Raw genomic sequence first — 144,179 nt, 5'->3', positions numbered from 1 at the left:
CCTCAGATCTCATGAGACGTATTCACTATCACGAGAACAGCACAGGAAAGATCTGCCCCATAATTCAATTACCTCCCACCAGGTTCCTCCTGCAACATGTGGGAATTGTGGGAGTTACAATTCAAGATGAAGGGACATTCTTAGGTGGGGACACAGACAAACCATATCAGAAGCCAACTGCACATTCAAAATTTTGACTGGAGGCTGGGTGCGGTGGCTCATGCCTGTAATCCCAGCACTTTGGGAGGCTGAGGCAGGCAGATCACGAGATCAAGAGATCAAGACCATCCTGGCTAACACGGTGAAATCCTGTCTCTACTAAGAATACAAAAAAATTAGCCAGGCATGGTGGCTGGTGCCTGCAGTCCCAGCTACTCTGGAGGCTGAGGCAGAAGAATGATGTGAACCCAGGATGTGGAGGTTGCAGTGAGCCGAGATCGTGCCACTGCACTCCAGCCTGGGTGACAGAGCAAGACTCCATTAAAAAAAAAAAAAAAAAAAAAAAATTGCCTGGACACCTGCTTAGCCAGATCCGCAAAAATCCTTAGGTATATTTTCTGTCTTTATATTCCTGCACATAATAGTTTTTTCAAATGTTTCCTCAGTGCTTAATATTGGGCATTCTTCTCCATCCTCCAATAATAAATTTGCTTACTGGTCTTCTAACCTCCATAAATAGTCCCATTGTTCTTTCAGTTTTTACCTGTAGTTCAGGGGCTGGTTGGGCTTCTGGTGTCTCATGCATCAGAGGTTTTTTCTCTCCATGTGGCCACTCTTTCAGGGACAATAAGTGAAATTCCTCACATAGCAGCTGTTTTTCCCTCTGACCAAAAGCAGAGGCTATGTGCCATTGTAAGCCTGGACCCAAAAGTCCTAGAATGTCATGTCTGCTGCATTCTATTGGTCAAAACAAGTCCCAAGGTGAGATCAGATACAGTTTACCCTCATCTCTTGATTAGAGAAGCCACAAGCATATATGATAATGCAAAAAACTCTTGGTCCCTACTGTGGGTTGAATAGTGACCCCCAAATAAATGCTTCTGTCCTAATTCCCAGAACCTGTGAATGTTACCTTACTTGGAAAAGGTATCTTTGCAGATGTAACTAAGTTAAAGATCTTGAGATGAGGATAGCAACCTGTCTCATCCAGGCGGGCTCTCATCCAGTGACAAGTGTTCCTATAAGGGACACACAAAGGAGAGTCACACAGGCAGAAGAAAAACTATGTGAAGATTGAGGCATATGCAGTCACAAGCCAAGGAATGTTGGCATCTGTCAGATGCTGAAAGAGACAAGGAACAGAATCTCTTAGAGCCTCTGAAGGAAGCACCGATATCTTGATTTTGGACTTCTGGTCTTGAACTGTGAGAGAATCAATTTGTGTTAAGTCACCACGTTTGTAGTATTTGGTTATGGCAGTCAGAGGAAACTAATATAGCAGCTATGTTCAAAGTCGATCTAATACATTATGCTTATATTATTTTTAATATTCAAATACTCAACATAAATAAACTTTACAAAAATTTTGCTTCAGTCTACATAAATCAGATATATAATATTTATTAATAATTTTTAAGAAAAAATTTATTTTTGAAAATAGTTTTTGAATGGAATGATTTTATGGGATAATGAATATAAGAAAAATCATTTTCATTTTGTAAATGGTTTTCAAAACTATAAATGTTGTCCCCGTGTAGATTTTAAATTGCATACTTACTATACAAATACTAGTCTAAAGCATTGCTTTCTGCAATGATGGAAATGTCCTATCTCTTCCCTGTCCAACGTTGTAGCCACTAGGCACAGGTGAATATTGAGAACTTGAAATATGGTTTATGTGACCAAGAGTTAAATTTCAAATTTTATTTCATTCAGTTAATTTAAATTTAGCCAAATGTGACTAGTGGCTACCATATTGGACAAGTGCTGGTCCAACAAATCCTTTCACAAGTTAGGTGGTATATACCTTTTTTCTTTTAACAGAATTGAAGAGGAGCATAACAGTATTGCCCACTGATGGACTGAATTAGTCACGGCAACCACCCATGGCCACATGGCAAGAAACACATGGCATGTATTAGGTAAAAGGTCAAGATATGTGTAATAAATAAACTATTTACAAATGTGAGCAGGAGGTAAAGAAACTAAAGATAGTGTAATACCCTGAGAATAGTAACAAGAAGGTTGTCAATATCTTTGGACCTAACAGGATATAAGGGAGAGTTTACTAGAACCCAGAAGGAGATAGTATAGATAGGATTACCTTGAAAGGGAACGTAATTTTTCAGGGAAGGAGCTGGGAGAATAAATAGCCATCTCTTCTCTTCCTCTAATCTCCTGCCAAGAGGTACTCATTGGTAAAATCCAGCTGGAAGCAAGAAGGCAAGCATGCTGATATAGTCCATACAGGTCAACTTTCAGGCAGCAAGTAAGGTAGAAGAGGATGGTATAGATCTAGAAGGATAAATAGAAGATATCCAACACCTACAAAATTAAAATAAAATTATTATTTATTATAATGTGTTTTTGGCTGATCCAATTCAGCTGATGTTTACAGAAATAAGTGACATCGTTATAATTAAACTGTTTCTATTTTGTTAACTTATTTATGTAAATGAGATTTCCACAGTCTGAGCCCTGCCTCATTTTAGCAATAAGTGACTCATCCAAAGGTACATAAACTGAAAGGAAGGGAATGCTCCATTCATTTCAGATGTTTCCAAAAAATATGATAGGAATGATCAAATGTTTAATATATTTAAATTAATGATGCATTATGATAACATTATAATTACAATTTAATCCAGGGGAAATTTTTCAATAGCAAGAGCATATAGTCAAAGAATTTTAAAATTTAATTTATATATATCCAGAGAGAGATTATACAGTAATTAATAAAAGACTTTTAAGCACAAACATATATTTCATTAGGATAAAATTCTACAGAGAAAAAACAATGAATATGTAAGTTCAAGACAGAAAAAAAGAAACAATGTAAAATTTCTGACTTTTCTGAGTTTTTTTCCACAAATGTGTTTTTGTAAATGGATGAAGATGGGCATCAGGTTACTCTGGTAGGTGAGATATCAGCAAAAATGGCAGAGTATGAATTCCAAAAGTCTGTCCCTCCACAAAAGCAATGCATAAAGTGGCACAACTGTCAGAATCAACTCTTTCAGAACCCTGGAATGTAATCAAAAGCTTACAACAACCAGGGGAACACTTAATCAAGAAAAGCAGCCAAATCTCAGCATATGTCCTAGCAATTCCACTCCTGAGTATACACTCAAGAGAACTGAAAACATATGTTCACATAAAAATTTGTACATGAACATTCATAGCAGCATTATTAATAATAAATAAAAGTGGAAACAACCCAAACGTCCATCAACTGATGAAAGGATTAAAAAAAAATTGATATAACTATACAATGAATATTATTCAGCCATTAAGGAAATGAAGTATCAATAAGTACTAAAGCATGGATGAACCTCAAAAACATTATGCTAAGTGAAAGAAACCAGTCACAAAAACCCACATGTTACATGATTCCATTTATATGAAATGTCTAGAATAGGCCAATCCACAGAAACAGAAAGCAGATTAGTGGTTGTCAAGGGATGGGAGATGAAGAGAATGGAGAATGACTGCTTAATAGATACAGGGTTTCTTTTGGGATGATGAAAATGTTTTGGAACCAGATAGAGGTGATGGTTCTACAATGTTGTGAATGTACTAAAAGCCACTGAACCGTACACTTTAAAATGGTGAATTTTATGTTATGTGAATTGTACCTCAATTTTAAAAACTGTGGTATTTAGATTCCATTGGATACATTAACAGTATGATGGATTTTTATTTGAAAATTCAGAATTTTCAATATTCTTGAAGTTACCATCTTTATAACAATTTAATCTAGAATGGAAAAATTTAGATATTACTTAAAAAATGTGTGGCAGGGTAGGTTGAATCAAATGAGGCTAGTGATATTTGACTGTTTTAACCTATCAAATGACATTTCATATGATTCCATTGTTCTTCAAATTTTCTAGAAGGTGTATGAACAAATAAATAGATCACTATGTAAACGATTGGAGAAAGAAGGTAAACTTAGCACCTGCTAACCTGGGGGAAGTGAACTTCGGGTGAGTAAGAATTTTCAGAGAGGGAATGGAAGCATGAGCAGTGTGTGATGGGGGCAGCACACAAGAACCCAGGCCCTGGGCCTGCAGCTTGCCTTCCAGTGCTCCACCACTTACTGCTATGGAGCGTCAGACAAGTTCATTACCTTCTGTGTCTCAGCTTTCTGTGTTGTAGAGATGATACTAGTACTTACCACATAGGGTTGTTCTGAGGATTAAATGACCTAATGTGTAAAAAGAGTTTGACACAATACTAGTAAAATACACGCTGCATTAGCGGGCCACTGCCACAATAACACTGCATAACAAACAAGCACAAAATCTCAATGTTATACAATAATAAGCATTTATTTCTCACTCTGCACCTGTGGATTTGTTAGACTTGTCTCAGGCTGCGGGTTGGGACCAGGTCTGCTACATGAGTCACTCATCTTCCTTGGACCAGCAGATAATCAGGGAACATTCTTCTCATGGCAAAAGGCAGGAATACAAGGAAATGTTAAACTCCCTTTTGAAGTAAGGCTTTTTCTTAAGTTTTTTATTTCCTTTTGTTTTGTATGTTCTTCTAAATTCTTGTATTTTTATTGGAATTTCAATCGAGAAAATATTACTATCCATTAAACATTACTTGGTTGTGAAGCAAATTCATGCTTCAGTCAAAAACACTGGTGTGTCCCATTCTTTGAAACAGTCATCTTCGCTTCTGTACCGAATGAGCTCCATGAATCCCATACAACATTGATAAAGAGAGATGGAGAAATATAATTTCCTTGGATTCTGAATTCATTTTTATTATAATTTTCTCTCCTCTTCTTTTGACAAGCCAGTCTTACTTGTTGTCAGAGCAATTTTGTAGCATCTACTAAAGAGAAATAATTTGGAAAATACATCACATGTGCTAGCTGAGAGATTCATCTTGTTGTCAGGCAGGTGAAGCAGAATTCAAGGGGAATGTGCATCTCCTCCTATAGTTTGGACTGTGTGTTTTATTATCAGAAACCAACAAAGTTTTAATTCTACCTTCTTCTGTTTTCTGGTGAGTAAACGAAGGAAGATGTTTTGATAAAGAGACTTAATGGGAGAAGCTGATGTATTATACCTTTGCAGATAACTCAAATTTATAAGCCTAAGGAAATACATTTATCAATTCCTCCCAACTGAATAGACCGTTTAGCTTGTGAGATTCTGATAATAAAGTAAATAAAATCAACACTTTTTTCCCACATACTACTGCTGTAAATTACATGCAAAGTGATCACATGTGCCTGGCCAGGATGAAAACACCTTGAGATCAAGTCTTTACTATAATACTAATGTGCAGAGTCCTTTTGGCCAAAAGCAAGAAAGCACCTTTCTTACAAGTACATAACGTGGCTTCCAAACACTAATACTTTTTTTCTGGGTTGCAATTCTAATCGGCAAAGACTGAGTGTGAATAACACACTTGATTTTGTTGACAGCTGTTATTTTATTTTTGGTTGCAGACAGGGTCTTGTTCTGTCACCCGGGGTTGGAGTGCAGTGGCGAGATCACAGTTCACTGTAGCCTCAACCTACTGTGCTCAAGTGAACATCTCTCCTCAGCCTGCCAAATAGCTGGGACTACAGGTGTGCACTACTATATCTGGCTAATTTTTAAAAAATTTTTTGAAGAGATAGGACCTCACTATGTTGCCTAGGCTGGTCTTGAACTCCTGGCCTCAAGCAATCCTCCAGCCTCAATCTCAGCCTCCCAAAGGCTGGGATTACAGGCATGAGCTATTGCATCTGGCCTCCCAGCCATTCTTTTTAATTGCAGTTTAAATGTTTTACATTGTGATTATATTTCCTTAGAGTGAGGGAGCTTTAGTCTAGCCCCAAGATGGAAGGTGTAATGTCACAGGAAATCCTAGCTGTTACTCTTCCCTCTGAAGTTCAACTAAAAATGATTAGGTACCTTTGATCACATGTTTGATTCTCAGTCTCAAGGAATGTGTGTGTGGGCACTATGCAACCATTCATCATGATACCGACAGGGAGGGGGGTGAGACAAATTCTAGGCAGAGAAGGACAGGTCCCTAGTGAAGTCCCACTCTCAAGACAAAAAGCCTGAGACTGCAGCCCAAAGTAAGAATTTATATCCCTGTTTTCCTGCTTGAATATTGCCTTTTCGTAAGTCACCCCTGGCCCTACCTTGCCCCAATCTTGTGCCTATAAAGACCCCAGAGCGGGCAGAGAGGAGAAGCAGCTGGATGTCAGGGACTATGGCTGGGCATCAGAGAAAAGTGGCTCGACTTCACAGGGACAGCTTGACAGAGTAATTTCAGAGAAGAGTCCAGCCAGAGACGGCTGGACTTCTGGACCTGAGGGGAAGATTACCCACCCATCCCATCCCCTTTTCACCTCCCTTTCCCACTGAGGGTCTCTTCCATCAGCAATAAACTTCCCTGTATTTACCATCCTTCAATTTGCTCATGCAACTTCATTTTTCCTGGACACTGGACAAGAGCTCGGGAGCCATGAGTATGGATACAAAAGGCTGTCACACAGGCCCTTTGCCCTCACTGGTGGAAGGCCGCTGCCTCGGGCGAAAAGGCAGAGGGCCCACTGAGCTGTTAACACTTAAGCCATCCGCAGATGGCAGAGCCAAAAGAGCCCAGTAACACAACCTCTGGGGCTTCAGGGGTCTCAGGCACCCCCAACTAGATGCTGCAGGGCCTCCACGGAGTTCGTTCGCGCCCATGCCCAAAAGTGCTAGCTCTGGCTCCTGCACCCACTCACCTGTGTGCTCCCTCCAGCAAGCGGTACAATGAGGCAGGTCAGAGTGAGTGAAGTTTGATCCCGCTGGCACTGAAGTGCATCTCATTGTGTTGTCCAGGCTGGTCTTGAACTCCTGGCCTCAAGCAATCCTCTGGCCTTAGCCTCCCAAAGGGCAGGGATTACAGGCATGAGCCGTTGTTTCCAGCCTCCCAGCTGTTGGTGAAATATGCTGGAAAAATAACATTGTATACATTAAAAACAAGATATAAAAGAGACTTTTCTAAACTTCCCAAAACTTGTATCTTCTGCCATAACTTGTTTTTCTTTATTCTCTTCTTGATGGTCTCAGTCAAGGTCATAATTTCAACCACTGATGTTATCACATAAACACCTTGGTCCTAGGTATCCAGTCTTTGCCTTGTCCTTCAGTTCTAGTCCTGCAATGCCGACCACTTGCAAAGTAGCTCTACATGGATATCTTATAAGTATACTCATTTTTAACCCCCAAACAAACTCATGAATTGTCCTCCGAGGCCTGCTTGTGCTCCTGCTGACTCTGTTCTTGTTAATAGCACCACTGTCTCCATCATTATGAAGATAATCACACTGTTCTCTTAACTCTCCTTATCTTTCACATACAAACAATTGTCATCATATTTTATCTCAACAATGTTGCTTGAATTTAATTGCTCCTTTCCATTCCCACTGGCAATATCCTAATTATATCTCTCACTTGGACAATGGCATTGTACTTACCAAACACCTCACATTTATTAACTTTAACCTTCACAATAGTCCTAAGATGTAGGTACTCTTCTTATCATCTCTATTTAGGTCATAGAGTTTACAAGCAGAACTAGGATTTGAACCCAGGCAGTCTAATGTCAAAGATTGTATGCATAATTTCCTGCCACATAGTCTCTAGATCAGTAATGGCAACAACAGCTACTCTTTAATTTTCACCACAATCCTATGAAAGTAGCATTTCCGAATTTTAGAGATTTGGAAACCAAGGCCCAGCAGGTTAACAACAGAAACAACTCATGAGTTGAGTCGGCCTACTCACCCACCTGCCTCCATCAGATTAATCCTCTAAGTGCACCCGTCTGATTACTCCTTAAATAAGAAAAAAGAAAAAGAGAAAAAATGATGTCCTTCATTGCCTAAGGAATAAAGTCCAAATTGTTCATTTGGGCATTCAGGGGCTCCCCATGTTTGTTCTCTTTCCAGCTTCATCTGCCACTTGTCACTCCAGCTAGGTAAGTCACCTGGCCTGCACTCAGCCATGCCCTCAGGTCCTGCCTGTACTCATACCTGCTCAATCTTCTATTTTCATTTCTCACCACCCATCCAGTTGTTGTGTACGTATTCTGTGTATATATTGAAGAGGGACATTTGGAATTTTCACTAAATAGCAACCATAGATTAGGTATATTCTGAAGACTTCTCTGCCATTACACAGACCCTGGAAAGAGAAAAATCATTTAGTTTTTACAAAGTGGGAAAATAGGCTTGGGAGAGCTATCTTCTTGCTTTCTCTCATGCAGTGGTGCCCCATAGTAATGCTGTCAGTTCAACAATGTATATATAAATAATAAAATGTAAAAAAAATGAGGATTGTGATGAGTAGAGTGGAAACAAGAAGCAGGTTGAATCCTTTAGCTGTTCACCCTAAAAATGATGGCTTAGATAGTCCCAGCCTAGAGACCTCTTGTGCCCAGATGGCTCTTTTGTATTGGTCTTCTGCTGTAGGCTAGAATGCTGGTTTTAATCTTTTCCTCCTTCTCCTCTAGCTCCTTCACTTCTTCCTCCTCCTTCTTACCCTTCCTCTCCTTCTTCTCAGAACTTTTCATCCAAGAAAGTCTTACCAGGAGGTTCAATGTGAACAAGAGATTAAACACAGAGCTGCTCTCCTGGAGGTCGGGTGGGGAGCCTGAGGACTTCTTCATCTGCCCCTCACCACATCCCCCCTCCTTGCACCTGAAGAATTCTGCAGATACCAGTTTCCAAGGGCTGTGTGGGCAGAGTGTGCATGTGCAGGCATGCATGCCTGTTTGCAGATGGTATGGAGAAAAAAGTGATTGTATTGTTCATAAAAATGTAACTTGCTCAAATATACGCCCCCTTTCTTTCTAAATTACTTGCTTTTATATTCTGGGTCCCCTAGAACTTAGATTGAAATGTCATCTAACAGCTATTTGTTTAGGGCTTGCTGAGCTGCTTTCATGCTGTGAGGATTGAGAAATATATGAAGCAGTCCTTGCCCAAGAAATTGCATAATTTAATCGTGAGGCCAAGACTGTCACCTTCCTGAGAGTGGCTCCAACATTCTAGATTTTCAGTTTTGATCTTTTGCTTGAACTTTAACTGACTATTGTCCTCCTAGACAATCTCTGCTTGATTATCCTACTCTTCACCTCAATTCGACATCTCTAAACCTAAAACAATGTCCTTTGTCAGGAAACCAAGACGTTTGTAACATTCACATCAGAGTTGTCTGGTAAAGGAGTGAAAACATGGAGGAGCAGCAATAAACAGTGGAGATCATCAAAGCGACCAAAGTAACAAAAATAATTGGGGATTGCTAAGACCTACTGTTAATTAGTTGAAGCCTGGAATGTATGAGAGGGAGTAGATGTCTCCTGGAGTGAACATATACCTGCTATTACCTCAGTGACCTTAGTTCCCTGCCTTTCATCTTGTCAGCATCTCTATGTTAATATGATTATAGTATTTAAAAACAAGTTTTTATATATAAGTAGCCTTTAAATTGCAAGTCAATAACTATATCTATAATGCAGCCAAATAAATAGAAATCTGTTCTAAAAATGGAGAAAAAACTAACCATGATGGACACTCTAAAAGAAGGTACTATATATAAAAAACAGTATTTATTACAATTTCTGGGTAGTGACTGGTATTTTATGGATCCCATAGATCAGGCATGTTCAGTGTGGTATGGCCATAGACATGACTGGTATTTTCTTTTATTTTTATTTTTATTTATTTATTTTTTTGAGACAGAGTCTCGCTCTGTCGCCCAGGCTGGAGTGCAGTGGTGCAATCTTGGCTGACTGCAACCCCCACCTCCCGGGTTCAAGTGATTCTCCTGCCTCAGCCTCCCGAGTAACTGGGATTACAGGCGCCCGCCACTATGCCCAGCCAAGTTTTTGTATTTTTAGTAGAGATTGTGTTTCATTGTGTTAGCCAGGATGTTCTCAGTCTCCTGACCTCATGATCTGCCAGCCTTGGCCTCTCAAAGTGCTGGGATTACAGGCGTGAGCCACCACGCCCGGCCCATGACTGGTAATTTCAAGAGTAATTTTGAATCCATCTTATCTGCTTACTTTAAAAACAAACCCTCGCAAAAAAAAATGTGACTTTATTGTATTTGATTTTGCTGTAGAGAAAAAAAACCAAGGGTTGCAGAGTAGCAGACTGTTGCTCAATGTAAAGGAGAACTCCTAATAAGAGAGCTGCCCAAAGTCAGACTGGTAGTCTAGGAGGGCAATGTGTTTCCTTTTCCAATTCAGACATGAGCTGGGATGAAGCCCTGCATTCAGAGGGATGTTGAATTGAAAGTCCTTCAAAGTCCTTCCAACTAAACACTTTATGAGCATATGAATGTAAGTTCACCGGGAGGTCAGGGAGGCGAGAAACTAAAATTAGAAGGAGTTTTAGCAGAGGGGTCTTCCTAATGGAGGAGGTCATTAGGGCTTGCTTTGAAGGGCTGCTAGGTTTTTTAGAAGGGGTGAGTAAAAGGCATCATTTTGGGTGGGAAACACATGATGTCAAAGGTGTGGAAGAGGCTGGTCAGGTGCAGGAGAAGGAAGAGGGCAGCTGATGCTGGTGGGGGAAAGCAATATGATAGAAAGAGCCCCTGGAGAGAGAGTAAGATTGAACTGTGTTTGAGGCTGTGGTGAGTTTAGCAAAAAGCTGACAGCTGTTCATATATTATCTGATAAACCTGACAGTTGCCTAAGGACATGTGAACTCAGGAGCAGCTCTGAAGTGCAAGGAGGTGAAAGAGCTGTGTGCTGTGTTACAGCTTCTTCTCCAGGCTGAGGAACTGGGTCTTGCCTAAGTACAAGGGGGTGGCTGCCAATCAGAACTTCCAGTATATCCAAGGCAGAGTAACCTTCTTTTAGGTGTCTCTCTGCCTTGACTATATTGAGATGAAAGGGCAGCAAGAAAATCTGTAAACATCCTACTCAAGCCAGAACATGACATTGTAAGAACTTTCATTTCACCACAGAGGTGAAAAAAGACTTTCAAAAATATCATAAAGATCCTTTGTTAGTGAACAAATAAGTACAGATCATTTATTAAGGAACTGAAACACTGAAAGCGAGCCAGATATGGAATTGTTTACAAAAAAAAAAAAAACCCTTGAAATTATTATCCATTGTGTAACTCTACCATTATAACTATAATTTTATTATAAATTATATATCCAAATTATAGTATAAAACCATTACAGGATGGTTTGCAGCAGTATATTGTCACCCCACTTCCAGCTGGGAGCGACAGTATATCCTCTGGACTGCAAATGACCCGTCTCTGATGTTACTGGCCCCACTTGAGCCCTAGGTACAGAGCTGTGCATATTATGGCAAGTGGCCAAGGAATTATCATGATGGTCCCATTAGCAACCCCAAAACTGTGATGGTTCTAGGTAGTTTGCATATTTCTATGTTTTGGCATTATTGAGTTTCAACTGCATAAATCTGTATTTTCATTGTATTACTTAATGAATACTTAATGAAAAGGAGAAAAAAGCAAAGAATACATTCAGAAAACAGTAGAACAAATTATGTTTCAATCAATTTGTACTTTTGTAATAGAGACCTCAAATCCTGAAATATTAACATACAACAGGAGAAGTTCCAAACATTCTTCTACCGTCATCCAATTGTCTACGTGTGAGGATAATGCTGGTTGTGAGCACACAGAACTAATCACAAAACTCATCATTTGGGTAATGAGACCCTTAGTAGAATAAAATAACACTTTGGATTTATTCTGAAAAAGACAAAAGAATTTTTGGCTGGTGATACCCAGTATTGTTTCTATGATATTACCTCCCACCGTAGACTATCGCGCCTCTCCTTGTATTCCAACCATATTTTTGGATTGACCTATAATTAACCTCAGATTTATTTCAAATAAAATTTCCAAGATATTGCCGTTTTCCCCTTTCTTAAGTGTATATACAGGTGGCATTTAGATGGGATGAGGGAGGAGGGGACACTTAAAGCAAGGGAACAGCCTGCGTAATGACAGTATATTCATGTATGAGAGAAGTCATAAAGAGCTACGGCAGACAATTTCTCCTAGAGGGGGATGGTGGGAGGTTAAGGAGGAATCTTCTGGTGGCACAATCTTATAGAGTAGTGGGTGTGCTCGGTTGTAGAGTGGTGGGTGGGTGCCAAAGAGATGTGGAGGAGGAGAAGGTGGCAAAGCTCACAGGTGGGTCATCATGAAGAACAGTGGAGAGAACTGAGTTGCTATCCTGAGTGAAAAGTCAGGAAGCAGTACACAAAATCACACTCACTTCTGACACCAAACGCAATGCCAGGGTTCCTGGAGACCACCCTCAGTTTCCATAGTTCACTAGAAGGACTCACAGAACTCACTGAAAGCTGTTATATTCATGGTTTTGATTTATCACAATGAAAGGTTACAGAATCAAATCAGTTAAGGGAAGTGATACATAGGGCAGTGTCCAGAAAAGTCCCCAACAAAGAACTGATTGTTCTCTTCCAGCATACTGTGGACAGCATTAGCTTTCCCAGTAATGTTGTGAGGCAATATGTACAGAGTACTGCCAACCAGGGAAGCTCATCCACGGCTTGGTGGCCAGAGTTTTTACTGGGGCTTAGTCAAACAGACCTGGTTGATCACCCATGTGTCTGACCTCAGTCTCCAGCCCCACCAAAAGCACACTGTTAGACTGTTGGTATGGCCCAAGTCCCTCAGATAGACAAAGACATGACATTCTAAGGGGTTAGAGAGTACCTCCCAGGGCCCAAGGAAAAAGCCAGCCTTCTCTTTGGGTATGGGTAATTTATTACTATACCCTGAGGTAACATATTTTGTTCTTCATTTTGTCCCTTTTTTCTTTTTCTTCTTCTTCTAATTTCTGTCCTTTCTTCCTTTTCCAAAATTTTTAAGGTATAAATCTATACCCAAATAGTCTATGCCCAGAACCCTCTCCTCTGCTGCTGTCCAGTCACTGTCACAATGACTGGGTTCTATGAAGTGAGAACAGGGTCAGTGGCATCTCTTCATTCTAAGTTTGACAAACGCCATAGGGTATGCTGGGAAAATCTCCTGGTGCCAGGTCCCTAGAGAATGCTATTTGCAAGACAGTCTCCTCAAGTTGAAAAAATACACAAAAAAATACAAGTCACCTCAGAAGCCAAGTACTAAAAGTCTGATTCCCATGGCAACACAGGGATTGCCCCTTTCCACCAGGGGTAGGGCATGCTGAAGATTTACTCTGGGTTATATAGTCTCAAATAATGAGAGTTCTTAAAAATATTAAATTACCCTAAATAAATTGACTATGTGATTCAGGTAAGGCTGCCTCACAGTCTTAGAACAGGTCCTTTTAAAGCTTTCCCAGGTGTCTTTTTGTTTTGAGATTCCTTTCTTTGCCACCCTGTTTCCTTCAGTGAATGCTTAGCCAGGGAAAGCCTTCTCAGAAAACGAGATTTCGCCACCTCAAGTCTTTGGTCTTCCTTAATTATCTTCAGAGATTTCTATAAGAGTAGCCTGCCTTAATTTTTTTTTTTTTATTCTTTGGAAAAATCAGACTGGGTCCAGCTTTGGGCTTATGTCTACATTATAAATGCTAAAGGGCTTTATTTGCAAATAAATTATTTCCCATACGCACTTGTCAAACTAAATCATAAGGCACAAAAATAAAAGGATTTGAATTGACAAAAATGATAATTATTCGCAAAGGGAAACCATTTCAAATGTGTTCATACTTACCCACACCTACTTTTTGATCTTTGGTCCCAAAACTCTCTTAAATTAAGCGTTTTGCTTTCAGTGCACTTATCTCAGAATCGTGGAATGAAATAAATAGGGAACATAAACGGCATTATTTTAAAATAATGCAATTTGTGTCTAGTATGGTCATGTGTGGTACTCTTACTTATTATGCTGAACTGTAATTTAAAATACTTCATATCCTATATACTAAAAACTAACCTAGGGTTTTCTCCTACGTTTTCAAAAATCATTATTATACATTCATATTGTCATTAACATTGATTATGCTGCCAGACAAGTGTTCTGCTTTATATATTTAAATGTTTAATGTTTTGTACTTGTACCTTGAGGCAATCTTAACATGAAGGGGACAATTTTGTAACAACAACAACTACAAAAAACCCAACACATACAAAGAATGATATGTTTCCCATAGAACATTTAAAAGCCAAAATTCCTGCCTCAAAATGTTTTTAGGCTAAGGAAATTATAAGGAAAATTAAATGCTTTTAAAATGTCAAGAGTGAGTTAGTTCATTTATTTAGTTTGAGTTTTGGTTTGTTTGATGTATTCATGAAACCTGTTCTATTTTTGCTGAACAGAAATTATGAAGGTTTATTACATAGGTTATTTATAATCCTTAAAAAAATTGGAGATAATGTAAGTGCCCCAAAATAGGAGGCTGGCTGCACAATTATGGAGCATCCATACAATGTGGCCCATAAAAGTCAGGATGTAAAATATGTAATGACATAGAAAAAGTTTACTATATGTTAAGTGAAAAAAATAAGATTATAATGTAGTATGCACAGAATACTCCTTATTTGATTAAGAAAAAGTATGTATTTTATGAATAAATAATATATGTCAATATTCATGGAAAACACTGAAAGGATATTCATACCAGGTTAATAGTGGTTCTCTTTACATAAATTAGACATGGCTTGGAAGAACATAAATCATTAACTCTTAGAGATGAAGAGACTTTGAGATCACTTAATTCAGTTGCTCATTAACTCACCAGATAACTCATTCCATTTACAGATTGATCCAAATATTTGGGAGTTTTTTCTTAACTTGTGTCTGCCTTCCTGTAATTTCCACTGGCTGATCCTATGTCTGCCCTCTGGAGCAGTGGGGAATAAATTCAATTCTTTATACGTGACTAGTTCAACTATTTAAAGACAATCCCCAGTTCTTCCTAAATCTTTTTTTCTTCAGGGTGACAGTTCACTCAATCTTTCTTTATGGTTTCCGAACTCCTCCCATGGCCCCACCATACTTACCTGGAGGCCCAGGAGTTGTTTGCATCGCTTTAAAATGAGTTATCCAGAGTGGACCCTGCATTCCAAGTATTCTTTGGCCTGCTAGAATCCAGTGAAACCTCTTTGCTCCTTTGATCTCTGTGTAGCAAAAGCTGCCATTCATATCAACTTTAAGTTAACTAAAACTCTTTCAGGAAGTTTCTGCATAAGCAACTATTAAGAACCATCTGATCCAATCCGAGTTTATTCTATTAATTATTTGAATCCAAAGCAGGACCCACACAGCTATAACAATCTGTGATTCAGCTTCTGGTCTTTATATTAATGCTTCATATGCCATATTTTACTTGTTTTAGCCCACATCCAAGTCTATCAAATACTGATGTGTTTTAGGAAATAAAAAAATCTATAGCATTTAGTATGGAAAATAAGGACCAGTACAAAATGGTAAAACCAAGGAAAAAAAGAAATTCAAAAATATCATATATAGCAGAGTGGTTAGTCAAGAAAAGGATATAAAATATCCTTGCTATTTCCCTTTTACCAGTGGGTCTCATTATTGGGCTTTCAGCCCTGTACCTCCACAGAAGTACTCCCCAATGATATAGCTTGGACAGACCTCCCTACATTTTCCTCTTCAGAATCCCATCGAATATGATGGCGTCAGCAATTATAACTAATTTGTAAGTCCCAAAACTATATATTTGAGTCTGACTCTTTGAATGAAAGTCCAATGCCAATTTTCAGTTGCTTTCTCTGTGTTCTCTACTTGGGTGCTCATCTATGCATCTCTAAAAAGCTGAAGTCACCATACTCTCCAAACTTATCCCTTGTCCTTGGTTTTCTAATCTGTTGGTAATAATTCTGTCCTTCTAGCTGGACAGGTTTGCATCTTTATCAATTAATTTGTTCACTCATCAAATATTATTGGGCATCTAAAATCTGTCTTGCACCAATGACTATGTGCTGAGGATACGGTGGTGACTTAAAGTTCTTTCCCATATAGAACTTCATTCTAGGCAACAAAATTGTGTTATATAAGTGCAGCAATTTAAAATAAAATAAGAGAGAGAGCATAAGAGTGTTTGCTTTCCACATTTAATAAGTCTCCAAGGCCTTTTCCTTCACTTTTAATGTCTCTGGTATTTATCCTTATTCCTCAGATTCCACACTATACAAGTTCTGCTTTCAATGTGCCTCATTTGACAAATGGCAAAAATGTCTTGGTTTAACCCAATTCATTTGAAAAAGTATGTATTGAGCCCTTACCATATGCTGGGCACTAGAATTGATACAGATTCCAAAATGATTTCTAAAAAATTTGCAATCTAAAAAGAGGGAGGAAACACATCCAACCCACTTAAATACAAAACAAAATTGACAAACTCAGAAATTATACTCAACCAGCCATGGAAATTCACAAGATGGGGAGCTTCTGGAGAGGACTCAGTTAAGTGAGTGGTATTCAAAATGCTGCTTGAAGAATGGATGGGACCTTTACAATTTGCATTTGGGGAGGCAAAAGCACTCTGGGTAAAAGACTGGATGAGTCAAGAGAGGAATACTGAAAAGCACAAATGTCTGAATAACAGTGGGTGGTGCCATTTGCTGGGAGCTTAGGTTATTGGTAGAGGAAGCCAAGGTTAGGAAGGTAAACTGGGGCCATTCTGTGAAGAGTTTAAAAGGCTGGTTCGAGGAATTTGTATGTAATTCATTAAACTATGGAAACCTATTTTCTTCTCTTTGGAATGTACATGACCTTTCTGTTAATCTGTTTGTTTATAAAACACTTACGAGATAACTGCTTTCCACTAACCTAGGATATTGGCATACGTGTTGGAACAGTACCTTATCATATGAAAGCTAAGCAAACCTTAGTAGATGGTGATATGAATGTATTTATATCCACAAAATTATGTTTCTGAGCTTTGGAGTATTTTAGGTTCCTATTACTTTTTAATTAGATAAAGGCTGCCAGTGAGACAATTTCCAAAGTTCTATTCTCTTAACTTTAAAAAATGAAGAAAGAAAAGCATTCTCCTTTGGCATTTATCAAAATTCAATGAATTGGCAGACTCTAAAAAACACAACAAATGTGACAACAAAATTTTGGTAGAATATCTTCAGATGTTAATGAATGTCTGAATGAAAATACCATAAATATGGTTTCTTCTAAATATATGTAAATAATTACCCATTTCTAGAATGAAACATTAGTTTCCAAAGAAGTAATTTGTTTTTCTAAACAAAAAAGACTGAATTGTTTAATTTAAATTTTGCATCAAGTTACAAAAGGAAATTCCCATTTGAACTGGTTTATTTCAAAAGCAAATAAACCAGTTGAAGTTTTCAAATACAGAATTATATGTATTGTGTTGATGACTTGTCATAACAAACAACATTGTGGTGTAACTTCTTATTCTGTACATGGACAATCTTCAAAGTATAGAATTGGTAATGAGTATAGTACTAACTTTGTACTATATGGAATGTATTTGAAACCCAATAAGATTTCAAATTTGGCCAATTTTACCAAGAAAACATGAAGAAAGGTTTCCATGGTTTCAGAGAATCAATAGTGCCCTCTAAAGGAAATCTATGTGAGGTACATTCAATATCTAGGTTTAATTCAGCACTTATTCCACGAAAATGCTATTTAATTGTAACTTATAATAACACAGATTAAAAATTACAAAAAGAATGCAGGCCAGCCCTAGTCATGAGTATCACAAGTCTACACCAACGCTGGACTGGCTGGCAGACCTACTTCAGTCCTAGTTGCTTTTGCCCCTTGTGTACTGTTGTTACCATCCTTATGGAAAGTTCCTAGAAAGGGAAAAGGGGATAATTTCCAAGTAGAGGATTAGACATCCCAGATTTGGAGAGATTGGAACCCCAGAAGAAGATCCAAGTAGATATCTTGGGAAAACGTGCTATATTGAAGAAAATATCTGTAGAACTGAATGCTGAGAAAGTCAGCTATTGCCCTCGGCCATAGCTGAAAACCTGTGTATCGGGAAAGATAGCCAAATTAGCTGAATTAGAAGAGGGCAGGCAGTGTAGCCTGGCTGAAACATACGAGCATGAAAAGAAAAAGTGATATGAAACATTTATGGATTTTTGTTTGTCCATCTAATTTTGTGGTTTATGTTTTTGCTTCTATCCATTTTTCAAATACACACAGATCCATCCACAAATAGCTTGATAATGTCACAAAAATATTGAGTAAAACCATATATTGCTATTATCAATTAGGAGCAGGGCAAGCCTTGGCGATTACTATCTGCCTTACAGACATTACAAAGTCAGTGAGTACAGAAGATTATTAACTCCAGATATTAATGGCTGCAGCAGAGTTACTGTCATAATAAGATGGTTGGGAATGAAAAATGCTTCATTTATTCTGTTACCAAAACTACACATATAGAGCATTTTTTACATTTTAAAACTTTTCCTCCAGAGTTCAGGTCCAGTTTTATCAGATAACAAAGATCACAGATTAGGTTGACACTTAGCATGTACACCTGTAGACAACCTACCCTAAAATATTGGACAACTTACCCTGACATATTACTATACATATATTACTGCACCTGAGCAGCACAATAACCCATGGGGTTGGCAGAGCAGCTACTATAATTGCAGAGCAAGAAAAAAAAAAATCTTGTGGAGCATGAGTCATATTATGTGGGAAAATTAATTTTCCAGTATCTATTTTTCTACTTATTGATTGGAATATTAAAACACTTGAAGATATATTAGGTTAATAGTTAATGGAAATAAAAAACCTGATAAGATGATACTGTGGCATCAACCACAGTCAGCAAGCTGTTCCCCAGCTTTTGGGACAATCCAGGTTAAATGGCACATTTCAGCAGAGAAGCTGTGGTAAGTAGAGCAAGGTGACAGCACTGCACCATCTTAATTAGATGTGACACATTAGTCTGAAGTAATCTGAGAATTAAGGCAAATAGAGTCATCTTTAGCAGGTTCCTCAAAATAAGACCAAAGCTAAAAGTTGTGTCATCCAGCAGCAGGAGTGCAGGAGCTGCTGGAAGCAGCTGACTGTTAGCACCACATCACATCAACTCACAGGCCTCCTACAGTATATTTGGAACTTCACAGGTTACAGTTCAAAGCGGCTTTAAATGTTCATTTAGGTTTTCCAATGGCTCTTAGAAAAGAGAAATCCCAGAGAGCATAGATTCCTTCAAATCTCCAGGGCAGGAGGTAATACAAAATCCCTCCTCCTATAATTTATTATTTTTAGCCAAGAGGCTAATTTAAAGGAGGAGCCAAAGATGTAGGGAGTTTATCACCACCATAGCATGGCACAGTGACTGGCTGGGCAGGAACCATAGGATTCCTTAGGTCTGACTGCCCAGTCTCCAGTGTGTAATGGAAAAGAGAGGTGCAGCGTTCTCTCAGGATTTTCAGAATTCCCTTCTGGAACCAAGGCCCTGCTCAAGAAAAACGGCTCTAGATGAAGTTTGCTGCTCATAGGTGCTTCTGGATGAATAAGCAAGAACGTTTCTAGCCTGGGCAACAGACACAGCCTAGGTACAAGTGAGTGTCGGAGAAGCTGCCTTCAGTGCCCTGGTCATCAGCCACAGTCCTGAGTCTAAGGAAGGGGCTGTTGTGTTCCTGCTGATGCCCAGAAAAACTGTGGCTTATCACTGCCACAACCCAGCTCCACTTCTCCTGTTAGCTATTCTTAATATACTGCACTATATGGTCATCAGTACTTGGACACAGACAAAAATGGCACGGGCAGCATTCCACATGGTTAGGCAGGGCAAGTTATTATAATCCCCAATCGGCTGCTAGCGAAACTAACAGAGGAGTTAAATAATTGGACCTGAGGACACTGCTAGCGAACAACCCTCAGTTTCTACCCTTTAAGCTAATGCTCTTTGCTTTTTGTCACTTACACACTTGCCTTTGGGTCATGTGTCAGTGAGGCAATCTGATAAAATAACAAACACTCAAGGGAGGAGAGCAGAAGTACTTCCCCTTCGACTGTCCTCTCTAAGGTCTTTCTGGAGATATCTTAAAATGGTCACTGTCTTCATAAGAATTTTAGGCTGGAAAGGACAGAATCTTGTGATTTTTAGGGGTGATGAAAAGGAGTAAATGTACATCTTTCAGTGTCTCCCATGGGATGTTCAGAATACATATCCACAGAATCTTTGGGGTGTTTATGAAAACTGGCCAGGATAATAGGTTTCTGTTACATGTCAGGATGGGGCAGGGTGTTGCTGGGAGATAGGTCTTGAAGGGTACTACATCCATAAAGGAAAGTCACCTGTATGAAAACCCTCTGTCAGGTCACTGTGGTTATTGAACTATGGAGTCATCCAGGATGTGTCTTGTGAACAATGGAGCTGTTATTCTCATAAATTTTAGTTTTGTTTTACTAGATTTAAGCAGCATTTTGGTGTCCAGAAAAGCAGGAGCCCTGGGAAACTGTTTTGAAGGTCTTGTGAGATAAGACAAGGAAGTAATAGTCAATGGGGCTGTTTACCTAAATGAGCATTGGTCCAGAGTATTCACGGCAACAATAGCTTACTCGGTCTTCTGATAAAGAGAAAGAAACCGGCCGGGGGTGGTGGCTCATGCCTGTAATCCCAGCACTTTGGGAGGCCGAGGCGGGCGGATCACGAGGTCAGGAGATCGAGACCATCCTGGCTAACACGGTGAAACCCTGTCTCTATTAAAACTTCAAAAAATTAGCCGGGCATGGCGGCGGGCGCCTGTAGTCCCAGCTACTCAGGAGGCTGAGCCAGGAGAATGGCGTGAACCCGGGAGATGGAGTTTGCAGTGAGCCGAGATCGTGCGACTGCACTCCAGCCTGGGCGACAGAGCGAGACTCTGTTTCAAAAAAAAAAGAGAAAGAAACCAAATCTTGAAAAATATTTCTCGAGTCTTACTCATTACAGGGGCAATCAATTGTGTTAGAGAAACTTCAGCCCTAGTTTCTTCTGCTCACTGGGACCTGTTTTCACCATCCTTGTGGAAAATTCCTGGAAAGGGAAAAGGTGATGATTCATGAGTAAAGGATTGAACAAACTGGATTTTTAGAGATGGGAAAGCTAGAAGTTAGGAAGTGGCATTTGGCCTCCATTAGTCTAGTTAATCCCAGTAGCCTAAGATTGTATTAATCAGGAATACGTACTTTTATAAGCATCAAAAATTGGAAAGCTAAAAATGACATTGCTGGAATGTAGGGTCCTGGAAGCTTCCTCCTTTTTGGGGCATTTTTCTGCTGGCAACCAAGACTATGGAGACCTGCAAATACAGTTTGCAGCTGCTGCAGGGGCAGCAGGAACCAAACTCTGGACTCCGGTGTCCAGTGACTGTGGTGATAGTGACTTTCTAATTCTTGCCTTTTATTTTCTGAGTTGTAGCCAGATGATGCATCTTGAAGTCAGGTGACCTTCTGATTATAGTAGAAAAGTGATTCCCCTATAGGTGGTCAGCCAGTGTTCTGTGAATCACACCCAGAAGCCTAATGTACAGCCTGCTCCTCCAGTTCTTCCAATTTCATGAGCACCTCACTGCCTGTATTAAATCCTTTTTGTTTAAAATATCTAGAGGTTTCTGTCTTATGTACTATACTGTCTGATGCACAGAGTACTAGGAAAAACAAGAGACCTACACTAAACATGTTTTGTTGAAATTTTCATTTCAGTAATAAAGAAATAAAATCGAGGTAAACAAAGAGTCTACTAAGGAGAAAAAATCTAAATTAAAGTTATCTGTAATACTTAATACCAAAAGAATTGGCATGGTATCAAATTTGGGAAAAGTGCATATCCCTAAGATTTATAATCCATAATTGCGTAACACGGACTCTGAGAAGTTTGCAATAAAGAAGCATGCTTTATTTTGTTTGCCCAAGTGTTTCCTAAATTTATTTCAGAATGACAGTCATTATTTTGGAAATACTAATTTGCTTAATTATGAGGGAGAAAGTATAGTGTCAATATAACTAAGAAAATATTTGAAACATCAAAAACAAAAGATCAAAATTTACGAAGTGAAGACAGATACAGAAGAAAAACCAGTGATCAGTAAAACCAACAGTTAAAAGTCTAAGTAACTGTTAATACAGTTATTAAATTTAGTATGCATATCAAGTTCTTGAAAGGGAGTGCAAAGTAATAATAATAATAATAATAATATGAATTTACATTCCTATAACATTTGAACAAAAACTAACAAATGGGAAAGGGGGAATGAATAAAATAGGATAATTTTTATATCTTCTGCTGAAAGGGTCAACAGATTTGGGATATCCTTGACCCAGATAGAAAAATTTAGGAAGTAAATAAATGAGTGAACAAGTGTTTAATGATGAGGTAATATAAAACTATATGATTAATAACATTTAAATCAATAGAGAGTAAAAACAAAACCTAACAGAGGAAAAAAAACCAAGAACTTCAAATATTAGATAATTAATGTTAAAACCCAGCAGTGACAACTCTAAGTGTAACAAGCAAAAAAGATTTATGCTGGCTTTTAAAGAAATCCAAATATATGCTCTTTATAAGAATATGTCAAAGACAAAACCATATAGAAAGCATAAAATAAATCAAGGGATGAACAAAAATATGAGACATGCAAACCAAAGAGAAGTAGGGGGTCTTGATGTCAACATCAAAATAAAATTCAAGGTAAAAGAATTTACTTGAAGCAAAAGGGAGACTTTTATGTTGCCAAAAATTACACAATAATGACAAAGGGAAGGGATACTATTTTCTCCCTCTGAGTGCTCCCCCGATAAGTGTTAAGTGTTAAGGTGTACTTCCAGAAGTCCCTCCCCTTAGCTCTCATTTGCTCCTTCCACAGGGATAACTTATTTGATCAGTGAAATCAGAAAAGGATCATTCTGCATTCACGGACTCCTCTCATTGACACACTTGCTTACCCATCTGAAAACAGCATGAATTCTGTGTGAAAACCTCTCTGAATCATACAATGGTAAAATTAAAGTCTGGCTTTGGAAAAATTCAGCCCTCCCACCTAAGCCATCCAGTGAACAGTAAAACAGTGTGCTTGCTATGCAGACACGACTTCAAGATACACTCCCGAGCGTGCTCTTCCAATCACATTGTTGTTCCTATCCCTACGATTTAAAACTTCTGTGGCTACTACCTTTTCTCATCTACCTTTATTTATGACTAAATAAAGTGAGTAAGTAGTGGAAAGTCTGCTTTGGCTAGAAATTCAGTCCTGAATTACAGAAGTCCCCTAATTCAGTGTAGCAGGCAAGGAAGCTAATATTTCATCCGATCCAATCCGATTTGCGTATCTTTCTCAATTAGTTTATAAACTGGAAAGGAAAGAGTTGTGAGTAATTAACACCCTCCAAACCTCCAAAATGGGGACCATTAACTTTATTGAAAATACATTAAAGAAATATATAAGAAGAAATTGACAAAATCACATTTTATTTTATTTTCATTTTTATTTGTAAATAGAGATGGAGGGTCTCACTATGTTGATCAGGCTTCAAGTGATCCCCCCATCTTGGCCTCCCAAAGTACTAGGATTACAGGAGTAAATCACTATGCCTGGCTGACAAAATAACATTTTAAAAGGGAAATGAATGCTCTCTTTCAATCTTTAATTGAGCAAAAGGACAAAGAGCAGAACTGAAATTTGTATTCTACAGAGAGTTCTCATTCTTTTCGTGTATTCATTAAAAAAAAACCCTGCAAAATTGATCATATACTAAGCTCCAAATAGAATCTCAATAAATTTCAAAAAGTAACAATTCTACTTGCCATATTCTCTAACTATAAAAATAAAATCAGAAATTAACAATACAAGACAATGACAAAATAAAATTTAAAATGAATCTGAAATATAAAATAATCTTAACCATCTAGTCAAAGAGTTAATTAAAATCACAGTTTAAGATACTGGAATTGTATCAGATGCCTCCTGTGTACCACCTTACATCCTCTTGGTCTCATCTCTAATTCCAGTTATATCTGTGGCAAATATTTCCACATAGGTTGCAAACTGTTTTGTGCACAGAGCAGCTCACCTAAAGGGTTAGTCATACTCAGCACTCATGGATTATCAACTAGGAAGTGTGAGAAGGAGTCAATGGAGAAATACTTCTCCCCTTTGTCTTTTGAGGAGACAATTCCAAGACACATACAGTACAATCCTCAGAATGTCCTTATCAATTCATTAATGCACACACATATTGGAGTTCCCTCCTTTCCCTGTTTTCTCTGGCCCCTCACTCCCACTTTCTGGGATCACTTCCCCAGCCTACTACTTGTACACAAGCTCTTGTCTCAGACTTACCTTTCCCTTTCCCAGGAACATAAGTCAGTCAAGTATGGTCCTGAAAAGCAAACCATCAGGGTGGTATCTGGAGCCAAATTCACCAGTCAGATGGCAACAAGAATTTCTCTGTGGTGAGATGAACGTCAAATAACAGAGAGATGACTGGAGACGTTACTGCAATGAGATTGCCTACAAGCACCGAATATATTTAACCACAGAATAAAGACTAAAGCAAATGCAGAATAAAGTATCAGAACAGAGTGCAAATGTTTCATGTCTTGATGGTGTGAAAATTACTAAACTAATAAAAGTTGGGAAGAAAAAGGAGAAAAAAAATAGGAGCTAAAATAAGTATATTGCTTTCCTTATTTGTAATAGTTTAGAGTTGAAAGGTATCATTTAAAGCTGACAAACCAAGTAGTAGAAATATAAAAATACTTAACAATATAACAAATAAGAAAGATAATATTATATTATCATCTAAAATCTATTGTTGAAGAGAAGGAGTCATGCAAAAGAAACATGCTTATTTTCAACAATGCCGAATATGCAACTTACAGATACTGCCCAAAGTAATAGAAGATCAAGGGTATTAGGCACTAGAAAAAAACCGACAGACTTTTATTAATATCAGAAAAAAATACACACACACACAAAAGATAAATCATATAGTGAAAGATATTTTAAGAACTGCTAAAGCAGAGTACATAAAATAATACAACAGAATAAAGATCAAACGTATCTGAATATCAATAAATGTCAAGTTACTTAACTTACACATTGAAAAAAAGATTTTCAGACTAGATCACAAAACCATCCAACTTTGTGTTTTACACAAGTTACACACCTAAAAGAAAATGATCCAGAAAGGTTAAAAATAAATACTAGGCAGGCACCCCTTAAAATAAAAATAGAATCAAGATCTTAATATCAAAAAAGGTAGAATTCAGACCAAAAAGCAAGCAATAATCTACAAAAATAAGGACTTTCTTAAAGCCAAAGGGCGCAATTTACAGTGAGGATATAATTATGAATCTTTTATGCATCAAATAATACTCCTGCATATTGAATAAAGCAACCATTACAGAAATTACAAGGAGAAACAGAAATACATTCTATTAACATAATTCACCACGTTACACTGAGACAATCATTGTCTCTCTATGGCCACCAAAAAAGTATATGAAAAACAACTAAACAGCCATTTTTTATTATAAATACTCAAGTAAAATGGGAAAAGATGTATATTTGCCTAACATAATAAATCTATCTCAGCCCAAAAGTCAGCATCATGCTTAAAGGGAAAAGAGGAGAAAGCAAACCAACTAAAAAATATGTACAAGACAATTATGACTGCCATCACCATTATTATACAATACTGTGCTGGAGGAAGAAGCCAATGCAATTAGCCAAGAGAAAGGAATTAGAGAGCTTTAAAATGGAAATGAGGACTTAAAACTATTATGTACCTGGAAAACTCAAAAAATAGCTTTTACATATACAAATACTAATAAGATATGAAAGACCACATTAACAATGGCAACACAAAGCATTAAAAATCGACAGAATCACAAGAAATGTGTAAGACCTATACAAAAAGAATAACTACAACACAGCTTTAAAACATTACTGAAGTAGGCCAAACATTATAAAAGCATTGATTTAATATTTAAATGAAAGCACCAAAATGTTATTTTAAAAAGCTAAACAAAATGATACTAAAGTTTATAGGCAAAATGTATACATAAAGGAAAACTCTGAAAAACTTGAGATGAGTAACAGGTTGGAGAGTCTAGTGTCACTAAATATTAAAATATATTTTACAGTTTCAAACATTAAAATAGGGTGATACTGGCATATGAATAAACAGGCAGCCAGTGGAACAGAATAAAAATTCCAGAAATAGATCCAAATACCTAAAATAATTTAGTATATAATAAAGGTGTAATTTCTAATCAAACTCAAAAGATAGGCTTTTTAACAAATGGTATCAGGCTAGGTGGATTGCCACTTGGAAAAAATTAGTTAAAGTTGTATCTCACAGTATATATATATGTATAAACTCTATAGAAAATAAAACTTAGAATGTTAGATAAAAATTAGAGAATCCTTTTATAACCCTAGAATGATTAAAAATAAATGACTGATAAACTTTACATAAAATAAAAACGTAAGCACAGTAAAAAGAAAAAATACAATAAGCAAAATCAAAAGATAAGAGATGATTTGGAAGAAAAGTTTTTAAGTCACATCGCAAGTAATTGACTAATATATCAACATATAACTCAATCTTAGAGATAAAGAACAATAATCTAATGGTAAAATGGGGAAAGAATATGAATAGGTAGTTCAGAATTGTATGACTCTTAAATGCAATCTCCAATTAAGGGAAATGCAAATTTCCTTACAAATATTGAGCTATCTATCAAAAGGGCATAAAAGGTACTTATACAGATGAGTGTGTAAATTGGTTAAAACCATGGTGGATAATATTGTAGTGTCTGTTAAACTAACAAATGATATACCTTCTGATCCATCAATTCCATTTCTGGAAATTTCTCCTACAGCTATACTTACACACATGTAAAACTAATGTACAATGTCATTTAATGAAGCATTATCTGTAATAGCGAAGACTGGAAGCAACCCAAATACCTATCACAGGAAGACTGGTAAATTAATGTTGGTATATCCATAAAAATTGATTAGTATGAAGCTATCTCTTAAAAGTGAAGAGGCTTTTTATGTAATGATATGAAAAGATCACTGTATTACTCTCCTAAGGCTACTGTAACAAATTACCACAAACTGGATAGCTTTAAAACAACAGAAATTAGAATATTCTCTTACAGTTCTGGAGACTAGAAGTCTGAAATCAAGGTGTTGGCAGGGCCGTATTTCGTTGAAAGGCCCTAGGAAAGATGCTTCTCTCTGAGCTTCCTGTAGTTGCTGGCAATTCTTGGTGTTCCTTGGCTTGTAGACATCACTCCAGTCTGCCTCCATCTTCACAAGGCATTCTCCTCTGCACTAGGGCTTGATTAAATAACTGGGTACTACAGCTAGTCAAGTTGGCATATAGACTAACCATCACAATAAGAAATATAATGAATAAAAAATAAATCAATGTACACAAGAGTATATAAAATATGCCATATTTACAAGATGGAAAGAATCATAATTCATATTGTATTTGCACAAATTTTGGAAATGTCACTGGTTCTCAAGAAACCAAAGAAAATAGTTTTTTTTTTTTTTATATTTATGTACATTTGTAACTAGTTAGATTAAGGACAGGAAAAGGAACAAGAATGTATTGTATACCTTTTCATATCATTTTGATTTCTGAATCATGGAGTGTATTACCTAGCCAAAATGTTTGATTTTTAAAAAGAACATACGTTTGATTTTTAAAAAGAACGTAAGATATGTGGTGCTGACAAGAAAAAGGAGGCTAATTAGAACAAGATACAAAGTCCAGAAGTGTACACATACATACACAGACACAAACACACACCAAAAATGGCATTTGGATGAGTTGGTTGAACTTTAGGTTAGTTTTTTGTTCTTTTGTTTATCTGTATTGTCTATTTCTTCTATCAGCTTGTCTCTTTTGCACAAATAGAAAAAACAATTTAAAATGTCTTTAATACCCTTTGGCAAGTTTGGCAGAGGCAAACAAGGATCAAAGCCTTTTGAGAATAAAAAAATTCCTCATTTTCCTAAAAATGTTTAAAAACTGATTGCCTCCCCTGTTAAAGAAAACATTTTTTATCTTGAAGGATTTGCAGAGAGAGGAGAATGACGAAGGGCCAGGAACTTAATGAACTGTACAATTCAGATATTTATGAAACTCAGAATTAACAGGGAGAAATGAGCTTTAGGAAAACCATTTCCAAAGTTGAAGCTGTTTGACATGATCATTTCTTTGTTATTATTGTTTGTATTCATGCTTTTTACACACTGGGTAACCTTGTGCACACACATGGCTAAAAATTCCACATATGTATGATTAAGATCTTTGGTGTAGATCTTTCTGTTTGCTAGGCATGTCCATGGATATCCCACAACAAATTCAACATGTTTAAAACGGAGCTACTCATCAACTCCTACGTTCAAAATCTGTTTTTCTTGTAGTTTCCATTTCAGTTAGTGTCCCTGTCATCTCCTCAGTTACTGGGGGCTTCTTCTCTCCCTCTCTCCCACATTCAATTGATTACCAAGTGGTATCAATTCTCTCTCATAAATAACTCCATCATTCTTCTATATAGTATATGTCCACTGACTTTTTCATTATTTCTTATCTGCAATTCCTAAACTGTTTAATCTTCCACATCAGTATAGAAGTGCCTGTTTCAAAATGAAAATCTCATGTCATATTGCCATCTAAAAATCCTCTTATGATTTCTAGTAAATTGCATTATATAATAGGAGCTCCATAAATGCTTAATAATGAATGAATGAATGTACAACTGCAAGATGGGCAGTAGAATCAGGCATAGTTATTTTCATACTTTTTAGCCATAAAACAATTGCTAGAAAAAATGTCACCCAGATAAAGCCATTTGCTAGTCCTTAACCTCTGAAACAACTACCCATATCACATCAAACTATTATAGGTGAATGTCTCTTTTTCTTCATACGCTTCTTGATTTTATTTTACTAAATCAACCAGGGACAATGGTTCCAATTTATATAAAATTTTGAAATCAATTATACCAATAAATAATAATCATGATAATCACAATAGGATTTCTGCAGAGCTATAGATACAATTGAGATGTATTTGCCAATGGTGACATAAAATTCAGAACTTTTTCAGCTTCAAATTCATATACATTGAGCAACACAAAGAAATACTCTCCCTAAAATAAAAATGACTAATTCTCCATCTCCTGATTGTTATTCAAAACACATTGTTTATAAGTATACCTAAACACATTTCTGCAATACTAAAAGCATCCGGAGATATATAGCATTTACCTTGCTACAAATTTAAATGCAATCCTCACCTGTATTTTTATGAATTAATAAAAATGTTATTTGGGCAATCTGGGTCTTGCAGTTAATCAAGAGAGTTGTATCTTTAAGAGAATATCCTAGCAACCTCTCAGCAGCTAGGAAAAAATACCTAACTGACAATGTACACTGATTTAATTAATGCTGCTGGACTCCATCAAACTTTGCAGTTAATCAAAAAGACACTTAGAAACAGAAATTAAGCTACAGCTGAAAATGAGAAATACTGGTGAAGGGTACGAAGAGAAAAATTTCATAACTAAATGAGAACTCTTTACTCTGGAGCATGTTTATCAATAAACAGAGTAACAAGGAAATTGATGAAGTTACGACTCCAGTGGGGGTGTCAAAACCAATATATTCATTACTCTAAGAGATTGCTAGTCCCAGAGCCAAAATTACACTGGGGTAATCACACTTTTACGGATACATTCAAAACTTGCAATGCCACTATATTTTCACTGGCCTGTCAGACTGTACATTTCCTAGTGGAGATGCATTTTATGGCACCTGAGCCTTGGAGAAATATGCTTCTCTCTTCTACATTTGGAAATAGATGTATTTTCATCCCTAGCCCTCCCCCACTCCATCATCAATATCAATATTTTATATGGCCTGGTACTTGGCACCATATAAACACATTACACAGAAACAGGTCTGTTCTAGACGAGGTGGGTTTTGTTTTTGTAAGACAAAAAAAATTTAAAAAGCCAAAGAAAGACATATGAAGACTTTATATAGCAAACAAAATCTAAACATGATTGACTGTGTTAGTAAATAAACACTTCCTCTAGATGTATGTAGGAATTTTTGTTTATATACCTTTGTCTTCACATACACTGAGGAATGGATACATGAGAAGCAGGAATACTTAATTCTGTTTCATTTTTCTTTTTTTGAAATACTCCCTGTATATTGGCTAATTTAATTTAGATAATTTTAATATTTTTTAAAGCTCAAGCATAGAAACTACTTGACTGGACCATGAAGTACACACACACACTCACACATACTTTTCTCAAACTTTCAAAAACCTGAACACTTAAACTTGTTGCATTAAAAAATGAATGTTCACAAAGAACGTCAAATTTAAATCACATTGATTTGCTCTTCTTGAGGGAATGCTATAAGAATAATGTTTTGAAGCTTTTTCTGAAAGTTTGGGAATCATAGGTTATAATGGAGGAATGCTACATGAACTACCCAATCTGTTTGGTGCTCATTGTTCCAATAGAATTCCTCCTTCGTGACTAGTTCAAATTTTCTGACATGTTAACCACGCAGAACAGACAGTTACAGATCACATCTGGTTCAGTCACAAAATAAAAAAGACAGTGGCTTCTCTCCAGTCTAGACAGTGTGCAGTGTGAGGAGGCAAAGATGAGTCCATATACTGCACCTGCTCATTGTGATCACAAGCCCTAAGTGCTAGATTTAAATATAGAAGAACCTTCCAGGGTAGCCATTTCTGTACATAAAGGAACACCTACTCACCCCAACGAGTAGTACTTTAGAATAGTGGTTCTCAAATGAGCTGCATCAGGATCACCTAGGGGGCTTGTTCAAATACTGATTGCTGGCCCCTACCCACAGAGTTTCTTATATAGTAGGTCTGGAACATAGCCAGAGAAATGACATTTATTTTCTTTATTTTTTCCTTTTTTGAGACAGAGTTTTGCTCTTGTGGCCTAGGCTGGAGAGCAATGGCAGCGATCTTGGCTCGCTGTAGCCTCCACCTCCTGGGTTCAAGTGATTCTCCTGTCTCAGCCTCCCGAGTAGCTGGGATTATAGGCGCCCGTCGCCACGCCACTACTAATTTTAGTAGAGATGGGGTTTCACCATATTGGCCAGGCTAGTTGCGAACTCCTGATCTCAGGTGATCCAACCGCCTTGGCCTCCCAAAGTGCTGGGATTGCAGACGTGAGCCACCGCACCTGGCAAGAACTGACATTTCTACCAAGTTCCCAGAGGACATTGCTGCAGCTCTGGAGGTCATACTTTGAGAGCTATTGCCAAAAGTATAAAGTAAATTTATTTAAATGATGTTGAATCTGTTCTTCAAGAGGAAAACATTAGCTCCCGTCCAGGGAAACACCACAATTTTCTGCCTTAGGATAAAGGAGTGCATGATATTCATTATAAAACTAGACTTCAGAAATACGGGTCCCATTTTTCTATATTCTAGACCCTGGTCATAATGTGTAAAGTATTAACACTAACAGATTTTCCTGGCCTATGTTCTTTGTTTGTACTGATCCTATTTTTCTACTGAAAATTATTTTAGATGAAGAGTATGCAGGTTTGTCGTGATTAGTTGGAGTTCCACTGTAAGTACTTAGGAGAGTAAATATTACAGGTATCACAGAGATTAGGAGCAAATATTGAGGCTAAATTTAAGACTCGGGGGGAAGTTCTTATAGAACAAAACAAAGCCTTAAATAAACCTTTTTTTCTAGGTGTAGTTTTCAGTAGCAGCGATTGCCTATATAAAAAACTCTTGGGTTCCTTATATCAAGGTAAAAAAAAAAAAAAAATCTGACATCTATAATGTCCTATTATAGACTGCACAAAAAGTATACATAACCAGGATCAGTACCAACTGGAACCAGAAATGTGAAAGTTGGTATTCAGGTCAGTTAAAGAGAGAAGAAAGACAGTCACCTTTGGCCATGGTAGTTAAGGAATCCCTGTAGTTCTACTGGCAGGGAGACCAGCCTGAATTCTAATGCTCTGTCTTCAGACCACAGTCTGGGCTCCTGATTTGTATCTATTACCCTCCATGGAAATCGCTGGTGAAGTAAAACTATGTGTGTAAAACTGCATCTGCCACAGGCTGCTTGTCCACAAAAGCATCAAAGCATCTCTATGGAATACCTCTGTATGGGTCTGTAAAGAAGAGTCCCACTTCGATCAAAGACAGCAGATTATGAGGTAAGATACCAAGTGCAGTTTTTAAGATTCCATACTGACAAGCTTCTGTTGTTTTTAAAAAAAGTTTTGGGTGTTGATACAGAAGTTAATGCTTAAATAGATAATGCTCTCCCTCTACTGACATGCTTCATCATGTTACTTATTCTCTTCTCTCAAAAATACACGATGTCAGCCGGGCGCGGTGGCTCAAGCCTGTAATCCCAGCATTTTGGGAGGCTGAGACGGGTGGATCACGAGGTTAGCAGATCGAGACCATCCTGGCTAACATGGTGAAACCCCGTCTCTAATAAAAAATACGGAAAAATAGCCGGGCGAGGTGGCGGGCGCCTGTAGTCCCAGCTACTCGGGAGGCTGAGGCAGGAGAATGGCGTGAACTCGGGAGGCGGAGCTTGCAGTGAGCTGAGATCCGGCCACTGCACTCCAGCCTGGGCAACAGAGCGAGACTCCGTCTCAAAAAAAAAAAAAAAAAAAAAAATACACGACGTCATTTAATCTTCACAATAACCTTGTAAGATAGGATCACCTCTATTTCACTTCTGGAAGATGTTAAGAAAAGTTAATTATTTGACAAAAGTTGTAATTAGCAAATGGCAAGCACTCCAACCCAACTTCTGACTCCAAAGTCAGTGTTTTTACTATTCTACTCTGATTGCTGAGTTCTAATTTTTATTTTGTCTTAGATTGAGGTAGATAGAATATAATCGCTTATATATAAATATGTATTTCAAAAATGTAGCATTTAGTATGGAAAATACATATTTGGGTCTCTAAGTCTTTTCTATGAATTCTAAAATGTAGATATCATATCCATCTTACCTCCTGCTGATACATCATTCACCCTTTAATAATCAATAAACTTCACAGTGCAACCCCATCATATCTTGTTAGAAAAATGCCTCATTCCTGGTAGAATAAGGAGTGCTGAACAAGTAACTAACTTTTAATGTTTATTCCCTATTATTTTTATTTCATATTATTTTTTGATTAAAATTTTTAATTAAAAAAAGAATATTTTATGTCAAAAATTCCTTCATCAGGGGAACCATGCCTCCTCCATTCCACAAAAATCCTGTTCATTTCATGAAGTGGGTAAGAGTAGGGATCCATCCTTTCCCTGCACAAGACCACCAACCTTAATGCCGGGCACACAGCATTCCTCGGGCCAAACAGACTTCTGCCAGACTAGACTTTCTTTTTGTGGGGGGTGGGAAAAGGGGCATGCCAGATGAAGGAATGATGTGGGTTCAAGGCTACCAACTGTAACAACTGAAACATTATCAAATGTAAAGTTTCTCTGAAAATGAGACCAAGCAGTGGACAGAGTAAGTACTATTATTCGAACCTAGAGATCCAACCACACTTTATTAAGCTTTCTGGATTTGAGACAAAAGTAATTTCCTTATTTTGCTTAAGCTAGTTTGATTTGGGTTTCTGTCACCACTTAAAGAGTACTAGGCCGGGTGTGGTGGCTCACACCTGTAATTCCAGCACTTTAGGAGGCTGAGGTGGGCGGATCACCTGAGGTCAGGAGATGGAGACCAGACTGGCCAACATGGTGAAACCCTGTCTCTACTAAAAATACAAAATAAATTAGCTGAGTATGGTGGCAGGTGCCTGTGATCCCAGCTACTCAGGAGGCTGAGGCAGGAGAATCGCTTGAACCTGGGAGGTGGAGGTTGCAGCGAGCCGAGATTGTGCCATCGCATGCCAGCCTGGGGGACAAGAGTGAGACTTCATCTCAAAAAAAAATAAAAATAAAAATAAAAAGTACTAAAACAAAACTCTTTCTAAAATATTTCTTTAGAGTTCTCATATTGAGGCTACTGAATGTAATCTACTACCTGTGTAATCTCATGGGCAACCTATAACATATATCACAATCTATTAGCTGTAACTGAAAATGGGACTAACAGTACTTATTTGGAAAAACTTTGTGAGGAATAAAGCACATAAAAAACGCCAACTGCCATGGCTGGCATTCAGCAAAAATAATTGCTCTCCGCAATTACTGTCTTTCCAAAACAACAATAGCAGCTAACGTTCAAGTGCTTCTAGTTCTAAGCAGTTTTTCCTGTATTAATTTCGAGTTAATTAGGTTAGATTACTATGAGGTAGGCACTCTAATTAGCCCTGTTTTATAAAGAAGAAAACAAAGGTGCAGAGAGGTTTTGTAACTTATCCAAGGATATGCACAGAGATTAAGGGACAGCTGAGGTATGAATTTATGCAACCCAAAAGTTCTGTGGGTTTGAAAGTTTCTGGATTTTGTTTGCTGTGAAGCTGTTAACTCTCACCTCTCCTTATGTCACTGAACCTGTCTTTAGAAAATCCTTTCAAAGTTTAGTTTTTTCACTCTTCTGTGGGTTAGGAAAGAAACTCATCAATCTTACTGCAAATTTTTTTATTATTTTTATTTATTTATTTTTACTTTAAGTTCCAGGATACATGTAGAGAATGTGTAGGTTTGTTACATAGGTATGTGTGTCATGGTGGTTTGCTGCACCTGCTGACTTATCCTCTAAGCTCCCTCCCCTCATCCCTGACCCCTCAACAGGCCCCAGTGTGTGTTGTTCCCCTCCCAAATTTAATACTGAATAAAGGAAAGAGAGTTTTAAGTGCAGATAAAAAAGACATAATATATTTAGTACAGAAGTTTTATGATAATTTGGAGGTTTAAAAGCTTTTTCTGCTTATGTCTATTCAGAGTATAGCATTAATGTATTACACATTCATACCTGTATTCTATTTGTTCATTTTTTTTTCCCTACAAGAAACTCATAGTAAGTCATGGTAATAACAGCTAATATTTACTGAGTGCTTATAATGTGCCAGGCACCTGCCAAGCATAAACCTAAGTATTTCATTTACTCATAACCACCATAAGTAGTACAATTAAAGACCAGTAACAACTGAGCAAGCTGTAGTCCAAGGACACACAGGGAACAGTGGGAGAGCAGGGATGGAAACTCGTGCAGTCTGGCTCACTGTGCCCTTCATCCACTTTGTGAAGACAGGGGCCTGTCTGGTTTACTCTCTACGCTCTCCTGCCATCTGACACAGTCTAGGGCATCCAGGAAGCACTAGTGGTTAATTTTTTAAAATACCCCTAAATAGACTCGCTTGAACCTGGGAGGCAGAGGTTGTAGTGAGCCAAGATTGTGCCACTGCACTCCAGCCTGGGCGACAGAGTGAGACTGTCTCAAAAAAAAAAAAAAAAAAAAAAAAAAAAAAACCCAAAAAACAAACAAACAAAAAACTCCTAAATAAAAGGAGAGCAATTTCAAGTGATATAAAAGGAGACTTTAACATAAAAGAGGAAAGTTTTGTGTAGAAGGGGAAAAACTTTTTAAGGCAGATTCGTCACAATTTATGGTAACTTCTTTAATTCTAAAAAAATCCATACTATCCCATAATACAAATTTCCCTTCCCATTTTCATCAGGGAGATTTACATGCTCTATCCAACTAACAATTAGTCAGGGATACCAGAAGTCGAGTATCTTGGAAAATGAGGCGGAAGAGGATGATCAGAAAAATTGCAAGTCAGCCATGGAATGAATTTGTGTTTATTTCACAATTCAATTTAATCCTCTTTACCCTCACCTTTTGTAAAAAAAAATATGAGCAATATATGCCATTATGATAGCCATTAACGGTGAAAGGATTAATTAAAACTATAATTATCTGATAAGACTAGCATACTGTCTAACCTGATCTAGAGCAGATTCATCTACTTCAACTAAAAATACTGAACATAAAAAAAGGTGTATAATGAAACAAAAATTAACCCTGCAGGTCCTGTTTCCATTACATATTTTCTAAGTAACTTCAGATATCACTCAAATAAAGAGTCATAGTACATTTTTAATTTTTATTAGTAAGAGTTCTGAGTACAAATAAATTTAATGACATTTAGAAAAAAACAATTTACCCTCTAAGGTTTGTTCATAAAGAAAACCCTGTTTTGTACATTTTAATTTCCAATTTTAATGCTTAATATCATAATGCCTTTACATCTATAACTTAACTTTAGGTTTAATTTTAATAATTCTGTCTTCTTGCATCTGGTTAAAGAGATCATCAGGTAGAAAAAAAGCAAAAAATTAGGTTAAATGACCTGAATAAAAAACTTAGCTAAAAAGTTTTAAAAGCCTTTAAAACAAACTAAAAATTAGAATACTTTTGGCAGAAAAATTAGCAGCTAGGAACAAAATTAACATTACATAATATTTTACCAAGAACTGCATTACAAATAATATTGTTTTACATATATTAGAATGATTTGCAACATATTATAGTAAGTGGTTACACATATCAGATGTACAAATCTATTAAGAAAACTTTTTAATATAGTATAGCACTTTTGAGATATTCTGTTCCCAATAAATGAAAGGAACACAATTTAGAAGATGATAGGTGGTACATCTATTAATTGGAGACCTAACCAGGTAAGTCTTCATAAATAGTCATGCAACGAAATTCAATAATATGCATTTATAAGAACTCAGAATTAACACAGTAATGCCTTCCCCTCATCAGTATGTATGTCTGGCATCAGAAATCATACTACGAGCAAACGCTAGTAAATTCTTGAAAAAAACAGCTGACTTTAGAATAAGTGCCAATCTAAATTTTTTATTCTTCCCAACACACTATTTCCACCACTCTTCATTTTAACAGTGTTTTCTCCTTGGTTGGTGGTATATTACTGCTTTTTAAAGACCAATCATACCCAGCATGATCCAAGCTCATCAACTTCTCTATAAGCCAAAGTGAATTACAAACAGCCAAAAGACCAATGCGTTTAAACAGAAAACTATCCACTCTAGTCAGCAAGGCAGAAGTCCTATGTCTAAAAATCTTCTCTACAAAGTTACTTTAAAACTAGTCCTGTAAGTCCAATAGTATTACACTATTGTTGTCTCCTTGGTTTGAGGACAAGTTCAAATCTTAAAAGCATTAACATTTCCAAATTACATTACTCTGGAAACATAATTGAACTGAAGATCTTTCTGTAATATATTGGGATAAAGTTTCTTCTATTCTTTGTAGTTGGTATGTATTTCTACTATTCCTTGCATCTGGCATGAAATCTTACACCCAGTCACTGAGATACAAAGAATGTAGGAGAACAAGGAGAGGAATTACACTGTATCCAAGCTTCTGGGGGCTATGACAGACAGCAACTGTCCTTGCAAACAGAGAAATGTCTTCTGAACTCAATGTAATATTCTAACAGAATTGTAGGTAAGTGATTTCAGTAAATACTGAAATTGGGAAATGAGTAGTGTTTAGCTGTGCGTACTTTCAGAGGAATGGGAAATCCCAGTGTTGTGACTGCTATCATTCAAGAGTAGCTCAGCATTGCCATGTAAGATAGGGACCCCTGGCCCTATCCATAAAGGGAAGGGCTCCTAAGAAGCACTCGTTCTCCACCATCTGGAGCTACACTTCCCAACACAGACTTTCACCCTTAATTTTCATTCAACAATTAGTGGGAAGACTGTATTTAGCTCAATGAGAATATGATCAAAAATACATAAATAGGGATAAAAGTAGAAAAGGAATACCACCTCCAGTGCAGTTAAACTTGCCATAGCACTGGTTGAAGAGTTAAAATCTATTTCATTTTTCAAGATACATTTTTATTTTTGGTTTCATTCAAAAAAGCCTCCTTCATTCTTGGCAAACTATCTATGTGGTGTATGTATGATCTACTTCTTTTTAACTGCATTGTATTTAGCTACTAAAAATCATTCCTTAATAAGGACGTTGTAGCATTAAAAAGTGTAAATGTTTATAATAAACACTGTATTAAAATATTTCAATATTTACAATTAGGAAAAATGTATACTCCAGTCAGTCATCTCAGTGCTACTTCTTCAATTTCATCTTCTACAGAATCAACTGCTTTTACTGCTGGTTTATCATCTGCATGTTTTAATCGGTGTCTATTTGGATTAAAACTTCTTCCTTCATTGAGGAAAAAGTCTTCATCTTCATCATGTTCTCGATCTCTGCTGCCTTTATCCCCAGGGAGAAAATTTATAGGGTCAATGTCTCCTTTACCGGAAGCCACAGAATTTGGGTCACTGCTTTTGGAGGAAATGGTGCTGCTACCACTGGCACCAAATAACTGTTCCATCAAATTAGCTTTTTTCTCTTTTCTTGTAATTAAATCTACACCATCTTTACTAAGTTTTTCCATACTGTTTCTTTGGAAATCCAAAAAACTACTTTTTTGACTAAATGGATTTGACCTCTCTGATGTTTTTGCAAATGAAGGCACATAGCTACCAAATGCAAACTCATTAGGGGAGGCTGGACTTCTAACATTTCCTGAATTTTGACCTTCTTGTTTTGGAGGTGAGAAATCGATGTCTTGCAAATGATGCCCATTAAATAACCTCTCTGAGGATTCAGACAACCTGTATGTTTTGGGGCTTCTCTCTGGGGAGTGTAGTTTTGACTCAAAATCAGGTAACAATGGCAAAACAGGGTATTTTAGATTTCGAGAATCTTGGAGTTCTCTGTCAATTTCATTCAGTTTAGCAAGTAGCATTTCTCTCTTCAGTCTTTCTTCTTCCTCTCTTTGCAATTTATCCATATTCTGAATTTGATATATTTCTAGTTGGTACTTTCCAGCTTCCCACTCTGGCTTTTCTTCTCTTTCCAGTAAATATGTCTTTTCTTTTTGCTTTTTATCAAGTTCTTCTCTTTCCCATTCTGTATGAAATCAAATTTTTTTTAATGGGATTTTGTAACAGTCAGTATTTTTAAACAGGAAAACTATCAAGTTTTATAAAACAACCATATTTAATTTGGGTATAATAAGTCAAGTGAGAAAAGATATCATAAATTTCATTTTTACTTGATATTCTGGGAACAGAGAATAATATATTTAATATGCATTGCATTTAAGATTCTCATTTATAAAAAAAATTTGTTCTTCAAGATACTGGTAGAGAAGAAAGGTTCTTTGCCTATTTTTTACAACTAACATAATGCTGTATGGTGGGGATGGATGGATAGATGGAGTAAAGACTCTACACTTAAAAATAAATGAAACCTTTGGATGTCATATCCTGAGATATGACTTATGTGATATTCTGACAGAAGATGCATTGACTTGAATCTAATTAAGAGAAAACTTCAGACAAACCCAAAATGAAGAACATTCTGTTTTTAAAAATGGGTCTATATTCATCAAAAATATTAATCTCTCACACACATTCTCTTTTTCCCTCTCTGTACATATATATATGTGTGTGTGTGTGTAACAAAAATCTCCAGATTAAAGAAGACTGAAGAGATATGAAAACTAAATGCAATTCATGATCTTGTAACAGAAGGAAGAAAATGCTATCAAGAACAATATTGTATCAACTGACAAAATAATATGAATGATAGATTAATGTGTTGCGTCAAAATTAAATTTCCTGAAGTTGAAAACTACATTGGAATATGGTCTAAGATAATGTCCTAGTTTGGGGAAATATACATAGAAGTATTTAAAGGTATGGGCATGAGATACACAACTCACTCACAAATAGTTCTTTAGCTACTCTCGCAACTTTAACTTTGAAACTACTTCCAAATGAAAAAATTAAAAATATTAAAATATGTAAGAACACTACAAGTATAGTAACTTTAGTAAATGGCATCTGAATTCTACTTCATCAGAATTTTCTGAATGCAACTCGTCCTTATTCCCTAACCCTAAATAGCAAATGACTTGGAGTGTTCCATTTTTTTCTTTCCTTAATAACATTATTCAAATGTGTACAGCTCCTGATAAGCCATCCCCTACCACTGTATCCACCTTTCTTTGTTCTACCTAACCAATTCACACTTAAGTTGGAAGATATTAGAGGACGCTCACTCTTTCTTTCCCAAGGAATGCTGACTTGTCACATGCTTAAACAAATTCTTTTTCTTACCATCCTCCAGCTTTTCAACCTCCTGTTTTACGACATGGAGTTCTTCACCTTTAACAAAATTTTCCTCTCTTTCCACAATTGGGTTTAGAATCCCTGCTTCTCCATGCCCATCTTGCTTCTGAGACTGCAAGTCCTATTATACGTTTAAAAAAAAAAATGCAAGTTCACAAATTATAGAAAAGGGGGGGAACTAAACAATACAGATTTATGCATTAAACATGATTACCAACTAAGTTAAAACTTAATGCAGATTTTCAATTAATAAATCAGTAAATCACAAGTTACCACTCCTTGAAAAATGCTTCAAAACCACACAGGATTATTTCTATTAAAATTGTAAAGAAGCATTTATAAGACGTATTAGAACCAGTATAACTGAAGTAAAGCCAAAATGGTGCATAAAGTTCTGAAGAGACAAGTTTTAGAAGGATCCTTGCTTTGTGCATTTTCACCAAAAATCTGATTAATTCAGTTAACCAGTAATGGCTATTTGCCAACCATGCGAATCAACTAAGATGCTGTTGAACTGTAACATGAGCAGTGACAATACTATGTCCAAGCCTCCAATTAATATATTTTATAATATTCAAATCAAATAAAAATGTTATAAACTTAAAATTCCTTGTTTCCTATGGTGTGATTTTTCTTAATAAAAGTGAAATATCTATTATTAGTAAAGACTTGTCTAGTATCCATTTTCATCTTCTTCCTTTTAGCAACAGAATCCTGTGAGTTTTGGCAGGACATATAGCTGCTTAGCTGGAGACTACACTTGCTACCCTCCCTTGCAGCTAGAAAGGACTAATGGAAGGGGAGTGGAAGTACATGTGCAATTTCAGATCACATTTATAAAACCAAATGCTGCTTGCCCTCCATTTCCTCGTTGCCCTTTCCCACAGGGGTGGTAAGCCAGTTCCAACCACACACAAGAGGGCTACACTCTTCAAAACGGAAGATCAACAAGACAGGGGATGACTACCATGAAACGAAGCTGTCTACCAACTGTCAACTACCAACCGACTTCAGTCTATTACAAGAGAGAGAAATTTTTCTCTCACTTGAGCCACTCTATTCTTTTTCCAATAGCAACTTAGCTTGTACTCTAAGCTACCATTTGGTGAGGCCCTTTACAGTGGCAGAGTGGCAGGTTCAGTCTAAAGAGCTTTATAAACATCATGATTATTTCCAATTTCATGTGACTAAAAAAGAAAGAAAAAATAAAAAATAAAAAAAATTGCATGATTACTCATTGTCACAACCCTGAAAAGTAATCCACCTTAATTTTACAGATGAGAAAACTGAGGCTCCAAGAAGTCACACAATTAAAATGTTAGAATTTAACTAGAATGAGAGCTAACTCCAAGGCTCTCATACTCTTACACTCTTTTCACTATTCCAGGTTTCTATTCCTTCTGTTGAATGTATACTATAAAAAGACCAATTTTTTTAGTCCTTTTAAAGTTAATAATTACTTTGTCATTCCTCACTTTGTGATCTCAAAAAGACAAATCAACATGACTAGTTTCAATGACAGTACAAATACAGAAACACACTTAGCAGATACAACTAACTTGTATGAATTATCAAGCAAAAATAAATAAACAAGCTAGAATATACAGAGAAATCAAATCAGTCCATCCTTTCTGTTTTATACCTCAAGAAGAGAGCTCAGGGTCCCTGGGAAACTTATAAGGTATAAACATATACCATTGTATGAAATATGCTAGGTTGCCGATATGTTGTTTTCTTTGGAGTTTAAGCTGTAAACATTAAAGATGAAACTCTCTTAGAGAAAGAGACTTTCCAGTGATTCAGAATGGAGGTCCTTTTAAATGAAAGTCCAACAGAGACCCCCTGAATTCCACTCTAATTTGACCAGGATAAGATCAGATTCCATTGCAATTACTTTGTTCATTATTCAGTCAGTTACCATGAAAAATTCTCCTATATAGGAGACCAAAAATAAAATTAAACCTAGTCAAATTCTAAGAAATCATTTGAAAACTACTATTACTTGCTACTAAACATAAAAGTACTGAGGGTTTTCCAAGACTATCTCGGTACATAAGAGAAACTTAGAAGGCAAATTCTTCTCTTCTGCCCCCAACCCAGGAGGCACAATACATCATTCTGAAGCACCTGAAATATGTGATGTAAACTAAAAGAGTCAAGCCAAAAGAATTTTATAAAATACACAATACCTCTTTCCGTTCAAAAAGGCTAGTTGCATATTCACATAGACATAGTACTAGCTTCATTACTGAAATTTTAAAATGTTTGATATTGTGTTTTTAGGAATAACTTCATACTGAATTTGGTACATAATAATACTGCTAAACTCACCAAAGTAAGATGTTCTGGTTCTTCCCATTTGTTTTCATAACACATAATTGTTTCTGGTGTTAAAGGATATTCTTCTGGCTTGAAGTCTTCCATCGTTTGTACTCCTTTTGTACACAGGTCTGCAAAATCACTCTGGCATGCAGCTACAATGAAAATTATTTTAAAAATATTATTACAATGAATAATGCCAAAATATATGGAATTCAACTGGCATGTATATATACACACACGCATATATATATGCGTGTGTGTATATATACATGTACATTTAAACACACCACTTCATTTAAATGGTGAATATATATATTCACTTATATATATTCATTATATAAATATAATGTATGTTTTGCTCAGCTTAATACTCACTATTACTATTTTTGTTTCTAGGATTTACTGGCAATTGTATGATTTGGGGAGAATTCTGACTACAAATGCTTTAAGTTTCACAATGTTTATATTTTAAAATCTTGCAATTCACATAACAGGGAAATTACAGTTTTGTTAAAAAAGAAAGTAAAACTACAAATAACAATACAAAGTATTTGTAGGTGAAACCAACTGACATCTGAGATTTACTTTAAAATATTCTAGAGAAAAGTAGAAAAAAATAGATGAAATAAAACTGGTAAAAAGTATAACTGTTAAAGCTACATGATACATAAATGAAAGTGCATCATATTACTCTCTACTTTGGGGTATATTTGTATATTTTCAAAAACATTAAAAAAATTATAATAAGGAAATTTCAAAAAGTTATGTAAAACAATTTTAACAGCCTCTCTTCAGGGGAAAAAAACAGAGAAAACTGAAAAGAATTTCTGAAAACTGTCGGAAATTTAAATTGCAAAAAATACATTTATTTTAAATATATTTCAATGAGGTTCTTTTCCTTCCCTTCTATTTCAGAATTATTGTACTATCACTAAATAATAGCAATAATATCAGTTTGTGAACAATCATAGTTACTATACCATTTTTTCTTAATGCAAGTTCTTTTTCTTTATTTGGAGAGGACTTTGGCAGACGATTAGAATATATATTTTTTATATCCAGTTCTCTCTCCTTTTCCTGAAAACAAACACAACATAATTAAGGAAGTAGAGTCTCAGTTTAAAACAAACCAAAACCCCTCACTTTGTCATCTGGTATTTTCTTACCATATTGAAAGATACCTGGTTCAGCTTCCTTCTGTAACTATCAAACTATAGAAAAAAAGTCTCTAGTATACTGAGGTTAGGATAGAGCAATAATTTTCCCGAAAACGTCTAATATGTCCTGGAAATTTAAAAAATTAAGGCAAATTTCATTTTTTACCCATTCTTACCTGATATAGCTAGTATTGTCTTAACTGAGACACAGAGACAAATAATTTAGTTAGTATCTCTCAAATGTAAGTTCTGAAATATTGATGAGTTAAAAATTAGACCACTCTTTTAAACACAGGCATACTTGGCCATTTTGGGGCTGTGGCTTTTTCTGAGAATTTGATTAACAAAAAGAAAACATAAGATAATGTAAAATTTTGCACTATTTTACACAAAATTTTGTGCAAAATTTCATTCTACCTAGAACTCATTGATGACTTCAACGTAGAATGAAAAATGCCTGTTTTAACAAAATTAAATAATTTGAATACTTTCTCTAAACACTGTGAAAACGAAGGGCATCATTTGAAACAACTTCAAAAATAATAAATCATTGGGTGATCTGAGGAAAAACACTGCATTCAACCATGCAACACAGTGAAGCTCTAGTTCCCAAAATTTTCTTCTATGATTTTACAATTTACTTCAGTTACATCATTTCTATTGGTGTATTCAGTGTTTCACCTTTTTTGTTTTTGTTTTTAATTTCACTTTGTTATAGTGATTATACCAAACACCTTTTCTAAGTACTAAAGACAATATCAGAATTTTGTAAATTATATTGTACCAACTTACAAATATGAATAGTAATGTTTAGTGTTTTAAAATATTTAATTTTCATCTAATACACATTATGGACAACATAACGCAATTTAAAATATTTACCTTTAATTTGTGATATAGTCGCTGTATCTCCTTTTGAAGAACTTTATTTTCATCATAAGCCTCATATGCCCTTTTCCTTTCAGCAAGCAACTGTCGTTGGAAACTGTTAGTACTCAGCTCAAGGTTTTTTGATAGTTCCTATATGTATAAATACATAAAAAGCACTCCTTTAAAAAAAATCCAACAATAAAACATAACACATAGCAGTGTCAAAATGATGTTTTTAGTGGTATTGTCCAAGACCTACAAATCAGACTGGGCATAGCATTCATGTACATAACCTAGGAAACAGATTTACCAACAATTTAGTAAGGTATCAAGCTTATTATTCCTATCTGTTGTTCATAGTAATTTGTAAATAAATTCTTAAGGATAGGATGGTGGCTCATGCCTATAATCCTGCGCTTTGAGAGGCATAGGAGGGAGGAGCACTTGAGACCAGCCTAGACAACAAAGCAAGAGCCCATCTCTATGAGAGTTTAAAAATTAGCTGGGCATGGTGGTGCATGCCTGTAGTCCCGGCTACTCAGGAGGCTGAGGTGGGAAGATCACTGGAGCCTGGAAGTTTGTGCCAACGAACTGAAGCCTTGGTGACAGAACAAGACTATCTTAAAACAAAACAAAACAAAACAAACAAAAAAAACCTTAAGCACACACACATTGCTTGGGCAAATAATAAGATACCAAGACAGATAAAATTACACAGCACTACCAAAGCTGCAGAGAGTATCTACAGTAAAACATCTCTAGATAAAAACAACAGCCATTTCCATCCATGGTCTTCAAACATGTTCCATCAAGTTTATAAAATAATTTATGTTAAAATATTTTCTTTTAAAATAACTTAAGTTGTCAAGACACCATTTCTAATTTGTGGGTTTTTTTAAAGCATCTTATAGATAGATAGATAGATAGATAGATAGATAGATAACAAATAAATGTTTATTATAAGTATAAATAAGATCACAAAGAAAAACAGAAAATAAAAAGCAGTTACAATCTCATTACGTTGTGATAATCACTGCCAACATTTCGACGTATATAATTTGAGACTTTTATGTATCTTTCTCAGTAAATAATACCATAAATCCCTAAGTCAATCTACTGTAATAACACAATCTTTTTTCAATGGAATAGTATTGTACTTTACAGATTATCATAACTTAACTAAATTCTGCTGTTCAATATTAGGTTGCTCCAATTTTTCCTAGAGTGAACATCCTAATATATCTAACTTTAATCATTTATTATTTCCTCAGTGTAAATGTTAAGAAATAAAATGTCTTAGACTTTATCTAAATCAAGAACTCCTGACCTTTGAAAGGTCCCATTAAGCAAATGAAAAGATAACCCACAGACTAGGGAAAATATGTGCAAATCCCCTACCTGCTAAAGCAGGGGTGCCCAACCCCTGGGCTACAGAATGCTACTGGCCTGTGGCCTGGTAGGTACCGGGCTTGCACAGCAGGAGGTGAGTGGCAGTGAGCCAGCGCGAGCATTACCGCCTGAGCTCTGCATCCTGCCAGATCAGCAGCAGCATTAGATTCTCACAGGAGCACAAACCCTATATTGTGAACTGTGCCCGCGAGGGTTCTAAGTTGTGTTCTCCTTATGAGAATCTAATGCTTGATCATCTGAGTTGGAACAGTTTCAGCCTGAAACCATCCCCCTCAACCCCATCCATGGAAAAACTGTCTTCCATGAAATCAGTCCCTGGTACCAAAAAGGTTGGGGACCGCTGTGCTAAAGGACTTGTATGAAGAAATGTATAGAGTTATCCCTCTGTGTCTGTATGAGATTGGTTCCAGGACTCCTGTGTACCAAAATCCAGGCATAGTCAGGTCTTGCAGTCAGTCCTGTGGAACCTGAGTATATAAAAAGTCGGGCCAGGCGCAGTGGCTCATGTCTGTTATCCCAGCACTCTGGGAGGCCGAGGCAGCAGGATCACAAGGCCAAGAGATCGACCATCCTGGCTAACACGGTGAAACCCCGTCTCTACTAAAAATACAAAAAATTAGCCTGTGTGGTGGCATGTGCCTGTAGTCCCAGGCACTCGGGAGGCTGAGGCAGGAGAATCACTTGAACCTGGGAGGCAGAGGTTGCAGTGAGCCAAGATCATGCCACTGCACTCCAGCCTGGGCAACAAGAGCAAGACTTCATCTCAAAAAAAAAAAAGTCAGTCCTCCACATTCAAAGGTTTCACACACTACAAATACTTTTATTTCTACATTTGGTTGTGGAATGTGGAACCTGTGGATATGGTAGGCCGACTGTGTTTATTGATAAAAAAAAATTTGCATAAGTAGACCCACTCAGTTCAAACCCATGTTGTTCAATGGTCAACTGTATATTACATCTAAACATCTATATCTGTCCCACAAAATTCAGTAACATGAAACCAAACAGCTCAGCAAAAAATGGAGGAAGTATGTAAACAGATAATTCACCAAAAAGATATCCAGAGACAAATAGGCACATAGAACAATGCTTCAATATCGTAACTTATAAAGGAAATACAAATTAAAGCCACAATAAAACAATGCTATTTATCTATCAGAATATCTAAAACTGGAAAAACTGAGCATACAAAATGGCTAGGATGAGTAGCAACCGGAACTCTCATACACTTTTGTTTTGGGAATGTACAATGGTACAACCATTTTGGAAAACAGTTGGGCAGTAAAACATACATCTACTATATATAACACAGTCATTCCACACCTAGGTCTTTACACAGGAGAAAAAGAAGCCAGTGTCTATACAAAGACTTCTGCATGAATGTTCACAGCAGCTTTATTTGTAATAGTTAAAAACTGGAAATAATCCAAATGTCCATCAATGGGATGGACTAATGGATAAACAAAATGTCATATATATGTATATAATAAGGGTAATCACCACTTAGCAATAAAAAAGAATGAACAATTGATACTTCCAACAACATTTTTGAAACTCAAAACAGTTTTGCTAAAGAAACCAGGAATAAAATAATATATACTATATGACTCCACGTATATAAAATTCTTAAAATGCCAAGTAATTTATAGAGACAAAAAGTAGATTAGCTGAGGAGTAGTGGGCAGGGATTGATAAAAGGGAGGGAGTACAAAAAGGCATTAAAATTTGTTATAGATAATAAAAAACAGTAAAAACAAGTGTATCAGTTTTGAAAAATGAAGCTTCTGGGTTGATAGACATTTGTACAATTTTAAGGTTTTGAAAAGCATTACCAAAATGCCCTTAGAAAAGGTTGTAACAGTTTACATTCTCTTTGAAAGTCTAATAGCCTTTATTTCACTAGATACTTATAGTAACAGGATACTGTAATTCTTTAATCCATCAGATTGGCCTAAAGAAGGATACAATTGTTTTAATTTGTATTTGTTTGATGACTACTAAAGTTAATTTTCATCTTTATTGTCTATCCATATTCTTCATGAAACGTTTTTGTAATGTAATAAGAATTTAAAAGATAATGACAAAATGAGGAAAAAGCAAACTGATGAACAAAAGAAGCAAAAAAGTTAAGAATTTTCCAGAATTGAAGATATAATGAGAGATGAAGTTGGAAAGAGCATCATGATAAAGACTGGATCAGAAAAGAATCATCAACGGATGCTAAATTTTGATGAGGAATAAGATATTTAAATATTCTTAAGGCAGCTCCACATGGACAGATTATTGATTTCACTATAAGAGGAGGAACAGTTAATGGGTAAATGTTAGAGAAGTTGAGCAGCACTTTGGCTAGGAGATCAAAATTAACATCACTAGTGAAGGTCAGGAGACATCATGTGGCTCCAGATGTGATATCTTAAGAAGGAAAATAATATTACCTATTCAGTATTCTCACCAAAAACACAAAAACCCCAGTCTATACACAATGAAACATAAGAGAAATACAAAGTTAAGGATATTCTATTAAATGAAAAGGGGTAGGGAGCTGTATGCTTCAACAAATGTGAATGTCATAAATAAAACAACAGTATGTGGAAATGTTCCAGATAAAAGAAGGCTGGAAAACTGGACAATTCAGTATAATACTTGACCCTAGACTGGGTCCTACTGGAGAACAGAAAGTACTATAAAAGATATGATGAAGGCTGGATGTGGTGGCCCACACCTGTAATCCCAACACTTTGGGAGGGTGAGGCGGGCAGATCACGAGGTCAGGAGTTTGAGACCAGCTGACGAACATGGTGAAACCCCATCTCTACTAAAAATACAAAAATTAGCTGGGCGTGGTGGTGTGCACCCGCAATCCCAGCTACTCAGGAGGCCGAGGCAGGAGAATCGCTTGAACCCAGGAGGCGGAGGTTGCAGTGAGCCAAGATCGTGCCACTGCACTCCAGCGTGGGTGACAGAGCAAGACTCTGTCTCAAAAAAAAAAAAAAAAAAAAAAAAAAAAAAAGGATATGATTAAGTCAACTGAAAAAAATTGTGCTACAGACAGTAGATTAGAGGAAATTATTATATAAGTGTGAATCACAGTATAACCATAATTTTACTATGGTTCTATAAGAGCATAATCCCTATTCTTAAAAAATACATGCTGATGTATTTAGGGGCATGATGTATCCAAGTTACCCTCAAATAGTTAAAAAAAAAAAATTGTGTATATATGCATATAACAGAGAGACCACGTGAGAGAGCATGCATGCATATTATAAGACAAATGGGATAAAACGTTAACAACAGACGAATCTGGGTAAACTGTATAGGAGTGTTCTTTGTACTGTTTTCAGATTTGCAACTCTCTGTAAGCTTGAAATTATTTCCATATAAAATATTAATTTAAGAAAATCCTATCCCCCCTAAATATTTTGGAGCAAAACAGGAAACCATTGAACTCAATAAGAATGCGTTAAAAAAAAAAAAAAAATACCAGGGCTAAAAAATACTCAAGTTCCAAATGATAATAACTGTCAACCTGGAATCCAGCAAGATCCAGTGAAATTATCACTGAAGAGTAAAGATAAAATATATTCAGACAAATACTAAACAGTGTTGCCAGTCAGAAGCTCTCACTTATATATATATTTCAGTTAAGAAAGGAAGTGAACCCTGAAGGAACAATAATGAAGAATGGTGACATGCAAGAAATAATGGTAAACTAATAAATACTATTAAAATACTAAGAAGAAATTTTTTTAAAATTAAAAATACTGTTAAAAATTAAAAGATTAAGTAGAAAAAAAAAAAAAGCAAAACCAAATTCCCACATGAGGACTAAATCCAGAAGGTTTCAGTGGTGAAATCTAACAAATTTTAAGAAACAGATTATCTGTAAAAGAGAACAGAAAGGAAAAATTCTGTCATTTTTGATGAGATTTTTTATAATCTTGATGTCAATAGTGGAAAAATAAAATCGTACACCATTCCAAAATATGAATATTGTTGCAAAAGTCCCAAATACTAGCAAAAGGAATTCAGCAATGTGTAAAAATTGCATCACAACTAAATAGCACCTATCTATCCCAAGAAGCAAAGAACGAGAGTAGTTTCACATTCAAAACAATCCATGATTTAAAACAAAAACCCTAGCAAGCCAGTAGTAGAAGAAAATTTCCTTACACATAAATATACACACAAATTCACAGAAAAAGATCCAAAAGGATACACACTAAGATACCAAAAGTGGTGACATCTGAGTGGTAAGAATGAGAATGTTTTCATTTTATCTTTTAATTCTTCTCTAATTAAAAAATATATATACACGTACTACTTATAAAAAATAAAAAGTTTCTAAAATATGTTTAAATAAAAATTAAAATGCTTAGAAAAATCATATCTAACAACTTCAGAATAGTAGTTACTTCTGAGCAGGGAGAGTAGAAAAAGGATGTTTGGAGAAAGGATACAGGGAAACATCAATGTATTTTAGAAAAATAAGATCTAAAGCAAAAATAGCAAAATATCAAGTAGGTACATGAATGTTTTAAATACTCTTTTTGTATATTCAAAATATTTCATAAAAAAAATCAGAAGTACTTTAAGAAATTAAATAAACTAAATGGATAAAGAAGAGAATGCAAATAGTAGTTATCTTCGGCTGGCAGGACTATGGATATTTTTCCCCCACTTTTACTGTAAATTTCAAAACATCTTTAAACAAATATGTTAATAATACAATAAAATTTAAAATACTTAACATTTTTTCCAAAGGATATATCACAGAATTCTATCTTGTTAGTGGAAATAAATATAATTTAACAATTTTTGAAAGTTAACACAAAGGATAAGTTTACCTTCATTTGTTTTTTATTAATTAGTAAAGAATTACAGATTTAAATACCAATATTGCATTTGTTAAAATAAGTCTATCAATGTCAGTTGTTTTAATATCGGTTCAGTATTGTTATAGCTCAATTCTAAAGACTCAGATCCTTGTGTAAGCAAGGACCCTGGAGGTCATGAGTCCACCTTATAGTAATACCTTTTTACAGTATTCCTAGAAGGTAGACATTGAATCTTTGCACAAATACTTCTGGTAGCAGAAAGCTTGATAATCAAAGGATACTGATTTCATTATTGGACAATTCCAATTATTAGGAAGCTCTTTTGAATGAGTGGAAACCAGTTTTCTAGTAATATCCATTAGGTTTGCATTGCCTTCAGGAAATAAATCTATTTCTCCTGCTCCATGTGACAGCCCTTTAAACAATGAAGGAAGTTAACATTTTTCCTTATCTTTTCTATGATTTTATGTTTCTTCCACTGTTTCTTTTATGCCAGTTTTTTGACTCCCTGGTAATCCTGTCTGCTCTCCACATGTCAGTTTGTTACCTAAAATCTGGTACTTGTTATTAGATGTGATCTGACCAATGAAATTAGAGTTATTATTACCTCTTAGGACGAAGGTACCACCATACTTGGTTAACTTCTTCCCTTCCAATTTTTTAAATGGCCATATAATTACAGGTTCATATACTTAAAAAATTATGCTTTAACTTCAATTACTATTAATCCAAGGCTCCCCATAGTGTACACATAAAATAGATGGAAAAAAATTGAGGTGAAACAGTTAACCTGACTAAATTTTATCTTGCTTATTTTAGGTCAGATTTTGAGCCTAGGGGGATCAAGCCTGATCTTGTCATCCATCAAATTCATTGGGTCTCCTGTTTTTGAACCTGTCAAGAACATATCCATCCATTCATTATTTTAAGAAACACTAATTTTATGCCAGACAGAGTGCCAAATGTTGCAAATACAAAATCAAATAAGACTTGTTCGTGCTGTTAAGGAACCTGGTCAAATTCACTGATAAATATGCTGAAAGGAACAGAGCCTAAGATAGCACTTGAAAGCACCCACCTAGAAACCTTCTCTTCAAGTTGACAGCTATTTATTTACCTGCAGCCTTTGGGTACAATTACTGATCCAATTGTAAAACTTTCTAACACTATGTTCAACCAGTCCATAATTCTCCATTAAAATACAAACATGAAAGGCTTACTGAATTTACCCTACATACTATCCATATTATATCTACTATATGCTAATTGATACAATATACAGTTATATATTGTATATAGCATATTGCATGTTCTGTATACTAATATATTGCATATACTATACACATCTATATTATATAACTGTATAGAATTCTATAATTGTATATACTATACTGAGTTCTATATAGTTCTCTATATAATATATAGAGTTCTATATAGTTCTCTCTATAATATATAGAGTTCTATATAGTTCTCTCTATATAATATATACAGTTCTATAACTGTATATTCTATAACTGTATAGTATGGTATAGTATGTAGTACATAGTATAGAATATAGATGTGTAATATATAGTATATATACATAGGAGAACATAGTAGACATAGCATATCTTCATGCACCATTCTAGTAATCCTAAGAGGGGGGTGAGGGGAAGAAAGTAAAAATAGCTCTAAGTAAGCAATATTTTCCAAAACATTTAAAAACCTGGTAGAGATTTCTATCAAGCTCACTCACTGATAATTTCTAACACCTATCTCTGTTTACCTCTGAAAACACTGGTATTTGCCTTTTTTTACTTTCTCACTTCTCCTAGTCTTCCTAACTCTCCAAAGTACAATGACAAAGGCTCTGGAATCACATTTGCAAGGTTCTTCAGTCCTCTGGAGGATAATTCATTTGAATCTGGAGACTGAGCTAATTTAAATGAGCTATCTGTGTCTTACTATTTCTTCATCTGCTTTGAGCAGGACAAGATAGAGGCAAACTCATAATCCAATAGTTATGCTTCCTCTGTACATTACAAGTCTGCCCTAAGTAATGGATCTTGTTCTTGTTCTAATGAAACCTGTTTTCTTTAATGAAATCTGTTTTCTTTAAAAGTGTTTTGCCTTTCCTTACCCTGAGCTTTTGTCTTCCAACATAGATTTTACTCCACAGTATTTACTAGTTAGCACCAAAAATACAACAGATTTTAGAAGTGATTTCTGCTCAGCAAATGACATATAGAGAATTAGCATGATGACAGACTTTGAAAAAACAATTTGTATCTTTTATAGTTTTTAGATCATTTCATCAGAAGATGCTGATAAAATAACCAAAATTATAATATTTTAATTCCTGCTATCATTTAAAACTATGAAAAAACACAAAATGTACTATTATAAGAGGAACCTATTACTCAGCATTTAAACATGATAAAATTCCAAGGATTTTACTAAAATGATAACAAAATAATAGAGCAACGGAAGACAGAATACTGCAATTCTACTCCCAAACACAAGCTTCTAGTGACCTATATGAGTCTTTTTTGTTTCGTTGTTCTATTTTGTTTCTTGAGACAGATTCTCACACTGTCGCGTAGGCTGGAGTGCAGTGGCATGATCTCGGCTCACTGCAACCTCCACTTCCCAGGTTAAAGCGATTCTCCTGCCTCGGCCTCCTGAGAAACTGGGATTACAAGGTGAGCACCACCACACATAACCAATTTTTGTATTTTTAGTACAGACTTGTTTCAACATGTTGGCTAGGCTGGTCTTCAACTCCTGAGCTCAATTGATCCGTCTGCCTCCACCTACCGAAGTTCTGAAACTACAGGCATGAGCCATTGCGCCTGGCCATGACCTATCTGATTCTATGTGACCTAGAGGAAGGCAAATAACATCTCTCAGTTTCCTCAACAGTTCAATGCTTGCATTGGACTAGAGAGCTCCCCATGGAGGTGTTTCAGAGGTTGCTTCAAGTTGTTAGGCATGTGAGTATCTGAAGTCCCCTCTGTAACATAACTCGTCAATCACTACCACAGAACAATTCAGTTGTATCTGGTTGCCTGTGAAGAACTGTCAAAATTTGAAAAACCAATAGACCAAATCAGTAGTTTCAAACTTTTTTTAAAAAACAGTAGAACTCTTGAAGTCCACTGAGCTCAAATTGAAAACCACTGCACTAAATTATTTCCACGGGCCTTTCAAACTCAAGAATGCTACCATGCTTTAATGTATTTACCTTTAATTAATGTACTCTTAGTACATTTCTCTTTTTCCACTTATAAATTAGGTGTCCAGTAGGTACCAAGCACTGAGCCAGACTCATTATGAACTTTATCCCTAACCCTGTTTATGATCACCTGCAAACTTTTACAGACTGGAAACTAAGGTTCAAATAATTTAAGTGGTGTATCACACATCATAAAGCTGGAATGGTGTATAACCAGAATTTGAAACTTGTTTGTGTGTGTGTGTGTGTGTGTATGAAGTTCCACTGGGAACTTAATAGGTTAAAGGGTAGGTATTAACAGTCTAATTAATAGCCTAATTAAAAATATAAGCTAAAATTTTTTAAATTCGACCTTGAATTCTAAGCCAATAATTTGTAACTCAACTAAGTTAGCAAAGTCCATCAATGTTTCCATATTAAAGATGCTTTCATAAAAACACAAATGCCTAGGGGATGGGAAACAAAAAATGGAAATGCTCTAGAATCTCGTGGAATGATAATAACCACAAGAAAGGCCAATTTAATCCTCCCAAAATGAAGAATTTAACTTTGATCCAAGAACAACTATTATCCAGCACCATTCTTTAGAGTCCTGATATTAACTAATAGCCAAAAATGATTTTAAAATGCTCTACTGACCCAGGGACTTCCTCTTCCAGGGTTTTTCCATTAGTATACTACCATATACAAATAAAAATTAATGTTTAATGCTTTGTATCTTTTATACTACCTCAAAACAAAAGCCAACATATATATTAATGTTAAAAGAATAACTTTAGACACACGAGCAGAGTTTATTTGAGCCAATTCACAAACTGGGCAGCACCTAGAACCAGAATAGGTTCAGAGTGACTCCACTGCTGCCAGATGGTCAGGTAACATTTATGGACAGAAAAAGGGAAGTGACATATAGAACACAGAAGTGAGGTAAAGAATCAAGGGGGCTGGTTACAGCTTGGTGTCTGCACTACTTGAACATAGTTTGAATAGTTGGCCACTGGTGATTGGCTGTGACTGGTACAAGAGTAGCTAACTGTCTGTTTACATATCCAGTTAGATTATAGGTTGCTATGTATGGAGAAACTTTTAGGACAAACTTAAAATATGAAAGAAGACAGCATTAGGCTAAACTTAACTTTAACATTAATAAGGAAAGGGTTCATCATATTATGATATATCTCCACAATGGAATAATATGCAGCCTTTAAAAAGCATGAGACTGGCCGGGCGTGGTGGCTCAAGCCTGTAATCCCAGTACTTTGGGAGGCAGAGGCGGGCGGATCACGAGGTCAGGATATCAAGACCATTCTGGCTAACACGGTGAAACCCCGTCTCTACTAAAAAATACAAAAAACTAGCTGGGCGAGGTGGCGGGCGCCTGTAGTCCCAGCTACTTGGGAGGCTGAGGCAGGAGAATGGTGTAAACCCGGGAGGCAGAGCTTGCAGTGAGCTGAGATCCTGCCACTGCACTCCAGCCCCGGCAACAGAGCGACACTCCGTCTCAAAAAAAAAAAAAAAAAAAAAAAAAAAAAAAAAAAAAAAAAGCATGAGACTGATTTTTTCGTGTGTGTGTAAAAATACACACACATATCTATCTAAATATATGCATATAACATAAAAATATGTAAAAAGTGCCAAAATATACTTCTCAGTGAAAAAAAAAATGTATTGAACAATGTGTATGGTATACTCCCATCTGTGGTAAGAGAATGAAAAATGGACATTAATATATAGATATGAGATTGCACACATAGCGACAATTTCTTAACAGTGACTGTTTCTTTGGAAGGGGCTTGCAAAGCACAGCATAGAAGGAAAACTGATGTTTCATTGTCTATCCTGTTGTATAAATTTTAATCCCTGTTTTAGTGCTTGTATTACTTTTTCAATGGGAAGGTTATCTTAAATATTAACACAAAATTGCCTTAACAGTTGTTCCACTTAAATGGGTAGTTTCTAAGGATACTGCAAAGCTTATTTTCTGAAACTGTTTTAAGCTTTATCCTTCAATCATAAATCTCATAATTTCATTGTAAATCTTCTCCCTCCAGAAAAGGTAAAAATATACATAAATAATAAAATCTAGGCGGTTCTTTGATTATACAATAAAAATTAGCAGAATCTCAATGAATGATATTTTGTCTTCTAGGCAATTATTCTTTTCAACAATCGGAATTTTTCATTTCTCCAACATTAAATAATAGATATAATAAGGACTTATGTTAAAAACACTTTTTGCATATGAAAGCTTTGAAAGTATGAATTTAGACTTATCAGATTTCAGAACTGAATGTCACCTCAGAAATCATTCCATTTAATTTCTTAGATGAAAAGACTTCAACCTGGAGGTTAGGAGAACTGTACAAACTCAGAGTTAGACAAGAACAGGGCTAACCTGGTTTGACCATTATTCTGTACTAATTAGCTTCATTTGTTAGATAAATGCAGAACAGGTAGGAGAGGCAAAGGCAGGCTTCTGGATTTGGGTTTCTGAAGCTTCAGAGCAGCTTCCAAGCCACTAGAGCAAAATATAGCAGGTAAAGATAAAGGAAAGTGATCCTGCCTGGCCCAATACTAGACAGTTCACTTCCAGTTCTGAATAAACTAAGAAGAGTAAAGGGAAGACAATGCTGTATCTAGGAAGATAAACTGGTAAGAGTAAAGGAAAGATAATGTAAGTAAAGGGAAGAATTTCAATTCTTATTTTTAAAGTGGTTTACATGGAGGCAATATTATCAATAAGCAACACTTATACCTACTTGAGGGCAGCTCTAGGGTCAAGAGAATTTGAATACCAATCTCTTATAGTAAAATCTACTGAAAGAAAAAGAAGTTTATTCAAACTTCGTTTCATAGTTCCATGATACTGAGCTGTATGATGATACTCAAGCACTCCCCAAAATCTTTAGACATTTTTTAAAAAGGAAAGTCTTAATAGTTTCATTTTGTTTTTCTAACAAAGTAACTCACTCTGTGCCAACTTAATGTTAAAAAAAAAGTTGAATTTTTATATGTACTAAACGTGTACCCTATAGTACTGGAGCCCTTTTAATAATTATGTACATAATATTACATTTATGATCTCACAATGCTTGAAAGATAGTTTCCCATTTCATGATTATGGTTTCTTATGATAGTTACCTTTCATGATATTTGCTTTATGACACACTGTTGGTCATAGCTATGACTGATCTGCTATTGCATCCCTGATCAGGAACACAACCCCAACACTGTCTTTCTTATAAGGAGGACAGAATTGATGCCTTTACCTTCAGCCCCTATTTGAAGCCAGTCTCTGGACCAATAAGAAATGGTGCAGTCTTGCAGTCACTAAAAGAAACTGCATATTAGGGGAATTACTAATGAAGTTTCTAACAAAGAACTGTCTATGTTAAGTCAGTGATTCATAAAGAATGATGTGAAAACCCTTAAAGGTCCCTGAGACACTTTGGAAGGTCTTCAAAGTCAAAACTATTTTATAATACTAGGATATTATTTGCTATTTTCACTCATATTGTGTCATGAGTATACAATGGAGTTTTCCAAAGGCTCCACTGAAACATATACACATTTGGAAAGTGAACCAGTATTTTCCAAATGACCAATGCGTGATGTAAAACATCCATTGAAAGACCATCAATGAATGTTAGTGTATCCAAATACAAAAAGCTCATTAATATGGTTTCATATTCCACATTGCAACTAACCATTAAGAAATCACTTGTTAAGCTTTAGCATAATACCAAAAAAGACTATCCATTACCTGAAAAGGCTACCAAAATACTCCTCCACTTTCTAACTACTTTAGACATCTGCAAGAGGCTCAATTTTCTTCATACTTATCAATCACAACATAATGCAACAGATTGAAGCAGAAGCAGATATGAGGACCCAGTCAGCTGTCCCCTATTAAGCCAGGCATTAAAAAAATTTTCAAAATATAAAATTATGCCACTCTTGTCCTCATTTATTTTTGGTTTAGAAAATACAGATTTTTTTTGTTAAAAGATCTTATAACATATAATGAGTTGTTTATTACTAAGTGAATTAAGATAAATTTTTTAATGTTCTCGATTTTTATTTCAAATGTGCTAAATATACATAAACAAAAGCAGGGGGGAGGTGTCAATAATTTTTAAGACTATAAAAGGGTCTTGAGAGCAAAGGTTTGAAAACCACTACTTTATATAACTAAAAAATGTTTTTCTTCTATAAAAGTTAGGCTGTACATGTGTTACAGTTTTATTTAAATATTGTATGGCATATGTATATGTATGGTAGATGCACCTGACAGCAAAAAGTGAACTTAAGCACACCCTGAGAATGATCCTGTATGGCAGGCACACCTGAATGTGTGTTCAGAGTTCCAAGCAGTGGCCAACCCAAGAGATTCATTCCTTACCTGTGAGGAACATCTGAGTCCCTGGCCTGTCTTGTGGAACGCTGGCCATACAGGGAATCCAGACTCTGTTTTGGGTTAAAAGAAGTTGCCAGGTGGAGGTTGTTAGGGGGTGGAGGTTAAGTGAAAATGCTATATAAACTGCATGCTTTCTGCAAGAGGTGGCAGTTCTACCGTCCAGCCCACCATCACTGGACCACCCTGTATGCGTTACCCTCAGTAAACCTTATGTCTCATTTGCTGGCTCTGGATCTCTTTTTCGGCCTCTTGAACCTGGTGCCATTCCTGAGGAAGTTAATAGGTATCCCACGTGACAAAATATTAAATTGAGGCTGATACATTGACAGGACTTTATTCAATAAATTTATTGATATAAAAGCCAAAATAAAGGTATAAAGTCAACTGTAAGTAAGGAAGTAAGTATACAGACTGAGGTAATTGTCTGCCCTTTGTACAGAGCTCAGGAAGTTTAATCCCATCAAGTATTTCTCCATCCCTGGTCTATGGCCTGGAACCACAGCAAACCACATCTTACAAGATAGGCTGTAATTTCTGAAGGAGGACAGACAACTGTCATGGTGGTTGCCCCCACAGATACCTTTGGTTGTTCACCTCTCTAACCAGTTATCCATTTCTAAACTACTCCGTTCGTAAATTACTAAGATTCTGTGCATTCTGTCACTTCCATCAACTAACAAAATAAGCCTGTACCCAACTTACAGGTTGATGTTCTGGGGAAAAGTTTTTCACAGCTCAGCTAGTTATAGATAACCTTGAAGACGCTTCATCCACCCCCACCACCCTCACTTAAGAAGGAATTGCAACTAGCAAGAAGAATGAGTTGTGACCTGAAATCCTGGAATGAGACAAGCTATAAACAAATAAACAAAGCTGCTTGACACAATTTCCAGCTTTATCTTAAAATAAAACAAAAAGTTACAGCAAAACAAAACAAAACAAAACACACCACATAGACAAGTATCCTTACTAAAGAACATCATAGAACTTAACAATAACGGAGATCTTTGCTAAGATTTTACTGTAATTTCAAGGGATACCCAGGACTTTCTTGGGTTTTAGTTAATTTGCAAAATGAAACATCACAATCAAGTTTCTGGTTTTCTTCCCTTAATCAGTTAGTGGTTTGACTATACCTGAGTTAGAAGAGAAAGGATCAATAGTGTTGGCTGAAATAAAATTTGAAAAATAAAATGAGGCACAAAAACAAATGCTGAATTTTGCAGTAGAGTAAAAAACTCAATAGTAAATATTTCAAATTCTGGATTGACTGCTGAGATCTTGAAAGATGTACAAAATGGGTTAAAAACCAGAGGCTGCATTTAGGAAGTATGAAAAAGTAGGCTAAAAAGCAGAGAACAATTACCCTCAGGTGGGCTGCGCTGGCTACACTCCCCCTATCCCCCCAAATAACAAGTGAGCTACTATGGTACAACAGCTGATGTGAAATTATTGGGTTAAGATAAGTAGGTTCATGGCTGGGTGTGGTGGCTCACGCCTGTAATCCCAGTACTTTGGGAGGCCAAGGTGGGTGGATTACCTGAGATCAGGAGTTTGAGGCCAGCCTGACCAACAGAGTGAACCCCATTTCTACTAAAAATACAAAAATTAGCCGGGTGTGGTGGTGTGTGCCTGTAATCCCAGCTAATCAGGACTCTGGGGCAGGAGAATCGCTTGAACCTGGGAGGTGGAGGTTGCAGTGAGCCGAGATCATGTCACTGCACTCCAGCCTGGTGGACAGAGTGAGACTCTGTTTCAAAACAAAAAAAGTAGGTTCATAATAACATATTAAATATTGATTCCAATATAGCAGAAATGAAGCAGTTTAGATGTACCAACCCAACTTTGAGGTATACAGTTGATAAATCCAGTATTTCTAAAACTTGGGAGTAAACTTCTAAAACCAAGTCATTCCTTGATTTGCACAAAACATTCTTAACTCCTTGTGTAAATAACTTTTACAACAAAAATAAGTTTTGAAATTCAAAAATAAAAGTTCACAAGTAATTTTCTAATTTAGTAAGAATTGAGACAATTTAAAATTGCACCAAAGGAAATAAAATATTTAGGTATAAATCTAAAACATATACAGATTTGTGTTCTGAAAATTACAAAATAATGATGAAAAAAATCGGATTCCCTAAATAGAGACACATACTATGTTCAAGATAGGAATATTCAACACAGTAAAGATACCAATTCTCCACAAATTGATCTATGTTTAATGCAATTCCTACAAAAATTCCAGGAAGATGTTTGTAGATATAGAAAAGCTTATTCTAAAATATGTGGAAAGGCAGAGGATCAAGAGTAGCTAAAACAGTTAAAATGTTTAAAATGAGGTATAACATGAGAGGAATCAGTCTCTCTAATGTTAAGGTTTATTATGGATGCTGTACGTAATCAAGAGTGTGTAGTAACAACAAAGGAATAGACACACAGATCAATAGAACAGAATAGAGACTACAGAAATAAATCCATAAAAATATGCCCAACTGACAAAAGTGCCAAAGCAATTCAATGAAGGAGGGATATCTTTTTAACAAATGGTGCTGCAGTAACTACACATCCATAAGCCAAACAAACAAAAAAGAACCTCAACCTAAACCTCACAGTCTATACAAAAATTAAATCAAAATGAATCATGGACTTAAGTATAAAACATAAAACCATAACCATAATTTTATAAAACACCAAGTGGTATACCTTAAAAGTAATCCATTTTTATTTGTCAATTACACCTCGATAAAGCTGGGAGATGAAAAAATAGAAGAAAATCTTTGGGACAAACAGGCAAAGGACAATAGGGATAGGTGACGTGTTAGACTTGACACCAAAGCACAATCCACAAGAGATATATCTGCTAAACTGAACCACATCAAAAATCAAAATTAAAAATTTCTCCTCTGAAAGACACTATGAAAAGGATGACAAGACAAGCTACAGAATGGCAGAAAACATTTGTAAACCACATATCTGACAAATACCTTATATCTGGATTATAATAAAGAATTCTCCAAAAATAGATAAAGCAAACAATACAATTAGGAAATGGGCAGAAAATATGAATGAAATGCACAGATCTACAGATGGCACATAAGCACATGAAAAGATGTTCAACATCATTAGCCATTAGGGAAAGGCAAAGTAAAACCACAATGAGATGATGCTACATAGCTATCAAAATAGCTAAAACTTTAAAAAGTGTTAACATCAAATGCTGGCAAAGACGCTGAGAAACTGCACCACTTATACACTACTGGAGGGACAATAAAAAATGGTACCACTACTTTGGAAAAAAGAATGTTCTGATGATTGTTACAAATGGAAAAAACAACAAAGAAAAAAAGTATATATAAAAAAAAAGAATGGAATGGCAGTTTCTTACATCATCAAACACAGATTTATCATAAAACTAGCAAGTACACTTTCAGGCACATATCCCAGAGATATTAAAATGTATATTCAAACAAAAATATGCACATAAATGGTCATAGCAGTTTTATTAGTCAAGAGCCCAAAACTGGAAACAAACCAAATGTCCTTCAACAGGATGTACCATAATACTCCCTAGTGGTGCATACCATGGAATACTCAGGGAAAAAAGGAACTATTGATACATGCAACCATTTGAGTGAATGTATAAGCGGAATCTGCCAATGTCAAAAGGTTAGATACTGTGTGATTCCATTTATATAACATTCTTGAAATGACAAAATTAGAGAAATAATGAGCAAATTAGCTGATGTCATAGGTTAGTGAGGGAAAGGCAGGAGGTAGCTGTGGCTGCAAAAGGGCAAAATACAAGGGATTCTTATGATGGAATTGGTCTATATCTTGACTATGTTGGTAGTCACACGAATCTATACATGTGATAAAACTGCACAGAACTAAATACACATACACGTAAAACTAGGGAAAGTTGAATGCAGTTGATGAATTGTATGTATCACGACCAATTTCCTGGCTGTAATATTATAGTTATTCTACATATTTTTTACAACTGCATGGCAATCTACAATGAGCTCAAAATAAAAATTTTAAAAACTTCCAATATGAAAAAAAATGAGGACACTATATGGTTAACTACTTCAAAGACTTAACATTATAAGTGACTGATTTTCATGCTCCCAAGTGAGCAGTCATATAATTCACCTCCATGTATAACTCAGAATCCACAGGGTCAGTCCCATTTCTTATCTCTTCTCTCTTTCTTCTCCCCCGCCACCACCTGTCAATCCCCTTCACATAAGAGAAAACTGCAGTATATGGTTGTATATGTGTGTGTATGCACTGCAATTTCATGTTCTCTATATGTAGTTTTATATACACACTCAGCTATTTATCATATTTATTAATTAGCAATCTGTGCTCTTCCTAATTTTAAAATCCATTATGTGGCACATTTTATGCTTCCCTTTAAAAATAATTAAAATGTCAGTTATTGGTTGTTTATGGTAACTGTTCTCAGTCCCCACTCCTACCCTACTTCATGGGTAAGTGGCTCTTAAAAATAGTTTGTTTGCTTTGCACTGTGAGCTGATCATTACTGGAATCTACATAATAGGATATCTTCTGTGCACTGAAACAGAAGACAATAATTGCAAATTTTGGAGGAAAAAAATAGGCGCTTTTTCTGGCCACTGATGTACAGCGTGTATTTAATGAGTCCCTGTCCCTGGGCATGGCACTGGTATAATGGGCATGGCATATTATATAGACTAAGTACCACAACATGCCATGTATTAAAAACATCTAATTAATATACTGCAGAAACCTAATTTATTTATAGTTCTGAGCTTCCTTTGCTCACTCTCACAGCAAGCATTATTGCCATACTTTTTTGTACCTTTGCTTTCCAAACTACTTGTCAATTTTAAGCAACAGAACCTGACTCAGGGCTTCTGTCTGATACATATACACAGAAGGTGGCAACTGAGTTCCCTGTGTAAAAGTCATGGGATAGGACTCTTTTCCTCTCTCCATTCAGGAAAGAAATACTTTTAAAAGAGCTGCTGTATTCTCAGACTAGTTAGTCCTAACAGTCTCCCACCCACGCTCTAACAGTTTTTTCATTCTGGGGAGTAGGTGCAGATCATGTCCAAAAAGATGTACTATAATTAATCTTTAACAGACAATGTGCATAGATATAAAAACAGAAGGCATTGTTCATGTGGCATTTCTTACACAGTGGCCCCAAAAGGTCAGTTTTATATACTATGGCTATTACAGTGTCATTTCCAATTTTAGAGAAACAATCAGATAACCAAATAGAGTATTTTCCCAAAATGACTATGATCCATCAGTCAACATGTAGCTCATTAATGTACACAATCTTTTGCATCTTCCTCTTAAATATAAAATACTAAATTTTCCCAAATCTTTTACTTAGAAAACAGTACTAAAAATAGTTTTCATTTCCAAGCAAATATCAAACTGCAATAAGCAATTTTAAAAGAGCACATTAAATGCCCAATAAGAAACATCCCAAGAAAGTACAATTAGAAGCTGGAGAAATGGTACCTTAATTCTTCTCTCTGTGTCATCTAACTTTAACTCTGCTGAAACTAGTTTCTTTGCCAAATCATCTCGTTCAGGTAGGTGTCTAGCTTCAGAGATCTCTTTCAGTTTCTGTAAGGAAAATTTTGTCCTAAATAGTTCACTTTCTGTATCTTTTACCCTTTTCTCAGTTGCCCGTTCTTTCTCTTGAGATTTTCTTAAGCGTTCTTTGAGTGCTGTAATCTCATTGTTATGACGAAATATAAGCTGTGAGATTTCATTTTCAGCATCTTCAAACTTATTCAGGGCTTTCTCCTGTCTGTACTGAAGCCTTTTCAAAGATTTATTTTCTTTTAGCAGCTCAGCTAACTTGACCTGGAGTTCAGATACTTCATTCTGCAACTCATTGATTTTTAGCAGTCTTGCAGACAGAATCCGTTTTGTAACAAGATCAGTATCTTTCCGAAGTGGCTCTCTATTGAGGCTCTGGGAGCGAAATCCCACTCGGACTCCCTTTCTGTTTGGTAGACCCTTAGGGCTTGGTTTCCGAGGGGCTAAAAAAGAAACAGGAATAATGTAAAGTGAAAGCTATACCAAATGCAGTGTTATTTATTCATCCTAACACAAGTGGGTCCATAACATTCTTTAGTTATTTTTGTCATTAAGAAAGGATTTTACAATATTAGTAAAAGATCAAGTTTTATTTAGAGCTCTAAATAGGTTTCTATTAAGAAAGGTGTGCAATATTTTAAGAAAGGTAAAAAATATTCTGATCCACCAAAAATGATATCCCAATAGTTTATACAGAATTATTTTACATCGCTTTAAAAGACAGCAGTGTCAAGCTTTAACCATTTTTAACTTTTTAGATAAGACGGCAAGTCAGAATTCAAACATGAGCGTAATCAGCATCATCAGCATTAGCGTGGTACATAACAAACACTGGACAAAACATTGTGATATTCAAGTCATTCGTGCCAAGATACTGGGATCATTATTTGAAATGTGAAAATGTATATTTTCAATTTGCATTTCTCTAATGATCAGTGATGTTGAGCTTTTTTTCATAAGCCTGTTGGCCATATGTATGTCTTCTTTTGAAAAGTGTCTGTTCATGTCCTTTCCTCACTTTTTAATGGGGTTCAATGAGATACCATCGCACATCAGTCAGAATTATTATTAAAAAGTAAAAAAAAAATAACAGATGCTGGCAAGGTTGTGGAGAAAAAGGATCACATATACACTGTTGGTAGGAGTGTTAAAATTAGTTCAACCATTGTGAAAGACAGTGTGGCGATTCCTAAGACCTAAAGTCAGAAACACCACATGACCCAGCAATTCCATTACTGGGTATACCCAAAGGAAAAGAAATCATTCTCTTATAAAGACATGCACATGTATGTTCATTGCAGCACTATTGACAATAGCAAAGACATGGAATCAACCAAAATGCTCACCAATGATAGACTGGATAAAGAAAATGTGGTACATATACACCATGGAATACTATGCAGCCATAAGAAAAATGAGATCATGTTCTTTGCAGGTTCATGAATGGAGCTGGAGGCCACTATCCTTAGCAAACTAACGCAGGAACAGAAAACCAGTAACACATGATTTCACTTATAAGTGGAAGCTAAATGATGAGAACACATAGACATATAGAGGGGAACAACACACACTGGGGCCTATCAGAGGGTGCAGGGCAAGCGGAGAGAGCAGATCAGGAAAAATACCTAATGGATACTAGACTTAATACCTGGGTGATGAAATAATTCATACAACAAACCCCCATAACACACATTTACCCATGTTATAAACCTGCACATCCTGCACGTGTCCTTGAACTTAAAACTAAAAAAAAAAAAAAACAAGGAAAAGAAAATGTATGTTTTCTCTACATTAATTACAACTTTACCTGGGGACAGGATGACAGCATATTATACAGTGAGATTTGTGGCTCAAATTTATCACTTAACTATTTGGACAATTCAATCAAACCTTTCCAAGTCTATTTCCCCAGCCCATAGAAAGAAGACAATGTCATCGACACAACTAGGTTGTTGGGAGAGTTAAATGTTCTACGTATTCTCTGTTAGTAATAAGAATATTCCATTTATCGGTGATTGAAAATGGAAAACAGAAGTACAGGTGTGTTTCTAAATGCTTTCTCAGAAGATTTCTTTTCTGTGATGTTCAAATCAAAAACACCTAATTTGAGATGAAAACAAAAAATCACATCCTAAAAAATGTAAGTATATGAAATCTTTAAAGAATACATTTTAAATCACATTTCTCAAAAATTTGAAATAATGTTTTTATTTTTACTAAAAGTTCATTAAACTTAAGCCTCAATATTCAGAGCACCAGCCCTTTAAAAGAGGAATTTGAAAGTCTGCTAAGAATAATCATCTTTAATCTACATGGTGACTGCATTTTTTTTTCAAGGAGAAAACGCATTCCAGAGTACAAAAGTTTCAAGAAACACTAGAAGATCCAACCTTTCCTTCCCCATTTCATCAGCCATGGATACTTGATTCCATTTTGTAAATAAGTAAAGAATAACAAGTAATTTTCATAATTTAACATTACAAAGTTTCATTAAAAAGATAAAAGATTTTATAGAAACTGTTCAGAATGTGTATCAATTTGGGATTCCAGCTCTATAAATGACTGAATACATGAAAGGAAGCAGTAATAAAAAGAAATGAGGGAGTACTTAATTATTGCTACTTTGAAACTATGCTATCCATTATGGTAGCCACTGCCACACACAGCTTTTGAGAACCTTGACATATGGGTAGCTCAAATTGGGATATGCTATAACTGTGAAACACACATTGGATTTTGAACACTTGATTCAAAAATAAAAATAATGCAAAATATTTCACAATGTTTTATACTTACTATATGTAGAAATAATACTCACATTATTAAAATTAATTTCATTTGTTTTTCTTTTTTAACCTGGTTACTAGAAAATATAAAATTACATTTGTGGCTTGCATTTGTGACCTGCATTATACTTCCAGTGGGCAGCATTACTTTAGAATATAATTTTAAAGTTGAAATGTCCATCATTTCAGTTTTCTTTCCCAAGATATGTAGTTAATGGAATTTTGGTATATATACACTATTATGGGATATGTACTCAGCTCTTGGAATGACAGAAACTTTATACATAAAAATAATTATATATGAAGATGAATGTCAATTGTTCCAAATATGGTTTTATTATACTGCTTATAAAACGAAACTTCACAGAGCAACTTGTTTTATACGAAAAGTTAAAGCCTTCACGCCTGTAATCCCAGCACTTTGGAAGGCCGAGGCGGGCGGATCACAAGGTCAGGAGATCGAGACCATGGTGAAACCCCGTCTCTACTAAAAATAGAAAAAATTAGCCGGGCGCAGTGGCGGGCGCCTGTAGTCCCAGCTACTCGGGAGGCTGAGGCAGGAGAATGGCGTGAACCCGGGAGGCGGAGCTTGCAGTGAGCCGAGATTGCGCCACTGCACTCCAGCCTGGGCGACAGAGCGAGACTCTGTCTCAAAAAAAAAAAAAAAAAAAAAAAAGAAAAGTTAAAGCCTAATAATATAAGAATCAGGATAAAAATTTTGAGTCAGATAAAAAAGGGTTTTCACAACCAACTTTCTGACATCCTAAAACTCTGAGTATAAATTTTTTAGCATATTCTATAACTACAAACTGACCATTAACTGGAACTCACAAATATTTCCAGCTTTCATCCACCTTTTTATTTTCATTTTTAAAACTATCAAGACAAAATATTTTAAACTATCAAGTGTTAATAAGAGTAAGAAGAAAGATGATTGTTGTGTATATCATTCTTCATCTCTCCTTGTTAAGTCACTCCTAAAAAGTGGGTGGAAAATTGCTTTTTCTTCCTTCAGGTGTTAAAAATAATATGACTAACTTTTTTAATGTAGTAAAAATAAATTATGCATCCACCAAAAAAATCGATATGTTTATATTATTGAAAAAACAAAGAATAAACATAATAAATGAACATGTATAACTAAAACTTAATAAATTTTGCCATGATAAATTCTGATGCAACATGAATTTTATGCAAAAAAACAAAGTATGCTGAAAATTAAGGAAGGGGAAGGAAGAATATGCTATCGAACATGCAAACCCGAAAATTCGTTTAAAATACTGTTTTAATCACATTTGTTTTGTCCTTAGGTTAGTCTATACTGATTGCAAATTAAACCAAGAGAAATTAACTTAGTGTTTACGGAAACGTATCAGTTTGGTCTTGTTACTTGGTCTAAGGCAGACTAATTATCACAGATTTTAATTCAAAGGACAGTGTAAAACAGAAAACAGTACAAGTCAAATTGAAGACAATAATTGAAAATTTCTGGCTGATGCTGGACTGCTTTTCACAGCTTTTCTCAATTATCTTCTCAAATAAGGTAAGGCTTACAAAGTTTTAACTACTTAATTGGCCTCCTAAGTTGTTTCCGAGGAATGAAGAAAAAAATTAAACTATTCCTTACCAATAATACCCTAAGTATTTCTTCAGAATAACAGGCATTTTCTAAGGTTCAACCCTAAGATCTGTTTTGTTAGTTCTTAATTATACAGCAAAAGTTTAATAAGACATCATGCTCTCAACTACAAAATCGTAACAGGCCCCTCACTGAGACAGATTTAGAGAAAGAGACCAAAATACCACCACCAACAAAGCATTGTACTCACAAAAAAAGAAAAAGAAAAAGGTTCCCAATTGTTATAAATGGTTAGAAGTATGGAAATCCCTGAGGAGCTAGACTGGGGGTCCATGAAAGGTTTTTTTCAAAAGGAATACACATTCTTTGTAGTTTTTAATGAGCAAATATTATTTTTCGAAATAAAAATTTTATAAAGGCAAACTTCATTATGCCCTTGCTTAACTCCTTTCAATGGCTAACTATTCCCCACAAAAATAGTCAATACATTAGCACAGGATGCAAGGTGTTTCATAATGTGGTCCCTTGTTTCCCTTTTCCACCCACAATTTTATCACTCCCTGCCTTGCAATCTAAACTCTCACCATTTTAAGCTACTGCTGTGCTACTTTTATTAATAGGTACTATAATTATCTCATTTGCCTTATTTTTCTACGCTGTACTTGTAAACCTTACACATTTTGTTACTAACTACAGTGGGGTTTTCTTGACCAGAGATTTATTGAGATGCAGATATTTGTAGAATATTATATAGTCAAATATGTATGAAGGCCTATTTCCATTCTAGTAATATTTTAATAACAAAAATGACTTCTAATGATTAATCCAGTTTCCATTATAACACACTTCAAAAGAAAGCAAATTACACCAAAGGCCCCAATTCCATTCCTAGGTTTAATTTGAATTTTTACAGTAAACACTGTATTACATAGAGGAAGCAATTTTACTCAATCTATTAAAAATGTCCCTTAACCACTTTATATCAATGCTTTTTCTACTTTCAAAAAATGAAGATACAAAAAGGTACATATGATTTATAAACTTTTTTGCCTTTACAGTATCTCGGAAACCCCAAGACAAGCATTTCTTTAGGAAAAAGAAAAAACAAACTGAGAAGGCTTAGGTATGTTTCCTTCTGTATATTGTATGACTCTGAATATAACAAATTTAATAGTACCATCAAGCAACATTTATATATAAGTATATAATCTATAAAATGTAAATTAACCCACTTCCATGTATACAACAACATATATACTAATAAAAGAGTTTCATTCATACACGTTTTCCTTAAGCACTCAAAATGAGTCTTCTAGGTCCATCAGACTCTTTTAAAGAAAACTTACCTTGGTGATGTACTTGGCCATCTGAAGTTTGTCTTTTAGGATTTTTTCTCTTAACACTTGCAGGTGAAGAACTGACCAGTGATGATCGGCCAGAAGACTGTGGCGTTTCAAAATCAGATGAATAAGAACAATGGTGTTTGCCTGACTTTCTTTCTTGATCAGTACCTGGACTTCTTGCTCTTTCCCCCATTGTTTTGAAAAATGGTTTCTATTCACATAGTTTCACAGATTATTTTCTCCAGAGGAGACTATGACAATACTGAAAAACATTTTCACAGTCTTCAGATCCTGATAATATTCATTTCTGTGCAATCTATTTTCTCCACAATGTATTTGTAGACCACAATTCACATTAGCATCCAGAAGATAAACTTTTTTGCCCTGAAATTAAGGAAGGGGAAAGGAGACTTATCATACAGTCTCTACGTCATTTCTACAATTAATTACAATGAAAGACACTAAAAGCAAAATAATACATAGCTTACAATTTTTAAAAGAGGCTACAATTTATCTATATTTTCACAGATAAGTTATTTACAGTATTTGGAGGAACTACAGACTGTCACAGCCTAGACAGATAATAAGTACCTGTCATACAACTACTTCTGAATAAATGTTAACTGAAGTTGACTGTTTAATTTTAAGAGTTATACTAGAGACAAATGCTGAATTTTAATGGACAATAATGATCAAATTACCAGTTTATTCTTGTTTAGGCAGGGAGGCAGTGGGAGTGGAGGTAGTGGTGATAATAAAGGATAAACCTGCTAATAAGAATAAATACATTTTGGGAGGCTGAGGCAGGCGGATCATGAGGTCAAGAGATCGAAACCAGCCTGACCAACATGGTGAAACCCCATCTCTACTAAAAATACAAAAATTAGCTGGGTGTGGTGGTGCACGCCTGTAGTCCCAGCTACACGGGAGGCTGAGGCAGGAGAATCGCTTGAACCCAGGAGGTAGAGGTTGCAGTGAGCCAAGATGGCGCCACTGCATTTCAGCCTGGTGACAGAATGAGAGTCTGGCTCAAAAAAAAAAAAGGACAAAGGAAAAGAAAAAAGAATAAATAAAAATATCCAAGATTGACCACACCAAAAATGTAAAACTAAAGTATATTTTTTAAAAACTAAAAGAAAAAATACTTGATTGGAAACATTTGCAAACATGACAAAAAAATTATCATCTTCAATACATAAATATATCATCCTTTGAGAAAAATATGAGATAAAAAATTAAATGGGCAAAATATATAAGACTCCAAAAAGGCAACACAAATTATTAAAGATTTTTCAAAATAATAACACTCAATGCTGTCAGAGTTGCTATCAGAAAAAGATCCACAGAGTTTTCTGGAAAAACACTGGCAAAATGTATTGTCACTTTAATTATGCTTTAACCTTTAATACAATAATTTCTGGATTCCAATAAAATAATGCTAAAATTAGGAGAAAAGTTATGTGCAAATATTTAATGCAGTACAGTACAATTTTTTTAATGGAAGCAAATTAAATGCCTAATCATTGAGGAATAATTAAGTATTGTACAAATCCATACAGCATAATATCATGAACCTACTGAGAATGTTTACAAAAAGTTTGTATTTAAGGAAAATGCTTATACTATTATCGCAAAGAAAAAATTCAAATCAGTGCATACAGTATGATCTCAACTACACATATTCATTTAAAAAAAAAAACTGAAAACACTATTATTCTTATCTGAATTCAGAAACTGAAAACATTTTCCAAAGCAAGGAATACACGAACACCAAAATAGTGCCTGCCTGACAACATGGATTTTGGATAATTTTCTCTCTCCATTAACATATTCTGGTTTTCTAACACAACAAAATTAGATTACTTTTATAATCCAATTTAGAAGAAACAAAAATCCCATTGATGAAATTAGTATTAAAAGTATTGTTCTTCTAGTAATAACATATGAAAGGACATGCACAAGGCAGCACTATTTATTGTAGCACTAATGTAAGTAGAAAACTAAAACAATAAAATGACCAATAAGAACTGGTCTTACAAATTATAAACATCCACACAATGAAGTATATGTAATACTATGAAGCTATTAAAGGAATGAAGACTATCTCTGTGTATTGCTCACAGTATGATGTAATCTCTAGGATATACAGAGAAAAGAAAGATGGAAACAAAGCACGTAGTATGCTACCATTTATCAAGGAAGAAGGGTAACATATGTAATTTTTTATATTTTTAAGTAGAAGGAGAAATCAAGTAATTAAGAAAAATAAAATGGGTTCGCTAGGGTAGTTCTGTCCAACAGAACTTTCAGCCAGGATGGAAATGTTCTATAATCTGTGCTGTTCAAGATGGTGGCTGGCCACATATGGCTATGAAGCACTTGAGATGTTGCTGGTATAACTGAAGAACTAATTTTAATTTTATTTAATTTTAATTAATTTTAATTTAAGAAGCCCCATGTGCTGGTAGTTAGCTTACTAAACACAGCTACAGGGGAAGGAAGGAAGCAGAGTTTAGGGAAAGGGATAGAAGCTTGGCTTCCTTGTATATAATTTTTGTAAATTTAACATTAGAAATTATAATTTTTAGAAATGAGATTTTTGAAAAGCAATTCCCATAAATCAAAATAAAATTAGATAAATCAATCTATATACATGGTTGGTGGTAAAACTACATAAATTAACCAGTTTGAATGACTTTAAAACACAATAACTTGACTTTTTATTCCTAGTGAGACATAATGACCAAAAAAAAGTGTAAAAAAAATTTTAAAGCCATTCGAAGAATCATATTTTGCTACTCAGATATTTTATTCTCACACTTATACACATGTACTGTGAAATAAAACAAACGAGTAATTATTATTGGTGCAGTTGGGCACTAGAATTTTCAACATAGAAGAATTAAATATAAAGTAATGTGAGTTTTAAAACTTTGACATTCAAAATTTGAATTATGAGTGACAGCATGAATTTATGATGGCTTTTATTTATTTTTAAAAAACTTACTCACTTTGTTCACTGAAAAATCCCAGAAACAAGGAAAAAACTAGGAACATTCCTAGAACCCAGAAGTAGTGTCTATATGCCACTTCCCATTGAAAGAACCTAAAGTTCCTCGTGAAACGCCTGATTCCATTTCTGAGGGAGGAAACACACAAAATAAATCTAAGAATATAGCAGTCTGGTCATACTAGAAAGCAAGGAAGTTATCAGACACTACTGATGGAGTGTCAGTCAAATAGACTCAGGAGCCAACTTCAAGGAACTACTTGCCAAAGACAAGGCAAATTTGTCATCAATACGAATTATAATTAGCAAACGATTTAAACATATCAAAAGTATTTAAATCCTTGAGTTCATATATTTTACAAAAACCTAATTATTCACCTTTGGAAGATTCTAGGAAACCATCTCATTTAATTTAAAAATTTATACATTAAAAAAAATCACACATGCATCTTGCTATAATATACTCTTAAAAAGCTATTATCTGAAAATAACAAAATATTAGATGAGGGGAAAGTATTTCTTTATGGAATTATTCTAGTTAACAAACAAAAAACAAAGTATTAAAATGACAGAATTAGACGAGTGACATTTCACAACTCCTAAAGAAATAATGAAGCTATATAATGATCATAAATGGCTGTATTGCTCCAGAAAAGTAACAGCCAGACACCATGTCTCTGATAGGACACAATGATACCTCTGAAGTAATGTTCCCTCCTCCCCACAAAAACTGAATCTGAATCTAATGAAGCCTCTAAATGTAAATGACATTGAAAGTACGAGATCAAGGTACAAGGAAGCAATCAGAAAAAAATCCAGACTGTAGCAAACTCTACAGGAAAAAACTAGATTCTTTAATGAACGAATTGCAAGCAGAACAAGAGAGGAGAGAAGAGGGTATTTATCTAATAAGAAAGGCTTAAGAAACAACCACCAAGTGCAATCCATGGACAGTATTTCAATCTTGATTACAATAAGCTGTATTAAAAAATTATAATCAAGAAAATTTAAACACTATTTATTGTTATTAGAGACAGGGTTTTGCTCTGTTGCCTAGACTGGAGTGCAGTGGCAAAATCATGGCTTACTGCAACCTTGAACTCCTGGGCTCAGGCAATCCTCCCACCTCCTGAGTAGCCAGACCTACAGATGTGAGCCACCATGCCCAGCCCTGACCACATATTTAATATTAAGGAATTATACTGTTTTAGGTGAGACATTGATACTGTCATAATCTTTTTAAAGAATCTTTATCTTTTAGATATATATGTTGAAATATTTACAAATAAAATTGTCTGAGGTTTGCTTCAAAATAACCCAAAGGAAAATGGGTAAGGGTAGAGATACAAAATTGACCATGAGTTGACGATTATGTAAACTGATAGAAGACTTTTGAATTCATTATTCTAATATTTCCAATTCTGTATTTGATATTTTCTTTAGAAAAATATTTTAAACAGCAAAAAAACACTTGACTTTGATTTTACCTCTGATATATCTAGCAATCTCAGTCTCAAAATTAGTTACTGTATCTAAAATCAACAATTCCTATGGCAAGTACTAATATTAAAAATATACATAAATCAGCGTGAATCTTTCACTCTGCAATTATGTGAAAAAATATTTATACATGAAAAAAAATTGTCTAGAAGAAAAGGATAATGATAACAGCAAGTAAGTGGCTCTGGTACTCATTAGCTATGTAAATCTGGAGAGTTTACCTCTCAATGTAAGTCTAATTTTTTAATATGTAAAAAGATAATATTACTAGTAACTACTTTAGAGAATTCTTGTGAGGATTAAATGGGATAATTCAATAACTATTACACAGTAAGAACTTGGTAAATATCAACAACTATATTAACAATTCCAATACATATGAGATGCTCAGTAAATTATAACTGATGTTCTTTGTCAACAACTTTCAGTTTAAATTCCAGTAATATAATTAAAAGTTGGTTATATGGTAAAGATGAAAATTATTTCTGTTTACATTTGCATAGCAGAAGTAGCTTCCTATGACCTATCCTATCTAAATCTGAGGGGCCCACCAACTTTCTATGGACAAGGGGAAGAACACACAAACAGTGTTCTCTCCCTGCCGCCCCCAAATATATCCACATAGTTCCATAAAAATAAATAAATAAAGGAAATATCCAATGCCCCACTATCCAAGTCCTGCTCCCTGAAACAACCATTTTAATGGCTTATACCTTTATGTGTGCACTATATCTTGAGTTAGCAACTTTAGACTATGAAAGATGAGGATTTAACTCACCCTTCATTTTATACGGTTGCAACATGCAACTACGTGTTGGTTATGCATGGTTTTTCTCTTAGAATTCCTAATTGTCTTTTTTTCCTATTAAGGGGAAAAAACATTTCTTATATCACTAATACCTACCAGCTTCTTAATCTACCAATAGCCCTAAGTCCATTCCATTCTTCCTCCTAAAGACATTTTCCTTGAATTTCCTATTCTAATTTAAATCAACTACTTTCTAGACCTATTGTACTGCTGTCATTCTGGAATTACTTTTATTAAATTCCTGAGTTAGTGCACTATTTCATTTAGACCATGTCATCTTTATTAGTTTCCATCATCATTTTACTGGTCCACATCCTTAAATAACTTCTTCAGAAAGAGTTTATGGTTTAGGAAGTAAATGTTATAAGTCCTTGCATGCCTGAGAATGTTGTTATTTTACCTCACACTTATTACTTTTCATACATTCCAAATTCTAGGTTATTTTCTCTCAGAACTTTGAAGACACTGCTTCACTGTCTTTTAAACCCTCAGCATTGTTTGTGAGACATATGTTATAATCATTCTTTTATTCAAAATATATAGGCCGGGCGCGGTGGCTCAAGCCTGTAATCCCAGCACTTTGGGAGGCCGAGACGGGCGGATCACGAGGTCAGGAGATCGAGACCATCCTGGCTAACCCGGTGAAACTCCATCTCTACTAAAACATACAAAAAAAAAAACTAGCCGGGCGAGGTGGCGGGTGCCTGTAGTCCCAGCTACTCGGGAGGCTGAGGCAGGAGAATGGCGTGAACCCAGGAGGCGGAGCTTGCAGTGAGCTGAGATCCGGCCACTGCACTCCAGCCTGGGCGACAGAGCGAGACTCCGTCTCAAAAAAAAAAAAAAAAAAAAAAAAAAAAAATATATATATATATATATATATATATCAGCATTGTTTGTGACACATATGTTACAGTCACTCTTTTATTCAAAATATATTTCTTGAGCTCTATGTAGCAGTAATGAACAAAAAGTCCCTGACCTTAGGGAATTTACACTCTAGTTATACTAAAATAGATTCTCATTCCTTTATAGGTTATCTTTTTCCTTTTTTCGCTCCCTAGGTGCATTTAGGGCTTTCTCCCTTGTTATACTGAAATTTCACAAGAACATGAATACCAGTGAGCCTTTTTCGTTGTGTTGGGACCCTTTCTCCCCCTCTTCCTTTCAATCTGGAAATCTGTATCTTTAAGCACCAGAGGTTTTCTTATATTGTTTTTCAGGTAATTAACCTTTTTTTCCATTTTCTTTTTGAAATTTCTCCTAAATAAGCCTGCTTTTTTTCTTCTATTTTCAAAGAGTTTTATTCAATTTATCTTCTAGACCATCATTTAAAAAATTATGCCAATATCTTCATTTCTAAGAACTCTTTCCTGTTCCGATTTTTAAAATAATTATTCTGTTCTTGCATTACCGAGGTAATATTTTTTTTTCTCTGAGAATACTACATAAACATTTTCTGTTTAAAGTCTCTTCTGGTCCAAGAATTATCTCTGCTTCATATAGTGTCAGCTTTTCTGTTTCTTTATTTTGGGTTTTTATTTAAAACCATAATTCTGGTTTTATTTATTTGAAGATAATTTCTGGTTGATCATTTATACTTAAAAAAAGAGAAAAAAGAAAGAAATGAAACCACTCCTAGGAAATCCCCTCGGTTTAGCAGACCAGCTGGACCAATTCCTAGGACCCATCTTTCACACCTGGGCTAAAACAATGTCTATCATAAATATCCTGTTCACAGGAGAAGAAAAGGGAATAATTAGGAAAGCGGTCATAGACATCTGGGAGAGGCAACACCCTTCCAGGCAAACAGTCTTGCCAGCCAAACAAAAATTTCCAAATGTCAATCCCAACTGGAATAATCACAATCCCAGGACTGGGCCCAAATGCAGAACCTCAGGAAACTAATAATTAAAGGGATCAAAGAGTCCACTCCTGGGACACAAAATGTCTCAAAGGCATTTGAAATTCAACAAGAAAAGAGGAAATTCCCTCTGCATTCCTGCAGAGGCTCAGCGATCAAATGAAAAAATACTACGGATTAGATCCGGAGGACCCAGTAGGGCAAGGTCTCGTGAAAGTTAACTTTGTAACTAAGAACTGGCCTTGCAGGCCAGGGAGTGCAGCTGCAGGTGTGGGGGCGGCAGGAGCCACAAGCTGGAGCAGACAGCCAAGATAACAGTGGACAGTTTTGGAAAGCTAGTGTGAGTAAACCTCTAATAAAAGAACTAATGTCTGTATTACACTTAGGGAGTCACTGGGGACTCCAGGCTCTGTGTGATGCAATACTTAGGAATTATGGGTGTACAGGGATTTATACCCTCAGTAAACAAGTATGTGGAAGTTGTGTAACTTGTCAAAGGGTAAACAAAAAGGTGATTAGAAAACAGGCCACAGGAGGAAGGCCTCCCGAACTAAGACCATTTCAAAGCGTTCAAGTAAATTTCACAGAAATGCCCAAAGCAGGAAAACTAAAGTATTTACTGGTAATCATAAATCACCTTTCCCTCAGGGTGGAAGCCTTTCCTCTTCCAATAGCCACTGCCGGGAATGTGGTCAAAATAATATTAAAACAAATTTTACCTACATTTGGCCTGGTGAAAAATATTAATTCAGACAATGGGAGTCACTTTACCTCAAGGGTGTTAAAGGGAATTATGGAAGGTTTACAAATTAAATGGAATACTCACACCCCTTGGCATCCCCCTTCCTCTGGAAAGATAAAAAGAATAAATCAAACTCTCAAAAAGCTATCACTAAACTAACCTTAAAAACTAAAATGCCTGGAACCAAATGTCTCCCAATAGCACTCCTTAGAACAGCCCCAGGAAAAAACTTGGGATTGTCCCCCTACAAGTTATTATATGGGCTCCTATATTTTGGCAGAGCTACAAATCTCCCTACTATGGAAACCAAGGATCAATTCTTAAGAAATTATAAACTGGCCATATCCTCCACCCTGTCATCCCTTAGGTTGAAAGGACTTCAAACTCAAACTCCGCCTCTTAAGTTTGCTGTTCACCACTTCCAGCCTGGTGATTTGATGCTGACTAAAACTTGGAAAGAAGGTAAGCTCCACCCAAGCTGGGAAGGTCCCATCAAGTGCTCCTAAGCACTGAAACAGCCATGCAAACAGCTGAACGCCAGCAGATTCACTCTACTCCAATCAAGGCACTCGTAAAACAGACCCCAGAAGGGAGGGGAGGGGAAAACAACAGTAAAAGGTGCATCGGTCACCTAAGGAACCCTTAAAGTTAACTCTAAAAAAAAATCCAACAAGAAAACATAGGCTGGCCCCATGTCTGGAAGTTAATATGGCTAAAATGGGCTACTGTACAAAAAGCAGAAGGTCAAAATGGAAACTGGCAGGGAACTCCTCCCTACCCAATCAAGTTGGTAATTAATGTAACCAAGATGGTAGCACTCCAAACTATAAGATTTAATGCCTACCTGGTCTTACTTTGTGGGAATTTGAAAAATCAGAGACAGCTCTCATAGGCAAATAAATATCTCTGCCCTTAACCAGATACAGGTTACAGTAGTGCATGACTCTGCCCCAGCTGGGATGATGTATGGTAAACTACCCAATTTCAGGGTTGGACAGTAAACACGGGGTGGGTAACTCCGAGCTGGAGACTCTTAAAGAATAAACTACATCTGCCCAAGGGCTCCCCGCCAAATAACTGCCAGAATTTAAAATGCATTCCTATACTCATCACCATTAACAATCCAGCCATTCTAAACCAAGAACCAAAGGAAGCGTCTTGGGTATATGGGCAAGGAGCAGATATCACAGGGAAAGACCCCCAGGGCAATTCGTTCTCAAAAATCAAAAACTCAACTTTCCATTTGCCGGGGACTACTCCAACTCCAAACCCCAATAAACACTTTAATCCACCAAGTAATAACCCTAAAAGGGTAAAAATAATTGAGGTAAAGAATTTAAGGCAAACCTTAGAAACTGAGACAGGGTACAGGGATGTGAATGCCCGGGTCGAATGGGTCAAAATTTCCGTACAAGCCCTCAACAAGAGTAACTGCTAGAGTGTGCTGCAAAACAACCTCAGGCAAAGGTGGTTCTGTTTCCCCTAGGATAAAAGATCAATCCTGAAGGATGTGTTGCATGTTGGCTCTATACCAGAACAAGGATGCATAGGAAAATGAAACTTACAAAAGTCTGTCATTGCTCTTTCCTGCATTGCGGAAGTCAAATCCCAGAGCAATTCCCTCATTCTCTATGGGGAATATAAACCACTCCTCTTGTCTCTCTAGGCAGGGGGCAGAGTTCAATAAGTCCATGGGAGAATCCTCAACTTGCACCCACATCTTAAACATCAGTGGTAAGGCAATGGCAATCACTCAGCTCTCCACATACCCGGTGCTAACGTCATGTGATATTGTGGGAAAAGGAACCTCCGTTAACCCGTTACCATCTGATTGGACCGGGACTTGTGCTTTAGTCCAACTGGCCATTCCCCTCACCCTGACATTCCATAAGATTTTCAAAAATACACATGGCCACAAAAACCGAAAAGATGTAACAAATTCTTTTAAGCCCAATATATGTGTTAACAGGAGTCCCTAGGGAGATACCTAATCAACTTAAGGCTGGAAACCAAATACCTGCTAGGTTTAAGTCAGCACTCTTCTAGTGGTCAACTATTAATAAGAATGTGGATTAGATTAACTACATCGATTATAATCAACAAAAATTCATCAATTATACTCAGACGCTCTCAAAGAGGTAGCTAGCCAGTTAAATGCCATCAGCCAAATGGTCTGGGAAAATAGGCTTGCGCTACACATAATACTAGCAAAAGAAGGGGGCATATGTGTTATGCTGGGTGGGAAATGTTGTACTTTCATTCCTAACAATACTGCCCCAAATGTAACCATCACAAAAATTTTACAAGGACTAATAACTCTAGCCAACAAACTGGCAGAAAATGCTGGAATTAATAACTCATTTTTGGGCTGGCTAGAAGGCTGGTTTAAAAAATGGAAATGCATGGTAGCTTTAATCCTTACATCTCTCATAATTGTGGCAGGAGTCTTAACAGCAGTGGGATGTTGTATTATCCCTTGTGAGGGGACTAGCACAGAGATTAATTAAAACAGCTATTAATAAGCAAATGCCCATAACTTACCAGCAAAATAACCTGCTACTATTAGAAACCAAATTAAACTCACTCTCCTAGAAAGAAAAAAGTTAAAAACTTCTAAAGCAATTCAAGGACCAGAAGGGTTTAAATAAAAATGAAACCAAAGAAAGTAAGTAGAAAAGAGGAGTGAATTAGTGAGAAAACATTTTAAATGGTCCACTTTCAAGGCATGATAAATCTAAGCACTGGCAGCCAACCTGCAAATGTAACAAACCACAGGGCTTATGCACATAGAAGGTCACAATAAGTGAATAGAATGTAGAGGAGGGGTCAGCCAATAAAAGGGAAGAAAGTTTAGTTATTGGGAAATCGAAATTTAAGAAAGGAAGGGGATGGTGTAATCTATCAGCCTTATAAGGTATCCTTATAAGGGTAACCTTATAAGAGGTATAAAACTTACGCAACGTCCAGGAAGATTGTAACCCCATAGTGAGAGGTGAAGCCAGCTGGACTTCCTGGGCCAAGTGGGGGCTTGCAGAACTTTTCTTACAAGAGGATTGTAAAATGCACCAATCAGAGCTCTGTAAAATGCACCAATCAGCTCTCTGTAGCTAGCAAGGGAATTGTAAAATGCACCAATCAGAGCTCTGTAGCTAGCAAGAGGATTGTAAAATGCAACAATCAGCACTCTGTAAAACGCACCAATCAGCAGGATCCTAAAACTAGCCAATCACAGGGAGGATTGAAAAAAGGGCATTCTGATGGGACAGAAACAGAACATAGGAGGGGACAAAGAAGGGAATAAAAGCTGGCCACCCCAGCCAGCAGCAGCAACCCGCTCAGGTCCCCTTCCATGCTATGGAAGCTTTGTTCTTTCCCTCTTCACAATAAATCTTGCTACTGCTCACTCTTTGAGTCCATGCCATCTTTAAGAGCTGTAACACTCACCACGAAGGTCATGGCTCCATTCCTGAAGTCAGCGAGACCACAAACCCACCAGAAGGAACCAACTGCGGACACAATAGTACTCGACCAGTGAAGAACTGGGGGAGGAACTTGTGTGCTAGGAGATAAATTACCTGCTGTAGCTGCCCTGGGTGTGCCTGCCTACCAGACACCCAATCCTGCAAAACTACTATTAAAAATCAACACTTGCCAGGCACAGTGGCTCAAGCCTGTAATCCCAGCACTTTGGGAGGCCAAGATGGGTGGATCACGAGGTCAGGAGATCGAGACCACCCTGGCTAACAAGGTGAAACCCAGTCTCTACTAAAAAATACAAAAAACTAGCCAAGCGAGGTGGCGGGCGTCTGTAGTCCCAGCTACACGGGAGGCTGAGGCAGGAGAATGGCATAAACCCGGGAGGCGGAGCTTGCAGTGAGCTGAGATCCGGCCACTGCACTCCAGCCTGGGCGACAAAGCGAGACTCCGTCTCAAAAAATAAATAAATAAATAAAAAATAAAAGTATCAACTATTAAAAGTATCACTTTCACTGTTCTTTGTGCCTCTGACTCCATTCCATGGGTTTAAACAGGTGAGCATGTTTCTCACAGTGATAACAAGAACAGCCCCAGGGGCACTAGAGAATATATTCTTTTCTTTGCTAAACTTCTGATTAGTTAGGTTCTATTGTGAAATAAGGTAGGTTTTTCTAACCTATGTGTAATACTTATATCATCTCACAATTCACCATTGCCTTTAATAAGCAAGTACATCCTTAGGAAATATAACAACCCAAATAACTTAGCTTTCCTAGAGAATGGAAACTCAGACACTTGTGAAAATTCACTTGTAAAAACTTAGTCCTTAGTCCTTCTAGAAACTTGTAGCTGCCTGGCTAATAGCACTTCAGAAAAATAGCTCAATTAAGCAAACAGGCAAATAGAATATAAGTTAAATAAAAAAGAAAAGACATAAAAAAATTAGACCAAAAAAAGAGAAATAGATAAAGATGAGGTAAAGAAAATAATTAAGTTTTCTTCTAATGTATAAAGCAATAAAAACTACAACGGCTTAACAAGATTACATAACAATTTACCACTGGACAGGACCCTAGGAAATCAAGTCTTTCCTTTGCAAATATTTAGGAAACTGAGGCCCAGAAAAACAAAATGACTTACCCAGTTCACAACTGGCCCAAGGTCAGAAAGCTCAGTTAGTAAAACTTGAAACAGACTATAAGTTTTCTGAGTCTTAGTTGAGTGACCTACTCAGTATTTCGATAATAATCAGATGATAACTACCTCATCTTTGAAGCCACCTCCACCTGTATCTATCCCATCCTCTTTGCCCTCTCAACTCTGCTAAAACTGAAGAAGCATTTCTGCTCCTTTTTAAAGCTAAACTTTTACTCATCTTCTTTCCCATACTACCTCTCAATGTCAAGGATTGTGTTTCTGCAATTGTGCCCTCTCTACAGGATCATTCCTATCAACGAAGAGGTGCTAATGAAGCTGATGCTTGATTCCATGTTCTGTTGCATCTACAACCCAATTTCTCTACTCCAATTTTCCAATAGTTTTTTGAAGAGTAATCTTTAACCTAGAATGCTATCACTTCTTTTCCAAACATTTCCTTTTGAACCCACACTAGTCAGGTTTTCATCTCCACCACTCCACTGAAACAGCTTTTGTCAAGCTTACAAATGACATTCACCTTCCTAAAACCATCAGCCAAGTTTCTTATTTCGTCTTTTGCACATCTCCTCCCACCATCAGCCAATTTTCTGTCCTACTGGTCCTTAACCTCACAGCAGTGTTTGACATAACCAACCATTCCTTCCCTCCTAAAAATTCTCTTACTTGCTTTTCCTGGTTTGCTTACTACCTCACTGGCTGTCTCCTGTCAGTCTCCTTTGTTGAATCTGCCTCCTCTTCCTGATCTCTAAATGTTGGAATACACAGCGTAGCACATGTTATCTATACTCTCTCCTTAGGTGATCTCATCTAGACTTCATTTACCCTGGCTTCCAAATTCATATATTCACCTTCCTACTTGACAGTTCTATTTGGATATCTAAAAATCATTTCAAATTTACATGTCCAAAACTGAAATCATTATCTGTCCCTTTTCCACCTCAACTCTTTCCTATGTTTCTGACCTCATTAAATGGTAAATCCATCCACTAAATTACTCATGACACAAATCTAAAGATCGTCCTGGATTCCTTCTTCCTACATCTCTCATCCAAACCATCTGTAAAACCAGACACTTTAATCTCCATACTATATTCCAGATCTGACCATTTCTTACTATCCACAGTGCTACTGCTCTAGTCTAAGTCATGTGAATCTAGTCCACATCCACGTTTTCTCTGTTGGACTTCTGCAATAACCTCCTAACTGATATTCCACTTTCATCCTTGCTTCACGTCAGTTTTTCACAAAGCAGTGAGAAAAAGCAACTCAAAACAGAAATCAGACCAGCACTGCTCTCCTGCTTAATACACTTCAGTGGTCTCCTATGGCTGTCAGAGTCCTTAACCAGGCCTGCAAACTCATACAAAGTTGTGCCCTTCTGTCTACTTCTCTATCCTTACATGACTCTTCCTCTCAAATTTCCTTTTTCAGGTAAGCTAACCTTCTTTTGTGCCTTCAACATAAACGATTTTTGCCAACAGCCTTCGTACTTGCTGCACTAACTAGAACTTCACAAAAGTGGTTCATTCTCTTCTTCCTGTTCTCAGCACAAACATAACTTTCTCAAAAATGGCTCCCTGACAATCTTCTATTAAAGTGAGCCCAGTCACTCTATCCTATCACTCTGCTTTATTTTCTTCACAGACCTTGTTACTACTGGAAATAATCTTACATTTATTGTCTTACCTCTCCTACTAAATATGACCCGTGAGACAGAAATCTTGTTTGTTTAGTTCACCATAGTAAACACACCACCCACCATTCATTATTTGTGAAATGAATGATTATAATGTTATTTCAAATAGAATATTAAGTTCCATTTTATAAAATTTTCCTTTTTGTTTTAAAGAAAATGTTAATTAAATCTTCCCTCTTTCAAAATAATTGCATATGAATAACTTAAATCTCTAAAATTCCTGAGAGAAAAGTCAGCAAATCAAAAAGTTTTGCTCAGAGTCACTGCCATTTTAAAGCTGAAATATTTTTTTCCAGGTTAATTTTAAATAACTGAAAACCTAATAAGGCTTCAAACAAAATGAATTTCACCTGCAATTACAACAATAATTTCTCACTAATGTAATGACTAATGTAATGTAGTCATAATACTATTGAGTGAATGTAATTATTCTCTTTTTTTTTGAGACGGAGTCTCGCTCTGTTGCCCAGGCGGGAGTGCAGTGGCGCGATCTCAGCTCACTGCAAGCTCCGCCTCCCGGGTTCACGCCATTCTCCTGCCTCAGCCTCCCAAGCGGCTGGGACTACAGGCGCCTACCACCACACCCAGCTAATTTGTTTGTTTTTTCAGTAGAGTCAGGGTTTCACCGTGTTAGCCAGGATGGTCTCCATCTCCTGACCTCGTATCCACCCACCTCGGCCTCCCAAAGTGCTGGGATTAGAGGCGTGAGCCACCCCACCCGGCCCATTCTTTTTTTTTAAATGAAAAAAGTGATCTTAGATGAACAGAACAGTAAAGATGAGTCAGTTAACAGTTGTTTGTTGTGGGGGGGGGGAGTAGGGGAGTGAGGAGTACTTGTCCATTAGTTCCCTCTCAATGATAATCAAAGAATTAACTAGATAAAAGCAAAAAAGGAAAATTATAATTCTTGCACCCAATTTCAATTCCTAAGAACTGTTTATTTCCTAAAGCTGGCTAAACATGCTACTACAGCAATAATAGAAAGCTACCAAATCTAATTCTTGACATTGCTCATCCAAAAGTAAACTCTCCTTTAAAAAAAAAAGTAAAAAGTCTCAAACAGTATAGATTACACATAACAGGTCAAAAAAAAAAAAAAAAAAAAGATAACCTAAAGATCCTCGAGTGCCAGAAGTTTCTTTTATCTCCGATTACAAATGAATCAGAAAACAAATCTAAGCTACAGAGTCCATTGTATATAAATATTATAATGGTATCTAATTCATCTGACTCTAAGTAAACGATCTTAGTTTTAAGAAAAAACGGTAAAATCAATAAACTGTTAATTTCCTGACATATCCCTGTGCTCAGCTTCTTTGTATAAAACATTGCTGACTGGCTACCTTTGCTGCCAGCAAGAGTTCACACAACAGACAACTAGGCAAATAAAATGGAAATAAACTTAAGAAAGATAAACAAGGACATTTCTCCTCCCCCCAAAAAAGATGAGATAAAAGTAAAAACCATATTGCTACATTTGGTTTTTCTCCTTTGCTGAAGAGAAGCAGTTAGTTTTTGTAGAAAACTACAACTGTGGGCCGGGCGCGGTGGCTCAAGCCTGTAATCCCAGCACTTTGGGAGGCCGAGACGGGCGGATCACGAGGTCAGGAGATCGAGACCATCCTGGCTAACACGGTGAAACCCCGTCTCTACTAAAAAATACAAAAAACTAGCCGGGCGAAGTGGCCGGTGCCTGTAGTCCCAGCTACTCGGGAGGCTGAGGCAGGAGAATGGCGTGAACCCGAGAGGAGGAGCTTGCAGTGAGCTGAGATCCGGCCACTGCACTCCAGCCTGGGTGACAGAGCAAGACTCCGTCTCAAAAAAAAAGAAAAAAAAAAAAAAAAGAAAACTACAACTGTTTCTCTTCCGCAAAGGAGAAATAAGTTTCTCCACTCTTCTAATACATGTCCCCACGTATTTATAAGCATTTTCCTTATTCTGCTACTTATCTGCATAATCTTGCTTAAAAACCAAACTATTTTTAGTTAAAAATAAAACAAAAAATAAATAAAACCAAAAAATAAAGTTTGGATTTAAAGTATGATCAAATATGATCAATCAGGTCACAGTAAATGCTACACTTAAAATGTAAGACATAACCAGCTTATTTTAAACACTTTAAACAATGGATCAAATTAAAGCATCTTAAGTACAGTATATATTCCCAAAGTTTAGTCAAATGAAAACATCATACAATATTCATTCATTCATTCATTTGTAAGACATTTACTGAACACCTACGAAGTGTCAGGCACTGAATTATAGATGGAGCTGATGATACAAAAATGAGTAAAATACAACTGATCCCTTACCATTAAGTGATTCCCAACCAAGAGAGAAAAAAAAATAATACGACAGTCTATAAGTACTAATGATAAAAGGAAGCAGAGGAAGCTTAGTAAACTCAAAACTAAGATTAGAGGACAGAGGGAGTTTGAGAAGGTTTCTATAGAAGATAATGCCTAAATTGAGTCTTACGGTATTAGCAGAGGTTAAGCACAATTATAATTTCCTGAGTGTGTGTGTTTGAACAGTGGGTTGGTAAATGAGGTTAGAAAAAGAAGACAGTGAAGTACGACCCTATTTCAATAAGAGGATGCAGCATCTGCAAAAGTAAAAGGCACTAGATAAGCATGGCATATCACCAAACAGCAAATACTTTACAACTGTGCTGTCCGACACAGCGGCTTCTGAGCACCTCAAACGTAGCTATTCAGAATTGGCATATGCGGTAAGTGTAAAATACATGTGGAATTTTGAAAACTTAGTACATAAAACAGACCATAAAACAGCTCGTCTATAATCTTTCTTATATTGACATATGCTAAAATAATATTTTGGATATATGTGGTTTAAAAATCTATTAAAATTTCATCTGTATTTTATTGTGTCTACTGAAAAAATGGATATACCTCACATTCTATTTCAAATGGACAATGCTAGCTTAAAAGGATGGGATTGGCTGGGGAGTAGTGCTAAAGTAATAATAAGTGGGACTGGATCGGGTAGAAGATAATATCACAAGAAGAATCTCTATGTCATTAATAAGTTGGTTGGTAACCAAGGCTCTCCAGTAGGGTTAATATTATCAGATCTGACATTTGCAAAGATCCATCTCCAATCCAAGAATTGGAGGGCAGGAAAGCTGGAGGAAGAATATCAATTGGTCTCGATAATCACTGACAGATAGTGTTTTGAAGGTAGTATAACTAGAGATACAGAGTACAGAATTGATTCATAAATGTTTTTCAAGTAAGATAAGCTACACTTGGTGACAAATTATGAAGTATGAGAATAGAGAAGAACGTGAGTAAATTCCAAAGTTTGGGGCTTGCAAAATTAGGAAAATGTGGTATTCAAGCAGGACAGTTTTGGCAGGGAAAGGTGATGGGTTCAATACTGGACATATTGAGTTTGGGATGCCTATGAATGGGAAATTTATGTGGAAATACCAAAAATTAGCTACAAAAGTTTGACAGTAACTCAAAAGTTCCAGATCAGAAAAAACCGGGAGAGTGTTAATAAAACACAAATAGTGTAACCCAAAGGAGAGGAAGAACACAGCCAAGAACACAGAATAAAAAAAAGAAGACAGAAGACCGGATTATGGGGAAAAACAATAATGAAATATGGTGGGCAGAGGAAGAAGATCCCACAAAGGAGTTGAAGAATGACAGGCAGAAGAAGAACCCAAGAGAAGGGTAGCATCTTTATTTCAATGGGCTTCCATTGTGTCCTACAGAATTATAGTTCTACAATACGTTTAACGGAAGAGATATGACTGACAAAAGAAGAAAAATATCTTTTCCAAAGTCACAAACTACTTTTTGATATTTAAAACGATACTTTGTCAACTTAGAGAATCAAAACAAACAATTATTTCCTATAACTTATTTGGATAAAGATACTAGCTAACATGCAGGAAATCACAAAGTGAAATATTTAAAATTGTAATATAGAATTTAAATGTGGAACAACTGGAAAAAAAAACATAAAATAACCACGCAAAAGAAAGAGGGAATGAGTAAAGAACTGGAAACATCGGTTTTACCATTCTAAAAAACATATAGCCACTCCCAAAAACTAATTTAAATGACTTTTGATTCCAAAGACATCGCTAATGCAAGTTCTTAACGTGAAGATAAAGGACGGGCATAAATATGTATGTGCCCAAGTACGCTTTCCAAAGAACGAAGTGAACAAAAAAGGGGTTTATATCAGATGAACTGGACCAGGGCTCTTCACTGTTAAACACTATCCCACGGTCTATCTAACGTAAACATACTGTATCTGAGTACCCACTCCAACTCAAATGTGCCAAAAAGGCACTTTTTTTTTCTTTTATTTGCTAACCATCTTTATTCCTCTCATCCCATCCCTGAAGGATGTATAGAAATATCACAGCCTGGACAAGTACGGCCTTCCACTCTAATAATAACACATCTATTATTATCCCAGAGCTACCAAAGCCTCCTTTTCCTTCTCGGCCCTTGGCCCTGCCCCTCCTCTCTAGTCTTGAGTCTCCACGGGCCTCCAAGGTTTTCGTTTTGTTTTAATAACTCTTAACCCCTTCTCTAGATCAGCCTGCTCCCTTCCTTCTCTTCCCGGTCCCTGGAAGTAAATACCCTTTCCCAGCTCCTCTCCTCCTAACTTCCCAGTCCCCCCAGTGCCGGTCAACCTCCCTTCCTCGGGACCCTCTCAGGAGGCGAGCTCTTTACTCATTTTCCAAGGTCTTCCTTCTCCTCGCGGTCCCTAAATCCTCCCCGTCGCTAATCCTTTCATCTTCCCTGCTTTAAGAACCACCCGCAGGCCCCCATCCAAGAACGCCCCTTCGCCAGCTCCCAGACGCTTCACCCCAGCATCACCTCGCACCTCCACCTCCCCCGCCGTCTCCACGCCCACTTCAAAGCCCACCTCCAACCCGCCAGCTCTTCCGCAGAGCCGATGCGGCGTCCCGCCTCTTGCCTTCCCTCTTAGGACCGAACTCCCACCTGGGGCCTCGGCGTCTGGCCGCCAAAGAGTGGGTGCCTGGCTCCTGCGGAGGCTGCGGGGCGGGTGCCGAGGTTGCCAGGCTGCGGGAGGTTTGAACACAGGGATGGGACAGGGGCGAGGACCGCGGATCCTGGGTGGCAGCGGCCGTAACCTGGGCTCCAGGGTAACGGAGGCGGAGGCCTAGACTGCACTACGAAGGGACCGCAGCCAATCATGATGACTCTACTCGAGCTCCCATTGGCCTCTGTCTCCAGACGGCCCTTTTTATTGGCTTCAGTGGAACTGGAAGGCGGGACGGCAAGTGCGGGAAAAGGTCTCTATTGGCCGACTGCTCTAGCTGTAGCGGAGACCCCAAGTAGGGAAATTGGGGCAAAGCGCGGAGCGCGCCAGGCTCCTATGGGTTGTGCTGTGCTAAGGCTTGACTGCTGAGCGTAGCGGGCTCTGAGAGGGACGTGGGCGGAGGACAAAGTGGGTTCATGAAATGAATTGTAAAATTGGCGACTGCTTAATGTAAAACACTTAATTGCTTAGATTTCCTTTGGAAAATAACTTGCTTTAAAATTGTCAACAAATTACAAACAAACGGCAAGTGCTTCTGGGTCTTCTTACCGAAATGGCTGATTCAGGAGGATACGGGGTGAGTGCACTAATGTTCCTGCCTCGAGATCCTGGCCGTGAATCACCAACGAGCCGTGAGTTTGGCTTGAAAGTGATTTTTAGGTTTTGGAACGGGTTTGGGGTGGAATGGCATCTGAAATACTGCACACAAGTTTTTTGTTTTGTTTTGTTTTTAAGGAACGTTTTGAGGAGCATGTCAGTAGCCTATTGAGAGCTGATGTGTGACATATTTTCTCTTTTAAAAATGGCATTAATTGCTGGAGACAGGGGAGGTGAAAAAAAAATCCTCTTTCGTGAGGGCTTTAAATGCTCCAAGCCATCTGATTATCAAGGTGGTTTAATACTTACTCTGGCGGTTAATTGCTCACTGGCCTTTACCACCATTCTGTAGAGAATCTAATATTTGAAGGCAAATGCTTCCCAATGAATCTTCTAACCATGAAGATTGGTAATTCCTACTTCTTGCTTAACCTCGTTTTTCCACCTTTGCACTGTTTCAAAGCTTTCATTTTATCCTGTCAATACATTATGCTTCAAGTTACAGACTAACCCACCCAAACAATATTGTGATTAAACGTAAATTTCTGTATGCGAAATATATCTGTACAAGATGGCAGTCATCTGTTAGTGAAAATAAGATGAGTAATCCCTAAATTGCACTGAATTACTTTTCATCAATTCTTTAATCTATCTCTGCTGACACTCTGTTAAAATAGCTCACTGATGGACTCTGTTAGAATTAACATGTAAATGTATGGGTGGATTACTTATAAGGGAAGATGCTAGGAAGAATCAGGAAACATGCCATATTTACGTGGACAAACAAATGCCTGTCACGGAAGCGTCAAATCAGGATTGCTGAAGGACAGCAGAGAATGAAACCACCATTTATTCAACCCTCCGAATGCTCCAGGCAGTATAATCTCATTCCATCTTCATTCATGACTCCAGACAGGTATTGTTATTCATTGTTTATACTTGAGAAAGCAGATTTAAAGAAGTTAACGTATCTACCACAAGATACTAAAGTAGTAAGTAGCAATGCCAGAGTACAAGCCTAGGTCTGCTTCCAAATTTCGTGGAATCAGATTTAGTGCCTTCAGTGTGTTTCACCTACAGGTTAAGAAGTTGTTGGTAAGCAAGAAAATATTTAAAACGCTGGGAGAGTCCAAAAAATTGTCTAGTTGTGTGTAACATATTCTCAGGATTCTTACAGTGTAAATAAAGTCACCCCCTCATATTCAAAATAACAGTATCAGTTTGACCTTGAAAAAAAGACCAGAAAATTTATAAATTTACAGAAAAACTAGTTATTGAATTACTGTTTTAAAAGGTTACCCCAAAATAGAAAACAATTGTAAAAGTTTTATGATATTATATGGTTTTATATATTATTTTTGATAGGGCTAGAATTTTCTAAGATACCACTTGACATTTTATTTCATTGCCACACAGGATTCTGCTTTTCAGAAATAAAGGAAACAAAGTTAACCAAACTACGTTTATATTTCTGCCGCTTGAAATTATAGTTAACAGAAATCAGACTCTTTCTTGTTTTTAAAGATTTTACTTATGAAATAAATTCTGCAATGGTCATTAAGCACTTTGGTGTTTTATTTTTAATATGCCTGGCCTTCTTTCATTGATAGTGCTATATCTCCAGATTTGCTGTATTGCTAACTGAATGTTCATTTTCTGTAGGACTTCGATTGGCCTCTTTAACGCAATATGGCAATGATATAGCTGATATAATGTAATTAAAATACTCCCACAAATGCTTACTAGTAGGATTATTTTCATTTCCTTTGGGGAAACTAGTGTCGAGTTTGAATTGTTAGAAGTTTCAAAAAAGTAAAGGTAGATAAATAGACTCCATAACTGTAGACAGAGAAATTACAATAACCATCATTTGTAAAGGGGGGGACATACTATATATAGTATTTTGGAAAGCACGTAAGTATAATTATCCTTAGCCAAAGTTCAGTTGTCTATTTCATACCATTCTACAAAAAAAAGAAAAGCACCGTCACAATTTTATATAATTTACAGAAATGTGATACATAAAATTCAAAAAGTTTATATCTAACTTCTTGATGTCATGTTGCTTGGAAATTTTAATTCAAAAACAGGCAAAAATCATCTAAAATGGAAAAAATTAGAACAGTTATTCACTGTGGGGATGGAGGTAGGATCGAGTGGAAGGGACTGAAAGTTATTTTTGGAGTCATGTGAATATGCTGTTTTGACTGACATGGTAGTTAAAGACAGTTTCCGGCCAGGCATGGTAGCTCATGCCTGTAATGCCAGCACTTTGGGAGGCCGAAGCGGGCAGATCACTTGAGGTCAGGAGTTTGAGACCAGTCTGGCCAACATGGTGAGACCCCCATCTCTACTAAAAATACAAAATTAGCCAGACGTGGTGGTGCATACCTGTAGACCCAGCTACACATGAGGCTGAGGCAGGAGAATCACTTGAACCTGGGAGGCGAAGGTTGCAGTGAGCTGAGATCACACCACTGCACTCCAGCCTGAGTGGCAGAATGAGAATCTCAAAAAAAAAAGTTTCCTTTATCAAAATTCATCAAAATATATAAAAATACATGTGCTTTTCACTGTATGTAAATTTTACCTCTATTTTTTAATGGCTTAAAAAAAATTGCATTGGCTTGTATAACAGAAACATCTAGTAGACCTAGCTCCACTTATGTTTGGATCCAAGTGCTCAATATCATTACAATTTTTTCTTCTCTGTCTCTTGGATGTACTTTCTACGTGTTGGTCTCATTTAAGGCAGGCTTTCCCTTCCAGGTATGGCCACGAATGCTCCAGATTTACATTCTATTTACCTAGGAACCCCAATGGAAAAAGAATATCTCTTTCCTGATTGGTCCAGCAGAAATCATGGTATTAACTCTGACTGCCCACACCTGAATATAAACTAGTAATAATTACTGTGGCCAAGTGTTTGCTTGGGGAAAGAATATGATAAACTCCCCTTATCTTTCATGTTCACTCAGAATAGTGAGGTGATTCTCCAAAGGAAAACTGGAATGCTGTTACTAGAAGAAGAAATACTGGACAAAGCTAATAGATGTCCCCAAAAGTGATAATAATTTTATTCAAATAGGTTCATAGATCAGTCTGGTGGGCCTGTTTTCACATTTTTTATTTTTTTTTATTTATTTTTTTTTTTTTGAGACGGAGTCTCGCTCTGCCGCCCAGGCTGGAGTGCAGTGGCCGGATCTCAGCTCACTGCAAGCTCCGCCTCCCGGGTTTACGCCATTCTCCGGCCTCAGCCTCCCGAGTAGCTGGGACTACAGGCACCCGCCACCACGCCCGGCTAGTTTTTTGTATTTTTAGTAGAGACGGGGTTTCACTGTGTTAGCCAGGATGGTCTCGATCTCCTGACCTCGTGATCCGCCCGTCTCGGCCTCCCAAAGTGCTGGGATTACAGGCTTGAGCCACCGCGCCCGGCCTGTTTTCACATTTTGTTTAAGAAAAACTCTTGTAATTATAAGTTCCCCAGTCTGTAAATACAGATGAGATTAACCAAATTTTGTTACTATTTGACTGCTTCTGCTTTATAGTACCCGACCCCTCCAAAGACTTCCCCACCAATAATTTCTGGGACTTCCTAGAGAGTGTCTCATACTTACAAACATACCTACCTCTACTGGGCATCCCACTAGGCAAGATACCAGGACCACTGCTCTGCCAGGCAACAGTCTATCCCTCTTCTCTCCAAGACCAAGCAACTCCTGCTGGTGGCCATCGTGAAGTTACTGAGTACCACCACTTACACCAGTGCCAAAGTTGAACTGCAATTGTGCCAGTTATATGCCTTTTGTTTTTCAGATCCTAGCCTGGCTTTTCTATATTCTACTTATTTATTTATTTATTTATTTATTTATTTATTTATTTATTTTGAGAAAGAGTTTCGCTCTTGTTGCCCAGGCTGGAGTGCAATGGCGCAATCTCAGCTACTGCAATGCAACCTCCGCCTCCTGGGTTCAAGCGATTCTTTTGCCTCAGCCTCCCTAATAGCTGGGATTACAGGCATGCACCACCACACCCAGCTAATACTGTGTTTTTAGTAGAGACAGGGTTTCACCATGTTGATCAGGCTGGTCTCGAACTCCTGACCTCAGGTGATCCACCGACCTTGGCCTCCCAAAGTGCTGGGATTACAGGCATGAGCCACCACACCTGGCCTCTATATTCTACTTTAAGGTGCAGGAGCTAGGACTCAACAAACTGCATTTCCCAGACACCCTTGCTAGTTGGCTTATCAGTAGGTTCTGCTAAAATGGGGCACTTAGGGAGAGGTTGGAAGGTGGGCATTAGGGAGAAGTTCCTTCTCAATGTCTCTGTTCCTGTCAGGCAACAATTGGCTCTAGTCTAATGTGTCTTTTACTCACTGAATATAAAAGAGGAGACTAAATGAATGTGCTTGTTACTATGTTTGCAACGTACACCATTACTTTATCTCCTCCTTCTCCTCCCACCCCCAAAAAACCCATGTAAACAACAGCAAAAGAAAAAAAATCCTCCACAAAACTTTTGCCATCTTACAGAGAACAACTAACAGTTGATGACCACACAAGAATTAAAATGTGTTGAAATAAGGTCTTATATTTGCCTGGCACTCTACAGAGTACTTTCATGAAGATGACCTTGTGATCTTAAACAGCCCTGAGAAATAGAATATAGATGAGGAAACTGACCCTGAGGATAAATCAGATTTGTCTAATAGAAATAGAATGTGATCCACCCACTTAATTTTAGATTCTCTAGTAGTCACATTAAAATAAGTTTTTAGGCCGGGCGCGGTGGCTTACGCCTATAATCCCAGCACTTTGGGAGGCCGACGTGGGCGGATCATGAGGTCAGGAGATGGAGACCATCCTGGCTAACACGGTGAAACCCCGTCTCTACTAAAAAATACAAAAAATTAGCCGGGCGTGGTGGTGGGCGCCTGTAGTCCCAGCTACTTGGGAGGCTGAGGCAGGAGAATGGCATGAACCCAGGAGGCAGAGCTTGCAGAGAGCAGAGATCGTGCCACTGCGCTGTAGCCTGGGCAACAGAGCAAGTCTCCGTCTCAAAAATAAATAAAATAAGTTTTTAAAAAGTAAGGTTAGTTTTATTTAATATTTAATATCCAAATTATTTCAACTTGCAATCAATATTTTAAAGTCATCGATGAGATATTTCACCTTTTTTTATACTAAGATTTTGACACCTAGTATATATTTTGCAGTTACAACACATTTCATTTCAGGCCAGCCACATTTCAAGTACTCAGTAGTCACATGTAGGTTGTAGCTAACCTATTGGACAACACAGGATTAGATTATTTACCCAGAGGTATATAATAGAAAGTAATGGTCCCAGGTAGCAAGCTTCCAAAAAGGAAAATATTGCTGGTCTGGAAACCCAGAGTCCTGAATTCCATACATGGCTCTGCCTCTTACTAGTTGTGAAACACAGGATAAGGCATTCTTTCTTAAAGCTTGGTGTCTGGATTTGTTAAATGGCATCAGTCAGTTGTCTTTAATCCCCCACCCACTTTCTGCAGCAGAACCCTTTCTCAAGTAAAATCTTATATGGAAACCCCGTATTAAAAACATAAGAAGCATATTTAAAACATAGTAATTGTCTCTCTGTTGAAGGAGGCATAGCAGCAGGGAGGTGAGGGGCACAAGTGGATTACAATCTGTGTAGTCTGCACACATACATACTCATAGGCATCATCTGAGGAGCCTCCGACAAACACTTCAAGTACTCTACAGACATCAGTATATTGGTGTTTGATTCACATTTTTAGTTTCATAGAATCATCAGTTGTTTATAAATATAAGAGGGCCTTTATGATCAATTATTCAAGTTATCTTCTGATGTCATTTTTTCCTTACTAAGAGACCCTTCTTTTCAAACAGTACCTTTTAAAGAAATATAAAACAAAACTGCTAGTTAAAATCAGAATTGCCCTGCAAAGTTGAAGTGTCTATGAGGAATTAGAACCCTAACAACTCAGCATCTCTCAAATACCCTCTTCCATAAGTGGTCCCCAAGAATCCTCTTTCAAATCACCCTGCAAGGGTGTCCAGGGGATAGAATACAGTCATGGGTTCTCAGTTCCTGTTTCTGTTTTGGCCAGTAAAGCCCCTTCCTCATCCCTCTTCTGCCTAACACTAGAGACAGAAACTAAAAACCATGGCTTTTCCAGCTGCTAAAAGCCTAAAATAAAACAGAGCAACAACAACGACAAAATCAAGCGGGTTGGACTGGCTTACAACTAGAGCAAGCCAATGGAGTTTTAACAACCAAAGATTAAGCCCAGCTCCAACCCCTTCATCAGATAAGGAAACCGAGGCCCAGTGAGGTGCTTAAAATTCCACCCCAAGCTGGTGTCAGAGCTGGAATAATCACTGCTGTGCTGGAGCCAGCTGGTTCCAGCTTGCAAAAGCCAATTGTTACATTTTCAGAAATTTTGCAAGCCAATTGATGTCACCCTGGTAGCTCAAAATCAACCATGGTGAGAATATTTACACCATGGAAACCAACAAATGCTACAAATCATAGCCTCCCCAGAGCCGCTTGTTAAACCTTTACCAGCACACCTCCGAATCCAGCATTCCTGTCTTGGTCTTTATGTACTACCCAGCAACCTGAGAATAGATGTGCTGCATTTTGATAAGAAAAAAAATTTAAGTTAGTAAAAATCAAAACTAAACCAAAATAGAAATTGTGTCTCTTCATGAGTAACAACACCTAAAATAGCAATTTTTCTCAATATTTACCGTTTCCTGTTGCGCAGCACATACTGTTCCTTTGATTCTTTAAGCTGTTATTTGGAGTATTCACCTACTTTAGGGATTATTTTTAACATTAGATGAGCCAGGCAAATAAATGTCTAAAACTTTATTTTTAAATGTTTAAAATTTTAAATGTTTTAAATTATTTAAAATTAAAGCCCAAGCACAAAATAAGGAGAAAATAGAAGAAGCTACAGAAACTACTGCTTGAGTAGCAACTGATCTGATACAGTGTCTTGGTCTCCCTCTAGTTCTATTTCTGGCTAGGAAGGGTACTGAAAGGTCAATGTAAACAAATGCTGAAGTCGTCAAGCTTCTCAGCTGGCCTCACGTCTCCCTGTATTTAATCTTCCCAACCCAACTGCTGACTCATCATCTTAACAATGACCTGTTTCCCTTTGCGAGTTCCTCCCCTTCCCTGGCCGCTTTTCTTTTTGTCCTTTGTGGCGCTGCTGCAGCTCCCCTGCAGGCCTGTTTGGGCATGCTTGCGATGTCAGATGCCCGTACTTCAGCTGTCCTTTTGTATCCATGGTGACGGATGAAAAATAAGCTGCTTTTCAGTGATTTGAACTTTAATCCAGTCAAATGATGCATGCTTTATTACTCAGGTGACTTTTCCCAATACTTTCAGATCACTGAAATCTTGAATTATTAAAGAGGAATTAACATATTTATGTTTTTACCCTTTCTTTTCTTTTTCTTCTTTAACCATTATTATGCCTTGGTAAATTCAAATAATCTTTGATCTTATCACCTGAAAATTTTGTCTTCATAATTAATAGGAAGATAATTTCAGAAATAAGATTCCAACAGAAAAGAAACTAAAAGATGTTGTTTAGTTCCCTCTCACTACATGTACATAAGTAACTATTAGGCTAAGTAAAGCATGGAGGACCTGCACAATACTAGGGAAAACAATGGAAACTGTAAAACATTGACAAAGTTGTGTCATCCAAAACGCTGGCCACTTAACACTAATGGTACTTGAAATTATTAAATAACATTGACTTCAAATCTTTCCGCATTTAGGAAAGAGAAAACCTAAGCCTGATGGTAGTCTTAGCACCTTGCTATCATGCTGTCATTGTTTTTTTTAATAAACAACAACAACAACAAAGGGCAGACTTTTGCATACAACCTTGGTAAGCAATAGCTTCTAGTTAAAATGTTTGCATTTTCTCAACTTTCATATAAATTTCTATTTATAAATAACACTAACTTTCCAGGGATGTAAAATTTCCTTCCATTAAAACAAAAAAAATAAAAAAGTAATCAATAGTACAAGTGAAACAAGTAGAGTTGAGATCATGATATCTGGACCACACAACAGGGAAGGAAGAACAGGGTAGCAATTTCACATTCCTTGGTCTAATCCATAACACAAAAATAAATTATTGGGAATAGAACCCACGTAGACCCTAACATTATGACACTATGATGTTGCCAAAGATATTTAGGAAAACCATAATATTTGGATGAATTAAAAACTTTTGTTTCCAGATAATACAAATAAGGGGGTAAAAATGATTAAGCTTGAAAGTATCTTCAGTCTTCTTTCTCCCACTTCCTGCTTAGTGGGGTTTTTCCTGCTGCCTCAGAATTGTGGCTACTACCCAAAGCTGAGAACATTCTCTAAGGAGCCATAAATAATTAGGAGTCAAAACCTCCCACCAGGGTTTATTAAAAAGTGTATAACCAACCTTACTGCCAGCAACCATCACCGTAGGAAACTCCTCTCTTCACTTTTACTTCACCGTAAGAGAGGTCTGTGTATGGGAAAGAAGGGAAGAAACCATATTTGGCTTTTTGGAGAGGGTTTTCGTTCTCCCAAGGAGAGAGTGGATGGGGCTGAGAGCAGGAAGTCCAAGAAAATATTCATAGCAATTCATAGGGTGCTTTGAAGAAGAGGAGATTGGCATCTCCCTTCCTGAGGCCTGCTAACTAGCAACTCTTTTTTTTTCTCGAGATAGAGTCCTGCTCTGCCGCCAGGCTGGAGTACGATGATCTCAGCTCACTGCAGCCTCCACCTGGGTTCACTGCCTCAGCCTCCTGAGTAGCTGGGATTACAGGCACGTGCCACCACGCCCGGCTAATTTTTTGTATTTTTAGTAGAGGCAGGGTTTCACTATCTTGGCCAGGCTGGTCTCAACCTTCTGACCTCATGATCCACTCGCCTCAGCCTCCCAAAGTGCTGGGACCACAGGTGTGAGCCACTGCGCCCAGCCTAAGTTGAAACCATTTTGTAATTTTGTGCTACCATTGGACTAAAGCATTTGAGACAGTTCTTGGGAGAGTTTCCCATTGTTCATGAGGCATCCATAGAGACTATTCCCTGTTTCTATTCTAGAAATTTCTGAAGATGGGTGTAGGAAAACCACTGCCATTAAGGCTTAAAGACATAGTATGCCTGAGAAGAGGATAAGACCAGACTGCCCACAGTCTGGTTCTCTGTGACCTTAAAGGACATGGCAAGGACCGCTGAGGTTTTATGGTTCCATGAGTTAGAGGAGAAGCAGAGGAGCATGATCCACCCCAGGAGGCTGCTGGGTGGTAAAGAGCACAACCCAGAGATGAAGCTGGGAGGTACACTACTGGTGTAGACCTGAGGGAAGTCTTTCTTTTCCTCACAGCGACAGAGGGGTGCTGGGTAAAGCTGAGCATTGCCCAAAGGCACCCACCACACTTGACCTGTTTGGAGAACATCTCAAGCCTTGATGCACTGGCATCTGACCTGAATATGCTAAACCGGAGTGAGGCCCTTGTTGCCTCCCTAACCCTGAACCAAGGGCCATTTGCATAAGAAGCTGGATCCATTCCCTCTCCCTCCACGAGAGACTGCTCCCCAACATCAGTCGGTTGTGGTGGAAATAAAAGAGGTTGAATTAGAAATTAGACTGAAGTTTTAAAACTGGACTATACTTCAAAAACTGAAAGTAATCAGAATATTATAGAATGTGTCCGAAATGTTTCAATGATGAGACTCTGGAGTTCCCCATGCATAGTTGAAAGCAGTGATTAGGGTGGAGAAATGTAATTTTTGTTAATACCCTAAGAAGCTGAGACTGCTGAATTAACATATAGAGTCCAACTATATACATAATAATAATAATAATTTTTTGAGACAAAGTCTTGCCCTGTTGCCCAGGCTGGAGTGCAGGGGCACAATCACAGCTCACTGCAGCCTTAACTTCCTAGGCTCAAGCAATCCTCCCACCCCAGTGTCTCAAGTAGCTGGGACCAGGTGTGCACCACCACACCTGGCTAATTTTTTCTTTTAATTTTTTGTAGAGATGAGGTCTTACTATGTTGCCTAGGCTGGCCTCAAACTCTTGAGCTCAAGCTATCCTCCTGCCTCAGCCTCCCAAAGTGCTGGGATTATAGGTCTGAGCCGCTGCTCCCAGCCATACATAATTTTGTATCATGAATTTTCACTTACGAATTAACAATTTTATCATCTTAAAAAAAACTTCATAAGTATCATTTATAATAGTTTTATAGTTCCATTATATATATATGCCAAATGTTTTAATCTTTATTATATTATAGGACACTGGTGTTATTTTTAAATTTTAAGATTTAAAGTATTTGTTCCCTTAAATGTGATTATTATTTTCATTATTAAACATCGACTGATCATTGGACAAAGAGATTCTGACTACTTAGTTTTTCATTAGGAGACAGTTTGAGGTATTGCTCAGCCAGCGGGAGTTTTGATTATGTGTGTTTACTAAGCTGGCAGCACTGCATGTTTTATCCTTCTAGTGTTTGCCAATTTGTTCAGAGCTGAGGGCTGTAGTACTACAGGAAATAACATGTCCTTGCCTTGTAGAATGTAGGTACCACAAGGACAGGAATTCTTTTTCGTTCTCTACCATATGGCTAGCACCTAGAACAGGGTCCAATGCTGGATAGCCACAAATAAATATCTTTTAAATATAAGTAAGTGAAAGTAGTAAAAACTAGGGGTGGGACATAATTACTCCTCATCGTCAGCTTTTGCACAGTGGTTTGTGGAAACCACATAAGTAGATGGTTAGAGCAAGTCTGGATCTAATAGGGGAAACAATGAAAAAAGGAAGGGCCTATAGAAAACAAAGATGAAGGGGATGAGGGGATTTCAGGTCCCTGGCATCAGAGCCAATATCAATATGATCCTATGACTTTGTTCTTATTAAGATATAAATTAATCCAATGAATAAGATATCAAGCTTATAACAAAATGACTGAAACCAAGCAATGGCCATATAGAGGAAATTATTTGTAGTGTCACCAAATGGTAAACAACACATTTCTCTTTTTTTTTGAAACGGAGTCTCGCTCTGTGGCCCAGGCTAGAGTGCAGTGGCTGGATCTCAGCTCACTGCAAGCTCTGCCTCCTGGGTTTACGCCATTCTCCTACCTCAGCCTCCCAAGTAGCTGGGACTACAGGCGCCCGCCACCTCGCCCGGCTAGTTTTTTGTATTTTTTAGTAGAGACAGGGTTTCACGGGGTTAGCCAGGATGGTCTCAATCTCCTGACCTCGTGATCCATTCGTCTTGGCCTCCCAAAGTGCTGGGATTACAGGCTTGAGCCACCACGCCCGGCCAACTGAACACATTTCTAATCCTCTGTTTCCCAAAGTCTCCGTGAAATGACAGAAACGCCATGAAATAAATAAAAAGCATTTGTAAAGTTTAAAAACATAACATTAAGGATGAGGGGCATGGAATGAAGACAGCAGTTCACAAAAAGTTCAAGGAAATTCTGGAAAGTACAAACTAAATAAAATCAGACTAAGGGAGCAAACCAAGAAATAAAAACTTACAGCCCAAAATTTCATAGGTAAGAGGAACATTTTTCAAAAGAGGCCCAGAGAAATTCAAGTTCAGAGGCAACATTTGCAAAAGCCAGTTCAAGATGAGGCTGTCACCAATGTAAACATATAATGATGTTTTGGTCAATGGACCACAGAGTCAACACTGGTCCCATAAGATTATAATGGAGGTGTAACACTTTTTATCTTTCATATCATATTTTTACTCTACGTGTTCTATGTTTAGATATGTTTAGATACACAAATGCTTACCACTGTGTTACAATTGCCTACAGTATTCAGTATAGTAACATGCTTAACAAGTTGGTAGCCTAGGAGCAATAGGCTATACCATATAGCTGAGGTGTGTAGTAGGGTTAAATAGATGCTCCAAGCAAGCCTAACAACTGTTTTTAAAAATAACAAAAATCAGGGAGGAGGAAGGTGGGGAATACCTATAAGTATCCTAATCTCCTCATCTTTTATAACAGTGAGTTAATAGATACTGTCTAAAATTAGTAAGTTAAAAAATAAAATTGAAATACATTATTTTAGATTAAAGAGTAACCGCCACAAGCAAACAAATAAGAATTCTTTAAAAACATTCAGTGGGCTACTGACAAAAATGATTATCTGTGGGAGTAAGGAGAGTTTTACACAGACACATTTGTATCATTTAATTTTTTCTGTGTTTTAATGTTTCCTTGATTAAAAACAAATTTTTAAATGCATAGTAAGAGAAAAACATGAGGAAATACGCTAAAATCTTAATAGTGATTTTTTTGATTAGTAAGAATTATGGACCAAAAAAATTTTTCTTGTTTTTCTGCAGTTCTGCATTTTCCAAGTTCTCTATCTCAATTACTTCCACGGTAAGAAAAAAAATAGTTATTAACAAAATGTCATGACCATGGGTTTGCTATGAAGTTTCATGCATATAAATAAATAATTTGAAGCAATATTTAGATGAAAGGAGGAGAATTAAAGAAGTCAAGAGGAAAGGCTGGACTTTTGCAGCTGCTGGTAACAGGAAAAAGTAGAAACTGGAACTGGAGGAAAGAAACTGGAGCCCATATCAGAAAGAATAAATTCTGACTGTCTGCTGGAATGGAAAGTTTGGCCAGCCATAGAGTTTACTAAGCCACTCCTGGATTTTTTCCTAATGTAATCCTCTGCTTAGGTAGATAATGAGAGCTTCAGATCCTTTTTTCCTCTCTTATTTATCACAACCAGATAAAAATCTGACCACCACAGAGATTAAAACGAAAAGAAAAAGATCACTGCTTCCTGGTTTTGACCTCACCAATCATGTCTGCCACCAACTAGACATGATCTTATAGAGTTAGCTTCATGATCACCTGACTGCTATTCCTATTTGGTCAAGGAGTCAAGGTATTGAGTACTTACTTCTACAGGATGATCACCAAGTATGGTGTGGTTAGTGCAGAGTATGATCAGAAAGTAATAGCCATCATAGGAGATGCCTTTGCACAGCAGCCTTGGTGCTCGCTGAACTATTAATGTCCCCAGCAAACCTGTCTCACTTGTACTTCAATGTCATAATCATGGTATCTGTCTCTGTGCCTTTATTTTCATATTTTCCTACCAATGCCCCAGAAAACTATATTTTCTCACAAAACCAGCCAAGGTTTCCTACAAAAGTCAATGGTCAAGGGTGCAATGTTAGTTGAACATCAAAGAGCAGTGTGCCAGTCTACTATGGGGAAAGCTAAATAAAAGAAAAGAAAATAAAGAAATATCCACCATTTCAAGGATCCCAGGAGAAGGCCACTTTCTTGCAATGTTTCCAAGATTTGAAAGAGTTACTTTTGAAGGATATTTTTGTTACATTTTGAAGGAATATTTCTAATACCCCTGATGGACTTTTTCCATTACAAGCTGCAAGGACGTTTTAATCAATGTAAAAGTTCTATGGAATTATAAAACCTCACTCCCAAATTATTTAATATATAAAGAGCAGTAGACAGTATTGAAATATTCAGGGAGCCATGATTGACTTTGCAGTGGGCTGTCTAAAAGTCAGCTGGAATCTTTTTGGTCAAGACTTCACTTACTAAAGTGAGATCCACAAACAAGCAGTGTCATCAATGATGTGAATCACTCATAATATCAGAAAATTTTTTTTAAATAGCATAATTTTTATAATTTTAGAAAAGGAGAGGAGGAGACTATTTCTTATAAAGAGTTACAGCCTGCAAGGTGGCCCTCCTGCAGGCTAGGAGGTATGCCTCCAGCCAAGACCAGAGACAGGCACGTTGAAGGAGGAGGGGTTGGGATAGGAGCTTTATGCTGAAGAGTTTGGCTAAACATACATGCTCAACTGGTTACAGGAGGAGCTGTGAATATTCATGAAGGTGGTCCTAAAGAATTGAACAAACATACATGTAACATACCACCCATGTTTACTTTGTGGTGGAGACTTAACACTTAAATATATTACAATTAGGCCCTATATGTAAAAATGCCTTTTCAGGCCGAGCATGGTGGCTCACGCCTGGAATCCCAGCACTTTGGGAGCCCAAGGTGGGTAGATCACCTGAGGTCAGGAGTCTGAGACCAGCCTGGCAAACATGGAGAAACCCTGTCTCTACTAAAAATACAAAAAATTAGCCGGGTGTGGTGGTGAGCACCTGTATTCTTGGATGCCTGGGAAGCTGAGGCACAAAATCGCTTGAACCCAGGAGGTGGAAGTTGCAGTGAGCTGAGATTGCACCATTGTACTCCAGCCTGGGTGACAGAGTGATACTCTGTCTCAAAAGAAAAAAATAAAAGTCTTTTCAGGACAAAGGCATGTGAGCGTGCAGTCTCTGTAAACTGTCGAGAGCCAGTCCATGGTCAGTGGTCCTCTTATGAGGAGAAAGTTACTGAAATCAGTCTCTTGTCCAATCAAAGCTGTAGTTATGGCTGATGGAACAGGGGTTCCATTCATGTCTGTGAACTGGATGAGCTGTAATTGTTTTAACATTGCTTATCTTTAGGTCAGTGCTTGTTTAGTTGCCAAATAAAAAGAAAAACCTTGTGGCAGTTAGAACACAGTTTAAGTTTAGGGGAGTGTGACTTAACCCTTAACTGGCATGGCCTTTGGTCCTGTTTATAATCTGGGATCTTATTGCCAACAAGATTCTGTTCTGTAAGTCTTATGATCTCTACTTTAACATTGATCTTGGTCAGTTTTTGTGTCTAAACCACAAAAGAGGGAGGGTATAATGAGGTGTGTCTGACCTCCCATCCTGTCATGGCCAGGAACTCAGTTTTAAGGTTCTTCTGGGATCCTCTTGGACACAAGGGGGTCCATTCAGTCGGTGAGGGGGTTTAGGACTTTATTTTTAGTTTACAGATCCTAATCCAGATCTACAGACTAAGAATCTTCATTCCAGGTGATTTGTATGCACAGTAAAGTTTAAAAAGCATTGGTTTAGGAGAATCCAAGAGTCCTTTGGGAAAGTTCTCAGATGTCAAAATAGGGGCTCTGCATATTAAGAATTTCACAATTAACTTCTCAGCATACTATACTGGTTATTTGGTCTTCGTGTTGTTAGATGGTTCTCATCATGCTAAGCAGTACTTCATATTACAGTTACTCTAAGCATAAGACCCTATGTCCTAGGGTTCGGAACCAACTCCTTCATTGCTTTGGTGAATTAGACCCTTTTAATTGTGATTGCAGTAGATTAGAAAGGAGTCCATCTCCCAAAGAGTATTCAAGTTTTAGTATGGAAGCTGCTTTTCAGTCATCACTGGAATTTTCCTATGAGAATCACTTACATAATCTACACAACCAAATGCAGAAAGAAAAGACAGAGTAAGTTAAGGAACAAAGTTAACATCTCATCTGCATGGCCTCTGAGCTTATACTTGCCAATCCCAATGTTATTCTGATCAAAAATGCAGGATGTTAAGGAAAATGGTATTTGTATGTTTTGTTAGTAAGAATTAATATGGAAATAATTTGCGAGACTGGATTCCAGTGAACCTCTTGAAAATCACAAAAGCTCAGCTTTAGGCAAGATATACACATGTCCAGATAACTGGGTTTAGAAGAAAGAGTTCATCATCTCAGTAAAAATAATCCATACTTGTGGCTCCAGTGAAGAAACACAAAACTTGGTCGTGTACGTTTTGGTTTCAGTTTCTTTATTTTTTACCACTTGCATGAGCAAGTAAACGATGCAGAAAAACAAGAAGGGTGATTCTTGCAGCCCTAATGAACAGGCACCATCAGAACACCAGAGAGAGTCAGAAGACTTAATTTTATGAGAGAGCCATTTTCCTCCTTTCTATGAAGTATCTCTGATAATGTACAGTTTTATGAGAAAATTATATGGTCTGGGCCGGGTGTGGTGGCTCATGCCTGTAATCCTAGCACTTGGGGAGGCCGAGGTAGGTGGATCACTTGAGGTCAGGAGTTCAAAACCAGCCTGGCTGACATGATGAAACCCCATCTCTACAAAAAACGCCAAAAATTAGCGTGGTGGCACGTCCCTGTAATCCCAGCTATTCTGGAGACTGAGAGGCAGGAGAATCGCTTGAACCCGGGAGGCAGAGGTTGCAGCAAGCCAAGATTGTGCCACTTATCTCCAGTCTGGGTGACAAAGCGAGATTCTGTCTCAAAAAAAAAAATAAATAAAATAAAAGAAAAAGAAAATTATATGGTCTGACCCCATTTTTTAAGGACTCTTCATCCTGAATAAATACTACAGTATTATTCATAAGCTATCATATATATCACCATCTATTTCTTAAGGATCACTTTTTAAAATTATGTAGTCAATCGAGCCATGTTATTGAGAAATTTCAGCTCACAAGTATGATTCTCAATGGCCTTTGAAGAACAATGGCTTGTCCTTCCCTCTTATTTTTCCTGTTGTGACCACAGTAGGTGTATTAATACCATATCATTATGATGGTTATCTAATGCATTTAAAAAATTAAGTAGGAATTTCTAGGAGTTCTTTTTATATAAGAAATTCCAGGGGGTAGAGGTGATATAATTTCCAAATCACAAAGTTTTTGCTAAGGGACATAATGTATGCAAAAATATTAATAAGACTTTCTAAGCTTCTCTTGACAAATTCTACTAACAGTCATTTGAGGGTTCTTGTTTCTGGAGTATTCTTTGAAATTCAATAGAGGATTTATTGAGGAGTCTGCAATAGGGAATAAAGAATGCTGATCTGAAATTTGTAATTCTAATGTACTTTTCTCTAAATCCTAAAATCCAGTCAATTGGAATATAAGTTAAAAATATAAAATTCAATAGCTTTCATATTGCAGTTTGGTGTTGCTAAGAGCACAGACTTTGAAGTCAGGGGTCAGAGACCTGGGTCTGTCACTCAGAAGTTGAAAATTGGTACAAGTTACTTAAACTCCCAAGGTTTTAGTTCCCCTGTTTGTAAAATGGAAAATATAATGACTACTTCCTCAGTTTGTTTTGAAAATTAAACTAGACAGTTTCTTAATAAACCCCAAGGCCAATGGATGTGGATATTATTATATTATCATTATATACTTGGCAATATTATTGTATGCATAAATATTGTTATTACAGATACTGTTATTTATGTCTGGCAATATCTAGCTAGGTAATGTAAAATAAAAGATATTTACTTCACAACAGTCATATTTTGTGACCTACATAAAGAAAAAATCTAAAATTATACCATATTCCTAGAAAGGAAAACTGAATAAAGGTGCTAAATCATCCCAAACTGATTTATAGGCTAATTGGCATTTAAAAAACCATCTTATGCCGGGCGCGGTGGCTCAAGCCTGTAATCCCAGCACTTTGGGAGGCCGAGACGGACGGATCACGAGGTCAGGAGATCGAGACCATCCTGGCTAACACCGTGAAACCCCGTCTCTACTAAAAAATACAAAAAACTAGCCGGGCGAGGTGGCGGGCGCCTGTAGTCCCAGCTACTCGGGAGGCTGAGGCAGGAGAATGGCGTAAACCCGGGAGGCGGAGCTTGCAGTGAGCTGAGATCCGGCCACTGCATTCCAGCCTGGGCGACAGAGAGAGACTCCGTCTCCAAAAAAAAAAAAAACCATCTTATTAAACTTTTTAAAATGATCTTAAGACCACAGACAGTGGTTCACGCCTGTAATCCCAGAACTTTGGGAGGCTGAGGCAGGCGGACCACCTGAGGTCAGGAGTTCAAGACAAGCCTAGCCAACATGGCAAAACCTCGTCTCTACTGAAAATTCAAAAATTATCTGGGCGTGTTGTTGGGCACCTGTAATTCCAGCTACTCAGGAGGCTGAGGCAGGAAAATCCCTTGAACCCGGGAAGTAGAGGTTGCAGTGAGCCAAGATGGTGCCACTGCACTCCAGCCTAGGTGACAGCACGACTCCATCTCAAAAAAGAAAAAAAAATCTTAATGTACTTGGATGCATAAACTTGGACGCATAAACTGGCAAGCTATGTTTTGTTTTGTTTTGAGACGGAGTCTAACTCTGTCACCAGGCTGGAGTGTAGTAGTGTGATCTTGGCTCACTGCAACCTCCGCCTCCCGGGTTCAAGCGATTCTCCTGCCTCACTTTCCGCGTAGCTGGGATTACAGGCGCGTACCACCATGCCCACCTAATTTTTGTATTTTTAGTAGAGACAGGGTTTCAACATGTTGGCCAGGATGGTCTCGATTTCCTGCCCTCATGATCCTCCCGCCTTGGCCTCCCAAAGTGCTGGGATTACAGGCGTGAGCCACCGCGCCAGGCCAGAACTATGTTTTTAAAATGAAAATTAATAATTATGAAGAAAGATGTACCATATCCAAATATTAAAATATTATAGTGCTATGAAATTTTTAAAAATAGTACAACATAAAAATAAAAATATATGATAAAGTAAACTTCCCAAATCAAAGAAAACAGAAAGATCATTCACTAAATGATTCTGGGACACTAAATCATTCACTAAATGATTCTGGGACATGTCATGGGCTTAGGCAACTTTGTTTATAATCTGTACCTCATACCATTTTATCAGACACATAGCAAGTGAACTCAAGAAGTATAAAAATTCAAAATATAAAAAGGAAGATAAAATAAAAGCAAATATTTATCAAATTTCTGCAAGAAGGAAACGTTCTAAAATTAAAGTAGTGAAAGATGTTACACTCAAAAAAGGCTGACAAATTTGATCTTAAAAATTAGAATTTATGACAAAAATACAAGCACATCTAAAAGACAAGAAACTGAGGAAAACAGATACACTACATGTGACAAAATGTTAGTCTAAAAAGATAACATAAATTGGTTATTAAATATACGAAGTCTCCACTAAACACATTAACTAACGTTATGAACAATTACCCAAAGATAATTTACTATATGTTAGCAAAAGTAGGAAAGTCTAACATCATTAGAAAACTTCAAAAACTTACCAACATCAAAGCAGATCTCTCTTTTATTTCTCCAATTGTCTCATATTTCAAGAACAAAAATACTGAATACTGATAATGATGCAATAAAACAGGTATTCTTATACTCTTTGAGAGTATAAATTGATTTAAGCTTTTTGTTATTAATATATCAAAAAGTCTTAAAATCACTGTATCCCTTAACCCAATAGTTCCACTTTTAGAATTTTCCTCAAGGAACTTCCTAAAAACAAAACCTGTAATATACAAGCACACAATTCTCACAGAATTATTTATAAAAGTGAAGATATCTTGAGTAGTAATGTGGTTAAATATGCTAAATATGGTTTAATTTTGGAAAATATTAAGAATGTTTGTAAAAATTACAATAATGAGGGAAAATAAGTATATTATAACATCTTTTAAAAAGAAACCTATTAAAGTATAATAAATATGCAAAAACATTAACTGTCTTTGGATAATGGAATGGAATATGGGAATTTTAAAACTTCTTAAAATATATGTTCTGATTTGTCTATTCTGAACATATTTGACTTTTAAAAAGTCAAACATGTGATTTAAGAAAAAATAAAGTACTTCTGGAAATCCAAAACGTATATATATACTTTTATGACAATTCATGCTTTTCTGCCTGTGGGAGAAAACATATAAGATAAAACGTCAATTTGTACTTCTTCCCTGACCACATGCACAACTGTAGACTACGAGGTGACCAAGTAGAATGGTATTATATATATTTCAACAAACTGATTTTAAAAAATAAAAATTTTTTAGTTTTAAACAGAAAATGTTAAAAGTTTCTACAATTTATATTTTTATAATTTTTATAGATCATAAATAAGATTATTGGAAAAAGGAAATACAGAATTATAATTGTTCACGTTTTAATTTTTATTAAAATTAAAACCTATCCATAATTCCTTTGCCTAATTCATGATAATTTGAGTAGCTCACGACAAGAAAAATTAATTTGTGACTATGAAGAAGATGTTGAATTTTTGAAATTATTATTAAAATACAAAAGATTTAAACTAATTGAGCAGCAAAAAGCATCCAGTATAGGTTTTTAAAAAACATCAGTAATGTGGGAAAAAAATGTGGGGAACTATTAATAAAGAAATGAAAAAACTGGAGCTATTCCACTGGCAATGTTCCCATCCCAATATTATGCAATAGTCTTCCAAAGGTAATTATGTTTGGAGTATTTACATTTGGATTAAATGAGCAGTACAAGAAAGTGCATTATAATTAGTAGTGAATATGCTTGTTAGGATATAACCTTGCCTCAGCCAGCAAATATTAGATGTCCAGAGAATGACTTTTTCTAAGTAAATTTTAATATTTTATGAGATAGCTACTCATTTTTATGTCTCACTTGGAAGGCAAAACTTTTTCCAGATGCTCCCAGAAGTTTCCCTAATTGCAGGGAGTTCGGAATTAATCAGTCTGGAATGGACAGACTATGAAGTATTTTACAGTTTATTATTGTGAACCTCACTGATTCAAGGACTTATGATCATTCATATCTAACTGGGCTATTGTTTTTCTTGTAACTATCAAGGAAGAAAATGTTCACCATAAAAATTAATATCATAGGCCGGGCGCGGTGGCTCAAGCCTGTAATCCCAGCACTTTGGGAGGCCGAGACGGGCGGATCACGAGGTCGGGAGATCGAGACCATCCTGGCTAACACGGTGAAACCCCGTCTCTACTAAAAAAATACAAAAAATTAGCCGGGCGAGGTGGCAGGCGCCTGTAGTCCCAGCTACTCGGGAGGCTGAGGCAGGAGAATGGCGTGAACCTGGGAGGCGGAGCTTGCAGTGAGCTGAGATCCGGCCACTGCACTCCAGCCTGGGCGACAGAGCAAGACTCTGTCTCAAAAAAAAAAAAAAAAAAAAAATTAATATCATAAATACAATCTCCTAAAAGAGAAAACTAATTTAAATACGTTAGCACATTGTTTTGCTGTGACAGTCAAATGAGTTTCACTTGAATAAGTGATACATGCAAGGAAGGAGAAGATATAACCATGGGGAATGAATAACAGATTAAGAGGATGTGTGCAGAACCTGCTGCTTAAACTATTGACAGCTTGGCTCCAGAGATGGATGGACTGTTGGAGACAGCACAGTTAGGGCACAGGTCATATATACACAGAAGGGCCAGCAACCACTGTAAAATAAATAGGTGATTGCTTAAGATGTTGTATACATTGGATAGCACTAGATCCTGGCATCAAGCCCAGTTTTCTATAGTTATATAAATATATCATATAAATATAATTTTTAACATCCTATTGGAAAGGGTTTTAAAATCCTGCTCTGAAAGGAGGCAATGTATTTGAAGACATTTAAACAACAGAATACACTATATAGAGTCATATATTTTACTTAGAACAAATAAAAACTCTACATAAGTTTTCTGTGAAATAAGAAAGACTGACCCGGCGCGATGGCTCACGCCTGTAATCCTAGCAATTTGGGAGGCCGAGGAGGGCAGATCGCTTCAGCCCAGGAGTTGGAGACAAGACTGGGCAACATGGTGAAACCTTGTCTCTATTAAAAAAATACAAAAAATAGCTGGGGGAAGATATTCCAGTAACACCAAGCATACCTAGTGCTCAGATGTTGGTTTCTGATGCCATTCCCCACAGAAGGAATCAGGGCTTCTAGGAATAATGGCTGGTTTTAGGGCTAGGGCAGAGTAAGCACAAAATGAACCTGAAACATTTGAATATGCCAGAAAGTAAGCAGCACCAAAAGGAAGCAGGAGGAGGAGAAGAAGGAGGTGGTGGAGACAGAGAAGAGGACATGTCACAAGGACATAGAAGCCAGGCTGAAGGGAACTCCCACTGGTCAAATCTGGGACAATTTGAGCACTGAAATAAGTATATTAATGTATATAAATTATTGAAACGGCCAGGCACAGTGGCCTGTCCATTCCAGGTGTTCTCCGATTTTTCCACTGTGTAGTTACCACTTTTTCCATTAACAACTATAAAGGAATCTGTGAGAATATGCTTTAAGACCTGCAGATAGACCAGGTACAGTGTCTCACGCCTATAATCCTAACACTTTGGGAGGCTGAGGCGAATGGATTGCTTAAGCCCAGGAGTTTGAGACCAGCCTGGGCAACATGGTGAGACCCCATCCATCTCTGCAAATTTTTTTTTAATTAGCTGGGCACAGTGGTTGGTGAGACTGGTGGACATTGTGTGTCTCGCAGTGTGATGTGGTACCTGGAAAAGGACTCAACACCACTCATGCAACATTGCAGCTGGGAATGGATAATCCAAATCTAATAATGAGTAAACATTAGACAAACCCCAAATGAAACATAGTCTATTAAAAGTGTCAATATTATAAAAGACAAAGAAAGACTATGGAAATGTTCTTCCAAGAATAGAGACTAAAGGGACATGACAATTAAACACAATACTTCATATTAGACTAGATCCTTTACTGGAGGAAATAAAAATGCTATAAAGGACATGATTGAGTAGATTGCCAAAGTTAGAAGGAAAAGTAAAGGTGTTACATCAATGACAAATGTACTGATGTTGATAATTATACTCCAGTTATATAAGAGAATACCCCTATTAGAGAATACACATGGAGATATTTAGGGGTAAAAGACCATTATGTATGCAACTTCCTCTTAAATGGTTCAGAAAAAAGATTTATGTATAATAGATGTATACTACACAAATGTAAAACAAATGGAGTAAAATGTAAACAATAGGTGAATCTGAGTAATGGGTATATTGTGTTATTTGTACTCTTCTTATTCTTGTAAATTTTTTGGATTTGAAATTGTTTCTAAATAAAAGGTAAGAATAGGAGAAAGAGTGTGCAAGAGAAGAAGACAGAGGAGGAGGAGGAAAAGGAGGAGAAGGAGGAGGAGAAGGAGGAGAAGAGGAAGAGAAGAAGAAGGAACTTCAGAGGAAACAGTTTTGCCTGTGGTTCAGGAAGGGAATCAAAGTGGGAGGAAGCATAGACCATTCTGGGAAACTGAGGGGACTAAAACCTAATAATAAGAAGTAATCTTCAAATATGACCTAAACAAAGTGTAAATTCAGTAAGGGAAGCAGTTTAGACATTGTGATTAATGAAAGGGGACAGATACAAATAAACAGGAAAAATAAAGGTTAGCATAACTGAAATGAGGCTAGAAGAATTATTAACCTACTAACAGTAGAAGGATTAGTAACCTAATAACAGTAGAGTTATTGAACATATAGTAGCATCAGACTGAATAAAGATAGCTAGCAGGAATCAGGTGTGGTGGTGTGTGCCTATAGTCCCAGGTACTAGGAAGCTGAAACAGGAGGATCCCTTGAGCCCAGAAGTTCAAGGTTGTAATGTACTATGATCGTGCCTGTGAATAGCCACTGCACTACAGACTGGGCAATATAGCAAGACCTTGTCCAGAAAGACAACAACTAGAAGCACCTGTAAGATTATGGCATCAATATTTGTGAAATGGGAAAATAACAGACATAAAAATTTAATTTATTGAGTTTGTGGGAATTTTGGATGAAATAAATGTTTAAAATATTTTAGTTCACATGGCATATGTGTGAGTATTGTTTTTTAATTGCAAGGAGCAGAAAATACAACTCAAAATGGCTTAAATTAGCACTGTCCAATAGAAATTGAACGCAGGCCACATATATCTTTAACATTTTCTAGTAGCCATGTTTAAAAAGAAGAGTGGAAGAAATAAAATTAATGTTAGCAATACATTCTTTAATAATAAGTAATACATATTTTTAAATACATTGAATAATTTTAATAGTACTAAAATTAAATAATTTTAATATTTAATAATAACTCAAATATTTTCAACATGTCATCAATATGTGTATAGCCTAGCATTTGGTGGGAGAAGGTGTATTTCTTTTGTGTACATGTTACAGTTGGGAAAATAGAGAACTATGTATGGTTGTAATATATTGAAAATATGGTTGAAAATATGGTTGTAATCATTAATTGACTATCACAATTCTTTCAATTACAAAATAGTTTGTGAACATGCCATGCAAATAAAAAGTAGTACCACTAAGTGTAAAATTCCAGACATCTTGGGACTAGCTGTTGAAATTCACCCTGTATTCTGGAAAGCAAACGTGCATCTAAATAAACTAAAATAAAGATTTTAGGGCCGGGCGCGGTGGCTCAAGCCTGTAATCCCAGCACTTTGGGAGGCCGAGGCGGGCGGATCACAAGGTCAGGAGATCGAGACCACAGTGAAACCCCGTCTCTACTAAAAATACAAAAAATTAGCCGGGCGCGGTGGCGGGCGCCTGTAGTCCCAGCTACTCAGGAGGCTGAGGCAGGAGAATGGCGGGAACCCGGGAGGCGGAGCTTGCAGTGAGCCGAGATTGCGCCACTGCACTCCAGCCTGGGCAACAGCGTGAGACTCCGTCTCAAAAAAAAAATAAATAAAATAAAATAAAATAAAATAAAGATTTTACTACACTGAACTTGGATTGAGCAACATGTCTTCTCAGATCTGTAAAGCCAGGATTTGATCCTGAGCTATCTGGCTTCCAAGTTAGTATGCTTTCCAAAATACCTTTCCCTCTTCCCTTTTCTCCAAATTATTTCAGCAAGGAGAGACTTCCAATTTATACGTTATTTAACTTAAAATATATACTATATTTTCATTTTAAAAACTTCTCAGAAAATACACAAGAGTTTTACAGGTCTGAATCTTTTTAACATTCAAGATGGTTGATAAAATGATACATTATGTATGAAGGGCTAGAATATGCATTCCACTTTTGCAATTAAAATAGGGTGGAAATTATGGTTTTTGCTGTTAAAGGTGAACTTTCTCTTTGATATCTGACCCATAATATTCTCCTGGTACATCTGCCGCTGCTTCTGGCTTAGTATCTTCCCCTTTTTCTGGATAAGTTTTTTTCTCTATTTTTATTCTGAAAATTCCCATTTAGATTAATGAAATGGAATTTCCCCTGGCAGAAGAACGAGGAAGAAATGGATTTTCAACAACAGGAGGCTATAATATCAAACCTACTTAGGAAGGAAGGAATATGTTCAGTTGAGATAATTGCTCTTTTTTCTCTCCCTCCACAAGAGAAAGAGAGTGCTCCTCTTGGAGTGATTTAAAGATTATTTTCTCTGGAATTAGAGAGCACAGATCACATAAATTTAAATACTTTATTCTCTGAATTTCTGTATTAATCTCCATTCTCTTGGGATTTGGAAAAGAGAAAATTCCCTTCTTTTCAGAACGTGAATTCAATAACAACTAGGCTCCCTCAATGACCTTTATTCCTGGCAGGAGAAATTTTAAGGATATATAATAGTACTGCATTTTATTTAATTTTTAAATTTTAAATTTAATACTAGTTTGTGCTTTCTTGAGTTTGCAAATTCTGTGTTTTTTTACTATTATTTACTGCCATGATATTTTATTTAAAAATTAATAATAAATGGAGTTGACGTTTTGTTATTTATCACACATCTAAATATTACAAAGAGAGAATTGGAGTACAACCTTATAGTTTATCCTGTTATTTGGTATCGTTACAATGCACGCTTTCTCAATAAAGACACTGTTTATTATCATTTTAGGCAGAAAAGTAATTCCTTGTGTGGGATTGTTCTGAGCATTGCATTAGCTTATTATCCCAGTCCCAACACATTGAATGCCTATATGGTTCCACAATCACTGTGGTAAACAATAATGCCTATATACATTTACAAACACCCTTTGGGGATATGGTATTGTTACGAATAGAGGGAGATTCACGGATACAGTGCATATTTGAGAAATCCAAAATTCTCTACTTCTCTTCTCTAAACTTCCCCCAACAAATTATGGGAGTCTGTATGGGGCATGTCACTCATGCTCATGAAATAATCCTCTCAACTGCCACAAGGCAGCCACTCATTTCCTTCTATCCAGGTGATCATTACTGGTGCTTTTTCCTGCTACATTTCTTTCCAGAAGCAGACTAGTGCAACTTACTTCTCAGAACTTACCTATTCCCTTCACATTTCTACAGTTCTAGTATTAACTGACATGAGTGGTATGTCCAGGTTAGTCTTGGGGTGAGGAGAATAGAGGGTAGAGGAGGGTGGAAAGTAGAGCAGAAATGAAGCTGAGAGCTTGCTTCTTTCAGCCCAGAACCTGTGTTCAATATTCTTCTACCTTAGAATAGTTATTTCCCAAGAGTATCTCAGTACCTACCAGATTCTGAGTTCTAGGAAAGCATGGACTTCTTCTTTTTTTTGTTTTTTTTTTTGAGATGGAATCTTGCTCTGTTGCCCAGGCTGGAGTGCAGTGGCGTGATCTCAGCTCACTGCAAGCTCCGCCTCCCAGGTTCATGCCATTCTCCTGCCTCAGCCTCCTGAGTAGCTGGGACTACAGGTGCCCGCCACCACGCCCAGCTTTTTTTTTTTTTTTTTTTTTTTTTAGTAGAGACGGGGTTTCACCATGTTCGCCAGGGTGGTCTCGATCTCCTGACCTCGTGATCCACCTGCCTCGGCCTCCCAAAGTGCTGGGATTACAGGCGTGAGCTACAGCACCTGGCCGACAGCATGGACTTCTGAAGAATGATACCTGGCTTATTATCGGTACTCAAATTCATACACTAAACCTCCTTAATTGAGCAGCAGTCCCTACTGGACCTCGAGTTACACTCAAACATGCCCCTTTCAAATAGGGCCGCCTTCAAGTTCTCAGGCTGATACCCCACTATAATTTCAGTTTTTAAAAACTTAGTTGACATATCAAGTACGTTCTCACTTCATGCTTCCAGTTATATATATTATTCTATTGTCCCAAAAGTAATATGTCCAGAACAAAACCAATACCTTATTCCACAATAGCTCATAATCAGAACTACAAAGTTTGGAATTTTATCGTTTGTCAGTTGTTTCCATGATAAATTATAAGTCTTTGGAAAACCAAAATTATATTTTACTCCATTTATATATTTTCCATAGTATCTAGAACAGGGCCAGGTACATAAAAATCGCTTATGGGACCAGGTGTGGTGGCACTTTGGGAGGCCAGTGCAGGAAGATTGCTTGAGGTCAGGAATTTAAGAACAGCTCGATCAACATAGTGAGACCCCATCTTTACAAAAAATTTAAAAACTGGCTGGGCACAGTGGCTACTCAAAATGCTGAAGTGGAAGGATCCCTTGAGCCCAGGAGTTCAAGATTGCAGTAAGCTATGATTGTGCCACTGCACTCTAGCCTGGGTGACAGAGCAAGACTCTGTCTCTAAAAAAAAGAAAAAAAGAAAGAAGAAAAAAGAAAAAAAGAAAGAAACAAATTGCTTACGAATAAATACTTGTTCACTAGTTTTATTGGAACTTAAATTCTCCCACGATAGGCATGATTTTTAAATGAGCTAGCTGGGAAGCTGGGATAAAATATTTAAGATTCATTGATTTTAGCTGGTTTCCTATAGGCTGTGATGTTTCATGTTTTTTAAGCAAAATGAAATCTCACTAATTAAATTTTTTAGGATTTAGGTCACCAAGTTAACTCATTCCTTAATCTCTCCACACTCCCTTTAAAATTATTTACCTCTTACTTGTGTAGATTCAGTCTATGTTATAGAAAAATTATAATGAATGAAACTAAATCTTCAGAAAAAGTTTATTAAATCATTTTTGTGGAATCTGATAAACTAATTCTAAAATTTATTCAAAAAAGCAAAAGGTCAAGAATATCTAGGGAGAAAAAAGTTAGCCGATACACTATTGAAGAAGAAATGTACATATAGAAGTGGAGATAATTTGCCAGTAATATTTCCAGTATTATTTAAAGTTTCACTAGTGTGTTACTGGTACAGGATAGGTAAATATACCAGTGAGACAAAAACAGGAACCTCAGAGACAGGCCTTTACATATGTGAAGGAAGACTGGGCTGCAATTTTAGAGAGGTGCAGAAGAAATGGACAATTTAATAAATAATGCCTGGAAAATTCATTTTCCACAAGGACCCACATCATAACCAAAAAATAAATTTCTGACAGGAATTTATTTATACTTTTTAAAAGTTGCTGAAGAAAGTAGATTATTTTTGCAACTGTATGTTACAAAAAGATTTAAGACAAAAAAGAGGCAGAATCTGTAAAGTAAAAGAGATAAATATAACTATCAAAATTAAAACTTGTTTATTGAAAGACACCATAAAAAATGTGAAAATACAAAAGACAAGCCATAGACTAGGAGAATACATTTCTAACACATGTTAATTAGAATAAAATGCTAATATTCTGTATATTTTTATAACCCCAGTAAAGACACAGAAACCAATAGGAAATGGGCAATGACTATGGATACACATTTCACAGAAGAGGGAAAACCAGTGACTAGTAACATGAAAAGATGTCCAACCTCATTCATACTCAGAAAAAGGCTGAAATGTCATTTTGTACCCAAAACTTTGGCAAAATTTTTAAAGTTGACAAATCAGCTTGCTTGTGAAGATTAGGGACAACAGGAACTGCTAATACTGCTAATAAGGGGATAAATGGTCCAACCCCCTTTGAGAATAATTTGATTGTATTTAGTAAAGCTGAAGATGCACACACCTAACACCCAGCAATTCCACATGTAGGTATACGTCCCAGACTATAGAAACTCTCACATATGTGCAAAAGGACACAGGTATTAAAATATTTATTGCAGCACTGTTTTTAACAGTAGAAAATTGGAAGCAACACAAAGGACCACTGACAGGAGACTGGAGAAATAAACTGTGGTATATTTATCCAATGAAATATTTAAAATATAGCAGTGAAAATGAATATACTATAGCTTCATGTGTCCACGTGAATGACTCTCTCAGACATAATGCTGATGAAAATGAAAGTGACAGAATATACAGATTGCAGTTTCATTTATATGAAATTCAAAAACATGCAAAACCCAACAAACACATTATTCAGGAATACATACATTTTTATAACTACAACAAAAAAAATTAAAGGAATGATAACCCATAACTCAAGATAACGATTACCCAGGAAGCAAGGAGTGGAGTAAGTTGAGAGGAGTGGTGATGCTAGGTGGATACACAGAAGGAGACTTCACAAATATGTTAGAGTCTTCATTCTTGTCTCGTTTTTCACTCTTTTTAAATTAACTTTTTATCTTTTTGTGGTAAGAATTTTATTGTGGTAAGAGTTTTCACTCAAGCTGAGTGGTAGGTAGAAGCAGGCTTATTTTATTTTTCTTATCTATATTGTACATGCTTATTTTATATTCTTAGTATGTATGAAATATAATTAAAAATGATTTTTTTCATTACTATGTATAATATGTGTCAATGAAAAGAGTCAAACTGTAGAAAATTTTAAGAGATTTATTCTAAGCCAAATATGAGTAAGCATGGCCTGTGACACAGCCCAAGAGATTCTGAGAACATGTGCCCAAGGTGGTCCAGCTACAGCTTGGTTTCATGCATTTTAGGGAGACTTAAGACATCAATCAATACACATAAGATGTACGATGTACATTGGTTCTGTCCAGAAAGGTGGGACAATTTGAAACTTGGGGTGGATAGTTCAAGGTCATAAGTCAATTCAAATAATTTCTGATTGGCAATTGGTTGAAAGAATGATTACCCAAAGACCTGGAATGAATAGAAGGGAGCGTCTGGGTTAAGATATGGGGTTGCGGAGAACAAGGTTCTTATTCTTATCCAGGTGGCAGGCTTCAGAGAGAATAGATTGTAAATGTTTCTTATCAGACTTTAAAAGGTGCCAGACTCTTACTTAATTCTCTCCTGGGTCAGGAAAAAGACCTGGTAATGGAAGGAGATTCTCCCAAGAGACAACTTTGCAAGGGCATTTCAAAGAAATATATTTTGGGGTAAAGTACTTTAATTTTCTTTCACGGCCTGCTATCAGTTATGTTGAAGAGTCCGTTTTGTTAGTCTTAAGGTCTCTGTGTTAATGTTAATGCTGGTCAGTCGTGCCTGAATTCCAAAGGCGGAAGGGTAAAATGAGGCATGTCGCTCCCATCCCGTCTTGGCCTGAACTTTTTCAGGCCAACAACTTTTTTCAGGTTAACTTTGAAATGCCCTTGAGTCTAGGGGGCTTAGAATTTTATTTTTGGTTTACATATGTGTTAAGCTAAATAACCTCGCTTCTGGTTTGTATCCTGATTCTAAAGTGGGTTTCTTTGCCTAACTTGTCTGAATGCATATCTACAGTAGTCTCTTTAACCCCAGTGTCTGCTTGGTTCCAATTACTGTATGTAAAGGGAATTCTCTCTTTATACCTGTATTTTCCTTTGTAGAGAATTTACACCCAAACTGTATAGAGTAAGACTGGCAGTGGGAACATGCAGAAAGTCAGGATAGTTTTGTTGAAATTGAGGGCTGAGATTATGGATAAATTGAGAGATTTCTACTTTGCTTTGTACTGAGTAGAAATGGTTTTCATGTCTACAATTTTTAAATAACATTAAAAAATAATCCCTTTCTCCTTCCTTTTTCACAACTCTCCCCACACTAAATATCTTTAGGAACATATGGTAGTTACAAGGAAAAGCCAAGTGAATATCTCAAACATTAATGTGCCATGCTGCTATCATTACAAGAATAAAGAAAACTGGGAATCCTGAAATCTCCTAACACAACAACTGTTGCCTGCCAATTTTTATATCAAATAAAAATCATCATCTAGGGCAGGGATGGTTGCACGGTGACTAAGCAGGCAGATGGCAGGTGTGAGTCAAAACACTCTGGAGTGCTAGCTCAAATCATTTTGCATTACTCACTGCTGGAAAGATATGGAATCAAGAAACAAATTGCACATTGGACTGGGAGTAAAATACTGAAAACTCAACTCACAGAAATATAAAGGGTAAAGAAGACAACCACAATTTTAAATGTCATGTTGTAACTTCTAAAGCAAATTCTTTAGGTCTGCCCTGTGATCTTTCTCTGCCTCCATATAATTTAAGCCTCCTCTATCTGTCCTGGCTGACAGTTCCTTGTGATTCACAAGAAGGTAATTGTTTCTCCACTTTACCACCCCTGCCGGAGCCGGAGCGGGGACCACCTGTTTCAAAGGTAACCAGGCTGCATTCCTGAAGGGCAATGTTCCAAGACTAGAGATAAGATGTTAACCACTTCCTTGCCTGGCAAGAACCCGTGGTGGTTCACTGCCTTAGCAGTGGGTCAGTTCCTGGGAATGAGAAAATCTAATTTTTATATATTAGATTCAGGGGAAAAAACACAAAGACTCAAGCAGTCTGTTTTACTTGCATAACTGTTTTACATATTGCTATCGTAAAGGAGGAGATTAGCTTTAACGAATATGAATGTAATTATAGAAAAGGGCCCTAGGTGGAGCCTCAGTACTGGTGGCAACAAATGGAAGAACAAATTGAAAATAAATCAAAGCCCTCCAAAAATTACGTAAGGAATAACTGCATTTTGTAGAACTAACCTGTTTGTTGTTATTGTTGTTTCTCCCGCATAGGAAACTGCTGGATATAAAAATTTATGCCTTGTTAGTTCAGAATAAACCTTAAAAGAGCTTTGTTCTATAATCAAGAATGAAAGCACCTGATATTCTGTCTCTGATGGAGTTTCTACAAGGCCTTGTGTATGGTAGAGAACTGTCCCTAACCTTAGCACATTCTCCTGAACGAACGTCTCTCCTTTCTCCTTATAAGACATTGCCACTTGTTTATCTATTTACATACAGTAAAATCATCTTACATTGTAAAAGAAATAATCAGTATTATTTTTAAGATGACTTGCTTTTGTTAGATTATAAACACAGAACCTGTAAGAAGTCAAAATTACTTTTTTCTGGTTTTGTTTTGTTCTGCTTTGCTTTGTTTGTCACCACTGACAAATAACCTAGACAGACTTACCAGGTTTTTCTTTCCAGCTTTATTGAGGTACAGTTGGCAAATAGAAATTGTATATATGCAATGTGTACAACATGATGATTGGATATATATACACACTGTAAAATGATTACCACAGTCAAATTAATTAACATATCCATCACCCAACCTAAGAAATTAAACAATGCAAAAATTTTAAATCTATTGGTAACACCCTTTGATCATAACCAAGTCCCTTTACCTTTGTGGCATAGTTAATTTGGTGTTTATCATTTAAGTATATGTATAAAATTGTACTATATACATATGTATCATTAAATAAAACATAATGTATCAATACTTCTAAATTTATATAGTTGGTTACATACTATATGTGTCTTCTGCAATTAATTTATTTCCTCAACATTATGTTTATGAGATTTACCCATAATGATCTAAGAAGCTCTATTCATTTCTTAAAAAATAAACTTTTTAAAAAATAATTTCAGACTTTCAGAAAAGTTGCAGAATACAGAGAGCTCCCATACACCATTCCTCCAACTTCCTCCAATGTTAACATCCCACACAACAATGGTACATTTGTCCATACTAAGAAATTCACATTGGTATGTTGTAATTACCTAAACCACAAACTTTATTTGGATATCACCAGTTTTTCCACTGGTGTCCTTTTTCTGTTCCAGAGTTCAATCTAGAATACCACATTGCATTTAGTATTAGCTCATTTTTTTCTGCTGTATGATTACACTACAATTTATTTCTTCATTATGTTGATAGATGTTTAGATTTCATTAGGCTTTCGTTAATACACCTGATGATGTCGTTGTGTACACATATGGTATCTTTGTGCACGCAGTATGTAATGCATGCTCTTCAGAGTAGTAATATCAATTTATCTACACTCTCACAAATATATTAAAGTTCTTGCTGCTCCAAATTCTTTCCAACTCTTGGTATCATCAGATTGCATTTCTGCCAACTCTATGGGTATAAAATGGCATCTATTTTTATTTTATTTTATTTATTTATTTATTTTTGAGACGGAGTCTCACTCTGTTGCCCAGACTGGAGTGCAGTGGCACGATCTCGGCTCGCTGCAAGCCCCGCCTCCCGGGTTCACGCCATTCTCCTGCCTCAGCCTCCCGAGTAGCTGGGACTACAGGCGCCCGCCACCACGCCCGGCTAATGTTTTTGTATTTTTAGTAGAGACGGAGTTTCACCGAGTTAGCCAGAATGGTCTCGATCTGCTGTCCTTGTGATCCGCCCGCCTAGGCCTCCCAAAGTGCTGGGATTACAGGCGTGAGCCACGCGCCTGGCCTATTTTTGTTTACAATTATTCTGTTACTAGCGAGATTGAGCATTTTCATGTGTGTTCATGTTAATTGCTACTTGATTTTTTGGTAGGGATTTGTAGACATTTTATATGTATATACACATACTGTATACTAAATATTTGTTGCCAATATGCATTGCAAATGTCTTCTCTAGTTAGTTTGTCTTTTCTCACTTTCTAAAACAGTGTCTTTAGATCCACAGACATTTTAAATGTTAATGTGGTCTAATTGATTCATAATCTTTTCCTTAAAGGTTTCATTTTCTATTTATTGATATCAAAATCTTTCCGAACTCTGAAAGCACAAAAATATCCATCTATTCTTTATTCCAAAAGTTTGAAGATTTTACTTTGTATATTTTGGTCTTTACTTTAGGCAGATTTTGTACATCATGTGAGGTACAAATCCAATTTTATTTTTCCCTCTGTATAGAACCCATCATCTCAGCAGTATTTATTAAAGAGTTTCTCTTTCCCTACTGATCTGCAGTGCCACTGATGTTAAATCTCAAGTTTCCATATGGGCCTGGATCTGTTTCTGGATTCTTTGTTCCTTCCACTGTTCTCTTTTTTCTTATTCTTTTGCTAATACCGCACTATTGTAATTATCATATTTTTATTATTAAGTCTTAATATCAGGACGAGGTCCCATTTTGTAGTTTTTCTTCAAGAGTGACCTGGTTATTTTTGCCCTTTGTTCTCTCATTTCTTTGGAAGGATTCCAATGACTCCTTCCTTGTTAAAGTCCACAAAGCAAAACAAAAACTTGGTGGAATCTGGAATTGTGATGAATTTGAAGGAAAATTGATATCTTTATGTTCCGAGTATTTGTATCCACATACATGATATATTAGTAGGTCTCTTTTAAAGTATCAATAAAGGCTTATAAATTTCTCTTAAAGTCTGCACAACTATCGATACATTTTTTATACCTTATTTTTGTTTTTAAATGTTACTTTAAAAATTATATTGTATAACTATTGTTGATGTAGAGGAATGCAATTGATTTTCATGCATTTAAACTTGCTGAATGTGTTATTACGTTTAACAATTTGTCATTAGTTTCTTTTGGGTTTTCTCTGGAAATTAATTATTTGCAAATAACAGTTTCAGTTCTTCATTTGCAACCTTTGTATGTTTTATTTGTGTATTTCCTCTTGAATTCTCTAATTACTAGGTACAAGATTCTATATGTGTCTGTTTGAGTCATCTATTGCTGTTGTTGAATAAGAAAAATAATTTTTCTCTTGAACTCGTTATAATTCTTAGCTAGGACATCTCTAGCAAAAAGCAGATTAAAAGGAGAAAAACAAGTTTATTCATGCTTGCAGAGCATATCATGTGGGAGAAACCTGCCTGAAAAGTAATTCAAAGCAGTTATTTAGAACTCTAACTTAAATTATTAACAGCATCTTCAACAAAGAACAACAAATTTGTGGAGAAATGACAGGACAAAGGCAAGTGGTTTTAGCCTTCCACAGGTGGGAAACTGTGGGAAGGGAATATATAGGGAGAAACTAATGGAATGAGGTTTGTTTGCAGATTCTCTGGTGTCTTCTCGCCAGAAAATCAATTCCTCAACAAGTTGCTAAGTTATCTCCAGTAAAGGAGAATTTACATCCTGTCTTTGGGCAGAACAACGGGGGATAGAGAGAGATTTTCCTCTCTTTGTTGCTATTTAATTGCCTTCAGCTCAAATATAATTTTTATGTCAAGGAAACATTTGGGGGGTAAGATATCCTGGTTTTCTTCTCTGTGTAACAAACTATTGTAAAATCTAGTGGTCCTTCAGTTTGGGAAGAAGAAAAGGTTTTAGAGATAGATGGTGGTGATTGTTATAAAACAATGTGAGTTTACTTAATGCCACTGAAATGTACACTTAAAAATGGCTAAAATGGTACAATTTAATGTTATGTACATTTTACTACAATAACAAATCAGTGATGTAACAACAATTTGTTAGTAGTATATCTTATGACTCTGGCATTAGAAATTTATTCAAAGCACAGCAAATACAGGTCTTTGATATCTGGGGCCCAGCTGGGATCACTCAGGTGGTTGGGGGTTGGCACAGCTAAGGACTGGCTGGACATCCCTCTCTTCTCTCCACACAGCCCCTCTAGGTGGCTAACTTGGATTTTTTCATAGCATAGCGGTCTCAGGGTAGTTGGACTTCTTACAAGGCATCTCAGGTCAACCAAAAATCAAAATGAAAGCTGACAGTCCTACAGATTTGTCCCTGAAGGAGTATGACATCAATTCCACTGTACTTTATTGATCTAAGCAGTCAAGGGGAAGGAAGAAGACCCACCTCTCAATGGGAAGAATATCAAAGAACTACAGCCATCTCTCATCAACCACAATATCCATTTAGATGAAGTTTTCAATTCTTTTTTTAAAAACTATAGTCACCATGATGTATAATAGAACTTTTGAACTTATTCCTCCCACCTAACTGAAATTTTGTGTCCTTTGACCGGTATCTCTTGTTTGTTAAAATCCTGGATTGTTTGTCTGAATGATTTATCAGTTTCTATGAGAACTGAGTTAAAATTTCCCATACTACATTGATGGGTCTACTATTAATATCGTTTATAATTTTGTCAATTTTTAAGTTAAGAAGATAGGTTTATACTCATTTAAAATTTTTAAAATGTTCCTGTGAATTGTACCTTCTCATGTCATATAATGATGCTATTTAGGCCCAATAATAATTATTTTCCAAGGACAGTCCTGGTTTATGCTGTGCCCCTGATAAATTATTGAGTGGCCTTTCTCATTGTCAAACATATCCTTTGGATAATAGATCAAATAACCCTTCAAATAATTTTTTTTTACTTAAAGTTATTTTTTTCAGATATTAACATAGATATAGCAGCTGCGCTTTGTTATATCCTTTTCCATTTTAAACTTTCATGTTATTTAACTCTTTGTTTCAGAAAATTCCCATATAGCTAAATTTTTTAAAATATTTTATCTGTTCTCAAATTGAGTCTTTAACTGGTGTGTTCAGTCTATTTTCATTGGTTGTGATTACTGATATTTGGTCATGTTTTTAGCATCTTCCTTTTTGCTCCCTGTCTTGCATTTGCTGTTTATTTTTTATTTTCTTTGGGATATATTAAAAGTTTATAAGTTTTTTTTTCCAAAGGAAGTTAGAAATTCTATTTTTGCCCTTTTAGTAATTACCCTTTATTGTTTTAAAACATTGCTGTGTAACTAACAAAGCCAAAGTTAATCACCATAATAGCCTATTCCCGACACAATGCAAGGATCTTAAAATATCTTAATTCCAAACCCTATCATACTAGTTATTTTTGTCCTGCTTTATGATTACATAATTTTAGTAAAACTTCCCAAATTCAATATTATGAATAATATCATTTTATGAAATCTTTTTGGGCATAAGCACATTTTAAGACTATATTTGAACACAAATACTTCTTGAATCTCACTGTGTTTCTCTGTGTTCACTTTCCTTCTTCCTGTGGTTTCCTTCTTCAGAAGTGCTTCAGTAATAATTTGTTAGTGGTAAAAGCTCTTAGATTTTGTTCATTTGAAAATGGCTACATTTCATCATTCTTCTTGTATGGTAATCTTAAGTCAGCCATACAAGGATTGATTAGCAGTCATTTCCTCGTAGCATTCGAGAGATAGTTTATTGTCCTCCTTTTTTTGTTGCTGTTGAAAAGTCAGCTTTGGGTCTAATCAATACTTTATTTTTTTCTTGATTCTTTTTAAGGTCTTATATTTATCTGTGTTTTGCACTTATACTCTAAATCTGGTTTTCTATATTGTTGCTAAATCAACTTTATTGAAATTTACATACAGTAAAATGTATTCATTTAAAGTGCACACGTCGATAAGTTTTGAAAAATTTATAAACCCAGGCCGGGCGCGGTGGCTCAAGCCTGTAATCCCAGCACTTTGGGAGGCCGAGACGGGCGGATCACGAGGTCAGGAGATCGAGACCATCCTGGCTAACACGGTGAAACCCCGTCTCTACTAAAAAATACAAAAAAAAGTAGCCGGGTGAGGTGGCGGGCGCCTGTAGTCCCAGCTACTCGGGAGGCTGAGGCAGGAGAATGGCGTAAACCTGGGAGGCGGAGCTTGCAGTGAGCTGAGATCAGGCCACTGCACCCCAGCCTGGGCGGCAGAGCAAGACTCCGTCTCAAAAAAAAAAAAAAAAAGAAAAAAGAAAAATTTATAAACCCATGAAACCACCACTATAATTAAGCTCGATAACATGTTCATAACCCCAAATGTTTCTTTGATTCCCCTTCTAAGGCATTCCCCATCCCAAACCTGGCTCCTCCTTTCAGTCACTATAGATCAGAATTGTTTTTTCTAGAATTTTCTATAAATGAACCTTACATACTCTCTGATGTCTGGCTTATTTTGCTCAGCATAATGTTTTTGAGAATCATCCATGTGTTGCATGTCTCAGTGTACATTTTTTCACAAGGTTTGTAGTTTTAGCTTTTATATTTATAAATTTAGTATCCATTTTAGAGTTATTTTTTGTGCATACTACAAGGTAAAAGTGGAGGTTCTCTTTCCTCTCTCTGTCTCTCTTTTTAAAAAAATAACTTGTTGTCAGTTGTCTGGCATCATTTGTTGAAGAAAAAAAACAAAAACAAAACAAAACTATCTTGTCCAATTGAATTGCCTTGGAAATAATTGACCATATATGTGTGTGTATGTTTTTGAACTTTCTATTTTGTTTCAGTGATCTATACGTTTAGCGTTATGCCAATACCACACTGCCTTGTTTACTGCAGCCTTATAGTAAGTCTTGAAATCAGGTAGTGTAAGTTCTTCTCCTTTTTTCTCCTCTTCCTCCAATTCCCTTTCGTGGCACAATGAGCTATTTAAAATATAAAGGGATAAAACCTTAGTATTAAACTCTTGGCAAATTTAAGATATATAGACATATATACTAAACCCTTTACTATACTATGCTCAGGTAAATTTTCTAGATATTTATCCTTAGACTAACCAATAAAATTTCCAAGGAAATCAAGGTATTGTTAGCATTTCGTCCATTGATCTAGTTTAACATACTAGAAAGGTAAAGTGACATTAAAAATTAAAAATGAATAAAGACAAAAAAGTAAAGCTGCTATATCTACATTAAAATCTAAACAAAGGATGTAAGGTGAAGATGGCCAAATAGGAAGAGCTCTGGTCTGCAGCTCCCAGTGTGATCAACGCAGAAGACAGGTGATTTCTGCATTTCCAACTGAGGTACCTGGTTCATCTCATTGGGACTGGCTGGAAAGCGGGTGCAGCCCATGGAGGGCAAGCTGAAGCAGGGCAGGGCATTGCCTCACCTGGGATGTGCAAGGGTTCAGGGTCAGGGGATTTCCCTTTCCTAGCCAAGGGAAGCTGTGACAGACTAACTGGGAAAACAGGGCACCCCCACGCAAATACTGAGCTTTTCCCAAGGTCTTAGCAGCTGGCAGGCAAGGTGATTCTCTCCTGTGCCTGGCTCAGCGGGTCCCACACCATGAAGCAGCAGTCTGAGATCAATCTGTGAGGTGGCAGCCTGGCTGGGAGAGGGGCGTCTGCTATTACTGAGGTTTGAGTAGGTAAACAAAGCTCAAACTGGGCAGAGCCCACCGCAGCTCAACAAGGCCTACTGCCTCTGGATTCCACCTCTGTGGGCAGGGCATAGCTGAACAAAAGGCAGCAGACAACTTCAGCAGACTTAAATGTCCCTGTCTGACAGCTCTGAAGAGAGCAGTGGTTCTCCCAGCATGACTTTTGAGCTCTGAGAATGGACAGACTGCCTCCTCAAGTGGAGCCCTGACCCCCATGTAGCCTAACTGGGAGACACCTCCCAGTAGGGGCCGACAGACACCTCATATAGGCGGGTGCCCCTCTGGGATGAAGCTTTCAGAGGAAGGATCAGGCAGCAATATTTGCTGTTCTGATCAGGCAGCAATATTTGGTATTCTGCAGCCTTTGCTGGTGATACCCAGGCAAACAGGGTCTGGAGTGGAACTCCAGCAAACTTCAACAGATCTGCAGCTAAGGGACCTGACTGTTAGAAGGAAAACTAACTAACAGAAAAGAATAGCATCAACAGCAACAAAAAGGTCATCTACACCAAAACCCCATCTGTAGGTCACCAACATCAAAGACCAAAGGTAGATAAAACCACAGAAATGGGGAGAAGCCAGAGCAGAAAAGCTGAAAATTCTAAGAATCAGAGTGCCTCTTCTCCTCCAAAGGATTGCAACTCCTCACCAGCAGCAGAACAGAGATGGATGGAGATTGACTTTGACGAGCTGACAGAAGTAGGTTTCAGAAGGTAAGTAATAACAAACTTCTCTGAGCTAAAGGAGGATGTTCAAACTCATTGCAAAGAAGCTAAAAACCTTGAAAAAAGATGAGATGACTAGCTAACTAGAATAAACAGTGTAGAGAAGACCTTAAATGACCTGATGGAGCTGAAAACCATGGGACAAGAACTTCGTGACGCATGCACAAGCTTCAATAGCTGATTAGATCAAGTGGGAGAAAAGGTATCAGTGACTGAAGATAAAATTACTGAAATAAAGTAAGAAGACAAGGTTAGAGAAAAAAGAGTAAAAAAAAAATGAACAAAGCCTCCAAGAAATATGGAACTATGTGAAAAGACCAAATCTACATTTGATTGGTGTACCTGAAAGTGATGGGGAGAATGGAACCAAGTTGGAAAACACTCTTCAGGATATTATCCAGAACTTCCCTAACCTAGTAAGGCAGGCCAACATTCAAACTCAGGAAATACAGAGAACACCACAAAGATACTCCTCAAGAAGAGCAACTCCAAGACACATAATTGTCAGATTCACCAAGGTTGAAATGAAGGAAAAAGTGTTAATGGCAGCCAGAGACAAAGGTTGAGTTACCCACAAAGGGAAGCCCATTAGACTAACAGCAGATCTCTCAGCAGAAACCGTACAAGCTAGAAGAGAGTTGGGGGCCGGGCGCGGTGGCTCAAGCCTGTAATCCCAGCACTTTGGGAGGCCGAGACGGGCGGATCACGAGGTCAGGAGATCGAGACCATCCTGGCGAACACGGTGAAACCCCGTCTCTACTAAAAAATACAAAAAACTAGCCGGGCGAGGTGGCGGGCGCCTGTAGTCCCAGCTACTCGGGAGGCTGAGGCAGAAGAATGGCAGGAACCCGGGAGGCGGAGCTTGCAGTGAGCTGAGATCCGGCCACAGCACTCCAGCCTGGGCGACAGAGCGAGACTCCCTCTCAAAAAAAAAAAAAAAAAAAAAAAAAAGAGAGTTGGGGCCAATATTCAACATTCTTAAAGAAAATAATTTTCAACCCAGAATTTCTTTTTTTTTTCTTTTTTTTTTTTTTAATTTTTTTCTTATTTATTTATTTATTTATTTATTTATTTTTGAGACAGAGTCTCGCTCTGTCGCCCAGGCTGGAGTGCAGTGGCCAGATCTCAGCTCACTGCAAGCTCCGCCTCCCGGGTTTACACCATTCTCCTGCCTCAGCCTCCTGAGTAGCTGGGACTACAGGCGCCTGCCACCTCGCCTGGCTAGCTTTTTGTATTTTTTAGTAGAGACCGGGTTTCACCATGTGAGCCAGGATGGTCTCAATCTGCTAACCTCATGATCCACCCACCTCGGCCTCCCAAAGTGCTGGGATTACAGGCTTGAGCCACCGCGCCCGGCCTAAACCCAGAATTTCATATCCAGCCAAACTAAACTTCACAAGTGAAGGAGAAATAAAATCCTTTACAGCCAAGCTAATACTGAGAGATTTTGTCACCACCAAGCCTGCCTTACAAGAGCTCCTGAAGGAAGCACTAAACATGGACAGGAACAACCGGTACCAGCCACTGCAAAAACATGCCAAATTGTAAAGACCATCGATACTAGGAAGAAACTGCATCAACTAATGAGCAAAATAACCAGCGAACCTCATAATGACAAGATCAAATTCACACATAACAATATTAACCTTAAATGTAAATGGGCTAAATGCCCCAATTAAAAGACACAGACTGGCAAATTGGATAAAGAGTCAAGGCCCATCAGTGTCCTATATTGAGGAGACCCATCTCACATGCAAAGATGCACATAGGCTCAAAATAAATAGATGGAGGAAGATGTACCAAGCAAATGGAAAGCAAAAAAAAAAAAGCAGGAGTTGCAATCCTAGTCTCTGACAAAACAGACTTTAAACCAACAAAGATCAAAAGAGACAAAGAAGGCCATTACATAATGGTAAAGGGATCAATTCAACAAGAAGAGCTAACTATCCTAAATATATATGCACCCAATACAGGAGCACTCAGATTCATAAAGCAAGTCCTTAGAGACCTACAAAGAGACTTAGACTTCCACACAATAATAATGGGAGACTTTAACACCCCACTGTCAATATTAGACAGATCAATGAGACAGAATGTTAATAAAGATATCAAGGACCTGAACTCAGCTCTGCAACAAGCACACCTAATAGACATCTACAGAACTCTCTAACCCAAATCAACAGAATATACGTTCTTCTCAGTACCACATCGCACTTACTCTAAAATTGACCACATAATTGAAAGTAAAACACTCCTCAGCAAATGTAAAAGAACAGAAATCACAACAAACAGTCTCTCAGACCACAGTGTTATCAAATTAGAACTCAGGATTAAGAAACTCACTCAAAACCGCACAACTACATGGAAATTAAACAACTTGCTCCTAAATGACCACTGGGTAAATAACGAAACGAAGGCAGAAATAAAGATGTTCTTTGAAACCAATGAGAACAAAGACACAACATACCAGAATCTCTGGGACACATTTAAAACAGTGTGTAGGCCGGGCGCGGTGGCTCAAGCCTGTAATCCCAGCACTTTGGGAGGCCGAGATGGGCGGATCACGAGGTCAGGAGATCGAGACCATCCTGGCTAACACGGTGAAACCCCGTCTCTACTAAGAAATACAAAAAAAAATAGCTGGGCGAGGTGGCGGGCGCCTGTAGTCCCAGCTACTCGGGAGGCTGAGGCCGGAGAATGGCGTGAACCCAGGAGGCGGAGCTTGCAGTGAGCTGAGATCCGGCCACTGCACTCCAGCCTGGGCTACAGAGCGAGAGACTCCGTCTCAAAAAAAAAACCAAAAAACAAAAAACAAAAAAAAAAAAACAGTGTGTAGAGGGAAATTTATAGCACTAAATGCCCACAAGAGAAAGCAGAAAAGATCTAAAATCGACACCCTAACATGACAATTAAAAGAACTAGGCCGGGTGCGGTGGCTCAAGCCTGTAATCCCAGCACTTTGGGAGGCCGAGACGGGTGGATCACGAGGTCAGGAGATCGAGACCATCCTGGCGAACACCATGAAACCCCGTCTCTACTAAAAAATACAAAAAACTAGCCGGGCGAGGTGGCGGGCGCCTGTAGTCCCAGCTACTCGGGAGGCTGAGGCAGGAGAATGGCGTAAACCTGGGAGGCGGAGCTTGCAGTGAGCTGAGATCCGGCCACTGCACTCTAGCCCGGGTTACAGATCGAGACTCCGCCTTAAAAAAAAAAAAAAAAAAAAAAAAAACAACTAGAGAAGCAAGAGAAAACACATTAAAAAGCTAGCAGAAGGCAAGAAATAACTAAGACCAGAGAGAACTGAAGGAGATAAAGACAGAAAAAACCCTTCAAAAAAATCAATGAACCCGGGAGCTGGTTTTTTGAAAAGATCAACAAAATTGAAAAAGCTTATCCACCACGATCAAGTCGCCTTCATCCCTTGGATGCAAGACTGGTTCAACATATGCAAGTCAATAAACGTAATCCATCACATAAACAGAAGCAATGACAAAAACCACATGATTATCTCAATAGATGCAGAAAAGGCCTTTGACAAAATTCAACAGCACTTCATGCTAAAAACTCTCAATAAATTAGGTACTGATGGAACGTATCTCAAACTAATAAGAGCTATTTATGACAAACCCACAGCCAATATCATACTGAATGGGCAAAAACTGGAAGCATTCCCTCTGAAAACTGGCACAGAACAAGGATGCCCTCTCTCACCACTCCTGTGCAACATAGTGTTGGAAGTTCTGGCCAGGGCAATCAGGCAAGCTAAAGAAATAAAGGGTATTCAATTAGGAAAAAATGAGGAACTCAAATTGTCCCTGTTTGCAGATAACATGATTGTATATGTAGAAAACCCCATCGTCTCAGCCCAAAATCTCCTTAAGCTGATAAGCAACTTCAGCAAAGTCTCAGATTACAAAATCAATGTGCAAAAATCACAAACAATCCTATACACCATTAACAGACAAACAGAGAGCCAAATCATAAGTGAATCCCATTCACAATTGCTACTATGATAATAAAATACCTAGGAATCCAACTTACAAGGGATGTGAAGGACCTCTTCAAGGAGAACTACAAACCACTGCTCAACTAAATAAAAGAGGACACAAATAGAAGGATATTCCATGCTCATAGATAGGAAGAATCAATATCATGAAAATGGTCACACTGCCCAAAGTAATTCATAGATTCAATGCCATCCCCATCAAGCTTCCAATGACTTTCTTCACAGAATTGGACAAAACCTCTTTAAAGTTCGTATGGAACCAAAAAAAGAGTTCTCATAGCCAAGACAATCCTAAGCAAAAAGAACAAAGCTGGAGGCATCACGCTACCTGACTTCAAACTATACTACAACCAAAACAGCATGGTACCGGTACCAAAACAGAGATATAGACCAATGGAACAGAACAGAGGCCTCAGAAATAATGCCACACATCTACAGCCATCTGATCTTTGACAAACCTGACAAAAACAAGAAATGGGAAAGGATTTCCTATTCAATAAATGGTGTTGGGAAAACTGGCTAGCCATGTGTAGAAAGCTGAAACTGGATTCCCTTCCTTACACCCTATACAAAAATTAATTCCAGATGGATTAAAGATTTAAATGTTAGACCTAAAACCATAAAAACCCAAGAGGAAAACCTAGGCAATACCATTCAGGACATAGGCATGGACAAGGACTTCATGACTGAAACAAGAAAAGCAATGGCAACAAAAGTAAAAATTGACAAATGGGATCTAATTAAACTAAAGGGCTTCTGCATGGCAAAAGAAACTACCATCAGCATGAACAGGAAGCCTACAGAATGGGAGAAATTTTTTGCAATCTACCCATCTGACAAAGGGCTAGAATCCAGAATCTACAAAGAACTCAAACAAATTTACAAGAAAAAAACAAACAACCCCAACAAAAACTGGGGGAAGGATATGAACAGACACTTCTCAAAAAAAGACATCTACACAGCCAAGAGACACATGAAAAAATGCTCATCATCACTGGTCATCAGAGAAATGCAAATTAAAACCATCATGAGATACCATCTCACGTCAGTTAGAATGGCAATCATTAAAAAGTCAGGAAACAACAGATGCTGGAGAGGATGTGGAGAAATAGGAATGCTTTTACACTGTTGGTGGGAGTGTAAATTAGTTCAACCATTGTGGAAGACAGTGTGGCGATTCCTCAAGGATCTAGAACTAGAATTACCATTTGATCCAGCAATCCCAGTACTGGGTATATACCCAAAGGATTATAAATCATGCTACTATAAAGACACATGCACACGTATGTTTATTGCAGCACTATTTACAACAGAAACACTTGGAACCAACCCAAATGGTCATCGATGATAGACTGGATTAAGAAAATGTGGCACATATACACCATGGAATACTATGCAGCCATAAAAAAGATGAGTTCATGTCCTTTGCAGGGACATGGATGAAGCTGGAAACCATCATTCTCAGCAAACTATCACAAGGACAGAAAACTAAACACCGCACGTTCTCACTCATAGGTGAGAATTGAACAATGAGATCCCTTGGACACAGGGCAAAGAACATCACACACCAGGGCCTGTTGGGGAGTGGGGGGCTTGGGGAGGGATAGCATTAGGAGAAACACCTAATGTAAATGATGAGCTGATGGGTGCAGCAAACCAACATGGCACATGTATACCTATGTATGAAACCTGCACGTTGTGCACATGTAGCCTAGAATGTTTGGAATTTATGCCTTTTGCATTTTTTTAAAAAATTGGTTTATTTTTATTACTTTCATTTTTTATGTCTAAATGATGAGATAAAACAGAAGGGTTCAGACTGCTGTATGCAAGTGCAAAGAGCATGATGTGGGTAATGGCTGGTCTTCATTTCTAATAACAAGAGTCCAAATCAGATCTAATGGTCATTAAATTTTCTCTTTTTGACTTTGGTTTCAGAGATACAAGAGACATCATGATAAGCCATGTAAACAATCTGATGGGCTGAATGCAATTTGTAGGTCTAGTGAAAGAAAATTGTCTTGGTTCAAAATTGTAGAATTATCATTTTATGGTCTTCATTTAACTTTATTTTATTTTTACTTTTTTCAAGCAAACGTTTCCTATTTTCTATTTTTAGTCAGCATTTCATTATGGGTATATATTAAGCACCACATGACTTTTAAAAATATTGCTGTAGAGTAGTCAAAGCCCACATGAGAAGCCACCCAAGCAGCTGTCATATGAACGCCTATCTTGTGTTCAAGGAATAAATGCTTCATGTACCGGTGAGCATGCATTCAGAGGCTTCCAAAGTGTTTGCATTTTAATGGATAGTGGGGGATCCTAAAGGATTATTTTAATTGTTATATTTCCAAATGGAAATGTAAAAGATGCCACTGCCACATGAATGCAACACTGTGGACCTTCCTGAATGCCTTTCAGAACCCCCTCCATTTGGCAGTGTCTGAGGTCCCCTCCTGTCCTGATAGTCCATGATGCTCACCTGCATCCCCTGGGAAAATGACCCCTTATTTTCCCTTAGGAGGAGAAAGATGTGTAGGTCCCAAGGCCCATGTTCTAGGGAAGTGTGATGCAGATTTGAGCCAATTACACATAGAGAGGAACATATGATAATTTGAGTGATCCCATCAAATCATCTGGATTGACACCGAATTGAAGAAGTAGTGAGAGCCTGTCAGATGAGAAAAATTTTAAGGACTGGTAATGTCCAGTGTTGATGAGAGTGTGGGGAAATGGATACTCTTCAGTTGGCTTTGTTTTTAAGATAGTTTAGCAGAATCTGTCAATGTTTTAAATGCATGTGTCTTTCAACCCAGCAGTTTCTATAGGATTCTCTCTTACAGATATACCCATACTTGTGAACAAATATACCATATTTCATCAAATTTCATCAAATCTACCCACCGTTTTTTTTTTTAAATCTAAACAAAGGATAATTTTAAATAAAAGCACATTATATAAAGGGTCGTTATATGATTTATTATCCAAGGAACATGTTTGACAGTCAGAGGGGCCACAATGAATAGTTTCTTCAAACTTGGATATTTTTCCCATCAATTTAGTCTGAAAATTTGCACAGTATATGATTTTTCAAGCCTATAGCCTTATTTCTTCTCCTTCCATTTTGTACACCACTAGATTGTTCATGTTTTAAATGGTGAACTAATTTTTAAATTTAAAAAAATTGATTATGTATTTCAAGATAAATGGCAAACTCTTAGCAAGTCAGGAAAACATTTGTCTAAATAGTCTTCTTCATTTACTTTGTATCTCTAAGATTTATGAAATGTACATAAAATTTGTAAATAAAATATTTTGTAAATAAGAGGCATTGAGATTAAAATTGGAGATAAAATCCCTGATGTGTTGTTTTCCTGAAGTTTTTTCTTAATTCTGATCTTTGTTTCCCAATACAATCACACTCACACTTACCCTTGCAGTTCAGTTTCCCGATGACTCTCTAGTACGCCAGACCTGTGTTTCTATGTCAGTGATCTGTGCCCTATTTTCTATGAATTCAAATATTGCTCACTCTCTAAGGTCTAGGCTAAGTCCCTAAGAAGTATTTCTTAAGTGTTATACTTCACATTCATCTCTTCCTACCTTGTATCATTGGGAAAGATGTAATTTGATTTTTTGCTTTTTTCTTTTTTTCCTTTTTCTTTTAATCAAGATATAGCTGTAAAGCAAGTTTGTCCGACCTGTGGCCCACAAGCCACATGTGTCCCAGGACAGCTCTGAATGCAGCCCAACACAAATTCATAAACTTTCTTAAAATGTTATAAGATTTGGCCAGGCGCCGTGGTTCACGCCTGTAATCCCAGCACTTTGGGAGGCTGAGGCAGGCAGATCACCTGATCTCAGGAGTTCGAGACCAGCCTGACCAAAATGGAAAAACCCCATCTCTACTAAAAAATACAAAATTAGCCGGGCGTGGTGGTGCACGCCTGTAATCCCAGCTACTCGGGAGGCTGAGGCAGGAGAATTGCTTGAACCCGGGAGGTGGAAGTTGCGGTTAGCCAAGATTGCGCCATTGCACTCCAGCCTGGGCAACAAGAGCAAAACGCTGTCTCAAAAAATAAATAAATAAATAAATAATTATAAGATTTTTGTATGGACTTTTTTTTTTTTTTCCGCTCGTTAGCTATTGTTAATGTTAGTGTATTTTACATGTGGCCCAAGACAATTCTTCTTCCAATATGGCCCAGGGAAGCCAAAAGCAGACACACTTCTGCTCTAAAGGCATTCGTATCAGAATCATCATTTATTTTGAAAATTATTATCTTTACCTTTTACATATGAATAGGTTTACTAAATAAAACATAGAATTTATAAGTCATACTTTTAACAAGTTCTAATATGCATTAATCTCTTTTTGCATTAAAATAAATAAAATGGCTTTCTGAGATTATAAAACAGATTAACACTTAAGGCAATACAAATTTGTAATCATTTCTATGTCTACAGAGACTCTGACAATGAAGTAATGTCATGAGAAGAGGAAACCATATGGAATTATTACACTTTTCTTTCCACATGAATAGACTGGCTGTTCTCTGCCCTTCTCTACTAAGGCCCATCGTCTGGAATCATAGGCCTGGAAGCCTCAAAAGGAAATTCTCCTTTGTGGTCAGAAGGAGGAAATGCTCTCTTCCATCACCCTTCTTCACACTGCAAATGTGACTTGGAATAGAGTCCATGCAGAAACAGTTTTATGCTTTTGAAAGGGTGCAGGGCAAAAAAGGTGTGGTGTGGGCCAATGGTGTCTATAACTGCAAGTTCTACCAGTTCTCAAATTATAGAATGTTTCAGAAATGCCAGGGAGCAGATTAAAAATGTAACTTAAATCTGACTCAGTTCTGGGGGATAATCCAAAAGACACATTTTTAATCTAGACCCCCAGGTGGTCCTGACATAGATGGCTGAATGAACCCCCCGCAATGTGTTGTCATTGTACTTTCTACCTGTTTTCAACATTTTCCTACATATTCAACTGTATTATGATTATAGTAATCTCTTTCCAATTTTAGCTTATCTGGCAGAAAATTATAAAATCAGAACTTTTTTCTCTATATTTTTTCCAAAACTTGGAGAATTTTTTATATAAAAGGAGTTACTCATTTGAAAATATTCAGAAAAAAAGATAATGCAGAAATAGAAAGTAGAGGGTGCCTAGCCACCACAGAGAACCTGAAGATGTGAAGTAACTGTGGATCTTAGAATGACAGTCCTGAAGCTGTTACTCCAATGGACACTGAGGACAGTTCTGGTGCCCCTAAGAACCTATCTCTGGAGTCCAAAAAGCCTAATCATGAGGCTGCAAGGGTCAGTGAAGACAAAAAGTACAAAATAAGCATGGGAAAATGATACATTTTTAATACATATATTAATTTCAACAAAGTAGAACAATTTACCCTGCCAAAATTTTGGAGGAAAGAAATTCTAGAATTTGTTGATAAATATATGTTAATAAAAGGGTATTCTTTGTATTAGATATTACCATTGTAGGGCAGGAAAGACTTTCTTCTACTCTCTTAAGTTCTATGGCTGGTCTGAGAATTAAACTGATAAAAGATAAATTAACAGGAGAAAAGCATACACATTTTATTTGATGTCAATATTTTTATGTGTATATAGAGGGCTTCGTGTGTCAGAAATGAGGATCTGAAAAAGCAGTTAGATCTGATAGCCTATATGCAATTTTAACAAAGAATGATAAATTTTGGAGTTGCAATAAGACAAAGAAATAAGAAGTTTGGGCTGAGTGTGGTGGCTCATGCCTATAATCCCAGCACTTTGGGAGGCTGAGGCAGGCGGATCACCTGAGAACAGGAGTTCAAGACCAGCCTGGCCAATATGATGAAACCCTGTCTACTGGCTGGGCACGGTGGCTCATCCCTGTAATCCCAGCACTTTGGAAGGCCAAGGCAGGTGGATCACAAGGTCAGGAGATCGAGCCCATTCTGGCTAACACAGTGAAACCCTGTCTGTACTAAAAATAAAAAAAAATTAGCCGGGCGTGATAGCACACGCCTGTAGTCCCAGCTACTTGGGAGGCTGAGGCAGGAGAATCGCTTGAACTCAGGAGACAGGTTGCAATGAGCTGAGATTGCACCACTGCACTCCAGCCTGTGTGACAGAGCAAGACTCTGTCTCGGAAAAAAAAAAAAAAGAAGTTTGGGCTAGAGCAGTAAATCATGGGAAAGCAACTAGGAAATATATGGAGGAAACTAATGGAAGAGAAGGGTTATTTTAGTAAGTTGGTACAGATTCATCTTGCTGTTAACTCCCCATCTCAGGTGATAAAAATGTTCTGCTCTTCCTGGTACAGGAAAGGCACTTGCATTCTGGGAAATGTATGCCCTGCTTTTAGGTAGAAGAGGGAAGGTCAGAGAGCCCTTCCTGCATCTGCTGCTTCTCAATTGCCTTCAGCTCAAAATAACTAATACACCAAAGTGTCATAATTGGAGGCAGCATGTTCTGATCCCCTTAACCATTTATTAATTATTTAAAGTGTATAAAATTATCAATGATATGTCCTTATTTAAGGAAGAAAAGAACAAATGATTTGCTTCCACATAGGTATTATTAACAACAATTAATAAAGTGACTGTATCATAAATAAAGAAAAGATTATGACATCGAACCTGAGCACTTCCCAGGAGTATATTTGGGATGGAACCAGGATCAGAATTTGGCAGCTGAAGCAATTAGGTATTAATTCTTATGTCCAAAGTCATATAGCCACTGTACCAAGGGCTGATTAGCTGCTCACAGGATTCAGAAATGTTTGAGAATTTAAAAAGAATTATAGTCATCCCTCAGTATCTCTAGGGGTTTGGTTCCAGGACCCCCTGCAGATACCAAAATCCAAGGATATTCAAGTTCCTTATATAAAATGATGTAGTATTTTCATATAACCTGTACTTTAAATCATGTGTAGATTACTTAAAATATCTAATACAATGTAAATGTTATGTAGATAGTTGTTTTACTCTATTGTTTAGGGAATAATGACAAGAAAAAAGGTCCATACATGTTCAGTACAGATGAAATTATCCTATATATAATATATATATATACACACACACGCACACTTTTTTTTTTTTTTTTTTTGATTCATGGTTGGTTGAATCTGTGGATGTGAAACCCATGGTTATGAGAGGCCAAATATAATTGATTACACAACGGAAAAACAAACTACTAAAGATAAACTAATGAACGATTCATTTAATGGTTACAAAATATAAAATACACTGATTTTATTAATTTACTATTAATAAAATTTCATTCCATTTGTAACTTAGATTTAGTTACTTGGCAAAAATTCCCAAGTATGTTTGATGATGTGTGATAAATTAGTCAATCATTCTACAGTACCAATCATAATCAGATCATTTAAGAGCAAAATTTATTAATGTTCCAAAATTTAAAGAAAAAAGTGTTTATTATGGTTTATGGATGCAATAGGTTCATTTAAATATATTTGCTAAGTTGAAGAGATTGGGTCTTCAGAGAAAGAGTGCCTGGGTCCCCAGAGAACTTAAAATGGCCATGCTAGGTTCAATATTGTTTAGTGCGTTTATGATGGAAAGCATAATTGTAGTACAAACGAGTGGAATGAAAAAGAACTACAACATTGGAATAATATATATTTGTTTTGTTTTGTTTTTTGTTTGTTTTTGGGACAGGGTCTTGCTCTGTTGCCAGGCTGGAGTGCAGTGGCAATCTCAGCTCACTGCAGCCTCAACCTCCTGGCTCAAGTGATCCTCCCACCTCAGCCTTCCAAGTGGCTGGTACTACAGGCGTGTACAACTGTGCCCCACACTTTCTATAATTTCCTATTCTTCTACCTTCTCTTCTTTTTATTCAAATTATCTTCTGATTTTTTTTTTTTTTTTTGAGATGGAGTCTAGCTCTGCGCCAGGCTGCAGTGCAGTGGTGCAATCCGGCTCATTGCAACCTCCGCCTCCCGGGTTCAAGCGATTCCCCTGCCTCAGCCTTCCTAGCAGCTGGGACTACAGGCATGCACCACCATGCCTTGCTAATTTTTTGTATTTTAGTAGAGATGGGGTTTCACCATATTGGCCAGGATGGTCTCGATCTCCTGATTTTGTGATCCGCCCACCTTGACTTCCCAAAGTGCTGAGATTAACAGGAGTGAGCCACTGTGCCCGGCCCTATCATCTGAATTTTTTCATACCAAAGGAGGTGGTTGAAATTGGAGATTTAATCTATTTGAGCAGATGTACATATACTTCACTTTGGCCAAGAGCTACTGCTCAGAATTCTATCTCAGATTCATGAACAACCAAAATAACAACACAACTAAACACCCTGCTGACACCTGTCTAATCCTCACACTGGTATTATTTATAATGATGATGCTGAGAGATTTAAAAATATACATTTAAGAAGAGAAACTCATGACCTCATAGGTCTTTCATGTCTCTAAGTATTTTTTTACTCACAGCCCGAGAAAGTGCTGCCTTTCAGAGATAAAGATAACAACACTGATTCTACTTTTTTCCTTCAGTTACCTCTCTAATAGAGATGATAAAAGATATGAAAACAAAAATGTTAGCACAATCTTGGTGTACATATATCCATTAATATGAACACATTAAGAGGCTTTCGATGCCAGAAGGCCATATCTGAATGATTGTACTTTATTTTGATGTTGCACTTGAAGAGGAGCGTTGACAAGGCAGTGTGATAATACCACCTCCATTTATCTGATTCAATCCCATAAACCTTTACTGAGGACCTACTTTGTGCCAGTCCTTGACTGGGCCTCAGTAATAAAAGGATGAACAAGACAAATATGGATCCTGTATTCAAAAAGCTCACATTTCAACAGGAGAAATAGATATACAACAAGAAACTGTGAGTGTGATATATATTACAAAGTGAAAGTAGGAGCTTATACATAGGGGATTTAGCCTACTCTTAAGACAGTGAGGAGGTACCCATAAGGAATTAAAGTTAAGTGGAATCTTGAAGTATGAATGGATATTAGCCTGAGGTGTGGGAGGAGGCAGTATTCTAGGCAGAGGTGACAGCATATATAAATACAAAAAGTCAAGATAAAAATGAAAAGATTTATAATTTGCTTGAGCATAGAATAAAAGGGAGAGCATAGAAATGAGGCTGGAGAAGTTGGCAGGATCAGATTGTGGGGACACCATATAAGCCAATTTAAAAATTTCAAACTTAGAATTGAAAGACATGCATAACGTCCTTTAATACTTACCTTACATATATGAGGTAGGTACTATTACTATTTCCATTTTAGATATGAGGACACTGAGATTCCAAGAGTTACATGAATTTTCTGAGCTTATGTAGCCAGTAAGCAGCAGAGCTCAGAATAAAATTCAGTATGTCGAGGTCTAGACCACTCTCTCAATTGCATGGATCACAAACTCAAATACCTTCTGCTGGGTGTAGAACAATAAACAGTGATTGAGATGTTTACAAATGGGTGAATTTAAACCCTCTCAATGGGTACCAGATACTACTTTATTCCAGCTCTTTGGGCAAATGAGAGCCCAGTGTTGCCAGACATTATGATTTTTCAAGAGAAGTTGGAAAATCTGTATTATCATGGAAATCTTAGTTTAAAATGTTGTTAACTAATGACAATTTTTAAACAACTGTATACCTTCATTGAAGGCAGTGTGGCGGACTACAAACAATACACTACTTTTCCAATTAAAACAGTGAAAATGCTAGAGACATACAAGAACTATCTTTTATGGCACATGTGTGTTTATACAAGAAGCAGAAACTCATAGAGGCCAAAAATGAAATTAAAGCAGAAACCCTACCTAGTGGTGTCAGGGGTGAGGGACAAGGTAACATGGGCCAGCTTTTCTCTATAGGATTCTGCCCAGTCCCAGATATTTTGAAATTCTACCTTGACAGCTTCAGAGGCAGGGCTGAGGAAACAGAAGGTAAAGCCTAGTCTATTTGGATGAAGAGTCTAAAAAGAGACACCTGCATAAACATGGGACCTCTAAGGACCCTTCATTGAATGGTGAGTAGGCAATAAGATAGCAGGAGACCATGAGGAAACCAGTCAATTTCCATCCTGGTGGAGGAAAAAAATACATTGCATATTAGAAAATACAGTTCAGTCTTCAGGGAGGTTTGTAGTCATTTTTCATGGAAGCTGTGTGTTCTGAAAAACCTCAAGAGGAAAATTTAAAGTAGTGCCAATTTATACTGCCCCAGGTAACTAGCAGATATAAACACAAATCCTTCAACAAAATCTCAAAATATTCAATATAGACAAAGCCATTTACAATTAACCATCTCAAATGCCAATGAAATTAAGACATGACAGCAACCAGTGACAAGAGATGGCAGAATTAGGCCTTAAAACTTCATCAGGAGGCTGAGGCAGAAGAATAGCTTTAACCCAGGAGGCGGAGTTGCAGTGAGCTGACATAGTGCCACTGCACTCCAGCATGGGTGACAAGAGCCAGACTCTGTCTCAAAAACAAAACAAAACAAAACAAAAAAAACCCAAAATCTTCAGACACTGGAATTATCAAACACAGATGATAAAATAATGTTTAATGTATTCGAAGAATAGAGAAGCTTGACTATATTAACAGAAATAGTAAATATTATAATTTAAAATGTCTTCATTTTGGAATTAAAATATAGAATTTAGTAAAGCTGAAAACTATATTGTTCAATTAGAAGACAAATTTCAAGATATTATTTAGAACTGCTTTCCTTTGTCCTGTCATTTCTCTACAGTTATTGTTCTTGGTTGAAGATGCTATATGAGCAGGAGTTTTAAGCTATTGCTTAGAGTTACTCTTTGTTGAGGCTTCTCCTGCATGATATGCACTGCAAGTATTAAT

At 36.9% G+C, this 144,179-nt stretch overlaps 1 protein-coding gene and 2 long non-coding RNA genes across 6 annotated transcripts; 2 read left to right on the top strand and 1 right to left on the bottom strand.

The window, feature by feature from the left end:
• Window positions 1-36,263: 36,263 nt before the first annotated feature.
• On the bottom strand, window positions 36,264-89,334 carry LCA5 (lebercilin LCA5). Of its 4 annotated transcripts, none has more exons than XM_045390267.3 (9): window positions 89,070-89,334; window positions 72,915-73,042; window positions 69,907-70,287; window positions 64,109-64,638; window positions 44,716-44,853; window positions 43,657-43,753; window positions 42,686-42,828; window positions 40,343-40,475; window positions 36,264-39,128 (listed from the first exon to the last, which is right to left on the bottom strand). In XM_045390267.3, exons 3-9 carry the CDS (start codon window positions 70,094-70,096, stop codon window positions 38,266-38,268), a joined length of 2,094 nt encoding a protein of 697 aa, XP_045246202.2. In that variant the 5' UTR covers window positions 70,097-70,287; window positions 72,915-73,042; window positions 89,070-89,334; the 3' UTR covers window positions 36,264-38,265. The 4 variants fall into 4 exon arrangements, with proteins under 4 accessions (XP_045246202.2, XP_045246203.2, XP_005552557.3 ...); XM_045390268.3 differs by having other exon boundaries at window positions 89,147-89,334; XM_005552500.4 differs by lacking the exon at window positions 72,915-73,042.
• A 201-nt stretch (window positions 89,335-89,535) lies between these two features.
• LOC141410095 (uncharacterized) lies at window positions 89,536-102,647 on the top strand. The gene is made up of 2 exons (XR_012433651.1): window positions 89,536-89,784; window positions 102,205-102,647. It is a non-coding gene; the product is annotated as an uncharacterized lncRNA (long non-coding RNA).
• Window positions 90,617-91,365, top strand: LOC135970586 (uncharacterized). Its single transcript, XR_010586342.2, has 2 exons — window positions 90,617-90,720; window positions 91,221-91,365. It is a non-coding gene; the product is annotated as an uncharacterized lncRNA (long non-coding RNA).
• Window positions 102,648-144,179: the final 41,532 nt, after the last annotated feature.

The sequence above is a fragment of the Macaca fascicularis genome, chromosome 4 (genome assembly GCF_037993035.2).
Source record: "Macaca fascicularis isolate 582-1 chromosome 4, T2T-MFA8v1.1".
In the NCBI taxonomy this organism is placed as follows: Eukaryota; Metazoa; Chordata; class Mammalia; order Primates; family Cercopithecidae; genus Macaca; species Macaca fascicularis.
This window is presented reverse-complemented; position numbering and strand designations above follow the sequence as displayed.

Excerpts from the sequence above, each read along its gene's own strand:
- LCA5 (XM_045390267.3), bottom strand. The coding sequence starts at position 70,096 with ATGGGGGAAAGAGCAAGAAGTCCAGGTACTGATCAAGAAAGAAAGTCA. Across the intron at positions 42,829-43,656 it reads ACTTGCATTAAGAAAAAATG|CTGCATGCCAGAGTGATTTT; the intron begins GTATAGTAACTA and ends TTTTCATTGTAG. Across the intron at positions 40,476-42,685 it reads AACCAGAACATCTTACTTTG|GACTTGCAGTCTCAGAAGCA; the intron begins GTGAGTTTAGCA and ends AACGTATAATAG.